At 43.9% G+C, this 143,447-nt stretch overlaps 4 protein-coding genes and 1 long non-coding RNA gene across 5 annotated transcripts; 2 read left to right on the top strand and 3 right to left on the bottom strand.

Moving 5' to 3' along the window:
* Nucleotides 1-59,538: 59,538 nt before the first annotated feature.
* On the top strand, nt 59,539-63,841 carry PSCA (prostate stem cell antigen). Its single transcript, XM_083825565.1, has 3 exons — nt 59,539-59,818; nt 61,697-61,801; nt 63,393-63,841. Exons 1-3 carry the CDS (start codon nt 59,767-59,769, stop codon nt 63,602-63,604), a joined length of 369 nt encoding a protein of 122 aa, XP_083681691.1. The 5' UTR covers nt 59,539-59,766; the 3' UTR covers nt 63,605-63,841.
* An 11,321-nt stretch (nt 63,842-75,162) lies between these two features.
* Nucleotides 75,163-83,400, bottom strand: LOC310894907. The gene is made up of 3 exons (XR_014580274.1): nt 83,264-83,400; nt 82,444-82,870; nt 75,163-76,126 (listed from the first exon to the last, which is right to left on the bottom strand). It is a non-coding gene; the product is annotated as an uncharacterized lncRNA (long non-coding RNA).
* A 52-nt stretch (nt 83,401-83,452) lies between these two features.
* LOC310894905 (secreted Ly-6/uPAR-related protein 1-like) lies at nt 83,453-89,588 on the top strand. The gene is made up of 3 exons (XM_083825564.1): nt 83,453-83,640; nt 87,129-87,248; nt 88,022-89,588. Exons 1-3 carry the CDS (start codon nt 83,589-83,591, stop codon nt 88,231-88,233), a joined length of 384 nt encoding a protein of 127 aa, XP_083681690.1. The 5' UTR covers nt 83,453-83,588; the 3' UTR covers nt 88,234-89,588.
* Nucleotides 89,589-104,526: 14,938 nt separating this feature from the next.
* On the bottom strand, nt 104,527-112,166 carry LOC310894904 (ly6/PLAUR domain-containing protein 2-like). Its single transcript, XM_083825563.1, has 3 exons — nt 111,981-112,166; nt 106,737-106,856; nt 104,527-105,792 (listed from the first exon to the last, which is right to left on the bottom strand). Exons 1-3 carry the CDS (start codon nt 112,030-112,032, stop codon nt 105,581-105,583), a joined length of 384 nt encoding a protein of 127 aa, XP_083681689.1. The 5' UTR covers nt 112,033-112,166; the 3' UTR covers nt 104,527-105,580.
* Nucleotides 112,167-126,352: 14,186 nt separating this feature from the next.
* Nucleotides 126,353-132,760, bottom strand: LOC310894527 (lymphocyte antigen 6E). The gene is made up of 3 exons (XM_083824740.1): nt 132,567-132,760; nt 128,335-128,454; nt 126,353-127,210 (listed from the first exon to the last, which is right to left on the bottom strand). Exons 1-3 carry the CDS (start codon nt 132,616-132,618, stop codon nt 127,002-127,004), a joined length of 381 nt encoding a protein of 126 aa, XP_083680866.1. The 5' UTR covers nt 132,619-132,760; the 3' UTR covers nt 126,353-127,001.
* Nucleotides 132,761-143,447: the final 10,687 nt, after the last annotated feature.

Here is a 143,447-nt window from a genome sequence, read left to right as displayed (position 1 = left end):
TTCTTCTCTCGGTTTAATGAGTGTTTATACTAAAAGCCTGTTTGAAGTTTTAACTAGAGGGCTATGACTGACATCTAGATAATGAATTTCAGTGATTTAATATTCTTGAAGTTCCCTGTTCCCAAAATGATCCCAAAGTGCTCTGTATTTTTTAGAATTCTGAACAATGACATCCAAAATATCGGGTTTTCCCCTATTCGTCTCCCTGTCATTACTCTTAAGGAACAATGAAGCCATGATTAGACTTGGCTAGGAAGACAAATACTCATATTAGAAGATCACAGCAAATTTTTTGTCTATTATAGAAGATCCATCTCATGAAGCCTTACCCTCTCCAACAGGAAAAAAATTCTTTACTGTGAGGGTGGCCAAACACTGGAACAGGCTTCCTAGAGAGGTGGTTGTTGCCCCATGCTTGCCAGTCTTCAAGAAGCATTTGGACAACACCCTAAATAATAGGTTTTCTTTTTTGGTTAGCCCTGAAGAGGTCAGGCAGTTGGACTAGATGATCTCTGCAGGTCCCTTCCGACTGAACTATTCTATGCTATGCTATGTTCTATGCTATTCAATTTCATTCCATTCTATTTCATTCTGTTCTATTCTAAGGCATTTATTTAATTTCTTTGTGAGGTTTTGGTGTTTAAGGAGAGGTATGAAGGTCATTGGGGAAGATTCATTTTAGATACCTCAGCCACCAAGTCAGTACAAAAGATAAATCACCATCCAGAAGTATCTTTTTCTTTCTATCAGCTACCGAATGAGCATATACACTTATCGAGAATGAGTCACGTAATTTATCGATGGTAAGTTAATTAAGGGGGACTCAGCTCTTGGAGTTCAGAACTGCATCTTCATTCCCACACAGCTGTACCTCTGGGTCAGGTATTTTCCTCTCACTTGCCCATCCTTGGTCCAACATTCTGAGTTTGACTGAATCTGATCTACAAAGGCACCTTATTTGATTTAAAGGCATGAAGAAAATAAAAATTTATTCCTTCTCCTGACAGTCTTTTTTTTTTTTTCTTCCCTGATAATTAGTCATCTCTACACATACTTGAAATGTTTGCTTCATTTGGGAGTTTTTCTAACCTTGCTTCCAACCATTGGCTCTTGTTACACTTCCCTCTGATGGATTAAAGAGCTCTTAGCAAACTTTATCTTTTTTTCTTTTTCTCCTTGTGAAAAGCTTTATTTGCCTAATCAAATCACTCTAACTTATTTTGTTCGGGTAAACAGATGGAGTGCACTCTGCATAAACACAGAAGTAAACAGGAATGGTAACTTCAAAACAAGGTGGATTCTTCCCGGGTTTGATGAAGTTCAGCTGCAGATGACATGAACTTTTCCACTTGCTTTTTGTGCTCCCAGTGCACAGTAAATAAATATAGGGGCTTCCCAAATGGTCCAGGTAATGTTGAGATAGGTTTCTACCAGCTATTTTTAGAGGAAGTTGCAGTCCCTAAAAATATATTGTAATCGGGAAAAAAGAAAAATATTCTAAGTGAACCTTTATCCAGTATGGTGTTAGCCTATGGGCTTTTCTGTTATTTTGTTTTGTTGTTTTCCCTTGGTAGTGGTCTTCCCTTCTTTCTTTCTGGGCTATATTGAATTGATAAATTCCAGCTAAGGAATCAAGCTACTCTTGTTAACAGAGAGGAAGCAGCTTCCTGAACCACAGATCTCTTCTGGCTGGGAAGCATGATATATGTACATTAAAGCATCCCCTGGCAAAGTTCTTGCCTTAACAGTGAAGGAAATAAAATAAAATTAAAAAATCACTAGCAAGTAATCGTTAAGTTTCCTTTATTCTTCAGTATTGCACCTTATTTCCTCTAGCTTGGACTTTGTCAAGCAAGTGTGGAAGCTGGTCATAAGATCCTAAAAAGATTTGACAGGGTTTGTTTCAGTCTTTGAAATCCATGTTCATAACCTGAGTAAAATCATTCAATTCTGATGTTCCATCAGCAGCCCTGAAGGCAAACAGTTTGTCCCAAGCTAAGGGATACCTATGGCCCTGCCCCCATGGAATCCTGCCTCTCTCCTCCTTCCTGTCCTCGTACATCATCTGCTTTCTACCAGATGAATCCCCAGACAGAAGGGCTCAGGAAGGGTTAGGCAGACACTGCTGGCACCTGAACCACAGCCCCATGCATCTTTCTTTGTTCTGCCTGGCTCCTGGTGTGCAGGTACATGAAAGAGGAGCCATAGGGGCCATAATCTGTGTTTTAAGTCTGTCTCTAGTTGTCTGGATACATTAAGAGAAGATGGAGGTCTCAGATATATATTCCGAAGATTATAAGGGAACTGACATCTAATAGGATAGTCTAAATATTTCAGCTATAATAACCCTCACCTTTCCCTTCTCTCCCTCCAGTAACTATCTTATTATTACGTTTCATTGTGTTCCTCAGGGGGCTTAGTCTGCTTGTTACAGCTGGATAATTCTTTTATCACTCCAAGGCTGTCTATTAGATCTCTCCCTCCCTAAATCTTTCTTCTTAATTATTCTCACACACTTCCTCTTTTTTTATTACTAGATTTGAGCTGGAGGTTCACTCAGCAGGCCCCAGCAATTCCCAGCAAAGCCCTCACTCGCCATCAATCATTTGCCTTCAGTTAGCTTTGAATTGGAAAACTCTTTTCTATTCCCATGTCATGGGCTCCTCCAGGGGGTTTGTGTCTGGGAAGAGTTGTGCTGGAGCGAATCAGCGCTAACTCAATGGGACATGCCAGGGAGACCAGTCTGAAATGCGGCAGGGGTCCCCAGCCACTGGCTTTGCTTTCTGAAGATTTCTGCTTCTGAAATAGAAAATAGCAGTGTAAAAAGCTTATTGTGTATGTATGGAAGGGGAAGGAGGACAGACAGATGAAAGACAACATTAAAAAGGCCAATCCGTCAATGTTTGAGATGTGAGCCCTTTGGGTAGCCATCGTGTGTTACTTATGGATGGATGGATGGATGGTCAGACAGACCAACAGACGGAACTACTGTTTTCTCCTCAAGTCTAAGATATGCATAGAAATATTGTGTATATCCCAGCCTCTGCCTTGTCTAGAAATTTCCCAAGTGGATGAGGTGACATCCAGCTGAGGTGTCTGACGCTCTGCGATGGTGCCAGGCATCATAAAAATTGTAGTGAGTCACTAGTCTACATCTTCAGTGTTAGGTAAACAGTGTTCTGCCATGTCTGTGAATTCCTGCCTCTCACAATCACCAGACTGTATGTTGGAGCTTCCCACAGGAAAAAAAAAAATATATATATATATATGTAATATATATATATATATATAAATAAATAAATAAATAAATAAATAAAATAAAGAAATAAAAATCTTTTTAAGACAAATTATTTTTCTTTTCCTTAAAACATTTTTTTCTGCCTTAATTCACTTAATTTTGCCCCTGATATCTCCAGATTTTGCACACCTCCTGCTATGGCACCTACATGCCCCTCTTTCCTTCTGTCCCTCCATGCACTTATGGTCTTAGTGACTGGGCCACCTTCATGTTCTTCATCTCCAGTGTCTTAGGGTTTGGTTCTTAGGGTTTGGATCTCAGGGTTTGGATCTTAGGGTTTGGTTCATGGAATATTGCACACCAATATGTGCCAAGTGGGGCGTCATGCCTGTGTTTGGGGTTAGCACCTCCTCACAGCCCAGAAGGAGATGGATCATTTCCAGGGGTGCAGGTTGCATGCAGGAAACAGGTGGACACCAGGTCAGGCACACCAACAACACCTGCAGCTCGTCATCACTGCCCCACACTTGAGACAAATACAGTCCCAACTGCAGGGAGGAACTATCAAGCAAAATAATCGACTGGGACTCTTCCATTGAAAACTTCAGATTGACAGGATCAATACCAGAGCTGGAAGCCTTTAAAATAATGATGGCAAAGGGCTACAAATTATCTCCATTGTTGTGGGATGCGGAACGGGGGAACAATTTTCTTACCCGCTTCTTGCCTTGGCTGCTCTTTCAAACTCCTTTGTTACTTAATCTGTGTTTGTCACTTTTGCAGGCTGTATTTTTTGTTTCTGTGTTTCAGCTACCCTGTAAGAAGCTGGGATACGCAAGAGTGGCAAAAACAGCCCTGTCAATCAGTGCAATCGTCTGGAAGGCCTGGAAAAAACACACTCTATTCACAAAGACAGGAGACTGCAAATTTCTCTTCAAGCAACGGTCATTAAGTGATCTGTGTGGGTGCTAGGACATGGGGAACCTCACGAGGGAGAGTTTTAAAACAAAATGATTTTGATGATGAAATATTTGAAGCACAACGTGTTTGTTTGTGTTTGTGCGCGTGCATGAGGGACATGTGCTTTTTGCAAATGATCATTTTCCAGTTAGCAGCAAGAAAAGCTGGAGGGCTGCTTTGATGCCAGTCCTCTGGGCTGGTGGCTTCTGACAGAGTAATGTTCATTTGGCCAAAGCTCTTTTCCCTGTAATTGCAGTTTAGCAGCCCAAATGGTTGTTCTAGAGGAGGATGCCACCCCCCCCTTACTCACTGTTTGCCCAAATCAGTTGTGCTCATTCATTCGAGATATGGATTTTGTTTCAGCCCTCCGTTCCAAGCCCTCCAGGAGGGTGGATAAATCAGCATAGTTGATGGTGTCCTGCTGCATTCCCTTAATGCTGATCCTGAAGAAGGCTCAGTTGCACTGTCCCAGCTCGGGGAGGCAGTTGTGCTTTTATTTCGAGCCTTGCTTGGAAACCAATCATCCAGTTATGTCTTACCAGGGACAGGCATGTTTGTGCGATCAATAAGGGATGCATTCTGCACCCCACTTTTTGCCAACACCCCTCCAACAATCTGAATATAAATCCAGAAACATCTACAGCTTCCACAAGACCCTGCAACTCTCACCCTGAGACAAGAAGAAGGCATTTATCTCTCCCCCACATCAAAACAGGAGATTTAAACTTTTTTTTTTTTTTTTTCCCTCAGGCTGCAAACCCTTTTCTTTGAGTGCTCTGACACTCAGATTTTAAAACAAAGGCAAAGTACAATAGCATTACAGTTGTGTTTAAAGAGAGGCTGAGTTTTTGAAAGTATGTGTTTGGGACACTTGTAGCTCAATGGGGGACTTATCCCCTGAGCTGTGCTATCATATCAGCTCATGGTTTCTGCTCATGGTAGAACCCAAAATGTCCCTAAAGGGCTACAGCTCTTTGACACACCGTGGCCTTTGAAACTTGGCATCATCTCCATAATTTATTTTCCTGAGGTTTTCATCTGAGTTTGCATGTTTTTCTGTTAAGTTATTTGATCAGCTCCATCAGGATGACTCACAGCTGCTGACAGGTATGTTATTTTTTAACAACTGCAGCTTTCCAAATGCCAATCCTTTACATCAGAGACCCCCAAAAAACTTATTCTGGCAGGTAAATAGGCAGCTGATTGTCACCATCATACAATTTAAACACAGATATATTACTTTTTAATGGTAGTCTGGATCGTGTTTTCCCAAACTCTGTTTCTCCTTGCAGGTTTCTGCTAACATCTCTACATTACCAATTCTTGACAGCAAGGTTTTCTGAGAGCTATAGGAAAAGGTTTCACATAGAAAGCTCAAATGCACTTGCTGGGTTCACTAAGCAACTGATCTACAAATTTGGAAGTTAGTGGATTTGATGGAGTATATCAACAGTGGCTTGGAGACAATGGGTAAGGGTCAGTTATGCTGTTTCCTCCATTGTGATGATGATAAGTCATCAGAAGGCAGAATCAGAAGAAACAAAAGCGGGTGATTCTTCATTTGAAGTGTAGTTAACGCTGTCTTAGGATATGACGGATGCTGAAAGCTTAGGTGAGTTCATGGAATAAATGGGTAGTTCCTGAAAGAGAAATCCATCATAGGCTACTGAGACACAGAAACCATGTCTGGGTCTGGAAATCTCACAGATAAAAACAGCTGAATGCTGAGAGACTACAGGGAATAAATAAATAAATAAATAAAAATGTGTGCTCATGCTCTGTTTATACTTTTCTCACGTTTTTGGTCATTCAGTGAAGGAGAGCTAGATGGGTCTTTACTTGATGAAGAATGGCTGATTTATGCTTTTTATGAGTGAGAGAGAAAACTAAAGCTGCACATAGATTATGTGACAAAGGAGAAGAGGGATGAAGAAGAAGAGAAAGAAAACTGAAGAATGTGAGCAGAGAAAACATCAGTCCAAACATAAAGCTCAAGGACCCATCTGTACCAGAGTCAAGTAAGTCAGAGGCTTTCCTAGATGGTTGTTATGGCCTAAACATTTCTTCTTGGCTATTGAACTGGTTCCACGTCATCAGCCATGCCAGTGTACCCCCTGTACCTGAGCAGGAGATGCTGAGATCCTGAACGACAGGGTCGTTCTCTAATTATGAGAACTCTATAACTGTATAAAAGCCCTTTTTATTCCTCTACATCTCCTGCATGCTTTATCTTCTCCATGATTTCTCCTTCTTTCTGAATTCTGAGCCCTTCATGATAAACTTCTGACTGCGTCAGTGCACCCCTGGCAATGGGAAAGACCATCTCCAGTTCAGCCTGGTTAGGCTCCATTTAGACCAGTTATGATTCATCCTGTTAAAGGACGAGAAAGATGAAGTCCATTGACTGTTAGCAACGGTTCTGCAGAATAACAATATTTGTTATGTCCTCTGCCATGGGGAGTGCTCAGGTGTTCAGCAGACAGGATGCCCCAGGACTCACATGCAGTAGACACCTTGCCTCTCTAATGCGTGAAGGTGAGCAGCTCAGCCAAGCTGCCGAGCTGCTCCTGGTACTCTGTATGCTCCCATGCTGCAGACACCTGCCATGAACCTGGAATGGAAACCCTCTGTTGGCCAACGTGTCTGTTATCTTCTTATCCCAAGAAGAGGAGACGGTAACTGAAAAACACCAAAATGATAAAAAAATGTGAATTCTCCTTTTCTTATTCACATCCATCCACAATGGACCATCTCGTCGTCAGGGAGTCTTTAACACAGGCACCTGACCTGGAGCATTTCTGTCCATGGTGGCATGATGGTTAATACGTGGGCACCACACTGCTACTGGTGCTGGGACAGACAATGGGGGCTCCAGGCAGTGAGCTCTGCTGCAAGAGGGGGAAGTATTGACTGGAAGACCAGTTAGCTGCGGATTGAGGTTTGTGTTTCAGTTCCCTCAGAAGTGGGGAGATCTCTCATACTTACCCTAAAGGGTCTCTTTCACCATTACCTCCTTTTCTTATCCCTTAGTTTTTGCTGATTTTCAAGGATGACCCTCACTGGGCTGCCCAAAATGTTGATGTTGCAGCTCCACGTGGGTCCTCAGAAGCAGAATCTGTAGATTCCTAAACTCCTTGAAAGACAGTGGGCAGATTCAAATAAATTTGACAGCACCAGAGATCTTCAGCTGACAGGTCTCTGGGCATCTCACAACAGAAAAAGGAGACCCACATTTTAATCCCAACAGAAGCAAAGGCTGTTAAGCACAGTCCCTGTTACCCATCAGAAAAGTCCACAAGGGACACCAGTAAGGCATCTCAGCTTGACCAGTACTACTGCTCACAAATAGCTTGGTGGCTTTTTGCCTTCTGATTTTTTTTTTCTAGTTGGCCCTCATTCTACCTTGCTTTTCCATATACATTTAAAATTTTTCTATTTTAATTTCTGACTTCATTTGAATACATATATTTTTAATCAGCTCACTGTATCGGTGGCCACGATGCTGGCAATGTGTTGACTGATCACTCCATAAATAGTGCATTTCTAATGCTGCTGGAGGCACTTCAGCATTTTGAATCACTTTCCATTTTACTGTATCACTTTAAAATAACAGAAGTGATGGCCTGTTTTTCCTTCTGAGCTGCCAAACATGGCAGGGTTGGGAGGTCCCTGGCAAGAAGCCTGCAGAATTATTTCCAGTTCTTTCTTCTCTCCTTCCCTGGATGAAATGTCCTCCATTTAAGCTGACATTTGAGAGCCCAAAATATTTTGAATGAGCTACTGGAAATGAACGGTGCTTGAAAATTTGGAGATGCTCTAGCTACCTTTTCACCTTGAAACTGAACACAAAGGAAAACAATTAGTGAGAAACCTTGGTTTAATTAGAGATTTAAGAAGAAACAATTGGACATTGAAATGAAAGAGGTCTGGAATGATATTAGGAAGAGTTAAAGAATAAAAGTCTAAGTGTAAAATAAATCTGATTTCTCACACGACAGAGATTCGTGTAATTTTGAGTTTTAATAAATACAGGCTTTATCAGTGGATAGACCTGTCACTTTGGCACACAGACCATGGTCTTTGGCAAGGCAGGTTTCCTTTCAGCATTCTGAACAGAAGTCACTGTGCCCAGCTGACACCCTTAAGAGTGCCTCCAACAGCCCCATGTGTCCTCTTAGTTAAACACTTATGTCCTGGTTTCTCTGGGATAGAGTTAATTTTCTTCCTAGGAGCTCGTATGGTGCTGCGTTTTGGATTTAGGGTGAGAACACACCAGTTTTAGTTGTTGCAGAGCAGTGCTTACATCAACCCAAGGACTTTTCAGTGTCCCATTCTGCCCTGCCAGTGAGGAGGCTGGGAGTGGACAGGGAGCTGGGAGGGGACAGAACCCAACTGGCCAGGGGGATATCCCACAGCATGGGATGTCAAGCTGAGTAATAAAACTGGGGGGAGAGTGGGTGGCCGCTGCTTGGGAATGGGATGGGCAGTGGTCAGCAGGTGGTGAGCAATTGGATTGTGCATCATTTTCTTTGTATATTCTTTTTTATATTGTTATTATTATTATCATTATTATTGTCATTATTATTATTGTTATTATTATTATTTTTCCTTCTTTTTCTGTCTGATTAAACCATCATAATCTCAACCCATCGCTTTTAAACATTTTTTTTCACTGATTCTCTCCCCCATCCCACTGTGGGGCAGAGGGAATGGCTGTGTGGTACGTAGCTGCCTGCCAGGTTAAATCACAACTTATCAATACAAGCCAGATGGTTAACACCCATCACCTTCTTTACATTGTAGTAGTACATCAAATTCATCAGCTACATCCCAGGTTTGGTATTTATCATTTTTGCACTAATGTGTGACACCTGCATTCCTTCTGTCTCCTTCACAAGTGAAAAAATAGATTTGAGGATGTTATTTAGTGACGGGTAAATATTAAAGACGCTTTGGAATTTTCCGTGAATCTTTAATCTTCACTACTGTTGCAGAGACAAGGCATGGTTTGGTGTCCCTGCCCATGGCAAGGTGGTTGGAATTAGATGATGTTTTAATGTCCCTTTCAACCCAAACCACTCTATGATTCTATGATTCTCTTCTGGTGTTATGCTGGGGATCAGACAAGACAGGTCATAACAGTCCATTGTGGAGTAAAAAATTTATGACACATATCAAGTTCTACATTTCAAGAAAACAGAGTATTCTCCCCGCAATAATAGCTAAAGATTTGTGTGTGTATGCATGTGTGGTGTTTTTTTTGGTGGTGGTGGTGGTGGTTTTTTTGTGGTGGTGGTGGTTCTGTGTGTGTGTATGAGTGTGTTCCAGTGCATATTTTTTCTGTCAGTCCAATCTCCAGAAGATTTCCTGAGTTCGGTGTTTATATTCTCATACAATTCTAAGATGCTTCCTGTCCCAATTTAGAAATTGCCAATGATGAATTATGCTCAATGTCTTAAAAAAAAAAAAAAAAAGTAGTTGATTATCTTTCGAATTAAAATGAAACTTACATCAGATTTCTTGTTTGAATTTGTCTAGTTTCAGTTTCTGGATAGATGCTGCCATACCTTTGTTGCATGAGCTAAATAGCCTGTTCCTGATGTAAATTCTTTGTAAGCTGTGATCGAACAATTTATTGACCTTCTTTCTGATAAGTAGGCTCTGTTCTTTCAATTTTAAACCAAACTCCATCCTTTAATGACTCTTATAGCCTTTCTCTGAACCCTTTCTAATTTATCAACTTCTTTCCACTGTAACCCAGGCCATAATCTCACTAGTGACAAATGCAGAATGAGCACAACCTTGTCAAGTTGAGCATCCATGTTTATGCCTCAAGGAATCACATTAGCCCTTTTTGGCTCTTGCATTGAAGTAGGAGCTCATATTTGCCTGATTATCTGCCATGAGTCTTTCTCAGAGTTACTGCTCTGTATAAACCCTGTAAAGAATCAATCCACTCTATATGTTAATTTTTAAGATGGAGTCAGTCCCTGATGGGTGAATCATCTGTTTTATTTGCTCTTAGGTATATGTAAAAGTTTGACTTTATTGAAATACACACTATTTGTCTGAATGCAGTTTACAAAATGATCCATGTGTCACCATACCAACAATGCCATCTTTTTTACTTAGATTTCCCCCAGCTTGGTGACATCTATAAAATTTGATAGCTATGGTTTATACCCGTCCCCTAACCGGAAGAACATGTTTGATAGTGAAGAGACAAAAACTGATCTTTGCAGAAGGCTATTGTAAATAATTGCTCAGGGCTGGACTGACAAAGCTGGCATTATCTTATAGAAGAGCAGTTGCAGAGAGGATTTCCCATTTCTTGATCTACAGTGGAAGACAATTCCAAATCTGTTTTCTGCTGAGAAGCTCCAAGGTAAAATAAGGAGAGGAGGACTGTGTTTTCCCCTCAAATCCAGAGAGATGCAACACATTTAAATGAGAACTTGAACTACACAAAAACGTCATCCTCCAACAAGAAGACTTAATGACACAGTAGTGTGGGTTGAAGACGGCAGCCTACTCAGAGAATGACAAGAGTGAGCTGTCACTACATGGCAGATGCTTTCAAGGGATGTCTATTAGCCTTACCTCTTTGTCTGGCCAGATCCTGATGTCTTTTTCTGCTCCCTTTTCTCTGTCACTATCACTCCAGTTCCCCAAGAGCTGGGACACACCGGAGTAAGAGAAATTTGGTGACATCCTTAGAGCAGTAATAGATCACATATTTATGGCTATTCCTGCTCTTTTCTGGGTTCAAAACACAGAATCCTGTACTGACCAATGTGTCATGGGAAAAGTCAATGGGAAATGCTTGTTCCTTTTGCTCTGGAGAACCTCCATATAGCCTGGCCTCCCATACAGAGCCACACCAAACGCCAAGAGTGGAGGCCATTTCAGGTGGGTGGCTCACATCAGCTGGCTGAGGCATGTCCTGATCTCCACTAGTTTTCCAAAACCACTCTTTGCTGACAAGAAAAAGGCATCTCAGGCAGAAACTCCCACCCTGTCATTAACTAAATTTATATGGGACAAATTCCATCTTAGGTGACCCTGAGCCAAATATCTAGTCTCCCTTTAAAAGCCAACTGAAGCCTACAAGGGAGGATGAACACAAAAAAGACAGGAAACAACAGAAATTACCCCAGCTCTTCCAATTTACCATTAATTGATGCATCCTTTGGATGATTTGGAAATATAACCCCATTTTTTTTTTAATAGTTTTTATTTATTGTAGTAGTTAACTATGAATCAGTGTTCCTAAGTTTCTGGGCTCTACGTAACAAGCATATATAAATGAGCTTATATGATCAGCTAATAAAAAGATAGACCCTGCCATGAAGAAATGAACGTCTAAGACCTACTTTAATTATAGGTATAATTACTACATTTTTGCATTCTCTAATGCAAAATGCATACTACAGAGAGCATCTAGGAAAACATTCAGACTGGTTTATTAGCCACTTGTTCCAATTTCCCCCCCCCCCTTTTCAGGCATTATCTGTATGGATATAAGTACTTTTCTAGATGTATAACCATATCCTCATGACAAGTAGCACTATTTCATCTCTGTGTGGAGACAATACTGCGTGCAGTGTACCAGACCTCAAGTAACCCTGTTGCTATGGGTTTTTGAAAACCCATCTCTGGCATGAAATTCATCTGTTTACACTAGCAAACAAACAGCAAAGTTCATTTACAACTCATAGAATCCACACATCAAAGTTCATTTAGATAAGAGTTAGGATGTTAATTTAAAACAGAAAGCCATTTTTAATTAACACATTTTGTGGATGCTATTGTTCTAGAGAAAACAAGTCATATGACAAATGAGTCTCTGAAATTGATTTAATTCACTTGAAACAAGGCTGTCTTGTTCCAGAAAATACATATATACAGAAGGAATTGATAAAGATGATCCAGTCTGGACCTGCTTAGCATTGAAAGAAGCCATTTCAAAGGGAGGAGTACTTAGCTTTTTGAAATTGCCCCTCAGGATGGACCCATGATAATGAGAAATGCTTCAGACCCATTGTATTTGGTTTGAAACTGTCCTCCAGATATTTTTTTCTAAATTTTTTTTTTTTGCCTTTTGGATTATTTTTTTCCTGACCAAACTGGAAATAATTGCCTGTGATATCTGAATTAGTCTATGCAATTTTTATCAAGAACGTTTGTAATTTAAATTGGATCTACAAAAGGAGGGGGCTAAAAAAAATGTTCATTTCATGCTCATTATGCCTCTCAGTGAGACTGATGACATTTTAATATTAACATTGTTATGGGTTCCATATAACAAAAAATAAGTCTACTTAATATTCCAGACTCAGCTGATTGGAACCTAGTTATTCTTGACAATGGAAAATCAATTGGTATTTTAATTAAAAAAGCAGCACAGAAATAAACAAAACAATTAAAAAAAATAAAATAAAAGACTGTTTCCCATATATTAGATGAAAGCCTGTGTTCACTCTTTTTGAAGCATCTCTTCTCCTTTTTCATTTTTTTCCCAATTGCCTGGTTTGGTCTTTGGCCTCGAGCTGGAAGAGTAAAGGTGCTCCATAAGATCAAGAAAGCACAAACACAAAACAGTGCTTTCCCCCCACTTCCCAATTTTCCCTTGGCATTCTTTTAACTAGGAATAAAAGAAAGAAAACAAAAATAAAGGAAAAAAGGAAAGGAAAGGAAAGGAAAGGAAAGGAAAGGAAAGGAAAGGAAAGGAAAGGAAAGGAAAGGAAAGGAAAGGAAAGGAAAGGAAAGGAAAGGAAAGGAAAGGAAAGGAAAGGAAAGGAAAGGAAAGGAAAGGAAAGGAAAGGAAAGGAAAGGAAAGGAAAGGAAAGGAAAGGAAAGGAAAGGAAAGGAAAGGAAAGGAAAGGAAAGGAAAGGAAAGGAAAGGAAAGGAAAGGAAAGGAAAGGAAAGGAAAGGAAAGGAAAGGAAAGGAAAGGAAAGGAAAAGAAAAGAAAAGAAAAGAAAAGAAAAGAAAAGAAAAGAAAAGAAAAGAAAAGAAAAGAAAAGAAAAGAAAAGAAAAGAAAAGAAAAGAAAAGAAAAGAAAAGAAAAGAAAAGAAAAGAAAAGAAAAGAAAAGAAAAGAAAAGAAAAGAAAAGAAAAGAAAAGAAAAGAAAACAGAGCAGAAGGTAGAAAAAATGTGTATGCTTTATTTCAGCATTTTTAAAAGGAGATTTTAATAATTCTTATTAAACTGTACTCTGCAGGAAAGTTTCTACTCTAACACATACCTTCTCTAGAACCTTCATCTCTGACCTGTGTGAAATTTCTGACCTCTCAGAAATAATCCTTTTTTAGTTGGCCTTACTTCATCTTTCCCTAAGAAGATGAGTGTGAATAAACAAGACTAAAGCCCTATTTGCCGACCACAGCACAAATTCTCCTATCAACTGCAGGCAACATTGGATCGGGCAAGCTGCAGATGGGAACTATGCTGCTTCAGATCTAAAGCAATGCAACTGAAGCACTCAAGCAACACCAGGACCTTACGATGAACATGAAGCTTTTATTCAGACCAAGAAGCTCATGAATAATGTTCAAACTATGTGCTTGGCCTGCAGTTCCATAAAAGCTCTCCCTCTATAAGGATCCGTCCCTACCATTCCAGACTAATACATAAAGTGTATTAATACATCATGAGCTTAGAAGAAAATATCATTCACTGACTATAGCTGTCTTCTTGGTAGTACAGCGCAAAGGGACAAACAGACACAGAGATGAGTGCTAACAAGGAAAATTCTGCTCTGATATTAAGGGGAATAAAATTAAGTATGGGCAAACATTGAAGAAATTGCCCAGAGTAGCCATGAGATCCCCGTTCCTGGAGATAACTAAAACTTGACAGGTCATTTGAGCAACCTGATGTGACTTTGAAGCTAAAATTAATTTCAAGATCAGCTTTGTTTTGAGCAGGTGGTTGAAGCAGACCTCCTGAGTTCTCTTCCAGCCTCCGATAATCTGTTATTCTGTGATCATTCTCACTTCATCTGTTCTCCAGACTGTGACAGGTCAAAGTGGTCCATGCCAGGACCTTGCACTGTCCCTTCTGGATTTCACTGCGACAGTGAGGAAGTGAATTAAAAAATGAATTATACATATATATGTATATATATGTAAATAAATTTTTAAAAAGGGAGGAAAGAGAACAGAGACACGGAGAGCAAAACTTGCTCTGGGATGTCACAACTGCAGTGTAAACTCTGTCTGAGTTTTTCAGTGTAACTCCCCAAGCAATTTAAAATGGTGTGAATAAGTATTGTCACTAAGAAAGGGAAATGTTCCACTTTGTTGCTCTTACCCATTTTTATCTAGAAGATCAAGACTAATACAAGTAGAGTAAGGTAGGGGGGGAAGGAAGAATGAAAGAAAAATAGAACTGTCAGGGAAGCATCAGGCTGGAAAAGAGTCATTAGTGAATTCACCCAAAGATCAGTCCTGGGATTGAATTTACTTTTTCTTTATTTTTTTTTCTTTTTTTCATTAATCACAATGATGCAAAAATCAGGATAGTCTTCAGTTCAATGCACAAATTTAGAAGGCATTTTCCCTACCAATAAGGATCAAGCCATCACAGAGAGAGAAACAAATGACCTTGAGGATAACGGTATTCAAAATTAGACAAAATTTAGCAACATTGACTGCAAGGACCAGTAGCAAGAACATGTGCTCTAGGGAGGAAAGCTAATCAGCTGGAAGTGATGAAGAAGACATTTCTGAGGATGTTAATCAAACTCAGTGGGGTGAGATTTCTCTCATTTAGCAGTTGGTATCTGCAACACAGGCGATCACACCAAAGCTAATCACGCCCAAATCCCTTTTCAGTCAACAAAAACTGACTTCATGTATTGATAAGAGTCAATAACATGAATCATCTAACCAAATGCTGGTATCTTCTTCTAGGTGTAAAGAATAAATAGCATCTTAAACAGCGTTGTCTTTATTGCAACCGCCTCCTTCCCATCCACTGCTTGGTCTTCAAAATCCTTCTCCAAACCACTCCCCAGGGCTTGCATGTGATGAATGTGAAAGACATTGCTTGTCTGCTACATTAAGCCTTGTGAGAGCAAAGGAATCAGATCAGGGTGTAGAGTCATCAAATGGTTTGGGTTGGAAGGGATCTTCAAGATCATCCAGTCCCATCCGCCTGCCATGAGCAGGGACACCTCCCACCAGACCAGGCTGCCCAAAGCCCCATCCCTGGAGGTGTTCAAGGCCAGGCTGGATGGGGCTTTGGGCCCACAGCTTCTTTGGGCAGCCTGTGCCAGTGCCTCAGCACCCTCAGAGTAAAGAATTTACTCCTTATATCTAATCTAAACTTACCTTCTTTAAGTTTAAATCCATTCCCCCTTGTCCTATCACTACACTCCCTGACAGAGTCCCCCCCCCAGCTTTCCTGTAGCCCCCTTTAGGTACTGAAAGGCAGCTATAAGACTTATCTAAGTCTTAATTACACCCTAAAGTGGACCATCATGTTCATTTCCCATCACCCACATTCACAAAGAACAAATTCCACCACGGTCTTGTACAACAAAGACTCTGGGGATTTGCAGGGAAAGCAGAACCTCCCCGATTTAATGAGGTGACTAGGTGAGCCGAGTTCATGCAGCTGAACAAAGCAATGGCTGGGCATGAATTGACCACTGCCTATAAATACACTGGGGAGTGGAGCGCCAAGGGATGAAAAGAACTATTTGAACTAAAGGACATTACTGGCAAAAGAACAAATGGATCTAAATTAGCTATGCATAAATGCAGGAGAGAAATTTTAAGGAGATTGCAGCTGATTAGAACAGCTTTCCATTTGGAGAAACAGGAGCAAACACTATTTATGTTAAAGTTTATTCGAAAAATGATGTGGAGGCATAGTGGGCCTTGCCAGCAGGACACAAGATGCAGTGCACCAAGAAGTTGAGGACCAGGTACTCAAATCTCCTTATGGGACAGCCTTTGTGCAGGAAAGACCATTCACCTCTAGTGGCAGATGAACTTGCTCCAGAGGTCAGAGTAACAATTCTTCCTGGCTTTACTGCAAAGTGCAGCAGAATTCAAATACAGGCAAAGAGTAATAGCCCCACATTGAGTTTAACAGCTGCCTCAGGACTAAAACACCTAATGTAGTGGAGGAAGTATAATGTGGTCCTGTAATACCTGGTGTTGGTCAGGGTTCCAAAATTGTATCCAGCTGGGAAAAAATAAATAAATAAATAAATAAATAAATCATTTCATTACCAAAAACAACAATACTGCAGTGTCAGACCTAGCACTGTCTTAGAAAAGATCCTCAAATAAATCCCTCTTTTCCTGGTAGCACCCTAGGTTTTATGGAAGAACAAATTGCAATTTTTATTCCACTTGCTGCCCATAAGCTTATCGGATTACACTTTGAGGAGGCAGTGTCAACATGCCACTCTTCCCAGACATTACCTAAATATTCCCAAACAATTCCCTCTTCATCTCACTGCTCTGTTTACCAGTGGTTTCTTAAGAATTCCCCAGCCCTGTTTAGTGATGGGTAATATTAACAAAACAAATATAGACAGATTTCACCAGCTTGCTCATTTGACTTTATTATTATGCTGAATTGCCTTTAAGTTCTTTGCCCAGCTTCAGCTTGGCTGCCATTCAACCAAGGTGCCAGAAGAGTTGAAAGCCATGACATCTTTTGAGCCAACAGAAGGATAAATCCCCTCTGACACAATCAGTGTCTCTTGCTAATTGTTTCTGGCTCATCCTGACCAGCAATTATTTTAACAGCCCAGCTAAGTTAGCTCTGATGATGTGATATCAGTATCAATCACATTAATGACCCATCTGCTAGGAAGCCAAGGCAAACTATTACCAAGACCAGCTTCATCCCATAAGAAATCTGTGTGGCTACCGACAAAAGACCTGTATCATTTTTAAGTTAGAAAGCAGTAGATTCTTGTCTGTCTGATGTTTTTAACCGCGCAGAAATTTACACCCATCCTGGCTAAATGTAGGCTTTTACCAATAGCATCTTCCCTAGTCCTGCTGAAATCAGTAATGAGAAACAGGGCCCTCCAGATGGCAAGTCAGGCCACCCATGAGTTGAATTGTCCCTGGAAGACGCTCATCATTCATTGATAGAAGCTGAATAAGGCCATAATGTAGGTACTTCATTTCACTGCTTAAAATCAGGTGGGTTGAATCTGGGCCTCTGTGCATTGGGAGCATGAGAAGAGCTAAATTCAGCAACATCACACTGTTATAAAAGTCTGTTTGTTTTAAATATTATTTTTTTTCTGGCCCCTATCACTGGAATGACACAGAGCTTTCTGTTTATTTGAGTATTTATCCTCATGTCCCCACTCAGAGTAAGATGAGTGTTATTATTAGGCTTGTTTGAAACATCAAAATTCTGTTTAGCTGAAAACGTCAATGTTTTAAAATCAGGTTTTGCTACAGATTAAAACAGAAATAGATATTAAAATACAATTTTACAAAATTGGATTTCTAAAGCAGTCTCTCTTTTGGCAAATTTTCTCAGAATTCTGAGACTTCCATTTTCAGTTCTGCTTATTAACAGTACGTGATATGGTTTTATTTCATGGCAGCACTAGCTAGTGTGCTGTCCATATTTTTAATGAGATTTTTTTGTATCCACTTCTCAAAACTTTTAAAAATCTTGTGCAGTTCATTGTCTTTTATGGACAGGGAAAATGAGGCACAGTTTTAAAAAACGGTAACTAAGAACATAGTGAGAATTTCTCAGCAAATTCTCCTCTCCTCTTCCAAAACATCTATTCATTTTTGATTGAAATTTGTTGCCTGTTTTTCCTCCTAGACTACCTTCTCGTGTGGTTTCTAACAAGATGCTAGGCTCTCTCTCCATTAATGGTTGTGACCAAAAAAAATTGCTGTGGAAATCAGTGCAGCAGGCTTGCTTGGCATCAGAAACTTAAAACCACATCTGGACATTAAATCAATTCACTAGTTTAGCCAGGAATACTGCAGACAGCCTTAAAGAGTATCTATACCGCCCGTAAGGAGTTTCAGGTTTGTGATATTAATGCAGATTGTAAATACAGGTATATAGAAAAAACTTCATCTCAAGACAGTTTATCCCCTAAGATGGACTCCTTCCACCTTCCTCTGAAGCACTGTGTTAGACAGAGGTTGCTGGACGAGAGAGATTGTGTGCCAGAAAGAATCACCATTAAAAATGGCTTGAAATGAAAAGGATCATAGATTTAAAGGACCCCTCAAAAATAGCTGCTGATCAAAGAGCCACAGAGCAAACAGCACACAGTTATTATGAGAAAAGCTATCAGGAGGGATGGTGGATTAGAGGTATTTCAGGTGGAAGGCAGCAGTGTTAGGAGTAGGAGTTAATGAATTCCCTGGTTAAAAAAAAAAAAAAAAAAAAAAAAAAAAAGCGAAACCTACTCTCATACAGCTTTATCGATTTTTCACCACACTAACTTCACATTAAGCAAGAGCAGGTCACATCCAAGTCAGGACAAATCAAAATATAATTGTAGTCACTGTGGGAGAGTGGACTTTTTTTGCTCTTGCGTTAAAGCTGAGTCTTTGATACAGAGGCAGAAGCAAATGTTTCAGTTTTGTTTCGCTGTTCAACAGCTTCAGTAACCCATGCCAAAAGCTTATTCTCCTCTGAACTTCTCAGTAGTGGGCCAGGATATAGTACAGGTCAAAGATCAGTCCCAGCGAGTTGTATTAATATGAACTTTTTTGGGGAAAATAGGGGAGCAAAACAATAGGAAATAATAATGCCTCTGTGTGCCAGGTAGCATGCATCCCAGTGAATGCTTCTTAAACAAGTTTAATTTCCTAACACATCCTGGGTCTCCCAGTCCCAGTGCCCTCACCCTCCTGCAGCTGGCTAAAAACTAAACCAAATTCCTCAGATTTCCCCACTGTGCACTTTTTGCTCCATGAGGTGCCTGAGTTTTCTCTTGCCTTTAGTGAAAATTCTTTCATAGATTTTAATGTAAGAATTTTCCTGCCCTAAACTCCATTGACTACAAAGGCAGCAGGAACTCCAGATGGGATGACTTGCTTGGGGACAGAAGCCTGCATTTCAGGCAACCAAAGTTATTAATCCATAATGAATGACTATTCTTGGATGCCCTCCCCACCTCCCTGAACACACAGAGGAAAAATTACATTGTACGGTTCCCTTTTACCAACACTGAAATCTGCTGAAGAGTTTTGTAGCTGGATGAACTGATGGAATGTAAATTATTTGTTAAATTGTATGTGTACATGTGCACACACATGCCATCAGGCATATCATAGATGAAAGGGCCAGCATACCTTTATGTGGGTATACCAACAAGTACCATTCATATCCTGAGCGTCTATGCAATAACCTGAGCAGCATCAGAAAGTTTTGCTGGAGCAGGATCTATTAAACTGAACAGAAATCCACTCTTCCCTCTTGAGCATTTTACAGAGAAGGTGATGAGGAGCCACATTCAAGCAACATTAGAAGGTTCTGCCCACCTATCTCATATCTTTCTAGGTTTTTTAAACCATGCTTGTCATCATGGTATCTGATCTGAGCATCTCAGGCTTGTTTAAAGACCAAGCCAAGCATTAATTTGAAGCTTTAATGCATTTTTCAGTACACCACAATAGTAAAATGAGCTTGAAACATTTTTCTGAGCTGAAGCAATTGTTGAGTGCTCTGATCAGAGAAGTATTTTCTCTCCTTTGGGATATACTTACTGACTGAGAGTGCATTTGCTTGGGCTGAAAGTCATTGTATTTTATGCTATTTTTTAAACAGAATCGCTAGAGAGGCAGGAAAATTCATATCTGATTAAAGGAAACAACTCATTTGGCTGGTTTTAGTTCTACTGTTTTATAGTTTTACTTAACGCTTGCTCCATAAAAGGTGAGAGAAAGCTCTGTCCCACACCGTATGAACAAAGAACAAGAAGGGAACATGAATTACCAAGAGTAATCCCAATCTAGACTGCAGGCAAAGGGGATTAACAGATTTTCTTCCACTAATGGTTACATTCTTTGAACTCCAGAAAACCCAAAATTCCATAAAAGCTGTAAGACTTTTAACGAAAGACTGAAAGCTCCCAAACTACACTGTACCTTGAGAGTCCCTTGCCGCTATAATGCACAGTGGGAGACCAAAACTGTTCTGGTTTGAAATTAAAATCTGCTTTAGAAGTATGTTTTTCTCATGTAGCAAAAACTCTCTTCCGGTAAGGCAATATTTAACATGCAGGTGGGGAATGTTTGTGGTTTTGAAATGGAAGTTTTCCACTTGAGTTGTCATTGCTGAGGTATGCAGTGATGAAGGGAAGAGAAATAATATTTAGATGATCCAAATGTTTGTAACAAGAAATGGAAGGGTGAAACTGGAAAACAAAAGTCTGACTGTGTTTACATTCTTTCTTTAGGCCCTTTTCACCCTGTAGAGTGCTCTAAAGCAGGAAATATTTTTTCTTCCTAGCCTAGAGCTTTCAACAACGAAGACTGAATCTCAATGCGTATCAGCAATTTCCATGTAGCATCCATGTCGAATTGCCCAGCAGGCTTTATGTACTCTCTGACATAACTTTGACACATGGCATTGGTTTGTGGTAGGATGCCTTTATTTCCGTTGTGGTGGACGTTCATTACAAGTGAAGAGATGAGGTTGAGGATGAGTGTGCATCCACTGCATGAGAACTCGGATTGTGGACCTGAAGCAATACAGTAACATCACCACATTATGCTTAACAAGGTTATGTTTTATACCAGAAGAATCGTGTCCTAGAAGGGCCTAACCTTTTCCATGATCTATCTACAGAGAAAGCCTAGAAAAATAGGTGGGATGAGAATCATTATCTGTAGACATAATCCCAACTAATCCTTAGGTTAGGTAACTTGACTTTCACATTTAGTAGTGTTTAGGATTGCCAGGACATCAGTTTCCAAAGCAAGGAAATATCCCAGCTTTTTCAGGTGCCAAGTAAGCATCCAAACTGGGTGATGTTTCCCTTACTAATGGTAATTTCACTGTAGGTGAGTAATTAGTGAAAATCCTCAGCACATACCATTGAAAAGCAGACTTGGCAAAGAGGTGGATGATGTAAAAGACAATATTGAACCCAGCTGCAAGAGATTGAGAATCTTCCTTTTACTTTTGTCATTCTTCCATGGAAAAGGCAATTAACAAGATCCAATGAGGCTTGGAGGCATTTCTGCACTTTCTGCATGATCTGAAACTCAGTCTCTGTGAATATTTACTATGATTTCATCAGATCTTTATTTTACTAAGAAAAGGGATCACTCAGAAAAGAGAAAAGATTTCCTGTATTGCCAGGATCCTGTTTCAGGAGAGAGCTTGAACACCTGATGCATGAAGAAAAGTAAAATAATTGATATTCTCTCCATCAACTGTTTTTTTTGGTGTGGGATTTTTATTTATTTGTTTGTTTGTTTGTTTGTTTGTTTGTTTTTGAATGGGAGGTCTCTGTTCAAGTCAGCCCCTGGTTTGATTTCAAGTCTGGAGAATGGCTGAAAGAACTTTCCTGGAAACCTTCTCCCTTTCTCCCACTTCAGACTCTTCCAGTAGCTCTAGTGATTTCTGGACTTGCTGAGTTAATTAGTGGGTGTGTAATTGGGCATCCTGGTAGAATGCAGCAAACCCAGTGAGAAGCAGGCTAAGCTTAAAAGTTCAAAGCTTACCTTTAATTCAGCCAGCCTCCTTACATATATCAGGCTTGTTTCACTCTATCAGTCAGCTGCTGAACGGAAGGGTAAGGCTCTTTATTCCAACCTTATAGTTACCTAGCCCCCAGGCTGCTCCAACCCCCTCCTTTTAATTATCGCTCCAAAAGCACAGAGCCCACGGTTACATGAGTCACAAATTATATCTCCTGGCAATGCATAATGCTCCTTTTCACACCTACAGAGGATGAGTCATTAAAAAAATAATATATATATATATAAAGGGAATTTAGCATTCCTCATTGATATAAGCAGAAGGAAAAACATAAAAAGAAGTTACTGATGGACATATCACCCCAAATACAGCCAGCTCCCTTTGAAATGGACAAAACACAGAGTTTGTCTTCTGGTGAGTTTTGTCTCATAAAGTGCTGTAGTAGGAATACAAATCTATTATTTTTCCCACTGCAGCTCTACCCAGCTGTTCTTTAGTTGAGAACAGCAGGAAAACTCAATCTCACCCCAAGGGGATGGGCAACACAGTGTGTGCAGAACAGCTGAACCATCCTCCCCTACATACTGGAATTGGTTCCCAGCACTTGTGAAGATGAACCAGGGGAGAGGAGACACACAGCTAAAAAAAAAGCATGGGAAGATGGGATTGGATTCAGGGCTAAAGCACACTGATTGGAGCTAGATCTCAAATCAATATAAGTGAAGGCATTTTTGGTATGGCCAATGTATGTAGGCACAGGGTGGCTAAGAGAAGGCCTCTGGTCCAGTCCCATTCTCAAAGCAGGGCTGTTTTGAAAGGTAAATCAGGTTGTTAAAGGCCTTCATGCAGCTCAGTCACTCTGTACATAATGGAGATAAACAGTCTCACAGGAGTACAGCGGGAATGGTTTTCCCTGGGGACACCATCATATATTATGGCTTTGATAGAAGTTTCTGTGTCCTCCATGGGCCAATTGAGAAATTTTAGATCAATATTTTTCCTTTCTTTTATTTTAAACTATGCAACACTGGTTCTCAAAAAGTGAGATGTTTTGAAGAACATACACGAGAAAGATTTCTTTTAGTCTAGTACGTTACTCGATGAAATCCTGCTTCTCGTGTTTCTTGGTGGTGATTAATAAATTCTGAGAAGTGGTGCAGCTAGGGAAGATAAATTTCACATAAACAGACAAACAAACATTAGAGGAAAAGACCACGGGGAGACAGAGGTGCCATGAGCATTTACCAGCTCAGAAAAACATCACTCCTGAACCAGTATGTGCCGGGGAAGCTGTATGGAAAGCCAAGCCTCTTAAAGTATAAAATGCCTCGCATTTCTACATCCTAGAATTAGAAGAGATTGCTGTAAAAGCATAATATGTGCAGTTGTTTTCCGTCAGTCGACAAGCAGGCCTCTTTTGCCTTGAGCATCTCTGGAGTGCTTTGTGTCCTTGCTCATTCTCTGCATCAGCCCTTCGCCTTGGCAAAGTTTGAGACACTGGCACCTGAGCTCTTTCTAACACCAGAAATTCAGAAAAGTTCTTTTTTTTCCTTCTCTTCCTCCCCGTGGACAAAGATGAGGACATCTTCCTTCTCTTTGCCCCCCTAGGCTCAAGGAAATAAATATCTAAAACTTCTGAGCTTCTTTCAGTAATATATAAACCCAGTATCTTGGGACTATAAAGGCCTTTGTTCTTAAAATCCTTTATTTCCATCTCTTTCCATTTTGACTTCTTAATATTTGTTAGAAATTCATGGAACTTTGATTTTAGCATCAGAATATCCATATTATCCAGTAGGCATGAATTAAGCTTTTTATAACAGCTAAGGAAGTCAGTGCTGAAGACAGTTAAGATTTTAAACAGACATTGGAAAAGCATAAGCCTGAAATATGGGAAAAGACAGAGCTTGCTACTGTAAAATAGGCCCAAACCCATTGCTGGACAGAAATTTGTTAGATGTAGTCCAGTCCAGCTATTCCTGCACTCCTGATCCTACAGCAAGAAGATCTGCAGACCTTCAGAAAAGCCATTCGGCTGATGACAACAGCGTCAATTTACAGGATCTTGTTCCTCTAAAATGTGACTCAGTCAGAGCGCTTAACAAGCCAGGAGTTGAGCTAAGCATAGCTCTTTAATGGGGTTAATACATTAGGGTGCATGCGTGCTGAAAGACTAATGAGGCAAGCTCTTGGTCTGCCTCATACCAGAACCACCTCTCCAAACAGATGCTGGCAGACTCGAGCCTGTCTCACTAAGGAGTTGGGGAAGAAAAAGAAAAGTTAGATCTTCATTGTATCATGAAAACTTTACGTGGGGAAGGAGGAATTTGTTCTGCAAAATCCAAGTGTGTGCCTATGCTAATAAATGAAAAAACTGGCACTGAATCCAACTCGCACGGGCAGGCCTTACCCATACTATTAATGCTACTAAGCAGACTGGCATCCATGCTGCTTACTGAGATGGTCCTTGTCCCATTTTAACTCCTTAACCAAGTCTAAGATTTGTTGGAGAGAGTGCTGATTCGGACCAAAATCGTGCCAAGCAACTTTCCTACAATTTAGCTGTGTCAAAAAAGGAACTTCAGTGCTCAGGAATATTGTCAGGTAAGGGTTAATTCGCTAATACAGGTATGAAAAGCTCTTGATGACTTTTCTCATTTCTATGAAGATGGTCCCTCTGGATGTGTTGGTGTTTTGCTGTTGCCTAGGCTATTTAACTTCAGGGTGAATTGGAGCCATCACAAGAGAAAGCCATGGGCTTCCCTATTATGTGAGTAGTGAATTTGCTCATGAAGACATGTTCCCTATTTTCTTCTGTCCCAGGCCGATTCAGAACATGCAGAGAGATGCAAGATCTAAGCTACGGGACACAGCTAAGAGATAAGAAGTGAGGTGTCTATGGTGTTACCACCTGTCAGATAATTTTGGATTATTATCCAAATAGGATAATTTGGATATCCAAATTTGGATTAAGTTGTCTAAATTCTAGTTAAATAACATCTCATTGGCCTGAATCCTCTACTTGGCCTGCACAGTTGTGTTACCTAATTGTATCCTCACTCATTCAACCTGGACCTAAGAGAGAGCAGTTCTCTTTTTTTTTTTTTTTTGAATAAATTCATCTTTTTCTTCCTATGTTTTTTTCATTGCAAGAGCTGAAATGAAAGGAATGGTGATTTTTTTCTTTTTTCTTTCTTTTTTATTTTTTTTTCTGAGAGATAGAAAATACCAAAGCTATTATGAATGTTTCTGTCCTGGTAAGAACTTCAAGTCAGGAAAACCAAAGAGTGTACTGTTGTGCCTTTACAAAGCACTATGAAGGGGGTCAAGTCCAGCACTAACCCATTATAGTGTAATTCTGCCTGTAATACTGACTCTTGTGTGACTGCTGGCTCCTTCTTCATCTTATCCCCACTCATGATCAGCCCTGTGAGTGATTATGAACATTTAATTTATCCTAACCTTTCAGTGAAAAAATAATTATAATTTGTTATCTAAGGGAGACCCCCAGATCAAGTCAGTTACTGAAATGTGGTAGTACTGAATGCCCTAACCAGGATAAGGGATTCACTGTGGCTAGAAGCACTCAGACACTTAGGGCAGGATTCATTCCAGCTACCCAGAGGACACATACCTGCATCTCACTGCATCATCTCAGATCTGCTCTATGGAAAAGCAGCACTTCCATGGTACATTTCATTTGACCTTGTTTTGATATTGATTTTAGGCTGAGATGAGGTGATAAAAAGAGTCTTGCGCTTCCACACAACATGAGCTTCCCTTGCAAAGTGGGGATGTAAAATGAATATGTGGATATCTTGGGGGAAAAAAAAGAAAAAAGAAAAAAAAAAGGAGTTTAAGAGAGACAGAAAGTGCCTGAAGTCTTGTCTTCCACATGCTCATTCCTATTTCACTTGCTGTGCAAAGAACCATACCCTCTCCACATTGTCACAGGTCTCTGTGGATTTCAGGTCCTTGGTGGCTTGACCTTCCCTTCCCCCAGTGATGCAGCGGATCGTGATTATCCAGTGGCAATCACTGGTGCTAAAAAGAAGAGCGCTTGAACCTGCTGCTGCCCTTCTGCAAGCATCAGGGCCAGGGACTGGAAAAAGGCAGGCACGGCACAGACTAAAAGGTCACGCTGATGAATCCAGAGCTCAGGAAACCTCATCTCCAGGCTGTCTTAGAAGGCTCGCTAACCTTTGTTAATTTTCCACCCTGCTCCATATGTCTGTTTTCCTGTCGCTTGTGTTGTCTTAATTGTTTGGTTCCTTATGGTGGTGAATTTCTAGCAACATACTTTCCTTTTTACTTTTATTTCTAGGCTTTTGAAAACAAACCATTTAACCTTTGGGGCTGATGGATTTTCAAGGAGGCCATGCAGCTGCGGAATCTGAGACGTGCAGAAAGGTGAAAAGAGGCTGGAGAAAGAGAGTCTAGAATCACCCAAAGATATGTGTTTTGCAAGGCTTTGAGAATCTGTACTTCTTCCTGTCATTGGCTGTCCATGCGGGCCTGTCCTTGTTTTACAAGTTTTTAATTCTCAACAAAATACCAGCAAGTACAATAACAATATATTAGACATTATTGTTAATTAAATAGCACAATGCAGAAATCTTCTTAAGGGATTATCTGTGATAGAACCTCAGGATTAACACTGCTTATGCTCAGGGGTTCATATGACAGACCACCAAAGAAAAGTAGTGGGTAGGTAGTTTTCAGAACAAATTATATTATTTAATAATCATGTTTTTAATACTGCAATTTAAGAAAACAGAATTATCAGCATCTGATTTTTCCACCGATGGTTATAAATTCACTCACAGAAAAAGCAAGATTAGTCACTGGTTAGAAAGGACTGAGAGCTAAAATCAATATGTTATTGCTCAGGCAAAATTATTCAAGTCCTGTACTTATTACAGCTTCCATATGTAGCCGCCTAATATTTTCTCCAGCTGGAAAGTCAGAATAATAACATCTATCAGTATTCCAGGAGAATGTATTGCTTTGGGTTATCTGCCTTCTACCTATGTGTATATAGATAATAGAACACGCTAGGTACCACGGTATTTAGTGCCCTGAATACACTCTTTTGCATTAAAAACACAATGTTTCTCACAGTGCTTTTCTCCCTTATCTTCTCCTCTGAGAAAAAGTACATAAATTGGGCTACTGATTTAGCTGGATATTCTTTAATGTATCTATTTCTGAGCACTTGTGTTAGAGAAAGGAAATCAAATGTACATGCTTCATTCTTGGAACTGAAAAAGTTGCTTGAATTATAAATCACCATTATAAAAAAAAAAGGGGGGGGGTTCATACATTGTATGTTTAAGGCAAATATAGGACTTTTAGGAAGTGAAACTGAGATTAAAGAATTGGATCTGATGCTTTTCATAGAGCTTAATCTTAAAATGCATTTTGTTGTCAAGAAGGCCCAGCTGTGCCTGGGTGCTTCTTCCTCTGACCTTCTGCTTTCCAGAGGCCAGCCATTGATGGGGCATGATGACCAGAGAGCGAGAAACAAGCAGCAAAAGAGTAGATGCTCAGGAAGAGTTATTAGAAGAAGCTATAGTATGATAAGGGAAGACAGAAAAATCATGGTGGAATTAGCAAGCAACAGTAATAACAGAAGGAAAAGTCAATAAATACAGCATTGATTTTCTGATGTTCTTTTACGCGTGCATGTGTGCATGTGCAATGCTGCTAACTTGGACTTTTTAATCAATTGAACCAGTCTGTATTGGTTATGTATTTTTCTGCCTGAATAACTTTGTAGTTTGAATATCTTAGCATCTGAGCTGTCCTTGCATATTATTTTATCCCTCATAAGGTTCAGCTGAAAGAGCAGAACTCAGCCTTTACAACTGAGAAATCAGATGGAAATAAGAAAAGAATGACTGCAACAATATTCAAAGGAGAAATAATTTCCCTTGTGCATCAAATTCATCAGTTTGGGTTGAATTTATAAAATAACTTTTCTCATGACTAACAAAAAGCTTGTGATCATTTCTTTTGCTCTTCTTTCACAGCCAATTGGGAGCTGAAGAGAAACAGAGTGAAAGAAGGTATTTTCTGAAGCTTAATGGAATCTTACAGCAGGATTAACAATGAATTGAGAAGGAGGCAGCTCCGAAGCAGGGGCTTTCTGAAGTGTGCTTCTAGTTTTCTATAGAAAATGTATGTGAATTCGACAGTCAGGCACAAAGACTTAGTAATTAACACTGACCACAGGATAAAGTTCAAAGAGAAGAGAAAAATCCAAACATGAAGCATAAATCATGCTTACTTATTCATACCTGTGCATAAAAACAGATGGGATTTCACATTTTAAAGTACTGAAAGTTCCCTTTATAGTAGCTGTGTTATTTTTTTGTTTACATTCTTTTCTACTTTTCAGCATCCCATTTTAAGGGAATAAGTGAACCAGAGTTCCAGTGAAGCAATGTGAACTGGCACACCCTACCCATACAATATCAATACTTGCATAATTTGTGTATTTACACTGGTCTAGTCCCATGGCCCTGGTAGTCACTGGAAAACAATTGTTCTCCATGACTTCAGCGGATTTTAGCCGAGCTTGCTCATATGTTTGTTTAAAATACCATGATCCAGCAGAACTGGTTCAGAGAGCAGTCTGGTCTTCATCTCAGTTGCCAGTGCTGTGATGGCAAAGCCAACTGGTCTGACTGGGAGATCCCTGCAGCACAATATGGCCATGAAAATGTGGCTTTAGCCTCCACGTGCCTCTATGCCTGGGAACCAAGCCCTGTTCCAAGTCTGCTGCATCCCACTCCAGACCCATTTTTGTGCACATTCAGCTCAGCGATGCAGCTGTCGCTCTGCTGGAAGATGAGTGTCCCATGAAGTCAGTGCAGCACTACTCTAAAAGGATTGATATTTTTATAAAGATACTCATCGGGATATCCTTAGAAACTGGAATCCCTCATGTTATATAACAGAAACGAACTGAAAGAAAGGCAACATAAAGTGAAGTTACACTATAGGTAACATGGAAATTCAGTGCCCCCACTGATCATTGTATCTATGCCTTTCTTTACACCCAATGCTATTTCCTTTTGCCTTCTTTCAGGAGATATTTACATATATATAGATACGTATATGCATATGGACTATAAATAAACATAAGCTATCCCCATCATGTAGACAGGGACACTATGATGACGCCAAGCTTTCATCAGAGACCAAGCAAGACAGAAGGAGCCTGCAAAATTCTGCTTGCTCATCTTTCTCACAGGTACCCATCCATGCCACAGTCAGCAGGAGCCCCCCACCTCTCACTGTTGTGTGTTAATTAGAAATGTCAGGCAGCAATTTCTTCTGCAGCAAAATCAGGCAGCAAGCTGAAGCTGGTGGGGTATGTTTTTTTGTTTGGTTTTGGAGACTTCCTTGATTTTAATACCTGTGCAGCTGGAAGCTGCTGTTCTTTCTCCCCCTTACAGGTATCACTTCCATCACCCCAATTGATTTGTTGTTGTCACTCCCAAAAGTGCCTTTGAAAACCAGAGGGAGAAAAAAAGAATATCCTTATGGTGGATTGAGGACAAATCGGTACCCATGCACGTTTTTTTGTTCAGCATCTCTTGGAGCCTGAAAGGACCCAGCCACTGGTGTCTAGGGGTGTAAAACCTCATGAAGAGCTCACCCCAAAAATGAAGGTACAAGCAGGGAGGGGAGAAGTGTATCTTGGCGAGCTCCCTTACGCAAACAGTGACTGTGCTGTGGGAGGATTAGTCAGAGCCACTTCCAGGTGACAGATCTCAGAAGAATTCATTCACACTTGCAGGTATGATGCACGGGAACCTTGGAACTGGAAAGATCTGTATTTTTCAGAAATAAGTACTGTGTATTACTCACTGATGTACTGTGATCCCTAGGTACTCTACGCCAGTCTTGTGCAGAAAGGAGAACAGTCATCCTGGGGTTGGAAAATTTGCATTCAAACCCCTTCTGTGCTTTCAGTGAACTTTGAAGCCTCTCTGTAACTCTCAGAAAGCCATTTTGCTTCAATAGCAAGCAAGGTTGAAGGAACTTTTCCTTTCCCCCCATCCAATAGGTCTTAGCTCAGATAAAATCAAAGTTAGGTGGTGTTGTTTTCTTTAAATAAAAATACTTATAAAGTTTGCAGTTTGGTTTGATACCAAGCAATACACTTTTCTGTAGAGTGCCTACTTAAAACAATCAATAAAATAAAATAAAATAAAATAAAATAAAATAAAACAGAATAAAGACCATGCTTACTGAGTTTCTTCGGTAAACTTTGTTCAAACTCCAGGATCAGCATTAAAGCAGAGACTGGATCTTCACTCAGGTCTTCTAAATAGTGGTAGAGTGCCTATCCCATGCTGGAGTAAAGTCCTTCCCTATCTTAACACTGACATTGTTCTTTTTTGCATGGTATGTTTATAGCAAGTATAGATGGAGAACATATTTTGTAGCTGTGTGGGCCACCCAGCAGGCTATAAAGCCTGTTCTTTGCTATCCCCACTTCAGTGAATATTTACACGTTCCCATGCAGAGCTCAACAGCATCAGCACGCAGAAGCCTTGCAGTGTCCTGTGTGAAGCATTTTTCTTCTTGAGAGACAGGTTTCCTTCATCAACAGAGGGGAATTTAACCCACAGCATGGTTCACCAAGCAGTTACAGTCCACAAGAGCAGCTGCAGAGGGTTTCTTCGAGGTACAAAACAGTGATTAAGCAAAAGTACATTGAAATATTTAGCCAACATCATTAGAGAAACACGTAACAAATTTATTGCTGTAGCAACCCAGGGATACTCAACATCATGGGGAGGCAGAAGGAAAACTCCAACCAGCTTTTGTTTCCTTCCCCAAGCTGATAGGAACCCAGCAATGTATTCACAGCATTAAGAGGTGGTATCAAGGCTATTATTCCTGGCTAACCACTTCAGCACTGAGATTAGCACAGAGAATTTGCCAGACACAGCAGGGGTGGAACAGAGGACCTTGTTTGTGTTTAGAAAGCTGCAGAATTTCTTTGCTGACTTGAATGAACTTCAGAAAGAGCCTGAGCAGATAGAAGGATAAACAGAGTGCATGTGAATAGATGTCTCCATCTGCATATTGATTATCTTTGGGTAGAATCCATCACTGTCTTCCAACACCTTCTTTTCATTGGGAAACAGTGCATCCTTCAGGCCAAAAATTTCTTTGGGAACTTAATGATTGCCTGTTTCAGCAAAGAAGAGAATTTCTTTGCTCTAAGCTGTCCTTTCCACTCCCCCAGAATCTTCTCCACACTCTCATGGGCTGTGCTTCTGCTTGACCCGGAGCTCAAATTAAGTTCTTGAATCTCAACAGCTTTTGAGGGACAAAACAAACAAACAAATGTAAGCAGAGAATCAGCAGGAGAAACTGTCTCTCAAAGAGACAATTTCATGGTGATTAATTGATAAATAGAAGCAGGAGATTTGCTTGCACAGTGGTAAGACACCAATTCATCGGTCACATCTTCCCCCTGGGAAAGCCCCAGGTCCTATTGCCACTGCCTGCCCAAATGCCACATCTCCCGGATCAAAACCAATAGGCCATCAGTCTTCATGCCCTACCAAAAGTCGTTGTTGACTGGGATGTCAGGGAAAGTGTCTTTGTTACCAGACCATTTTTGATCTTCAGCGGGTTTCTTCTTTCAACTCAGGCTCTGTGAGGTGGATGGGCTGTTCCAACACCAAACTGACTCGTGAGATGAAAAAAAAACATTAATGGCCTTGGGAACTTCAGGCACACTCATAATGAGCCTCAAGACTCTCTAGATAGATTTGCAAACACCAGATCATACTTCACAACCACCTGAACTTCAATTTCCAAACTCGGTGAAGTTTAATACAGTTCCAACCTTTTATTTCTTTAATCAAAATAAGACTGATATAAAAAATAATTCACCACTAATAACCTCAACTTTTGACAGACCTACTTCAATGAGAGCCTGAGTAAAAGCAGATAAAAGCTTTAGGGCTTGGTCCAATATTGGATGGGATCACATCATCCATCAGTATAATGTAGCCCTTTGGGATGGAGCATGATTCATTATTTGTAATTTGAGAGTATTCAATAGCTCTTAATGAGACCAAGCTCTTACAGAGATATTTCCTAGGTCTGGCCAGCACACTGGGTTGTAATCAATTAATATTTTTTGTAAGGTATCAAAAAAGTTTGGGATGAAATATCCAAGTTTGCAGGGTGTTTGGTCAACATTGATAATTGGCAGCCAGGAGAGTGCAGAAGAAATATATCCACTGCAAGACAACATCTGATAACAGTACGGGCCACATTTTGGTAGATGCAGCTCTCACAGTGAAGACTCAGTGACACATTTTCCATATTCTTAAAATGAATAAGAATGAGATGCTTTTTCATTGCTTATTTATATACAATTCTAACAGCTGAGAAATACAGGCAGAGATGCTCCTTTCAGTGATGCACTGCAAGTGCTATGATTTGAGATCTGAAACCCTGCATTAAGGCCCACTTTTATATACAAGGTGTTTGATATGCAGGTTCAAAGATTCTGAACAGCTTCACCTGTTAAACTATTATCCAAATACGAAGGATGGACAATGTGCTGGGCATGAGGGAGTACATAGAACCTTCAGCACATCTCCAATTGTCTTCTTTAATCCTGGAGATGCTGCAAAGGGTTGTGCAAAGAGATAGTAGGAAACTGATGGTGTGTGAAGGGTAAGACTGATTGTCTATAGTCCAGCGAGGTTTAAATTAGACCAATAAATACATTGCAGCCTTGCAGCATCTCCTTCGGTAGCTGCAAGTGCTTCAGGGATGGTGCTGATTTACTGTGCATTTTGGAGGCCTCACGCACACTGCTGAGACATACAAAATACCAGAAGAAGAATCTCAGAATTCTTAGAGGGATTGAAGTGTCTGAATTCACATTAACCAGGAGAAAAATGGGAAATGCAAACCCCAGTGGTAGCTTTCCAATCTCAGTAAGTGAAAATCTCTCATTGTTTTGCAAACTAGTGACATTAAATCAGTAATTTCATCTCCCTGAAGTACCACCCAACACTGCACAGGACACATGGGTAAGTTGTCTCCATGGGACACAAGGAAATGCAGAAGGACAAGGGAGGAGAGAATATTTGTTAGAGCTAGATTTTTATTGACAGGCTTTTTCAAGGGACTCATGACTTTCATTTCTTTTCTTAAAGTTCCCTGTCTGGCCTTGTCACTCTATGGCTCAAAAACATGAAAAATAGTAAACAAGGCCCTCTGCCCTTTGCCCTAGGAGCTACAGTGATCCTCAGCTGGAGATATTTCCTGTTCAAAATCTCAAAGCCCTAGGAATCTCTGTGAGAAGAGCAGAAGTAATAGGATCAGGAGATGTCGCCTACAGTCAACAGCAGTGTTGTGGGCAGCTGACACCTCCTGGTGAGGGTGCTCAACATGAAAAGATAGGAAATCATATAGCTCATGAAAAATGCCTGATTGGTGGTTAAGCAGGGGTCACTGTTGAAAAAACAGGACATTTGACATCTCAGCCATACCACTCATTCTAATCCAGGTCTTCTATTTATTATCCTGATCTCCTTCCCTCTATATCTTCACAGTCAGTGGCTACATCTGCATTTTTCTGTTAGGGGACATTTTCTGGCACTGAGATTGCCAGGCATAGAACAAGCCACGTCTATACTATTACTCTCCTACCATTTAAAACAAGGTGGCCACTTTCAAACTGTGATTGGGTTTGGTCCTTGGCCCAAGGTGAGTCCCAGCTCGTGCTTGTTAAATGAGCTAGTTGGCTGAGGAGGATTCTAGAAATCCAATGGGTTAAAAAGAAAATCAAGTTCCAGCCTCCAGCAACATTTCCTGACACTTTTTAATTCACGGTTGTAGACAAAGCCAGTGTGAAACAGGTCATGGTTTAACAGCAGTTCTGTTTATAAAGGCCAAGCAGATGATTGCTGGTATGAAATGTATTGCAAACGTTACAGTGTGCATCACGCATTACAAACACTTTGAGAAGAGGTTTCTCAGATGCTTCTAGGAGGCCTGCCAATTTGCATATTAGTTAACCATTTATTCAGCTGTCTGCAGTGACATGTCAACCCTTTAAAACTGATGAAAGAGACAATGTATTTCCTTCTTTGCACTGCTAAACAGGATGCAAAGGCTCTGATGTGCTTTAAAGTAATTTAACATCTTCAACACAGTGGCCTTGCACAAATCATCTGTGGGAAAGCTGAAGTCCTGTCCCACCAAGCCAGCACATCAGCTCAGCCCAGTTGTCTACCAGCTGTGCATCGTGTCTCTGAGAAATCTTCATAGCTTTATCTAAAGCCCAATGAGAAACTGGGGTCAGTTGAGGCAGGTTATTGGGATATTTTGTACAGACTATAGGGGCACTGCAGATAGCTATTCATTTCATGGAGGTGTATGGAGCTGGATTTCAGAGGAACCCTCATGAAAGGGAGGAAAAATTTGTCTTTACTGGTAGAAGAGATTGCACAAGGACATGAATTCAGGGAGGTAAGATTAAGAAGTAGGGGTGGAAGTTGGTTGAAGAGTGAGAATATTAGTGAGACCCCTCTACTCAGCGTTGGTGAGGCCATATCTGGAGTACTGGGTCCAGGATGACTATGGGATGCAAGTCCTAGGCTACCTCTGCCTCCACAGGCATTACAGCAGTACAGAACATCTTCAAAGACAGGGGTAGGGGCATGGGCTTTCAGAGTCAACCTTATGTTTCCCTGTCAGAAGGGATAAAATTAGAAATAGCTTTGTTTGGTTCATTAGCTGTGTCTCTAGATCTCTAGTGGTAGGGAACATTCCTCACTAATGAGCAAGAGGAGGTTCAGGGACATAAGCAGGACATTTTTTCCCATATTCTCTCTTTAACGTTCTCCTCTGGCATTCATGAAGGTGGCACCTGAGTGTCTTGCAAGTATTAATGAATCTCCTCACGTCTCTTGGTTGTATTTACTGTGCATGACTTATTAAATACAATCCAGGCCATGGGAATCTAAGAGGAATTCAAAGACCCATTTGTACTGCAGCACAGTCACTTCTGTTCTATTCAGTCCTCTTGGGCACAGTTGGAGACATGAGAATTACCCATTTAAGTGTAATAAAATCAAACCCATGTAAGCTATTACTTGCTATTAAAGCTTTATGCAATGTGCAGTAAGGAAGAAAGCAAGGTTCCTGTTCTTTTCTTTTCAACCTGCAATAAAGACATGTATGAAGTACTTTGAATAGTTCCAGTGAAAATCCTGAGGAAAGTAGGTCATGAGGAGTTCTCCGGAGGATGGCAAAAGGCCTCTTATGTAAGCTGGAATTTCCCACTTGCTTCCTGGTAAACACTGAGTTATTTCCCATCTGGTTGTCACTTGGTATGGAATGGTTCCTCTTGCAAAGCCAGACACATCTCGATCTCTCTCATTCACCCTGGTGGTGAGGATATGTGCAACAAGCACAACAGGATGATTCACAAAAGGGAAAGAAAGACCAGAGGAATTTATTCACCTCACTCATCTCTCATCATGGGGCAGTGTATTGGGTTTACACGAAAAGGTTTTGGTAGCAGGGGGCTGCAGGGGTGGCCTGGGTGAGAAGAACCCAGCAGCTGCCCCATGTTAGGTCAGGGCCTGTTTCGGCCATCTCCAAAGGGGCCAGCTGCTGGCTACAGCCGAGCCAATAAGCGATGTTGTTTGTGCCTCTGTGAGAACAGAGTTAAGGAAGGGAACAATAAAAACTGCTGGGCAGCAGCAGCTGGGACAGAGGAGTGAGGAAATGTAGAGAAGCAGCCCTGCAGCCCCCAAGGTGAGTGCAGCAGGAGGGCAGGAGGTGCTCCAGGCTCACAGCAGCAGTTCCCCTGCGGCCTGTGGAGAGGCCCCTGGTGGAGCAGGCTGTCCCCCTGCAGCCCACGGGTCCCACACGGAGCAGATCTCCACGCTGCAGCCCGTGGAGGAGCCCCCGGTGGAGCAGGTGGATGTGGCCTGGAGGAGGCTGCGGCCCATGGAGAGCCCCCGCAGGAGCAGGCCCCGGGCCGGAGCTGCAGCCCGTGGAGAGGAGCCCACGCAGGAGCAGGGGGTCTGGGGGGAGCTGCCGCCCGTGGGGGACCCGTGCTGGAGCAGTTTGCTCCTGGGGGATGGACCCCATGATACAGAGCTGTGTGGTTCTGGAAGAGCTGCTGCCTGTGGGCAGCCCACGCCGTGAGCCCCCATTCCCCGTTCTTCTGAACCGCTCGGGGGGAGGAGGTGGAAGAAGGTGGATGGAGGGAAGGTGTTTTTAGTTTTTGTTTGTTTGTTTGTTTGTTTGTTTCTCACTGCTCTAGCTTGTTAGTAATAGGTAATAAATTTTATTATCTCCCCATGCTGAGTCTGCTTGGCCTGTGATGAGAATTGTTAAGTGATCTACTTGTCCTTATCTCAACCCCTGAGCCCTTTTCATGGTATTTTCTCCCCGTTTCCCTTTGAGGAGGGGGAGTGAGAGAGCGGTTGTGGTACAGCTCAGCTGCCCAGCTGGGTAAAACCACCACAGACAGCCTGCAGTGGGAAGTGATCTGGTGTGATCCTCAGAAACCTTCTCCCATTTAACACTTTAGCCATACTCCCCAGGTGGACTTTTTGTCTCTCACCCCAACTTCTCACCTTTCTGCACCCTTCACTTTTCCTGCTTATCCTTCCCAAATGACTTGTTTATTGTCCTGTTGACTCCTTGTGACCCCTCCTTATTCTGCCTGTTCCCAGGTGTTGCTCCACATAGCTCCCACCCTGTGAGGCTGAAGGCAGCCCATCGCCACTATCAGCTCAGGTATGAGTTCACAAGTCAGCCCCCCAGCCTTACTTCCCTTCTGCACTGCATCTGTGGGCTTGGACACCAGAGCTTGGATGCTGAAAGAGCATCTGAGGAACAAATGCATCACTCTGCCTCTGCATGAGCTTCAGTACCCTTCCCAGCCCCATGTCCTGCTTCTCAGGTCACATCTCCCCTGTAGAATGACTTATACCAACGAGTGGAGGCTCAGTGAGGAAGTGACCAGCTCTATCTTCATTAGCAATGACCACAACACATTACCTTACCCGGGATACTAAACCTTGCTTTTAAACAAGTGATACAGAGGAACCATTTGAGCTCTGAAGATACATGATGCTTTTGGTTTTCTAAGGAAGTTTCAAAAATAATTTCATTTTCAAAGTCAGGGATCAAATCAAAAAGCTTAACTAGCATTAACTCTTGGCTGGGCCAGTGTGTATCATTCAATCGTTTCACTATGGAAAATTTCACATCTTCTTCTCAAGTGTATTTTTCTCAATGAGAGAAAAAGTAGCTTTATTCTGGAATCAATTCTTAGGGGAAAAAAAAAAATCAGAACTTTTTTATTTGCCCTCCATTTTTAAAAAAAGAATAGAGCTTTCCCTGACCATTTAAGGAAATGTACATTTTCCACTGAGAAGGAAGAGCTTTTCTTGGCATTTTTATACCACTGAAGAAGCCATTGTTGTTCTACTGTGTGCTTAACTTTCTTCACAATTAAGATAATTATAAATATATGTACTGTTATAAATAAGCATATAGGAATCTATATTTTTCTAAATCTGTGTATATGTTCCTTACATTATATCCTAGATAAAGCTGGAGTGGTGGCGTAATACATATAATGGGATGAGTTAAATGTCAGCACAGAGTGGGCGAATCTGGTGTTATTCCAAACATTCTAGCAGGGTAGAAGATTTCAAAAATTCACTGATGAATAAAGGCAAGTGGCTTCAAAGAGTGTTTTCTCCTTTTTAGGAAGTTCTGTTCCTGAAGACTTTGATGGTTCAGTGAAAAAAAAAAAAAAAAATCACAAGTAATCTCCATTTCCCCTATTAATTACTTCCAAGGAACTGCCAGTTTTAGAAACATTTTACCCATCGTCTCATGGAGGTCTCCGTATTGGATTCCACAAATAGTCTTGCCAAGAAGCAGCATCACTGCTTTCAGTGGAGTTTCAGTGAATACCAAAGAGATCTAACAGAACAGTGAATCAGTCCAGGAATCCCAGGTTTCTTCCCAGTCTTTAGAGGTTGTTTTTTTTTCGCTCAGATCTTAGTATCTTCATTTGCTGGACTTTTTCTCTTGCAGGTGACTTGGACTTTGCATTTTCCAGCCCTCCCTAAATCACAAAGACCTTTTCAAGAAAATGGGCTCCTTTGGGATTAATGGAGACGACTTGTGTGCCACAGCTCAAACAGCTTTTCCACCAAAAGACATTGCTTACTTCTGCTCTTGGCAGCAGAGATCAGACTGTGCTGTGGCACTCAGGAGAAAGCATGAAGAAAAGGTCAAGGAGGCTAATTTGTAATTAAAGGGATGTAATTAAAGGGATGAGTCATTCCACAAGTGAGCTGTGAACCTTAGCTCATCTCTTATCTGTGCACACACTGATGTCTGCTAGAAGCAAAGGGATGGGGACTTGCTTCATTTGAATGTTAAACATCTGTCTGTTTTCTAGAAAAACAGACCCTGTAGTCTTCACTGCCCACAAGGAGCCTTGCAGACAGTCCCTGCAAACCAGATCTACCTAGAGTCATTCTTTCCTCTCAGTGTAATCACTTCTTCATGTCACATTTCTTCTAAGAATCATTTACCAAAAAGCAAGAGTTTTCCTGAGAAACGCACATCCGGGAACCTATTGGGAGAGGTGCACTGGAAGTTCTCAGCACAGAAAATTGCAACACAGTGAAAGAGCAAAGCAACAATGAGGAGGTGGGAGGAAGGTCACGGCCCTAGGGACATAAAGATATGATTAAGTGCAAGGTGAGAAAGAAAAGATTTGCTCTCCAAGGTCTGGCTGACAGTGAGAAGGAAGAGATGAAGCTGTTTGGAACAAGAAAAAAATCTTTTGAGGACCACTGCTGCCTTCTCTCCTTTCGGAGATCCTCCTATGACTAAGTAGAACTGGGTTTGGATGAAGAAACCGAAGATCTTTTTGCTAACGAGACCATTTTCTGGCATCTGTTGCAACCTGAGATTCTCAAGGACAGCTGAGACTTACAAGAGACTGTCTGGTTCAACACTGGATCCATGGGAAACCCTGTCCCTCTACAGCAGATGCTGGAGTCCTCGTGTGACATGAGGGACAGCACATCTCAGCTGTTTCTACATGCTGGTGTGCAGATGTCTCCATCTTAGTTGGTGTCAAAGTGCCCATTTTCATCAGCAGAAACCTGCAGAACAGTGTCAGCTTTGTCAGCCTTCGAACAGGACAAAGGAATTTGCTTTAGAATGAGAACAAAACTTTCCTAAATTTCACTGGTAAGTCCACAGAGAGGCCTTCACGGGAGGCACACATTTTCTCAGATGAATTCCTCCTAACATTTCCTTCTTCTTTTTTTCGTTTCCTTTCAAGTCAATGTTTGAATGTCAAGCAAGAGGAACAAGGTGAAAAAAATACCTGTGCCATGGGAGGTAAAATCTTCCCCAGTTGTTCAGCAAATAAAGTTTGGATTAGACTTGTCCCCTCTAGCAAAGATTTCTTGGGAGCTGAAACCATCAAGAGGTGTCAGGAAAACTAGAATGAAGCACAGCTGCCACTTCAGGGTACAGTTAGACTTGATGATCTTGGAGTCTTTTTCAACCTCAATGAAAATGAAAATTAAAAAATACAGTCTGGAAAATTAAAGCAGCTGGCTCGGTGGCTGGAATGGGGAACCCAGCCCCCAGAGGACCCAGATAACATGAAGGTATAGGTTGCACAAAAAGCTCCCTGTTGTGATATATTCAGAAGACAGCAGAAATGAAGCTGACAGGTTCTGGCAAATCTCAAGAGCTTTAAGAACATGTGGGCCTCCTCACACCTTGAAAGAAAATCTACTTTCATCTCTGCTTTTAACTCATGATGCTAAACCAAAAAATGAAGAGATTTCTGGGCAGATACACATTCTATTCTGTCACCAAAAGCTGGATGGAGAGGTAGACATAGCAACCCTGTAAGCCCTTGACACAAAATCCACACGAGTGTTTCTGTCAGGACCCACTGTTTATGGACACAGCATATTTTCTTCACAGGACAACAGAAAACTTGCCCCAGGTCTGCAAAGCATGGCCACTATTGATAGATACTTGGTTATTTGAAGTTTCACGGCCTTTCTGAATTCATCAGCTGGATCCTGATGGCCTAAGAAGAAGCTCCATTCCTTGCAGGAGTAGCTACTTCAGGTGGCTGAATGGACACTGTAGAAGTCTCGGAGAAGGAGATGATATCTGCTAGCAAAGCACATTTGGAGTCAGTTTATTTAACACATCAGGAGAAGCTTGTCAGCTATTGCTGCCAGCAAGTAGAATAACTCCTGTAACACAAATGATGGCTTTCCTCCTTCAGTCTAATGACATCTCTTCAAGCCCATTCAAAAATTATAAGCTATCTGGTTATTATATCATCTTTTGCCGTAAAGCTTTGTTTCCTTTGGTTTGTCCTGGAGCTTATGAGGACAAATGAAAAGCAAAGGCAGATTGATGTGGCTGAGCGAGTTCTCCAGAGCTAGTATCGTCCAACAAAATTTTGGCTGACTCATCTAATTAGGAAGGAAGGAGATACTTCTACTAATGGCAATATACACACATGCCTATATATAAACACATATATATGCCTGTGAAAGGAAGCAGCTCTTATTTCTAATTAACTGCCTGACTCTCCTGGCTGTGCTCCAGGTTGAACAGACAGATGGTGACAAGCCACTCTGCTCTATCCTCCCTGTATTAATGTCCTAACCAGAAGCAAATGCTTCCTCCATTCAATACAGCATTGCCTGAAACCCACAGCCAGCCTTTCTGCTGTGTTTTTCATTAAGTCATGAATATCTGAATTTTGGTTCATTAATGCAGAGGTCGTTGAAGGTCTCCAGTGCAATTAATTCCTCAACTGGCAGCCGATTTCTCTGTTAAAGCTAAATTGGGACTGACTCGTGGTGGAAGGTTATGAAGAACAGTATGCAAGGAAAACTGCAAAGCAAAGTCCCCGATGAGCATAACTGCATCTCCACCGTAAGCTCTGTGAGCAGAGGACAAGAAGGAAGTTCTTTCTCTCTCACTATGAGCTCCTTGTCTTCTCATCTCAGAGTAACAGCGCTGACTCCCAGTGGGAGATGCTCCTTGCATGGAGATGCTCCTTGATTCAGCCCTGGATCACAGTCGACAAGACAGTTGAAATTGACTCCAGAATCAAATCACAAGTCTCTTCCCCTGAAAACACTGAATGCAAAAACTAGAATACAAACCCCTTCTGTGCTGAACATGCAGCAAAACTGTAAGGCTCTGATTCAAAGCAGCAGCTACGGACCATTGGATCATGACATCACAGCACAATTTATGTTTGAAAGGACCTTAGGAGGGCATTTAGTCCAACCTCCTGCTCCAAGCAGGGCCAGATATGTGTCTAGTGGTTGAAGATATACGTGAAGAGCATTGAAGATAAGGAAGGTAGAAACCTGGGCTAGCGAGGATAATCTCTTCATTGAACTGTCATTTGGATAAAAGTTTGGAAAGAATGAAAAGGCACATTTCTACCATGCAGTGAGGCACAGACACCCGAGCTAATGCTAACCGAGGTAACACTGGAACTGGAACCAGTATGTCCCTACATTTTACCTTCTACATGGACATCAGAGGCAGAAGTTATCTCAGGCAGACCAGTCAGCGTGGTTGGAGCTGCCCTCCCATTCTGTGGATCAGGTCTTGCACTACGATGTTGTCATACACCAAGTAAGGAAGGTACAGCGCAAATGTGATAGCATGAACTAAGAAATTTTTCCCACTATAGAAGCATCAGAACAAAGCAGGGAAATCCCAGGCTCCGTGGACTCAGTTTCAAGACTCTCAGTTTTATTCTCAGCTTTGTTACTACCAGTGGGATGACCTTAGGCATTTTTTTTTTACCTATTTCTCAATTTCCCAGAGTATATAATGGAGAATAATAACACTAGATTTGCTTCTTTTCTGTCTCTCTATCCTGCAGGGTAACGACCTTATCACTTACTGGCCCTACCAACACACCTGCTTGCTCCACAAGTATAAGATGCCTTTCGTTTCAAATTATCTCACCAATTAACATCAGGAAGATAACTCGGAGTAATTTTGCTCTCAGCTGTTCTTATGTTCAAGCCTGCTGCTTCTGTTTCAGACCTGATGAAGGGTTTCTGTGCCTGAGAGCTCAACAGTGTTCTCCAGCTGCATCTGTTAGTCTCAGAAACAATATTCCCTCCCCCTGTGAGCCTCCTCACCAAAATGCTTTGGGATAAACCATTGAGGAATTCTAAATAAGACTAGCTATGATTACATGGCCCTGTGCAGCTGACCTATAATCAATAACTATTGAAAAATTTTGCAGACAGGGCATTTAAGTATCTGAGATCACAAAGAATGAGAGGAGGTCCAAGACTACATTCAATAATTGCCCCTTCTCAGTCCTTCTTGTTCTGATCTCTATAACCCGTCTGTGCCACAGGTATTGCAGAATTATCAGTACATATACATCCCCACTGGCCCCTTTTTTCACCTTTCTTATTTGTTCTCCCAATCTTCAGTGGGTTAGGATGATGTGGTCCCCCACCCCTTTATATACATCATTCAGCGGCCAGGAGACCAAACAGAGCTGCACTACTACAACTCAAGCCAGTCCATCCAGGGAATTGGGAAATCCAGGAACATCTTACCCTGAGATGCTACATATCCAGTAGGTTTTGTTCACCTGTGGAGCAGGTATCGATCAGGCTGATACCTGTGTTTTCTACCTGACAATTCTTAGAGCAATGAACAAAATAAATCAAAAGCCAAAGCAAAAATAAGGAAGAATAATCCACCTGACTGATTTACAAGATTTCCTATTTTAAGATCTTGCTGTTGTCACGCCTTTGTGCTTTCTTAACACCTTTATTGAGTGTCTTCATTTTCAGGGGCTTTGGCAGGAGCAGCTCAGCTGGAAGACTTACAGAGGAACACTTTCAAACAAGTGAATTGCCTGGATTTACCCCAGAGACTCTCTGAGACAAGTTATGCTCACCCAACCTACAAAAAGAAGCATGATGGCAAAGCAAGAGGGGTGATTCTCCAGTCAGCCCTGGGATCCACTCCGTGCAACTGAGACATGCACTCTCAGCAGTGCGAGCTGGCATCTGACAGCATTACCCTCCACCAACAATTCGTGAGCTTCCTGCCCAGCCCCTAAAAACGTATCACACACATTGCACCAGACTCACAATAACTGCAATGCAAAGGGAGAGGACAGATGTTAAGTGAGTACAGAAGGAAAAGGAGCAGGTGGACATTTAGTGCAAAGCTGTTGACTGCTTTCTGCTGTTGTCACTAGGCCAAAGGCAAGTTCTACCATAGGTAAAAAAAATGTTCACATCTTTGTTAGGAAACTCTGACCTCTGCCAATGAGCTCCCTGAGCCCTTGCTCAGGGTCTGATGGGGAGCTGGTTGTGCTCCTACCCAGTTCCTGCCACAGTTTCCTTGGACCTGCTGCCTGGTGAGATCCAAGCTGTAGCTGCTGACTTCAGGATCCAGGATGGGAAAAAATCGAAGGCAGTGAAAGATGAAATGTGCTTTTCAAATACTTGTCTGCCCTGTTGAAGGGCAAGAGGTCTCTCATGTCATGGGAGCAACCACTCTTGGTCTGCAGCAATGCATGTGATGAGCTCATCAATCCCCAAGGAAGCTTCAAGGAAAAACAAAATCTGTTTTTGAGAGTGCAATCAGCCACTGTAAAGCACCTTGCCTGCAAGAGTCAGGCCTATCAATTCCTCATACATGACCCTGTGTGAAAGCAGTGCTGGAGAAAACTCTGCAAGGGGCTATGGAGACAGAATTTCCCTGCAGGACTGGCCCTTGGTGCTTTGTGCTGTCCTTCCCCTGCACGGGCAATGGTCTTGGCACTGCACACATGGGGTGGGCAGCACTCTGCTGGACTTCCTCACCCTTCCCAGCCACCCTCATCCACATGCTCAGCATCCCTTGGCTCTGTGCTCTTCAATGAACCAGGACCAAAAAAGAGCTGATTTTCCAGGCCCACCAGCTCTTCTACATGCACAAGGGATGAGAATCAGCTTTCCAAAGACCCACACATTTGTCAAAAAGGCAGTGACTGTTGCAGGGGATGTGTGTGCTGTCTTTACTGTCTTTTCATTCATTAAACCCTAAAAATGAGGATTCAATGGAAACTAAGCTCACTTTCAGATTAATATATATATATTATATATATTATGCATTCATATTTATAGATCTAACTATAGATAGATCTATCTATAGATCTATCTATAGATCTATCTATTATACATTCATATATATATACATATAACTATCAGTCCCAGCCTCTCTGGGTCTTGGATAGATAACCTAGGAGCTATCCATCTAGACTTTTCCAATGTCACAGCTCCATTTCTCCTTGTTATCCTTCTGACACAGCTCAAGGTAGAATGATTCAGAAGAAAAATCCCACCACTCTTACTTCCTTCAGCCCTAATAATACCACCACCTTTATTGCTCTCCATACCCATTCTCCATGTACAGACATGCAGACAGCCCTGCTCATTCCCTCCACTGTGAAAGCATTTTGGCAAGGAGCACACTCATCACTCCACCTTTAATTAATACCTGCTGCCTGAAAAATACAGTGCTGGTTACTGTCTTTGAAGAGCCCCCAGTCCTGCCACGAGGTTTATAGCTCGTGTCTATGATTTAGGTAGGACACATGCTCCCAGGTGCTGCCTTAAAAGCCACATGGGGGCTGAAAGAAAAGCAATGTTGCTTTCAACACAAATCACCTGGCACGTGCTCTGGGCCAAAGTCTCTACAGAAAGCCTGGACACTGCCTCTCCTCTTTATCTTTACAGCAGCAGGCAATGCTCTATCCTCAAAGAATCCTGGTGAAGCAAATAATGCCCTGACCCTGGGCTTTCACTCTTTCAGTTCCAACCAAGGAGAATCCTTGCCTGAGGTCATGCATGTTAATAGAAACAGGAATCAGATATGTCCTGCCCCAGAACCTGCCTGCCAGACAAAGCAGCAATAACAGCATTGACAAAAACACACAGAAATAAACTGAAGAATAAGCAAAAGTGTTAATCAAGGCGGGCAAAAGCCACCTCATCAGGTGAGAAGCAGGAGTAAAGGAACATGGTTTGACTCAGGGGAACATTGTGTAACGCCGTCCTTCCTGGTTAAGGTACGTAGGAACTACACAATCACACGTTTTAGGGAAAAGGAACACCTCGAGGAGGAATGCTTGCAGCTAAATTGCAACTTTGTCATCAGCAAAAGTTGGATATCAGCTACATCAGGCAGTAGAGGAGACAGAAATTTGTCTTTGGACAATCCATTACTCAAAAAGATCATCAGGTTCTCCAAGAAATTGCTCAAGGCATTTCCCAACTCAATGTGAAGCCTTTCTGGATCCTGGGGGAAATTTGGGTGGATTTCTGTGTCTGACAGGGCTTAGGTGAAAATAGCTGATTTCTTTCTTCATTGTACTATGTCTCAATTGCCTTTGAACAGCTTTAAGTAATCTCATGGTTAGGTTTAAACTGAGCAGCGATTTTGATGATTGCAGTCTTGGAGTTAAGTACTACTGTTTTATGAAATTCAACAAACTTCAGTTAGGTACTACTAATTTATGAACTTCAGCAATTCCATATTTTGTCTGCATTTTCCCATCCTACACAGGAAGCCTCAGGTCAGATTTTAAGACTTTCCACCAATGGGAGTTTGGTAGATAAGTGTTTAAAATGTTCTGAAACTCAGGGACACAAGGAACATCTGCTAGAAAATGGTGAGCAAAAGGTTTCCCTCAGGTGAAAAGCAGAAATAAGTCCCCTTTGCAGAGACATTCACAAACATTTATTCTACCATAGAAATGGTACAAACTGTTTTGTGTGTGTTTTGTTACTTTCTTCTAAATATTTTGGCAAATTTGACATGGATTTGTAGTTTCTGCCAGTGAGTTGGGTTTTGAAAGCCAGGGTGAGTTGGCAGATAGGAGAAATAACAAGGGAAAGAAGCAGCAAAAGCAGTCCTATAAAACCCTAGTTGCAATGGGGAAATATTTGACCCATGGCACAAGGAAACTTCTCTCCCATAAAGAACTCCTTACAGATGAGCAGTGGTGGAAGAGACTTGGAGCCTTACAAGACTGGTGGTTAAAATCCTCTTAGGTTTTATGCCAAGACATCTTTAGAAGCCTCCTCCTCTTCGCTGCCTTCCAGACATAGAAAGTGCCCATTTCACTGGGCCTGAATTGAGAAACCTGCTGGTCAGAAGCAAATAAATGCCACCTGCTTTGCAACAGCAGCAATTACATCCACAGATGTGTACCCATGAAGAGCCATGGCTGAAAATACCAAAAAGTTGAAACATGGGTGGCTGGTGAGGAACAGGGATAGAAGGATTTTCTAAGAAGAGATAAACCCTAAAACATCCTCTGCTTCCCATCCCTCCACAAGGCTATCTTATGAGTTCTGTTTCTTGGGTAGGACAGAAAGAGCTTGAGGGAAAATGTCTGAGGCAGCATCCAACTGAAGAATGGGTATTTTTGAATTTATGAATATTTTCAAACAGCTTTAATCAGGAGTTCATTCAAATAAAGAAGAAGCATCTCTCACTTAAATGGGACCAGGAAAAGATAAAGTAACATCTACAGAGGTGCCTACTGGCGCTGAATGTCTTCATTAGCAATTACCCTATCTGAGATACTTCACAAAGGTTATGTTCTCAGCAGATGTGAGCTCAAGGACCTTCAAGTACCACAAGTTACAAATCCTTCTTGAAAATGTGGAGACCTCAGCAGTCAGAAGAGTTGTCTTTGTGGAGCTGTGAAACAGGGCTAAGGAGAGTGTTACTATTATAAGTCAGTGGCTGCACTTCACAAATCCAGAGTTGATAATAACGTACCTATTAAAAGCTGTTTAGCTCCTGATATTAGTCAGCTCTTCAATATTTCCCATGCTGAGGTGCCTGCAGAAGGCAAATGCCTCTTTAGCACTCTGCCCACCACAGTTAGACCTGAGGGGAATGCTTTGGATGCCCATTTATATTTCAAACACTTAAAAATGATTCCCTACATTTCCATGTGCTTCTTGAGAGTGATTTTCTGCCTGGAAAGGTTATGTCAGTGTGCATGTCTCCATGGCAGGAGTGCAGTGGAAGAGGTCAGCAAACACCATTCCCATCCCAGAGTCCAGTGAAGATGTCCACAAAGATGACAAAGGGACTGGAGTTTCTTTTTGGTGAGGAGAGGCTAAGATTGCTGGGGCTGCTCATCCTTTTCCTTAATAACTGAAGGGAGAGTGAAAAAAGGGTGTAGTCAAGCTCTTGCCAGTGGTGCCCAGTGCCAGGACAAGAGACACTGGGCACAACCTGGAGCACAGGAGGGTCCCTCCGAACATCAGGCAGCACTTCCGTGCTGTGCTGATGCTGGAGCCCTGGCACAGGCTGCCCGGAGAGGTGCTGGGGGTTCCTCCTTGGGGATCTTCAAACCCACCTGGATGTGGGGCTGGGCAACCTGCTGTAGGTGGCCCTGCTGGAGCAGGAGTTGGTCCAGGTGACCTCCAGAAGCTCCTGCCAACCTCAACCAGTCTGCAGTTCTGTGAAATGCAAGTGAGGAGGAAGTAGCAGTAGGGACAGGAAAGCAGCCATTGGTACATGCTCACTAGCGCAAAGCACCGTAACATGTTCATCACCTGAATGCCAAAGGCAATGAGAAACACTTCTTTTCCTCCTTTTTAACAAGACTTTTCCTCAACTTGCTTCCTGCCTTTTGCACTGTGAGAAATCTGCTGGAGATGGAGACTGAGCTGAGACTCTCCTAAATTGAGATTGGGTGAAGGGTCGTGTCAAACAGATCTGCAGGGGTCTACATTTATACACACCGTGGTGGTCTTTAATAAAGCAGATGTGGGTAAATGGAATAGGGATCAAAGAAATTCATAAAACCTGGGTGCAATGGATACTGCCAGAACCCAATATATAAAACATTATATAAAGCTAGGAAGCAAAACACATAACCCTGCTAAAGGAAGTCTAAGCTGTCACAGTTATAAAAATAATAAATAAATAAATAAATAAATACCTATGAAGGTAAGCCCCATTCTTAATAGCTTACTTAAAATAAAACTGTGAGTTTACCTCTTTATTTCCCTTTCTTCTACACAGAACAGGCAAAGCAAAGGCTTCCCAAGCCTTTATGATAAATTGCACGCAGCTAGAGTAGGCAAGGTATTTACAAGTTGTGGTTAATAGAAATGTTTATCAAAGACAGTGTAATTACCAGGCAACTTGCTCGAAAGCAGAGTTATTAAAAAAAAAATGGGGAAAAAAAGCAAGAGTAGGTACTAAAACAGAAATTCCCATGAACATATGTAAAAGCAAGTAGCTTTCAATCCAACCTGGTGCCTCAGCTCTTTTTACAGAGCAATAAGCATATTATGATAGAACAATATGACCAAGGAAAGCAAGAAATTCCTGTGTTAGTGGGAATAAATAACAACAATAAAAGGCCTGGGGGTGTGGAGGGTGTCACTATCCTTTGTTTGAGGGCGTTTATTGAGTGAGACACTAAGTCACCTAACCAGCCAAGCCAAATGGGACTTAATGTGTATATCTAAGGTTAAGTACATGCTTTTTTGCTTGTTTTGCCAAACACAGTCCCTAGGTAATCGGGAAATCACCTTTGAGGCATCATTTCAGAGCAATGCTAGGGGCTGTTTTATCAGAGATGCCAGCTGCTGCTGAGAGGCAGAGCAAGTGGGGCTCCCCACGAGCAGAAATAGCAGAAAGGGTCACTGGTGTGCCTTGGCCAGGCTCCAGGCCACCAGAACATCTCTTTGAACCCTAAATCTCATAATGATCATTACAGATATGAATATATCTGTCTTGAATTTCCAAGCAGCATTGCTGTCCACTGTTAAGCAGCCCTCCCATTTCACAAAATCATGGAATCAAAGTGGTTGGGGTTGGAAGGCACCTCTGGGTCCATCTGATCCAACCCCTTCTCAAGCAGGGACACCCAGAGCTGCTTGCACAAGACCATGTCCAGATGTTTTTTTGAAGACCTCCAAGGAGGAGCCCCCAGCACCTCTCTGAGCAGCCTGTGCCAGGGCTCCAGCACCAGCACAGCACAGAAATAGTGCTTGATGTTCGGAGGGACCCTCCTGTGCTCCAGGTTGTGCCCAGTGCCTCTTGTCCTGGCACTGGGCACCACAGGCAAAATCCCAGCTCCACCTTCTGTTTCACCCCTGAGGCAGCTGCATTTCAGCACGGAGGCAAAGCAATCACTGTACACATTGCACCTTCTGAACCCTGGCTGCAAGGCAGAGTTGGGAGTGAGCATTGATGATTATATTCTGGGTATGCTCAATTATTCTGCCAATGGAGACCTACTAGGCAGATGAACAACTATTGCCATGCTTTTGTTTTTTATGGGTTTCTCTTAAAAACTGTGGTCCACCTGTGTGGATTCATTTCATTTGGAGACTATCTGTGTGTTTTTTCCTTCCCATTGGATGTATTTTGAAGGATATTTTTTATAAAATTAAAAAAAAAGAAAAAGAAAAAGAAAAAGAAAAAGAAAAAGAAAAAGAAAAAGAAAAAGAAAAAGAAAAAGAAAAAGAAAAAGAAAAAGAAAAAGAAAAAGAAAAAGAAAAAGAAAAAGAAAAAGAAAAAGAAAAAGAAAAAGAAAAAGAAAAAGAAAAAGAAAAAGAAAAAAAAAAAAAAAGAAAAAGAAAAAGAAACAAAAAGAAACAAAAAAAAAGTGCACTATTTGGTAGATGTTGAGCACTGACTCAAATGCAACACCTGCCTCCCAGATCATCCACAAAGCAAAGTTGGACAAACAGCCTGGCTGCAGCCAGGCTCACCAGAAAAGCAGGAGTCATCCCAAATTTGTGGACTATAATTAATGCTTTCATGGCCAAAAAGCCTCAGCTCACTGTAAAAACAACCTCCCTGTGGTGAACACTGGCTATTTCTATGCTACTAAATTGGTCTGAACACTGTCAGCTGTCCTGAATTTAGAAAGGTTTTAGCACAAGTCCAGTAATGGTTTGCTAGTTCAAGGAAAAATAAAAAAGAATTTCACAAAACTGAAAATTGATTTTGAAAGATTCTAAGATTCTTACATAAAACATTAATTGCAAAGCAGTCAAAATAAGGCAAAACAATGCTGTATGGAGGAATATTACAAATAGCCCTAAGCTGCAAGTAGCACAATTTTATAAGCAAAACAAAAAGAATAACCTATTCCTGCTAAATGTTTTGTAGGTTTTATGCTGTTAAGAAACACTAACAGGGGTCAGATATTTGGGGTTAAAGCTGTTGGTGTTGAAGTAGAAAGAGTCTGTGTGCCCCCACACTGGGAACTGGAACATCTTCAGGGCACAGCCCACTCTCTGCAGTCTCTAACACAAATCTGCTTTATTATAAATTTGATAAATTCATCTGTTAAATTTATAACCTTATTTCTAGGCAAGTTCTGTGTAACCCAGACTGATTTGGTACTGTGGCTGATTCTGGCTGTTCAGATGGAAAACAGGTTCTTTGCGCACTTCTCACCTGTGACTATTTCTTCTGATTCTTCTTCCCTTTATGTCTCTTTTTTCAGTTATCTTAGGCTAAAAACCTTAACTTAGATAGCTTTGCAAAACTTTATATACCCTGCTACATCCCTATCAGCATAACTTGCCAGTAACTTATTATTTATTCTTAATATTTAAGGTTTTTTTAGTCAACAATCACACAACACCTAGTCCAATAAATACAGTGAAATGCCTACAACTGTCCCAAACAATTCTTGTACAGTTGGAAGTGAGTATGGGCCTGGGACTATTTCCAACAGCCAGCATTCTTATAGTCCTCCTACTTGCACGGTAAAAAATTTTGTAGTGTTTGCACAGTCATTTCTTGTCAACTGGTCTCAGAGGCAAAAATAATAATACTGAACAAACAAAAATAAATAAACAAACAAATAAATAACAGGAATATTTAATTTACTTAGAGAGGTGTCGGCATTGTATTTCAAAGCACTTGTTTGTCACTTTCTCTCAGGAAGTTTTTAAAAGGTTGCCATGGATTCAGAAATGAATGGCCAGAGGAAAACATCAGACCACGGTGTCTCAGCTCCTGCAGAATTTACGCCGTTCCCACTGGCGCTGAGCTGAGAGCACTACTTCACTTTTGGCAAAAATCTCTCTTCCAAAAGGCTTCTAGCCTTGAGCTGATGACCTCAGCAAGAAGATGTACCCGTTGGAGCCGCTCCAGAGAGAAGCAAAAGCAGAGATCTGGAAAACATGGCCAGGGAGGAAAGAGAAAAAGAACAGATTTTTTTTTTTTAGTCTTGGAAAGAGCAGATGTGAGTCTGAAGATAAGTGAAAGTTTTGTAGAGAATATCTTAGTACCAAAGAATATAAATGGCTGAGAAATAGCTGGGAGAAATTCATAGAAACAAATATGTCACAAAGAAGCAGGATAGTGTGGATGGCACTTCCTGCTTGTGAAGCCACAAAGCCACAGGTAGATAAAGCCAGGGAGATATGGTGAGAGAAAGCAGGATTTTTTCTGCCTTTTTCTCTCATAATCTTTCCCTGTGCATCCACTAAGGACCAATGTCAGAGGCAGTACCTGAGCCAGATGGCTGCTTTGTTCTGAACGGGGATGTCTGCTCTCCCCTTCCAAAGCAGCAGGTGCCCCACCAGTTCCCAGGGTAGTTCCTTCTGATGCCTAATCAGTCCTGCTGCCAAAAATAGCCATTGCTTATTCATGCTAAAATCACTCCAGTAATTAATAGAAAATTAATTCAAGCCGGGCTGCAATACCCCCGAGAGCGTACAACCTTGCTTTGTTCAGTGAAGAATTAGCCAAGGTCCATCCAATGTGAACCATCAAATGGGAGAAGCAAACTGTCCCCAAACTCCTAAAGTCTTAGCTCTTTCCTTTCCTACTCTGGGTTTGTGTTCCACAACGGAGGAATAGCACCCGTTCCTTTCCCTGTTAACTGTTTATCTGTTTCTGTTCCCTGGTCAGCAATTATTTTGTAACATCCCTAACATTTCCTATTTTTTTTTTGTTTGTTTGTTTGTTAGTTTTTTGTTGTTTTTTTTAATCTTCCCTCCTCTTTTTTATTTTTTTTATTTTTTTTTATTTTTATTTATTTTTTACTTTTTCTTTCCCATCTCTGGATGCTCTACCTATAGTCCCATAAGTCTTAACCTGGTCTCCTATGGAAATATGGCTTATGTTATTTGCATTGCTTCTCCATCCTTCCATCCATCCACCCACACATCTGGCTGGCTAACAGCAACCCAGGTTCAAACAAATTGGATGAGGAGAAAGATCTCAAAGGTCTAGACATGCTCTTAGGATTGTGAAAAATGGTCAAACAGAGGAGAAACCCAAATGAGTAATCCCACCAAAGGACCTCGGCTCCTCAACCACTTTTAGAAACAGCAGCCAGCTGGTAATTCAGCACATAGGTTAGATGGGCCCAGCATCACATCCATACCCTGAATTTTGGTGCCTTTTGCCCAGATGAAGAGAAAGGAATCATGGGAGGGAGCTGAAGGGCGTGTGACAATACCTAAACAGGGAGCTTGGAGCTTAGGGAGCAGAGGGTACATGTGCATGGGGAACTGAGCTTCACTAGTTTTGCTGCTCATCAGAAAACTTGATTCATGAAAACTGCACCTTTGTGCTCAAGCTGCATTCTGTAAGTCTGTCCCCTCCATTTTGGTCTCATCAGATCCCCGTTTTAATCCCAGTCACATTTCTGTCTCCATCCTTCGGCATCTCAGTTTTTGCCGAAGAAACTGAGAACGTAGTTGTTAAGTCATGTGCTCGCTGCAGAGCTACGGTATCGATTGCAAAAATCTATGATTGGGGTCTGTGGCATGTCTGAAAAGGTTACAGTGAAGCAGGATGTGAAATTTGTAAAGGTCAAGCAGGAGAAGGGATTTCTGACTCCTGCCTGGGGATGTATGAAGGATGATTTCAGTCCAGTGACAAAACGAAAAATGTAACCACTGGGATCAGCTTTGAGTCATGCTATTTGAACCTTTTTTTTTTCTCCCTTTTTTTTCTTCCATTTATCTATGCATTTATTGGTGAACATTTCACAAAACATGACTGCCTGCAATGCAGTGCTCTGTCTTTTAGCCAGGTGTCCAAGATCCCACTGTAGTCTGTAGAGATTTAACCAACAAAGCCAATGGAGCTGGAGACACAATTTGTCTGATTAAATTCAAGTGTCATCTTTAGGCTAAGTTAAACAACAGACCAAGCTCTTCTGACCACATCTCCCGTGAGTGTAGAGAGCATTCTGGGTGGCATGGCCAGATACAGACCCTAATTGCATCCCCAATATCATCATTAGTGGCTGATGAGAGAAGAAAACCAGAGCATCACTGAATCACAGTATGATACAGGCAGATAAAATCTGGTAATCTGAAGATACACCAAAGAAAACCTTGAGGATGTAGATACCAGCAAGGAAACTCTGAAGCAACGATATATATATATATATTTTTTAATCTATATTGATCACTTTGGCTTGCTGTCATGACAGGAAAGTAATGCTTGGAATTAGAAACTATTTCATTTGCCTGATACTGCATAACAAAGGGCCTCCTAGCCAGTACTTAAGATATACAGACAGAGGAAAAAATATTAAAAATATTAAAAAAAAAAATCTCTTTTAGAGCCATTTGCATACACCATATTTAGCAAAAAAATAAAACAACCCATACCTCTCTTTTCATAATGTCTCTGAGAAACTGTGGGTTGATTTTTCAAATCAATTTTTTCAGCTAAACAGTCAAAATGGAGGAAATGACAGATATTAGTCGGAATTTCCATTCTCTCTCCTGGTTTACACAGCTTCTCTTCTGCTATCCTAAGCACTGGAGCATTTGATAAAGCAGCCAAGAAAAAAAGCTTTTTTAATGAAACAGTTTTTGTCAGAATTTGCCAATTCATCAAAATCAAATTGCTTCAAGACACAGCATCTCTCTGGTCCAATTAGTTTATAATTCGTTAACACGAAGCAGAACTGTTATAAGAAGAGGGACAAAGACAAATACAATCTGAATTCCAGTATCTGTGGGTAGAGCATCTTCTCAAGGGAAAGGAAACGTGACTTAAAAGGACTGATCCTGTATCTCCCTCACCTTAATTGCATGCCCTGACTGGTGGAGATTGGCTATGCTAGATTGATCTTGGGCTCTCTGCTTGGGTTTGATTGCAAAATCCACCCTGAACTTAAAATAGTTTTATTATTTCTGCAGAACATTTCTTTGTCAACTAACTGATATTTTCCAACACAGAAAGCATTTTGTCAACAAATTCCTGACCAAGTCACAAAACAGTCCTGACAAACATATTCCATCGAGAAAATACTTCCCTGTATTTAAGACCATGAAGTGAGCTCTGGTGCCAAAGTCTCTTCCCCAAGCTGTGTTAAAGTGGGGTAACTACCACTCTCTGAGAGACCACTACCCAAACTCTGGCTTCAGAATGAGGACAGGGGGACAAAGGAAACTTGGTGAGTCCAGCCATCAGGTCTACCATTTACTACCTGCAGCCACCAGACTAGAAACCTTGGCCTCTTCCCCATAGAAATTATGTGGGCTCAGAGCAATCAAATCTTTTTTTTTTTTTTTTTTTTTTTTTTGATGGAAGAAGAAGGTGACAGTCTAGGAAGCATCTCTGCTTGAGTGTTCTGGTTCAGGTCTGATGCTTCCTTATTGCATGGTCTCAGGAAAATCACGTTTTCTGCCTGTATTTCAAGTTACTTTTTGATATATCTGTCCAAAAGAAGCTGCAATGCCTGGCATGCAAGGGGGTATGGAAATGTTTTGTGAGGACAGAGCAAGCATAAAGCTTCTTTGTGATCCCAGCATGAGCTTCTCTCCCCACACTTTGCCCCAGCTCCAAAGCGTAGGCATGGGAAAATGCACTCCATTTTCCTGCAAACAGCTCGGGGATGCACGAGGCATCTCCAGCAGAGGCTGGCAGGGATCCCACATTCCGAGTCTTTTACAACCAAAAGAGCTTAGCAATTAGGAAAATAACAAAAAAAAAAAAAAAAAAAAAAAAAAAGTCAAATGCATTTTTGATGCTCTGAAGTTGCTGAGATTTTAAACAAACAGTCTGGGCTGCTCCCACACACCGAGGGCTCTGTGCACCAGCAACGCAGCAACAGCACCACCGTATGGGGGATCTGCAACCCCTACAGCCCTGGGAAATTTTGTCCATCTGCAGTTTGCTTTACAGACAGAATTAGCACGATGATGGGATTAGTTTGGAGCAACGCATTGATTTCATGGTTGTCAGCAAGAGCGTGCGTGATGTGAAGGTGAACTTTTCCTCCAAGGCTGGTCGGGCAAATCGCTGAAATCTGAAATCCCAAATGGGAACAGCTGGTGCCTGGTCCCTTGTAGAAACAGTCAAGGTCCAACAGGCTCCTCGCCTGTCAAAGCCTTGTAACGATCACTGTACTTGTTGGCACCCACAAGTGTACACATTGTACCTGTGACATTTACAGATCTCAAAACACTTCCCTTGTGAAACAGGTGTCATCAGCCCTATTTTGCATTAGAGAAAGAAGAGGCACAAAGAAGCAGAGGCATATGGCAAATGTCCATCAGCAGCCCAGTGACGGGGACCTCAAGACCTTTCTGTCTTTGTTCAATGCTCAGCTCTTAATGACTGCTCAAGTCTCCTTGCTGGACCCAGGCAGCCTATCTTTGCCTGCACGTGCTCTGAAGCTTACTTGAACAGAAACCTAGATGTAAAGCCTTGTAGAATTTCCTAGACCATGACCTAAAGCGGTGGTAAGCACCTACACCTGGAGCTGGAGCTACATCCCTGCAGCCTGCCAAAGGCAGTCCAGCAGCAGCAGGAATCATGTTTCCTGCTGCTGGAGCACAGCATGCCTCCCCACCCCAACTCACGTGCATGGGAGGGTGGAAAACAGCTGTGAGCTTGGTGAGAAATACCTTGGGCCAGCACAGGGGACATACTGCCTCCTATTGTCCCAAGCAGAGCCAAGCCCCAAAATGACGCTGCCTGTAATCACACTCACAGGGCACTGGGCCGTCTCCTCCTGCGCTATCTGTCCATCCCTCTCTGTGGACATCTATATATCTACTTGTTTTTAAATCTTTCTCTCCCCTTATCTATCCATCTGGTTTCTTGTCTGTCCTATCATATGTCTCATTTAGGATCCATGATTCCCTCCTTATGGACACGTCTGTAATGTGTCTTTCCTTACTGCCGTCTGGTGACTCGGTGTCGTTTGCTCTCCATCCGTTCTGACTTGGGACAGCTGCTCCTGAGGCTGCTTGATTTCCCTGAAATGTCGTTGTGCAGCTACTAGGAATTCTCACTATGATGCCTAAAATTTGCTGTTAAAATCCAATATGATATAGTCTATTTTAGCAAACACATCCCCACATCCTGAGCAGGTTTACGGTCATCACAGGAATGCTAAGGACAAGGAAACACCAGCCTCTTTTTTTTCACATCCTCAGTCTCAGCTACACAGAAAACTGCAAGGATAGACCATGATATGCAGCTATCACCAGCTGATTCACTGCACCCACACCAAACACTTTCAAGAACTGGAAAAGTCAGTAAGATTCCCCCTGCAAACTCCACAGAGGCACTTCAGAGCACTCTGAAAACTTCTAAAGGGCTTTTTTTGGCCATTTTTGGAGGTGAGGCCTGAGCTTATCTCACCTGCCCTGGATGCTGACCTCAGTAATCACCTTATGGAGAGGTGGCCTCTTTGCATTCACTACTGAAAGAAGTAGGATGACGGACAGAGACTTGATTCCTTGTCAGTGCAGAGTGAGTTGAAACAGCTCTTCTCCACGGATGCTGTTCAGACAGACTAGCACTGATGTGAAGATCAAGAGGAAGTCCCAAGGCACCCTGGATGATCAACAGGTAAAGGAGCTGTAAGCCACGGTCATGCTGAGCAGAACTGTGACCTCTCTGCAAGGCCAGGCAGCCTTGGACAGCGATTCCTCCTGTTCTGGCACTTAATTCTGGTTTGAATTAAGGCGTCTGAGAAGGCATCACACCTCCGAGCTTGAAGGTTGGACTCTGCAAGATCCCCTGATGATTTGGCTCTTTCAATGGCTGCAATTCATCCAGGCGCTCTGATGAGTACATAGAACTTGACCTGCAGTTTCCTTCTTGCTGGTTCTGTCTTTATTTTTCTTTTTTTTTCTTTTTTTTTTCTTTTTTTATTTTTTCTTCTGCACTTAAAAGACATCCCCATGAATAAGGCAGCCTGTGCTTGAAGTCTTAATACTTTTTCCATGCCGTCTGACAGGCTTTGCTGCATCTTCTTCAAACCATCTAGTCAAATGGTGCTGCAGACCAGGAAATTGGTGCTTTTTGTCTTTGGAGATGCTTGGTATCTCTATCCAGATTTCCCAAGCATCATTTCACCTACTGCCTTTCACATCCTCAAAATTCCAGCTAATGCCTACCACTGTGATCCAGCCCCTCAGTGTGATTGGTGGCACCATGCTCAGTATCACATCCTGCCACAACTTTTTCAGCATGATGCCAGACAGGTGAACAGCAAATAATCAAGCCCTCCAGCCCTGCCTCCTCAACAGAAAGATGCAGAGCTGTATCTGTCAGGAATCTGCAGTGTCAACATAAAACAACCTTAAAAAAATAAATAAATAAAATAAATAAATAAAAAGATTTGTAGACATCCTTAGATCCCCGGGGGAATTAGTCTTCTGCATGTAATTAAATTAACTTGGGATTTTAAAACATCGGGAAAATAAGAAATAAAATTAAAATAAAAGATACCTTGCACTTACAATGTTATGGACAAATGCAGGTTAATATGACTGTTGTAACGGGGCATGTTTGCCATCTTCAGGAGTTGAGCAGGAACTGCACATATACATTCAAAAAAAGTGAGACACAACAACTGATGTAAGTACATACAAAGTACTTGAAGGAAGAAATATTAATTCCAGGTCTGGGTGGATTTGACTAGGGGACCAGGTTATCCTCTCCAGTTGGATCTCTTCTTGCCTAACACAAGCAATCAGACCCTACACGGGAAAACATAAAGAGGTAAAACAAAAATTACCCTTAAATATTTTTGAAAAAAGAACACCAGAGCCTGAAAGTGTATTGCTTTTTTCTCCAGCTATCCCATAGAAGTTGTCTATAAAAGGGCTGTCCTTGGGAGAAAAAAATAAAATAAAATAAAATAAAATAAAAAAGATGAAGCAAAAGGCAATAGACACAGAAAGGAAGTTCTGTGTTTTCTTGTTTGTTTGTTTTTGTTTGTTTGTTTGTTTGTTTTTTTCCTTTCCCTTCCTTTCCGTTCTGTTCCATTCAAGAGTTCAAAGAGGACTTGAAGATAAAAATCTTCTCATAGGAAACAGGATTTGCAAAATTATCCCCTGCATCCAAAGCTGTAACTCATGGTAGCGCCATTAACATCAGCAGAGTTATTCTGGTTGATCTTCCATCACTCATCCTGCAGCCATTGATGAAGAGAAAAGATCCACCAACATGCCGACACACCTTCCTTTCAACTTGAAGTACCTAGTGTCATAAGAGGTAAATTGTGTGCAAGTCCCTGAAGGCTGTTACTGCAAAGCCTTATGCTCCTGAGATTTAAGATCTTTCCTTTAAGAAGATTTTTCCTTTCCTTTCCTTTCCTTTCCTTTCCTTTCCTTTCCTTTCCTTTCCTTTCCTTTCCTTTCCTTTCCTTTCCTTTCCTTTCCTTTCCTTTCCTTTCCTTTCCTTTCCTTTCCTTTCCTTTCCTTTCCTTTCCTTTCCTTTCCTTTCCTTTCCTTTCCTTTCCTTTCCTTTCCTTTCCTTTCCTTTCCTTTCCTTTCCTTTCCTTTCCTTTCCTTTCCTTTCCTTTCCTTTCCTTTCCTGCTGGTGTGCACTGAGAAGTGGCCAAAGGACATCATGGATGGAAGAGATCTCATCAACCGGCCAAAGAAAACATTTGTGCTTCAGTCTGGAATGTGGCTGAATTCATCCTCATCTGTGGTGGGAAATGCCATTTTCTTTAACAAGCCTGGATTATTTACAGTACACTCTGGTGAGAGTTCAAATGTCAAAACTGGACCCAACCTCTACTTGACAGAGAGGCCAACGAATAGAGGCATGCCACAGTGTATATGACGTGGAGATAAGAACAATACCAGAGAAAGATATCACAAAGTCCCTTTTGTTTCAACACACTTCAAAAAAAAAAAAAAAAATGAATTGGGCATTGTCTCTTACTAGATTATAAGCAGTATACAGAAATAAATGTATGTGAGCACGCAGTTACCTGAAAGAGTATTATGTGTTGTGATTTGCCCAAATACCTTGCCACTGCATGCCACCAGTGTCACATAGAGTCAGATAAAATAGCAGGAGGTGTCTATTTAAAAAAAAAATAATACAAAAACAAAACAAAACATTTTGTGCTTGATTAAATAACAATAGCTCTACACAGGATAGCAGTGGGGGTGGAGAGCTCTGTTCACAGGGTGCGACCACAGTCTTGCTTGCCCCAGTGAGATGCATAAGGCCAACTTGTTCTAAGGAATTCGGGTTTTTTTCTTCCGCTCATGAACACTTTGCCCAAGGGTGGGAGGGAAGGCGAGGGTGTAGAAGTGGAGAGTTTTGGCAGCTGGGCAAGTCACAGTCAGATAGGAGAGGCACCTAAAGAAAATATCACCACCACAAAGCAACCCCTCCCTTGGTCCAGCATATAACCTCGCTCAGGTGCCTTCACAGGGTGATCTTCTGGGCATGCACGATCGCTGCCTCCCACAGTATATAAAGTACCCCACGAGGAAACAGCCCATATTCAGCACAAGAAAAGACATCCCAAAATGAAGGTTTTCTTCATTGTCCTCCTGGCAGCGGTCCTGTGCGTGGACTCAGGTAAGATAGTCCTGCATCCTCTCCAGCATATCTTCAGCTAGGAGAAAAGGCTTTTTATGGGGTTTGGCAGTGAGGGAAGAAATGCTGATGCAGATGTTTTAAGATGTTTGTTTTTGTTAAGATGTCCTGGGTGCTGTAGTGGAAAAAAAATATATATATCGTGTGTCTCTGCTGATCCTTGTGCTGAGTAGAACAGCTTCCAGGCAAGATAAGTCCTATAAAACATTGAATTTAACTGACATAAAAATTACTTAATTATTTAATTATATATAGGGTTTTTCGGTTTTGTTATTTTTTCTTTTTCATAAAAGGGGGAGGGAGCATTATTATCACCCTTCCCATGCTATTAAAATGCCTGTTGCAGCATTTCTGCAAAGAGGTTTTGTTCCAGCTTGCTTTCTGACTCATTTTAAAAGTGGCCTCTGATGCTGCACAGATTGTTGGCGAGAAAGGAGGAGAGAAATGGGGAGAATACCACAGCATGCTGTTTTCTAGACTGAATGGGCGATGGGTGGGATACAGGCAGCACAGATCTGTCACTTTTTTGGCCTGACTAGGAAAAAAACTGTTTAAAAACAGCTCTTCCCTATTACCAGAGAAGAGAAAACGCATATCTGAGCAGAAACTTGTCTCAAACAACAGAGGATGCTTAAGGAATAGACTGAGAAGGGTTTTGTACAGCCTTGGCCAGACCCTTTCCTCTGCCACCTTTCAGCAGAGTGCTCTGAAAAGTGACTTTCACTGTATTAAAAGTCAGATAAACATGACAACAGAGTGCAGCACTACAGATAATCTGGGGTCTGGCTGCTTGCTGAATCAGGCATTTATTTCAGAACATCTTGGAGAGGAGACCAAGATCTTCAAATTACTTCCTGTTCCTGCTCTGAATAACACTTATTTCTAGTTAGGGCTTGTCTGTGTCCTGAAAAAGTGTTTTAGGTTTAAGGGTACTGAAGAAACCGTGAGACAAGCCTGGCAGTCAGGGGGTTAAAGTGCTTATGGACATTCACAGCACACTTAGAAGGCTGCAAAGCTCCAGAGATGCCCTGGGGCACAGGGAGGTAATAGGAACAGGTAATTGCACCATGCTCTCATTCCTTGGGGGACTATTTTTCATCAGGACTAGACACTTGTAAACTACACTGCTTATTCTGCCTTGTCTTGACCCTGTCACTACTCAGAAGGTGTTAACAGCACTGACTTTGGTCCCCCATGTCCATGATGGGGTGGGAACACGTGGTGACATGATAAAGTGACATGAAAGCCCTTTCTGCTCGCCTTTTGATTTCTAAGAGTATGGGAGAGCAGGTGGCACAAGTTGGACAAACCAAGCAAAAGGGATGGAAGAAACCTTGCAAATCCCCTGCTCCACCCCTCCCTTTTCCTCTCTCTCCCCTGGGCTTTCTCATTTCAATGGGGAAATGCCTCAGCTAAAGCTCACAAGCACCCTTGGCACAACACTCCTGTCTATAGAGGCAGGTGAAAAACATCAACCTGTCCTTTTGGGGACTTGATCCTTCCATCTCTGCTCAATTCATGAGCAGAGTATCTCAAATGTTAAGGAAGGAGTAGCCCCCTTGCCATTGACTGATGAGAGCAGATAACCTGCTGGTCTCTTTTTGCCCCCCTCCTTGTACTACCTACATCAGGAGCTGCTCCAGCACCTACCAAATATCCTCTCATCCCAAGCAAGCATAACATTCTCCACCAAAAATGGAAAAAAATAGACAAACACAGCACTGTTTTCCCAATAACAGAGGTACTGCCTTCCTTTGAGCACCCACAAAAAGGGTTCTGATTCCCAGCGCATGCACTAAATTTGGTTACCTGGAGAGCTTCAGATGGATTTTTCTTACAACCCCTCTCGGTCTCTTGCAGGTTATTCTCTGAGGTGTTTCAGCTGCAAGTCAAAACTCAGCAACGACAACTGTAAGGAAGAAGTGAACTGCAGCGGAAAGAGCACATGCAAGACAGAAGTGATCAGTAAGGCAAAGTGGGGGTGGGCAACGCATGGGGGGGTTGTGTTGTTGGAGCCAGGCATGGCCCCAGCCTTGGGTGCCCAATCATCCCTACCTGATCTAGACACACCAGCTGGTGTGGGCCAGAAAAGCCCAGTGTTCATCAGGAAAAGAAAAGTCATCTGGTGAGAAGTGGCGAGGAAAAACTTTTGGATGAGTTCCAGTTTAGATAGGAATGACAGAAAAACAATGATTAACCCTTTTGGATATCTAATGTCTTAGTAGTGGTCCTGGCCATCACCAATGGTGTGATTACGAAGTCATGTGGATGATGTATCTCATAAATTGCTCTGTGTTGGCCAGTAGGTCATATGAAGTATTGAACAGTATGGCCAGTGCCTGCAAAAATATTCGAGAGTGCAGCTGCTTTGTACTGCACATAGCTGAGCAGGGAAGTAGTGGTTAAGGACAGGGCAATATGAATAATATCTACCAATATCTCTCACCTGTGCAAAATAAAGCTTCTTTTTCTTCCTTAATATCAAAGATTTTTTGCTTACAAGGGCAATAATCTTATAGCTTTGAAAAGTTAAATACGTGGGTTGCAATGTGAGGGGCTGCACTTCAGCAAAAGCTGACTAGGGAAATTCAATGGAAAGGACAGAATTTCACTTTCCCCCTCATCACAGCCAGCTCTGAATGCAGCCAGCTTGTGTGTCTCCAGGTAAAATCTGTTAATGGATTATGACTTAATTCTTCCAATCTTGAAAAATAAAAGTAACCCTTGTTCACCGTGTGCAGATCTGTGGTGCCTGCTCAGTTGCTCTTGGGGCACAAAACCCATTGGTGGCGTGTTCAAAGTCATCTGTCAGGCAGTGAATGCAATATCTCCAGTAGGCACCCTCCTTGTCAGTACTGCACAAACCCACGGCCGTGCATTCACATAAAGGAGAGCCAACCTGCTGGCCTTACACACTAAGCTTGAATATGGCAAAGGCTTAGTGCTTTGATTAAATTATGCAAGACCAGGAGATCTCATGTAAAGTGTAATCTGACCATGGGGGGAAAACAAAACTAAACAAAACAAAAAAAAAAAAAAAAAACAGGCCCTGCATCTGACAAACAGATCATATAATTCTGTCATATATGAAAGGGGCATAGGAGCATAGCCCTGTTTCTGTAATTCCTCTGGACGGTGAAAGGCTCCGTGTAATGAAGGTGTATAGGATAGGTGCAAAGATTGTCCCCCCCACTTGTTCCTCATCTGTTTGTAGTGTAGACTCCCAGACAAAGCTGTAAATGGCTGCTTTTGTTATTAACTATATTATCAAAATTTATGCAGGTGGTGCTGCTTCAGAAGTCCCTGAGAACTGTGCTGTGGAACACACTGCCTCAAGCAAGTGATCAGGGATTGAATTCCTTCCCTCCCTACTGACAAACTGACACCCCAAAAATAAAACCTGCAATAGCAAAACATGTAGATATTGTTAAAGATATTTTCTTTTCCCATGCAGTAAACCTAGATAAGAATTAACATCTTGTTATTCAGATCAATGATCCTTGGCTTGGGTAACATTTCACTGAGTCCTTGGAGTAATGGTCCTGTTTCCTTCCAGGGATCATCGGGCTCTTCAGCATCATCAGCAAGGGCTGTGAATCAACATGTGAAGCAGACTTTCAGGACTTCAAAGTGGGCAACAGGAATGTCTCTTGCTGCAGCACCGACCTCTGCAACGTCAATGCAGCTGGCAGTGTGAGGAGCAGCTATGGGATGGCAGCAGGGATATCAGCTAGTGTGCTCTGGGCCTTCCTGAACAACAGATGGTGAGGAGGGAAGAGGAATCCCATGACCACGGGAAGTCTTGGAGCACCCCTGTTATGATGGGAATTGTAGCTGGAAGCAATTTGGTGTGTTGCATACAGCGTCTTTGGAGCTGATGGCAGATCTTTGCCTTATGATAGCTTCTTTATTGCTATTACTGTATTGCTGTATTGCTGCTAGATGAGAAAATGTGTGTGCATACAATCCATGTAACACCTAAAATATACATATTTCTAAATCAAATGTGAGTGTGTTGCATGTGTATCACTCAGGCGTGTATTCCAGCACTCAGCAGGAGCTGCAGGTGCATCTGTTTTGCATGTCTGGCCATTGCTCCGTCTTGGTCATTGCAGTGTAATGACCATATGTGCTGTGAGATGCCATGGCACAGCAGAATAAGGGTGGCAACTGTACCTCCAAAACTTGAGGGGCCATAATTTATGACAAATTCTGGAGGGCACGTGCCCCAAGAATTACACCTGAAAAGGAACTTACTTGTGACCAAGATCCTGGGATCTTACACTTTGTTAGCTACTACACAAGACAAAAGAAATGCCCACGTTCCCTGCTACGTGTGCTTATGGTCACTCATACACCTTCCCACAGCCCTAGCGTCCTTGGGTTGGTGGGCAGATCTGCACAGTCAGGTACCTGGAGCACCATGGAAGGCAGTAACTGTTGGAGAGAAGTGGAAAGTGTGTTCCCGGTGTGTCCTGGTTGATCCATGGGTGACCTGAGGTTGCCTGCAAGTTGTGGGTTTGCCCGCAAGTCTTTGTGAAGTCAGCACAGCAGCGGGTGGAGGACCGAAAGGGAGGGAGGTTGGCCAAGTGCCCCATTTTCCTCCCTCATACCCTAAGGACTCCTGGAACTGCAAAGGATCTGCAGAGCCACAGGCTGAAATAACAGAGAACCATTTATTCGGAAGAGATGAGTCATCTGCAGATGACCAGAGCGCCCAATGCTATGGGACAAAGGCCAGCATCAAATTTCGGATGAAGTCAACGGATGTCAGAGAATAATGACACTGTCTGCTATTGTGAAAGAGAAAAGTACCTAGATCCTTGGGACACAAGGCATTAACAAACTGTTAATTGTAGGAGGCAGGGAAGGGGTTTTCCCAAAGGGTAATCCAGGATGAACCACCTTCTTCATACCAGGACTGTCTGGTTATCAGCAGAGGGAGGATATTGGACACCTGTGGGGTATTTTATTTCAGTTCTTGCAAACCTCCTGAGTCTCACTCACTGCAAAGGAGGCTCATCCATCTGTATGCATCCCAGCCAGGCTGTTTTCTGCACGGCTGACCAGCTCCATGACCTCTCCAATCCAGGGGCTCATCTTCTTATGCTGTAGGAAGGTCCCCGACATGCTACTGCCCTGTGCCCACTTTCTCAAATAACTCCCAGGCAGTGAGGCATGTCCACATCCAGGGATGGTTCCCAAATGCCATAGTCACAGCAGCATGACTGTGATGGCCCTGCCTGGAGACTGGGAGTCTGGCTCTATGGGAATGGTCAAAACCTGTTAGCAAGCCCAACCAAAGGAGTCCCCAGGGATGTTCAGTGAGGTGCAGCATCTGTTATCAGCTCCCAGCTGCTGGAGAGGTCAAACACATTCAGTCTAGGGATATACCTGGAGTTTTTGCATATACTGTGGGGTGAGGAGAGGTTTGATATCTTAATGTGAGGACCAGCTGCGATGGGCACAGTAAAGAGCTGGGTAGGAAGCATCTGCAGACACGATGTGGTACAAACTGGTGGAACTCACTGCCTCTTGATGGGTCCTGGCATGGTACTTGCAATAACAAGACACTTCACTCCCCGTTCAGGTCACCGACAGACAGTCTCAAAAACAACTTAATTCTGGGAAGGGTTAGGAGGTGGCACACTTAGGTAGAAAAATGACTCAGCCATGGGTCAGAACCAGGGCTGGGTCAGGGCGGGACCAGGAAGAGGACTGTTTTCGCAGGTGCTGTGACTGCGTGTTGACAAAAAGGCTGGCCTCCCCTCCTGCCTTGCAACCCCCTAATAAACACAGACAGGGATTGTTTCCTCCTGTTCTGCACCCTTTTTCAGCAGCGTGCCCGGTTAGTGCAGCCAAGCTGGCATCACACAAATACACAAGCTCAGGCTGAAGGTCAGTTTGTTGAGAAAATGTGCTGAGAGCTGTTTGCTGGGTCAAATGCAACATTTTTTTGAAAACAAGGCTGTTTTATTCCCCCATAAAAGTTGTTTCTTGACTTTGCTGGGTGAGCAGTTCTATCAGTTCTTCTCCACACTTTCTTTCCACACTTTGTCTGCTTCTTTCCATACTTATCAGGAGGGCCTAAAATTGACAGTGCTTTTGAACAATTCAATCTACCATGTGTGCAAGAGATTTCTATACCTTCCGGATCATTCATTTAAATAATAAAGAGTTGCACAATAGAATGGATTTTTTTTTCTTTCAAAGGGCAGTAGTTACATTTTCCAAAAAATGCATTTATATTATGGACTGAAAGTAAAACCAATTCTCCAGTGAGGGTACCTCCTACAGATGGGAAAAGTGAAAAAAAAACTCTGATCTGGAATAAATGCCTAGGGATGATTTTTATGATAGGAAACATTACAAATGTACATTCAGAGTAAAAGAAAAGTGTTTATTGGATTATTTCTATGGTACTGTATTTGCTGCTGGTAGTATTCATTATCTCTGTGGATAGGGATTAGGGCAAGCATTTCCTATGGCCCATCAGCAGTTACAATCAGCGTCTGTACCTGATTTGAAAAAACATCACCAAGGTTACCTGAATTGAGCCCAATTTTCTGCAGCTGGTTAAAAAATATTTTCATGACATTGGAGAACATCTCTGGTGCTGAGAGACAAGATGATCCAGTATTTAAGGACTAGTAGTTCCTCGCTGTGCTTCACGTCTCTTTTGTGGCCTGGGGCAAGTTGCACAGCCTCTCCATACCTCTATCTTGTACAGATGTTATCAGGTGCAATCTATCAAGAGATGTTCACATAGTGACTTTAATGGGGACAGGCGAAAGACACAGGCTAAAAATAAGCCTGAAAAGAGTGAGCTAGTGTAACGTAGGCAGGGAAGGACTACCTGCTACCTACCCACCCTGCACAGCCACATTCCTGCTCACTATTATGCACACACAGTTGTGCAACAAGTTTTTCAATGATCCAAACAGACGTAGGGAGAGCCCACAGCGAGCTCTGTTCTTACAATCAATCAGTCACTAGGCTGTCACTAAAAACAATCAACAGACCTGCCCTTTGATTTCAGAACATCGCTAAAGTAACTGCACCCATCACTCACCCTGGGCAAGGCTGGCTGGGCAAGGCTGGTGAAGCCAAGCTCATGCCATGTTGACTCATCCCACTCCCATTCTGCCTCTTAAAAACTGTGTGGCAGAGAGATCCCTAAGTAGTTCAGTTCTGATCTTACCTTGAGCTCTCTTGATGTCTTTCTAAGCTAAATCAGGACTCCCTGAAAAGCAGATGCTGCACCCTTGCTTCCTCTTGATACACAACTCTGTGGATACTCTTGATACACAACTCCTATTGCAGCCTTGATCTTGTCTCTGTAGGGGTGCTATGGTTTATGTCTACTAGCCCATATTATATGGACATTGCTTTATAAAGTTACCAGCTTATTTAAACACCTTTATATACCTCAGCTGTGTTCACCACCCACTCTGCAATGGCCTCAATGCTCCTCACGGGCTCATGTTAATCTCTGCCAGTGCTTATCCATGTGAATCACTTCTAGACACTGTGGACCCAGCCCCTGGCTCTCCATGCCCAGGGTAGTTTGACTGCCCCCTGCAACAGAGATGACTGGTGTAGGTCTGCATCAGGAAAGGAAAAAGTTTCACTCCCTCCCAACTGGTTACTTTCATTAGAGATTCAATCTGGTTTTGAAGGAATTTGTGGAATGAGGACTTCACCCAGACCCAGTGAGTGAAAGTGGAGCAATGGGCAGGGAGGGGATTTGTTTTCATCAGGGGTCACTGCATGTTGAGTTATTTGCAGGCACCCACCCGTCTTCCCAGGTGGCAGTGGAGGGGTGTATCCACAATGTCACACACACGAGTGCCTTCTGTCCACACTACTTGTGCTTATGTCTTCTGCTTTTGATTTGTACACAGCTGCATCACTGCATCCTTTAAGCCTGTTTTCTGCTATGTAGTAAGGAGGTGTGTTTGTTTGCTCCCCCAGACAAATTCAAGAAGAAATGGTGCAATCTCTGGCTGTAACATCCAGTGTTTCTGTAGTGAAGAGAAAGGTGTTCATCCTGCTTAAAATACTGACGTTGAGAAAGACTAGTTTTTATGATGCCAAATCAACTGCAGTGATTAAAAGCCATGCTGAAGAGAAGAAGTCTTGGCTAAGATTCAAACAATCATTTGAGATGTGATAATTTGAATACATCTGACCTATTCCTTTACACTTTAAACGAGCTCTAGAAAAATAAAGGAAGGTTAGATTTGACATTATAAGCCGACCATTCAAAGTTTAAATGTGAAAATTTATAAGAAAACAATTAAGAAAACAACCCTCCCTGCTCTTTCTTTGGCATGCCATAGAGAAGCAGGGAATGGCAATCCTTTGACAAGAGTGTATTGCTCATGTGCAAGCACTGCTTCTGGACCGAATCCAACTGCCTGGCAGTAAAATGGCAGAGAATTTCACAACAGTTCTCACACCCATGTACAAATACACTTATTTCTCTGCCCTTCATAGAATCATGGAATCATTCAGGTTGTAAAAGACCTCTAAGATCATCTAGTCCAACCTTTAACCTAGTACTGAAGTCCACCACTAAACCATGCTACTGAGTTCTACATCTCCACATTTCTTGAAGACCTCCAGGGATGGTGACTCAACCACTACCCAGGGCAGCCTGTTCCAATGCTGCACAACAATTTCAGTAAAGAATTTTCTCCTAATATCCAACCTAAACCTTCCGTGGTGCAACTTGAGACCATTTGCCCTCATCTTATCACTTGGTACTTGGGAGAAGAGACTGATCCCTACCTCACTATAGCCTCTTTTAAGGTAATTGTAGGGCATGATAAGGTCTCCCCTGAAGCCTCCTTTTCTCTAGGTTAAACAACCCCAGCTCCCTCAGCTGCTCCTCATAAGACTTATTCTTATGACCCTTCACCAGCATTTTTGGCCTTCTTTGGACACTCTCCAGCACCTCCATGTCCTCCTTGTAGTGAGGGGCCCAAAACTGAACGCAGTACTCAAGGTGAAGCCTCACCAGAGCTGAGTACAGGAGGACACTCACCTCCCTGGTCCTGCTGGCTGCACTATTTCTGATACAAGCCAGGATGCTGTTGGCCTTCTTGGCCACCTGAGCACATTGTTGGCTTATATAAGCCAGCTATTAACCAATACCCTGAGATCCCTTTCCAACAGGCAGTTTTCCATCCACTTTTTTCCCAGCCTGTAGCTCTGCATGGGGTTGTTGTGCCCCAAGTGCAGGTCCTGGCACTTGACCTTGTTGAACTTCATACAGTTGGCCTCGGCCCATCGGTCCAGCCTATCCAAGTCCTTCTGCAGGGCTTTCCTACCTTCGAGCAGATCAACACTCAAGCCTAACTTGTCTGGAAACTTACTGGAGGTGCACTCGATCCCCTCATCCAGGTCACTGATGAAGATATTGAAGAGAACTGGCCCTAATACTGAGCCTTGGGCGACACCATTAGAGACAGGCCTCCAGCTGGATTTAGCTCCATTTACCATGACTCTTTGAGCCCAGCCACCCAGCCAGTTTTTAACCCAACAACGCGTACACCTGTCCAAGCCATGAGCAGTCATCTTCTTCAGGAGAATATTGTGGGAAATGGTGCCAAAAGCCTTATGGAAGTAGACCACATTCACAGCCTTTCTATCATCAACTGAGAGCATCACCTTGTCGTAGAAGGAGATCAGGTTCATCAATCAGGACCTGACTTTCTTAAACCCATGCTGACTGGGCCTGATCGCCTGGTTGTCCAGTAAATGCTGTGTGATGGCACTCAAGATAATCTCCATGAGCTTCCCTGGTGCCAGGGTCAGACTGACAGGCCTGTAGTTTCCCAGATCCTCCTTCTGGCCCTTCTTGTAGATGGGCATCACATTTGTTAACTGCCAGTCAACTGGGACCTCCCCTGATAGCCAGGAGGCTATCATAATCCTGTGCAATTAATTTTTCTTCCTTCCTGTTTCTGAAACAAATTCTCTGCTACCAGGTACTCTTCAAATACTGCAGCTCTCCACCATTTCTCCATGGGAACCCCCAGGAGGATGGGGAAAGGAAGCCATTTCCTTGGCCATGGGGACCTGTCATTATGATGTCTTCCAGCATCCATGAGAAACAAGGAGCCTGAAGACAGTTACAAGCATGTCCAAGTTGGAAGTGCAATACTAGCTACTACTTAAACTTCAATCTGTTAAACAAATCTTGATCTGAAGATCTGATGACAGTAACATCTGAGATAAAGGCAATGAGACAGAACAATGTTGGCCTGAAGAAATACCCATCAGCCAAGAGCCATTCATATCAGAGAGCAGGAACACCCACGGGTTGGATGGAAAATTGTGCCATATTTCCCAGGCTGGAAATTCGAGGATGACCCTTACGCATCATGCTAATGCAGGTGGAGTTACTTCCCAAAAGCCCAGGAAAACTTTTAAGTCCTGAGGTCAAGAACCCAACAGAAGCCCAAAGAAGCCAACAGAGAAACGTTATTGCTGACCTTGACACCTGTGAATATGGAGGCTGCAAGCTGCACAGCTGGAGGAAAGGGAGAGGACGTGTGGGCAGAAGAGTTGCAGACTTTGTCTTTCTTGTTGTCAACAGGCGCTGTCATTAAAGGCAGCAAAGAACAGACATATCTCTGAATCTCACCATCATTCCCTCCCTGTGCTCAAACTTGCCTCTAAGGACAGCAAAAATACTTATCTCCTCTTCCTTCCTGGTCTACCTGATGTCCAGCTTCATCACAAGCACCATAATACTGTAACCAAGCCAACAGCTTTCCTTCACTCTGTCTGTGACCTGCTCATGACTCCTTCTCATCTCACCCATGTTCCAGCAACACCATTTCAACAATTGCTTCCATGTCCTTGTTTTGTACAGATTTGTGTCTTTTGTTTCCCTTAATGTCTATGATAGCTGAGGTCACCACACAGTCTTTCACAAATAGAAGATGTCTCTCTTTTCTATCCCTACACGTTTCATAGCAATTTTAAGGACTCGACTGGTTCAAAAGTTCTTAGAGACAGTCAGATGGGCAGAAAATACATCTGTATATATGTACACAGTGTGACAATTGATGGAAAAGAGGTTAAGAAATTATCAAAATAAGTCTCATTCACGCAGTTTTATATTTACTAAGCACTGAGCCCTGTCCAGATCTTCAATAAAGCACACAGGTGATTTCCAACTAAAGCTTAACCACAGAACAGAATGACTACCCAGAGAATATTGCCCAGCTAGATTTATACTTAATCTAGGTATAGAAACTTCCGCGGTCTCATTTCTGCATAGAACTCCATAGGAAGATATAAAGTCTATGCTAAGGAAGAACTTAAGTTCTTGCAGGACTTTTATCAGATATCCATAAACGTCAAGAATTCACTGGTGCAGAAGAAATTCAAATGCAGACATTATCAGGGCCTCCACCACAATATCATTTCCCCTTGTGGTACTTTTTAACATTATTTTATGGGTTCTAAGGCCCAGTTAAGGATTAATCAAAACCATGAAGGACCCATGCAACCCATTATACCACCTGCTAGGAACCCCCCTAAGAAGCTCTAGAGGTGGGATATATGTACGTATGACTCAGAAATTCAAGATGGGTAAAGGATAAAAAAAGCATTATCTTCAAAATCACAGAAACCAAAATACAAACAATTTACTACTTTTCTAACCTTCAGGGTTTGGTCCAGCAAGTTCCAGGCTGAGAGGTTTCAACTATGCTAAAAAATTAAGCTAGGCCAGGGGACACTTCTGGGCACTGAAGATTAGCCATGCCTACTGTTACCAGCATGGGTTAGGCCCAAGGATCTGCCAAACAGTTCCTGGCTATGATAGAGGAATTAACACAAGCTAGTGACCATTTCCAGGATGCAGTTTGGGTGTCATCACTCTTTTTTTTTTTTTTTTTGGCAGGAAGAAGAGTCACACACCATTAATTGCTAGTCAAATTCAGTGCCAGAGACTGGTCTTGGGCATCTTTAATTTTTTAGGTACCTTCCAACATCAGTTTTAACCAAAATGCCATATCTGTTGAAGATGAACTATGCAGAAAATACTGAAGAAGAGGATTTTTATTCAGGCACTGAAGAATTGTGAGTAAAATGTGGTATGATGCTCTCATCTAAATGTGGGATTTCTGGAGCAGGAGACAGAAACAGTCATGCAGGAAGGATAGTTAGCCTGACCCAGCAGCTGGTATATAAATCTCAATTACTACAGCAGCAATCTGTGCAAGCTAAACTGGTTTGTCATTAATTAATATCAGCAGCTACATGCTAAATATCCTGAGAACGAAAATCCCTCTTCCAAATGGATGCAGGAGTTCTCGATCTGAGCCATTCCCTCCCAAATCCTTGGGAAAGTGCCTTCAGCCAGTCAGTACCTCAACCCCAAAAGAGACCTGCCAAAAGAGACACCTCTTCCCTGTGCCTTGCAAGACAGAGCTGCATATTTTTATTCTCGTTGCTCAGCAGGTATAGCTATCAATCAAACTGCACCAGTTCATTTACCTGTAAAAATGGACTTCCAAATTTATAAGACTCTTGTTCTGAGGGAGGTCAACATGGGTAACACTGTACCCCCTTCTGGAGAAGTGACTCTTCCCCAAAGACCACTTTGTTAGAGTGAAAAAGGTGCAAAGAACAGAAATAGACAACCTGCTCTCTGGGATGGATGTTTATTCCCCAAATGTGGAACAGAAGAGATTAATATTTTCCTGCGCACATTTCACCATGCTTCCTGTAATGCGAAGGGTGTAGCAGAACTAAATGGGAAGCCAATCTACAGCACTGTGTGGGTACTTCAAGGCAAATTCCTTGTCATCACCACCCTGATGATTCATCCTGAAATACAAAACACTGGACACCTTTACATCACAGAAATTACCCTGAAACATTCTCTTCCTCGCTCCTGGCTTTGGGATTAAGATGTTAATGTAAACAAGCCCAAAGTTTTCAGGCTGAAGTAGACTATAGGGCAGCCTCTTTCCTATTCAGTGGTGTGATAAGAAGCAGTCGTTATCCTGAAATAACCAAGGATGTAAAAGGCAGAGTGGCCATGCGAACACCTCTGAAGATGCCTGGTAAGAGGGGCTGTGCTGGACTACCTCACATAATGGGGATGATGTTTATTCAAGAGGAGACTAAGAGGAAAAGGGCCTTATCTACTGCATCTACGTCTTTAACAGGATCATGGAAGAATTCAAGAATAACACCTCTGTCTCAAAAGCCCACAACCAAGTGAATATTTCATTTCTGTCACCCTTATTATCCTACTCACACCTCCCCAGGAGTATCTAGACAGAGTTGACATGAGGCTTGTCAATGTGTTGAGCAGAAGTTAAGTGTGGGTGTCTCTCATCTTACATGGGGTGACTTTCAAAACTGCTTAGGTCCCCCCATACCCAACAGAGATGCTGCCTGGTTGCTTCTTTCTTCACCACCCACTTCTACCACTCCACATACCCCCATCCTGGATTACTAGGGCACTGGCATAGAAAAAAATAGGCCTTGGCCTGTGGAAAATCTCATTTCATCTGTGCCCAGAGCTGAGCATTATTCCTGTCCATGCACTCTAATTTCTAGCTATGGGAGATATTTGCACATTTAGAATAGCAAATGATGCATCTATGCAACATTTTGGGGGCAGGACAGTACTGTTAGGCTCACTGAACAGATGGTTGTTGAAGGCTGTGGAGACTAGGCTGCATCAAAAGAAGCGTGGCCAGCAGGTCAAGGGAGGTGATTGTCCCCCTCTGCTCTGCTCTTGTGAGAACCCATCTGGAGTGCTGTGTTCAGCTCTGGGGCCCTCAGCACAAGAAGGACACGGATCTGTTAGAGTAGGTCTAGAGGAGGGCCATGAAAATGATCAAACAGCTGCAGCACCTCTCCTGTGAAGAAAGGTCAATAGAGTTGAAGTTCTGCCTGGAGAAGAGAAGGCTCCAGGGCTGCAGCCTTTCAATATAAAAAGGGGGCTTATAAGAAAGATGAAGAAAGACTTTTTACCATAGCCTGTAGTGACAGGATAAGGGGCAACAGTTCTAAAATGAAAACAGATTTTAATGGGATATAAGGAAGAATTTTTTCATGGTTATGGTGGTGAGACAGATTGTCCAGAGAAGTTAGGGATGCACCATCATTGGAAGTGTTCAAAATCAGAATGGACAGGGCTTTGAGCAACAAGATCTAGTGAAAGATATCCCTGCCTGTGGCACGGGGGTTGGACTAAATGATCTTAAAGTATCCCTTCCAACCCAAACAATTCTATGATTTTATGATTCTATGATTTACAATCTTTCAAGGTCTTTACTGCAAATATTAAACAAGAGAACTCCAAAGTCAGTTCCTCAGGATCTGCACTACTGCCCTCCTCCAGACTGATATCTTCCTCCCAACACTTAAAAAACTTTCAACCCTTCAACTTCCAATGCTTTAAAAAGTTCTCACCGTGTTCGTGTTTCACTTCATTTGTGTTTTCTGTCTTTCCATGATTTTCCCCTCTTTAAAACACCACTCTTAATCCTGGTATGCTATTGATGCCAGAAAAATAACTCAGCAGGAATTTTCCCCCTCCTTTCTTTATTTTAGGCAATTTGTAATCATGCAATACCATCTCAAAACTGATCAATTTATGAACAGCGTTTGGACCTGTTGGTCAACATGCTGTGTCTGTAAGAGTTAGAGAATGGGAAATGTCCTTTATTTCCTTGCTTCAACTTGAACACATTAAACTCTTTCATTCTACACCAGGTGTGGTTATTTCTATTTCTGGACACCTGTCCTCATGCTGCCATTACTCCCAAAGTCAAAAGCTTTCCATATTGAATACATGGTTTGATTTAATACTCAAGTTTACATCTTATTCCATCTTCACTACTTTATTTTGTCTCCCAATGTAAGGGATTTTAATGCTGTAATGTCCTTCCTGTTACCTAAGTCATTTTGACTATTGTAAATTTTCACTTTACATATTTCTTAACCTCTGACATGTCATTTAGCCTGCTTCTCAGTTTATCCTTCCACTCTTTCTAGGCTTATCTCTTATTCCCACTATAAACTTAAACAAGTTTTTTTCACTCATTTCAGCCCACAGTTCTTTTTCTGTAGATGTTTATTCCTAACTTTTCCTCATTAGGAAAACATTCTAGACATCTCTCTGAATTTTTGATTATAGGGAACCACTGGATTCATGTCTCACAATCCCATATTTGAGCTCAAATTTCACTCACTCTTTCCGTACCCACTGTATAGCAACACATCTTTAGCATCTGTTTAACGTAAACTCAATTAATCCAATACTAGACAGGATCAGGGGAGAATATTGTTCCAAGTGTGTTAGATTCCTGAGTCCAGCCATCACATTATGCCATTTCGATAAACAGATCTACAAGGAGGGGATACATGGGGGAGGAATGGAAAAGATGATTGATCTGTGTTGTAGGCGGCTAAATGGAGCTGAAGACAGATAAGATTTAAATAAATTTGAGCAACTAAGCTCTTGACAAGCAGCTGAGCTCTGGAAACATAGGATGTCCAAGATCAACACACCTAGAGGAGGAAAAAGGAGAGGCCATTGTTCTTTTCAGTTGGAAACCAGTGATGAATGAGGAAGGAACCCAATTGCATTGGGAAGGATTGGCACTGCTCTGTATGAGGATGGTATTTCTTTCATGATGGTTATTTTATTCAAGACACTGACCCTAAACCAAGGATGGCTAAGAAGAGAATAATGACAAAAAAAAACATCCAGGAAACATTATCCTATGCAGTTGTCATTTGAAGATATATATCAAAAACATGCATTCTTCATTAACCATGGGGGGAGAGTGGAGAATATTAAGTACTGAAAATACTGGACACCACACATTAGAGCCATTCTCATCCTACACTTCCAAGAGCATCCTTATCTTTATCATTATCCTTATCTTTATTCATGACCAAAGTGACAGATTTTCAAGTATTGATCTTTTATTCATAAAATCACAACAGATTTATTGTGTTGCAAGTTTACTGAATCCCAGGGTATGAATTACAGTAGTTTGTAATTACTCTCTGTTCTCCTTTGCAAATAAGTCTTGCTGATGTTTCATCCAACTTATTCCATAACAATATTCAGTCGCTGTTATTCATGCAGCAGTGGCTTCAAAATGCACCTGTCTTTTTGGCTTTCTCAATTATTTTTCCTTCCAAATTAAGCATGTAAGTAGCTCCTTCAGAAAAATTTCCAACAGACATCCAGTAGCATCGTAGACAATTATGCATTCCATTCAACTTAACAAAGGCCTGATGTTAGGAGAAAGGAAGACATATACTTAGAACATTGTCAAGAAGTCCCTAACAAATAATGTTACACAAAAATAAATAAATAAATAAATAAATTGTTTGCTAAGGGGAAAATATTTCTAGTGATTTGGAAAGGAAAACACCTTTTCCACACCAGTAGCCTGAGCCTACACAGAAGATCCAGAGCCCAGAACAAGCTTCTTCCATCAATCATCTACCTAGTGCAGCTCCACCCCAACAGCAATGCTGGGAATGTAAATAGAAAGAGGCCAGTGGATTTTTTCCATCAGGACGACGAGAGCTGTTATTACTGCTTTACCTCCAAAATAATCTTGAAGTCCCACAAAATAAGTCCATGAGCTAACAATATTCATAATCAGACATATCTTCAGGTGTTGCTCTGTCCTCAGAGTCTGAAGATGCTTTGAGGGTAGCAGCCTCCAGAAAACTGCAGTCCACCAAAAGTATCTGAGCCAATTTAGAGCCCTCTCAACACCCTGAGTATAGGCTCATAGACATCTGGAATGAGCTGCTCTTGTGTGACATTCCTGTCCATGTCCTTTTCAAACCCATTCCCAGGGAACCACATTCAGATTTTTTTTTTAACACTGCCACTGGCCACTCAGCTCCTTCTCAAAGATAACAATGTTTTGTGGGGACACCAGACTTTGTGCCTTCCAAACCAACAAGCACTGGAGTAGGATGCACCTGACAAAATGTACATTTTTTGCTATGGAGAGGTCTCCAGATGAGCTAGTCCTCATCTTTGAAAGGTGTCTTTCAAAGGTAGTGAAGGGAAATGTAATCCACAGTGCCATTAATTTTTTGTTGAGGCAATTGTCTAGGGCATATCTGACTAATTGTGCATGTGTCTACTAGACTGCAAAAATAAAGATCTGTGGTGATTCACCCAGGATGCATCTATGTTATAGAAGGATATAGTTAATTCAGATGAGTCCCACTCAGGATGTGTGGCCTGCTTCGATATGTTTGTGACCATGTACTTTTCCAAAGGTTATCGTCTTCTGTATTTTTTCTGTTCATTGGTGCTCCTACAGCCTTGGGCCTTGCGGAGATGGCCCTGACCACATAGATCCCAGTGATGGTGACTGGATTATGTGCAATGCTATTCCTACTATTGCACTGGGTACCCGTGGTGACCCACACGGTAAGTTCTTCTCATTAGTTACCAAGGCTTACTGTTCAGACAAGTAAGTCTAGTAAACATCATGGCAAGGCAGCTAGACCTGTATCTGGTGATAGACTTTGCTGCTAACAAGGGAAATGAAGCAGTAGCCTGAGAAACAGGCTTCCTGATAATAGAACTGTCAATCCCACCAGTGAAAAGCACTGCTGCTGACAGTGAAGTGGTGACAAAGTGGTGTGGGCTCAATGCTCACTTGCAGACTCAGTGACAGTCCCTGGTTTCGATAAGCTAACAGGGAGAAACCAGTTTTCTTTCTCCTGTCCTCTGTATAACCAGAGCCCAGAGAGAAAATCCCCCTGCTAAACGGAAGGAGGTACCAGGCCCTGCATTCTGGCCAGACTTTGCGTGTTGTCCTCTCCTGAACTACTGCAGTGGTTGCTCAAAGATTGACAGTGCCATCAGCTGATCAAAGGGTGGACCTAGACATCAGAGACTCCCAGTTATCAGCACCCTTCAGGCTTGGCTTTAAATCATCCAGCTTTTAGATGGAAAATCACATGTTCACAAGATCCTGTCAGAACAAGTACTTCTGGGTCATATCACAAAGGCTTTCATACTTTGTTTGCACCAGCTGTCATCAAGACAGACAGGGGAATCACAGTGCAAGAAGGAATACAAGAGGTTTTCATTTGAAGTGGCACGTGTTATATCTACTCTGGTCTTTAAAAGGGGCCAGGATTCATTCTCTGATCCTGAGGACAACTGCCACAGCTCATGCCCACATAGCTAAACCCTTTTATGCCCCCCAACCAGAATGGCTTCATCTATACTGGGAAACATATTTGGCCCATGCTGCGTTTCAGAGTGTGCCTGGGCCCACCTGGGACAGATCCAGTGGGTTCAGGCCGTGACAGGGCCAGGGAACATGCCAAGAGCTACAGATCCTACACAGAGCTCAAGTCCATTGTAGAAATGATAGAGGTTAAAGGAAACCCATGATACCTGACTTTCCAGAAGGATGGATATCTACAGTCTGCAATCCAGAACCACATGTTGGGCACTATACATGCCCTCTGTAAGTGCCCGGGAAACTTCTCTTCCCAGGGCTGATGAAACTCTGCTGGCAAGGCAATGCCTGAAGGAATTGTCCTGGTCCTTGCAACTAGGAGTAGAGGCACCTGTAAGCATAGAGTTCACACCCCTGGACTACTGTTTTTTCTCAGAGCACGGAATAGAGCTCATTTCCTTTTCTAAAAACACAGTGGGGTGGAGGATTTTCTCCCTTCTGTACAAGTGCACCTGAATTTTAGCCTAGAGGTTAGTGTGCTTAAAACAGAATTTGGGAAATGTGAGTATAATTTCCTTCTTTGTCTTTTGGAAGGTTCAATTTCCTGTCTGACATCTCCAGACAAACTGTCCGAACCAGCAAAACAAAGCACACACAGGGGAAAGAGGGGTAAAGTCTTTGGAGATTAACTGAGTCAGCCATGGGTCTTGGGATTTTTCTTTGATACTTCCCTATGTGGAGACACCTATGTTTTGTATCAAAAAACTCCTGGAAGCAAGACCTAAAGAGCTCCGAGGAGAAGGGTGCTAACTGTGTTGTGCTCATGCTTTCACCCTTCTCCAGCCCAAGGAATCCTGCATTGCTTTCTGCTCAGTAGCACAGTTTCATCAGGAGGGTGGAGAGCAACCCCACCCGAACAAGCCTATAGTCTTGTTATTAGTACACACCCTTGGCAGGTGGGAGCTTTGATTAGCTGAACAGATCATCAGGCATCACTGCAGCCATGATCAGGGACAGCATGGCTTCCTACTGTTGAGTCACAGACAGTGGTGCTGGAGCCCACAGATACAAGTGGCCCCCAGCAAAAATCTGTGCTCCCTGAATCCCAGGAGCCAAATTCAAGCTGGCTCAATATACTGCTCAGTGACCTATTTTCCTATATTCCAACCTTCACCTTGGTATCTGGAAACCTGATATCTCTGGCAGATTCCATCCTGACAAGCGGCCCCCAAGAAAGACACTGACATCAGGTAGACCAATGCCATGGCTATAACACCATGGACACAGGTTCAAACATAATTGTTTGAAGTTCAGTAAGGATCCATTCTGCTTCTTATATGTGGGACTGAAGTGGCTGTTGATGTAAGACAACATCTAGTTAGTTCTGTGTTGGTCAGGGCAGGTGAGAAGGTGATAAATCAGATGTGGTTCAGAGAAGGACCCCTGGAAAGATTAAAGCCATGGAGAACAGACCTTCCTGGGAAGAAGTCAAAGAGCCCACAAAAGGCCATCCAAGGGTTATCTTCACTAAAATGCATCTCCCTGAGGGAGAGGGAAACTGCAACAGTGAGTTATTAAATCTAGCAGAAGTGCGACAATAACTACTGGCTGTGGAAACTGTGTAAATCAGAGTAGAAATGCAGGGGTTACTTTACATATGGGTGATAACTGATGACTAAATCAGCTAATCGAAGTTTGGCACAGACTTTCTGTCTCGGGACATCTCTACAAAATTTGTTTATTTATCTATTTGTTTGTTTGTTTATTTGTTCAAACAAGAATTAACTGGAAGTAATGGAAGTAGAACAGATAGCTATAAAGCACATCATCTTCTTGTTTGTGAAAGTTGACCTTATGTCATCTGACTTTCTTTGCATATGTGATAAGCAGAGAAAGATCACATCTACCCAGATAACCTTATGAGTGATTTCAGACTGTCAGGTACAGGCTTGCAGTGTTTTCGGATTGATAACACCGAAAAATCAGAGAGACTTTTGGGAACGCAAATATTTCTCACTACACACTATGCCCCATTTATATCCTCAGATCTTCAGACCTGACATGACATCTCAGTTGGAGTCCCTTTTGGCTCCTGTCAGGTAGAGTTCAAAACCTTGCCCAGGGTTTATTCCCACTGAAAAAGATAGATGGGAATTTAGGTCCTCCTGAGTCCTACAAGCTGTCTAAGGCTGTCCTAACTGCTATATCAAACCACTTCTTTCACATATTTATCAAGCTCTAACTTAAAGACAGGGGGATTTTTACACAGTCTTTGCTTTTAGAAGGGACCCACCTTTTCATAGCATTTGAGAACCTATTTCGGATCACCAGCCCCCTTTCACAGAACCACAGAATCACAGAGTGGTTGAGATTGGAAGGGACCTCTGGAGGTCAACTGCTCAGAAAGCAGGGTGTTCGGGTCCATGTCCGAGTGCCTCTTGAAGATCTCCAAGGAGGAGACTCCACAACATTTCTGGGCAACCTGTGCCCAGTCACCCACATGGCGTGGAAGTTCTTCCTGATATTCAGACAGAACCTCCAGTGTTCCAGTTTGTGCCTCTGGTCCTGGCACTGAAGAGACCCTGGCTCTGTCCTCCTGCAGGTATTTATGGACATTGATGAGATCCCCTTGAACATCCTCTTCTCCAGGCTGTTCAGCATCTTGATGACCCTCTGATGAACTCTGTCCACTATGTACAGGTCTCTTTTATACTGGAGAGCCCCGAACTGGAACCAGTACCCCAGGTTTGGCCTCACCAGTGCTGAATAGGATCCCTTCCCTCAAGCTGCTGGCAGTGCTTCACCTAATTCAGGCCAGGATAGCACTAACCTCCTTAGCAGCAAGGGCACGTTCCTGCCTCAACTTCAACTTGGTGTCCACCAGGACCCCCATCCCTTTTATGCAGAGCTGCTTTCCAGCTGGGGGGCTCCCAGCATATAGCTTTAGACCAGCGTGATCTTTTAGCATAAAGATTTTTTCCTTCTGAAATTCTGCTTTCTCTTCTTGCAATATATTTCTGGGTAACAACTGTGTTTCTTTCCAAACTCTGCTCTGCCAGGCTAAAGAGGGCCAGTGTTTTCCAACGTCATCTCTTGGGATAGATCCTGGTGTTGCAGTTTTGTCATTTTTTCCCATTTCCATTTTTTTTCCATCAGGAAACAGAACAATAATATTCCATGTGAGAAGCAACCAGGACTTCATATGGAGAGGTTAGCATTTCCTGAATCAGTCTTCCTCACAGCCTAATGCATGACTTGCGATCACCTGTGATTTGGGTTTTTGTTTTGGTTTGGTTTTGGTATTTTTTTTTCCCAGGGGAAAAGTTTCACCGGAGGCTCCTAGTTATCTTTAGATCAACTATTATTTGCAGGTCTTCCCTTTCCTCAGTATTTTACTGGCATTCTCCCAACTTTTCTGTCCCTGAAGTTTGGCTCTCCTACACAGTCTGCAGGAGCTTTAATAGCTCTGCCAGTGATATTTTTCCAATGCTCTGCCTTATGGCCAGATCTCAAATCCTGTCAAGCCATTAGACAAAGTTAATTGGTTTTGCACTGGCCAGAGGCAAACAATGCTTCCATGTTGATGCATACTATGTCCAGACACCACAGTGATAGACAACCTCCACCAAGCTGGACAAACTCATTTAGTCTCCAATTTATGCACTATTCCTTCAACCAGGCTGATTTATTCCCAGGCTTTCTCAATATCTTTCAAGCACAAGCAGACCATTACCATGTCCCGATGGGGACCTCTCCATCCCACCAAGGCGTACACAGTGTGTCAAGAAGCTTTTCAGTGGTGTCAACGCCAGACTGTCCACCCTACTGTGCTTACCTATTGAGGAATAACCACTCTGAATACCTAAAGTACTGGATCTTTTCCAGTTTGCTGAGTGTTTTAAAATGCTGCTCAAATGTGCTTTGAACTGCCCAGTTACAAGAAAGGATCTGGATTTAACCAGGTCTGGGGGTTTTCACAGCACGGTCTTTTCTATATACTCATGGAGGTATGTTTGCACTGTTTTCCTTTATGTACCTGTTCTCTGATGGCACAGCAAGATAAAAATGAAGATAAACAATTGTTTTCACTCTCACAGCTGCTGAGCGAGCATTAAGGTGCCTGTCTTCCCCTCCCTTTCCCACGGCACAGTACCAATCCTGCTGCCCCGGCTCGATCTGCTTTGTGCTATCCGTGACTGTGGAAATTCTCATTAGCAATGCTTCTTGAGTTACTCTGAACTCTTGGAGGAGCTGTATTTTCCCAAAAATACCCCACTCTCAAACTGGGAAAAGAGATAGGGAAGGGTGGTAACACCCATGTGCATCACCACAGCGGTCCTGTGACCAACAACCCCATGGTCACAAATCATCCTGTGCACTCACCTTGTCCCAGTCCCTGAAGTCTCTGAGATCTTCACAGTGCTTCACAAACTTTTATGCTATGGCTTATTCGGCTGTTTTATGGGAAATTGTGTCCTGGATCACATCAAAACCCCCAGAAGTCAGATTTTCCAACAAAATGCAAAAATGTCATTGGCTCGGTCAAAAGAGAACAGCAAAACTTTTCTCCTTAACTAGAAATTTTTTTAAGTTCTTTCTACAGATATTGCATAAGACCTGAAAAAAATGCATGTTTGAAGGGGATGCCTTGATACACGTTAAAGGAAAACTTTCCATCAGGAAGGCACTGCAGCAGGAAAATAGATCCATTGCTCCATGCTGGGTTTATTTCTCATCTTCAGAATAAAATCCAGTAAATAGTTGATGCTTTTGCAAAAAAAGGTTCAGCTCCCTGTTCTGCCAGCAGGACCTGAAATAAAATGACATATCCGAATCCCATCCTTAGAGGTACCATCACCCATGTTCCCCTCCACTGGTCTTTCAGTGCCTCCCATGCCCACCAGCTCAGCATTGTGGCTCAGTTCACAACCAAGCCCCTGGGAGCCAGAAAATGTGCTTGTTTTTGCACTGAATTTGGGAAAATAGGCATGTTTTGGGAAAATCCAGCCATGCCAGATTCCTGCCTGCCATGCCAGGCAGCAGTTGGCATGAAAACACGGCACAGGTTTTGGTGATGCTGAGCTAACACGTGTGGAAGACCAGCCTGCTGCCACTTGCACCTTGCCTGATGTTGCCCAACGCAACATTCATGACACAACTCGGCTCTTGGCTCGCAGAGCCAGATTTGAAGTAACAAACATACCTTGTCACATTCCCCATCCAAACACCGGCGTGGGGCCACCCCCTGCAGCACAAGCTGTGTTTTTCCTTTTCCATGGGACCAGCCCCGGGTCATAAACCCGAAAAGGAGATGAGGTACGGCAGGAGTCTGCTCATCGCGGTGATGTCACCTCTCTTGGAACTCGTTCCTCTACAAATCCCAATCCAGGCTGGAGACGAGCTCTCCCCTGCTAACCCCAGGGGAATCCGCCCACCGGATCAAGAGGAGGTGGAGGGTGGAAAGACATATAAAGCTCCCCGGGAGCCGCTTGCCTTTACTGTCCAGGTTGCACGGATCTGCTCTCAGCATGAAGTCGCTTCTGGTGGGGCTGCTGCTTGGCCTCGCGTGCGTGGAGCTGGGTAAGGACCCTGCACTCCTGACATCGTGGGGACCCCCTGGGAAATGTTTGAGAAGGGAGGGGAAAGGCAGCAATGCAGAAAGAACTGGTAATCCCTAGACGGGGGAAATAATGCCCTTATGTATTTAAGAAGGTCAACGGAGAGGGTGAGTGGGGAAAGAAGATGCACTTTCCTGGTGGGGAGAACAGTGATGGCTGTTGGAGAGCAGTGCAGACCATTTGGACCCATGGGCGATCACAGGTCACCCAGCCCCACTCACACCACACCCTGGGGTGGAGGGGACTGACATGAAGCTTCATAAGGCTAAGGGGTGACTGAGAGCCATACGGCACAGGGAGAACAAGTGTGGGCAAGGACCTGAGCTGGCGGCCTCCAGCCAAGCTGCCAACCTGTCCCCTCGGGGATGGGATGGGGTATGTTCATCCTGATCTCCTGACATCCCTACAACCTCACAGCTGGCTGCTGGAAGCGCTGAGAAACAGAGAGCAAGACTTCAAGATATGGGCAGGAGTATGAGAAATAACTCTAGGGATTTGGGGAAGCTTAATGAAACCACCAGCTCCAGGGCTTACACTGATTTCTAGAGATTAGGAGATGGGTGGAGATAATAAATTCCCTTGGGTCTGTCTGGTCTTGGTTTCTTGTGAATCAGAGTCTTGGGCAAGTTAGCAGTGAGGTCCAGTCATTGCTGTGCACATTTTTTATGACTTTTTTGGCCTGGAACAGTCATTCTTGGGGTGACACAAACCCTGTGTGTGTGTGTCCCCTTCCCCTCTCCAATGGCAGGGGGTTGAACTTAAATGATCTTTAAGGTCCCTTCCAACCCAAACCATTCAGTGATTCTGTGATTCAGCCTCTGTCCCACGGGTGCCAGAAATCCTCAGGCAGATTTAATTGGACTAAAAGATCTGAAAAGAAAGGCAGCCTGGGCAGGGCTTGAACACCCTCATCTGGAGGCATTTTGACATTCGGAAAGCTGCAAATGAAGAAAGGCTGAAAGGCATACACCTTGCAATTCATTTTGCACAGAAGTGCGTTGGGTCTCTTCATCAAGCTGCATCGTCTTTTTTTTCTTTTTTTTTTTTTTTTTTTTTATTCCTGTACCCTCATTTCTTCTTCCACATGTCTTTGAAGGAAACCCGACTCCAGCTGAACATTTCATTTCCTTACTTGCTCTGGGTTGAACACACCATAAGGCTCAACCAGGACAGGTGCACTTACTTCCATACTACTACAGCAATTTATTACATTTCAGTACGTGTTTTTTTATTGTTTTGTTTTGTTTTTCTTTCAAGACACTTCAGAAGTGGCATGTTATGCATTTCTTTGCCCCTCTCTAGTCTTGCCCTGGATTTAATGGGGTTGCTGAGGAGCTGACAGAGCAAGTTTCCACCCATGAGTCTTGAGGCACTTTATGGGAGCAGAGCGGTATCACCATCTTTTGCTTTATAGCTGAGACTGAGACAGATATGTTTTTTGGGGGGGATAATGCTATGGGAGGCAGCTGGCCTAGACAGCACTTGCAGCTCAGGAATATATCCATGGCTCAAGGTATGTTGCTTACCCTCCAGAAGTTTGGAATCAAGGTGTGGAAGGTGCTGTCAGAGAGTGACGGATAGGAATTATTGGCCTCAGCTCTGGACACAGCACTGTCCTCTATGATCAGTTCTTCTGCTCTGGTCCTTACAGTCTGGGGCTTTCCTTTTCCATTGCAATCTTCCCCCAAAAAAATAGCGTCCTCTGAGTGCCCCGCACAGAGTCAGTGGTATAATAAGGGGTGAGGTGGTGATGGTTTTCTCACCTAAACTTACTCTTGACTGGAAGCAATTTCTCCAGACCCCTTGCTACTGTCCTGCTCACCCACAAAAATGGTCAGGTTTGGAAATCAGCTTAGCCTAAAGGTTGCAGACCAGTTCCTCAGATGATTTAAATTAGCGCTGCTCCACCCATACACAAGCAGGTCCTACACACCCAAAAGCATCCCCATGCTTGCCAGCTTGATAATTGTGATTTCTCCCAGTGTGCACTATAAGTGCACAAAATAATAATAATAATAATAATTAAAAAAAAAAAAAAAGAAAAAAAAGAAAAAAAAAAAACTCTTCTGGGTCATTCTGAAGTGATCTACCAAAATCCTCGACTTGGGTAAACAGGGATGGCTCCACCACACCTGCTGACAGAGGAGAGGGCCACCAGCACACCACCACTTCTCAAACTAAAAAGTCCAAAAGTCCTTCCTACCTTTGCAAGGAGGATGGAGAAAACTTTTGCAGCATGAGAACTCTGCTGCACAGCTGAATTTTTCAGAAGCGATGCTAAAAGAAATAGATGCCCTGAAAATCCATTCTGAAGTCAAGTGTTCACATATACCTTCGGAAATATTTATCCTTATTGCAGTCCCAGGAGTTTCTCTCCGACAGCAGGTGCTGCAGAATTAGCGGCAAGAAAACACCGTCTTTCCGCAATTTTACCAATAGATGGCAGTGGATACATTTGGGTGGCTCTTCAGCTGCTGCTGCCTTGCTGGAAAATGCACAGGATAGAAACCATCAGACTGGGCTGGTTTCTGTCATCGAGCCAAACCAGCACGACTCCGAAAAAAAACATGCACGCTCCGTATCTGCTGGCTGTGGATGGGCAGGTTTCGTACGGAGACTTTTGAACAACTGCTGAGATCAAGGCTTGCATATGTAAAGGTGTCCCTGTGTCAGCAGCAGCCAGCGAGAGCTTTGTAGCATCATCGCTTTTAAAAACCAGCAGCAGCCCCTGATGAAAGTGTTTTTAGGACACATTCATCCCTTAGGAGCTCTGGTACAGCTCTGAAATTTAAATTCTGCTCTCAGTTACTAAGTTTTGCAGAAAACCCTCTAAATAAGCATGAAGGAGCCCTGGAAATTCAACTTCAGTGACTGTCTCTGCAGGCGGAGGGGCTGCAGGTGAATGCTGCTCTAACCAGAAGGAGCTATGTCGCCCTATGTTGCACCAGCTCTTACAGAGGATGCACAAAACAGCAAAATGTCATAATTCTGGTCAGATTGATTCCCTCCATATAAAATTGGATTCATTTTAAGAAGCTGATACAGTCCTGTTCACTGAGTCTGCAGAACAACAACAAACAACCACGCTGCAATGCACCTGAACAGACTGCTCACCAAACTGCTGAAGGCCCAGGACCCTCCAACTATGCTATTCAAGCTGCTCAAGCAGGATTTCCCTCTAGATCTGCTCTTTTTAGGCTGCTGAGTCCCCAAAGTAGTGATGATGCCCCTCTGCAACACCCACCTCATCCTTTGATGCTGGGGTTTGGTCTTTACCCTTGACAAAGTTTTGTTACTGTCTCCAGCTGTGCTTAGTTTCCAAGGTCTCTATCTTGGTTGTGGGGGTGAGGCACTGTCACATAATCCCGACCACAGAGCAGAGAAGCTGCAGCCTTGCTGTCTGCCTTTGCTGCTGTGACTGACTCAAATCCCTTCTTTTCCCCTTTGCAGCCCAGTCCCTGCGGTGTTACACGTGCAAGGAGCCAACAGACATTTCTGAGTGCAGAACACCCACCCTGTGTCCCCCGAAAGCCAAGGTGTGCACAACAACGCTGCACTCTGTAGACACAGGTAAGTCTCTTTGTTTTCTTTGAGTGGTAATCGAGCAAGATGATTTTTGGCTTTGTGGGCCAAACCATCTCCTGAACTTCTCCCCTGCTTCCCTCTCCTTTTCCCAGACCCTGCCTTGGGTTATCCTTGGGCTATCCTTTAACTGTAATAATCCAGGTGGAGTTATCCAGGGTGGGAAGCAGAAAAGTCCATCAGACTCAGGGCTTCATAGTGAAGTACACAGCGTTCGCTCCACTCACTCGGTCTGTTTTGCCTTTCCTACCCCTATGCATTACAGATCCTGACATTGCAGATGTGTGCAAACACACTGCAGAAACCCAGGGCCTCTGTCATTTGTAGACACCCTCACCTAATACCAAGTCTCTCCCCAGAGAGAAAAAACAACCTGAGTATGTTAGTGTTGCACCAGTGTTTCTTGGCATTGCCATCTCCTATGCAAAGCTATCTCGGGAGCAACCCCCCTGAAAAAAACATGCAGGGACTTGTGTTCATTGTCTGCACTAGAAGAAATTTGGAAGGAGCAGGAGGGACAGAGGGAGACAGCAGGGAAAACCAGAGGACCTGTTCCTACAAAGAGCAGCCTGAGTTACAGGCACCTGTGGGTTAAAGACAGTCAACCCCTAATTTGACTTTATTTACCTAAAAACACAGTGCTTTCCACTCCCATCCATTGCACAAAGCCAGTGGTGCTCAATTCCAGTGTTCTGTGCTTTTCTTCACCATTTCTTTCTCTCTCTTCTCCTTCTCCCCATCCTCCAATGCATCCATTTCAGGTTACCCCTTTTTCGGCAACATCACCGTGACCAGAAAGTGTGATGAGACCTGTGTCGACTACGACGGGATAGGTTCGAGCAGGCCCACGTCGTGCTGCTACACCGACCTCTGCTCTGATGACACCAAGAGCAGCAGGGGGGAGAGAAGCAGCTCCTCAGCACTGGGTCTGATGTCCTTGGCTGTTGGCATACTCCTCCAGCGCGCTCTGTGAAGCCATGGGCACCCCTTCTCCGACCAAAGCATCTCCTCCCCTCTCTGTGCCAAGACGCCTTGTAAACTTTTAGATGCCTTGGAAGAAAACCTTCTTTGCTCAAGTGTGTCTTCACCCATCTTCAGTGTTGTGGATTCGAGTGGATTTCAGCCAAACATTTGGGCGCCTGGACCTAAACCCTTCAAATTTCCAGTTTCCAGCTGTTAAGCAGATGTTCTCCATCTTTGGTTGCTTCTGAGGTCCCCAGGACCCACATCTCACCTTGCAGCTTTCCTCACCATGAAGCACGGTGAAGCTTGGGGATGAGCCTCAGCCACAGCAGGGGCTGCAGGCACGCTGGACACAACGGTGCTGTTTCTCCAGATCTTCCTCAGCTCCCACAAAACATGCACCCGTGTGACTCTATCATATTTCAATGCACGACCCCCCGAAAAGCTGGAACCCTCCATCAGCATCTTGGTTCTTTTCTTTGCACATTGAGTGCCATCTCCAGAGGCAGATGGATGTTGGACCCTTCCCAGTACCTGCTCAACAGAGTGTGGTTTGCAGATGTAGAGAGCTGGCACTTAATTTTATCTAGAATTAGCCATGGAATGAGTTCAGAAGGGCTCAGCCATCATGCACTGAGATGGAAAGTATTTCTGGAAATCTCATAAGACACCCAGGACGAACAAGCCAAGGCAGTTTAAACTCGTAAAAGCAAATCGAGAAGTTTGGCCAGCCCAACCCCCACCAGCCCTTTGCCTGAGCTCAGGTTGCAATCAGAGCCCCAGGCTTTCTCTTTCCAGATGTTTCACAAGCTGTTTCAAGCAACTTTTTTCTGTTAGCCTGCCCTCCCCCATCCCTTCACAGCAGGGGCCACAGGGAGGGAAAATAAATGATTATCCCAGACCCTCAGCTCTGGGAAAAGTCAACCTTTCCACTCGATGCTGGTTAATGGTGCTACCAGGCCCTGCTGGGGACTTGCTCCATTCTCCCTCGGAGTAGCTGTAGGATTTGAGTTTGATGCCCTGTCTGCTGTAAAAACAGAAGGAGTGGAAGCTGACCCAAATGAGCTAGACGTGGCCAGTTCATGGCCCCTTTTGGGAGGGGACAGCAGGGGAGCTTGCATTTCTCTTTGGTCTTATTCCTTGGTTCATCCAGGGGAGCAAAAGGGAACCTGCAAGAACAGGGGCAGACGGGAGCAAGGGCACATCCCGTGCACCATCCTCATGCATTCATGAAGCCCCTGTGACCTCCTCTATGCCAAACTCCATTTTCGCTCTGTTTCTATACAAGACATCAGCCAAGAAAATCAAGGAAAAAGAAGGGGGAGTTCTGGATGAGAATCCAGTGAATAAAGTTGGATCCTCCCATTTTCAGCCTTCAGAGTCTTTCTTGTGTGTTCAGCACATCTTTGGAAGGTTTTCTGGCTGAGGAGGGAAGTGTCAGAGAGGGGAAAAGATACAGAAGGGGACAAGCAGGGGACTGCAAAGCTCTCCTTGCAAGAGCTGGTGGGAGAAGATGGGAAGGAGTGTGGCAGAAGGGTGAAGGACTATGCAGTAGCTACAGGATGCTTATATGGGGTACGGGAATTCTTTCCCAGTGCAGCTTCTCTTGCAGCAGGCAAAGGGAAATCAGCTGAGCTCAGCACTGCAAGGGAGCAGGCAGCCTTGAGCAAAGGTGCTGCAGATGGGGACTGCTGCCTTCCTTGTGTCACCTGGTGCTGGCTGTGAGCATCCTGCATCTCACTGAGCTGAGAGTCTCCTGTTATCTGGGACTTCCCTGTTAGTATGGCTACGTTGCAAAAGCAGTGAGAAAACAGTGTAGAAAAAAAAAAAAAAACTAGTGTAGAAAACAGACTAAAAGGCTCAAAGCTTGTAATATATTCCTATACTAGGCAAGATGAAAAGCCTTTAGCACAATGTGTCAGGGGTGCAAAAATTTGCAGTAATATTCATCTGTTCATGCTGGGTTTGTCCTAAGCCACAAGACAAACAGTCATCAAACAGTCATCCATGGGAGCCCTTGCAAAGTTTGATTTGCACCAAATTGCTGCTTCTGCTATTGCTTTTATTTATTCTGGCTGCTTGGTCCCTAGGAGTTAAGCCCAGCAAGCACTGCTGCCCCAGTAAATGCAGGACACTGCCAGCAGATTCAAAGGCATTTGCAGAATTTTGCATCACCGGGTCAAGTGGACATACAGAGGGAGAAGTTTAAATATAGGCTGAATAAAATAGAACAGAGAGAGAAGTGTCTCCAATGGGCTGTAAAAAGATGTGCAGCCTCTCAGCCCTGCAAGACAAGGCTGTGCAGCTGGTGGCATCCAGCACTGCTGTAGCTGTCATGGAGGATTTTACCTGCCCATCTTGGGGCTTGTTCATCCCAGTAATCACTCTGTGCAGGGCCAGAGACACTATTTCTAGGCTTGAGGGCATTTCTTGATGCCTAATGTTTTATCCAGACAAGCAGTTGTTTTTTTCCTCCACCTCCCAGCCTTTCTGCAAATGTGGAGCAGCCCTACAGGTGCATGATCCTCACCACTCACTTTCACTTGCAAATCTGGAGGCAAAGCTTTCGTTTGCCTAGAAAGTAAAGATCAAAGCAAAGCAGAGACTAAAATTTCAGGGAGGTGTTTGCATACCCAGTTGGTGAGGGTATTCTTACTGGTATGCCCAGATGACTCCTGCCTCCAGGTGACTGTCAGGGTGGTGTGTCTGCCTTGGTGGCATTTCACTGTGGGCTCCATGACTCTTAAAGGTGGAGTGAGTATCTCAAAGGATTGTTCATGCTATGCAAACGCAACGTGCACCCGGACCTGGCTCAGGCTGGATCAGAAAAGCAGGTCCATAGCATCCTTTAGGTCTTAGACCCAGAATCATGAGCAGAGGAGAATGGTTCAGACCCAGACTGTGTGATATTGGCTGGAAAAAGATGTTACCTCCTTGCGTTGCTGGAAAAACTGCTGGAGAGAACCATTCTGGTGTCTTCTGCCAGCTGAAGTTTGGACCTGGGTTCAGTCCTGTCGCTTTGACTCCCACAAATGCATCAGTGGTGCAGTGGGAGAGCAAAGCTACACAACCAGAGTGGTTAATACTTCAAGGAATGGAGTTTCCAGCAGGGATCATTTGCAATTACTTTCCACGAGTCGCAGCAAGACATTGCTCACATCACACGTAGATGTGAGCAGTGGTAGTTATCCTGGTGTGTCCTGATTGCAGGCTGGCTCAAGCTGCAAGGTGGGAAACACCAGGGGATGTTTTGCTGCTTGATTTCTTTTAATTTTAGATATTTTGTCTGCACAGGGAGGGAGTGGAAAATAAACCCATATAGCCCTCATGAAAGGTGCATTAATACAGTTAGGCATGAAAACAAAAGAGAGGAGATGAGGGCAGAAATTATTGCGAAACTCCAAGAGAAGAAAAAAAGGAAGGGGATATTTGCACAGTCCAGACGCTTAATGTAAAATAGAGCTCTGATGTAATCAAATAGAGAAAGAACTTGTAGTTCTTGCTAAAAATACCTATCTAGAACATAAATATACATTAGCACGTAGCTGCAAGGCTTATGGAGATATCTGCCATAGTCTTATATTTACAGATAGGGATTTAAATGTTTAATACTGCACATTCAAAAGAAAGTCACTTCATCTGAAGTAGCTATTAATTATAGAACGTGCTTGGCAGGACTGAAGAGCAGCAGGAGCAATATCATTTTCAATATCACTCCCAAATTATTTCTCATCTAAAATCTATCATGTGAAATTTTTTTCTTCTTAAAATAGGTCTGTTTTTCCACATTAGGCCATGGCTGACTTGGAATGGCTGCCTCTGACACACTGGCACGTCCTCTCTCGGATATCTTCATGTCTCTCCTGCACAGTTCCCACATCCCTGACTGCAGGGGAAAAAAAATAAAATAAAAATTTCCTAAGCCTCTTTATTCAGTACAACCCCGCGTCTGAGAACAGGGCAAATCCCCCAAAAATGTGGTGAAAGAAAACCTCTGAGTGACTGAGGCAGATATGTTCATGAAGCAGGGAAGAAAGCATCGTGGTTGGTATCTCAATTCAGCAAAGTCATTTAGGGTCACTTGAAGAACAAGAACTCAAGAGGGTTGCTCAGGGTATTGCAAAAGGATGGGGCAGACAGACCTTGTCTGCAGTGATAGACTTCCCTGCAGGTCTTCATCCTTGTTCTCTGGGGTTCTAGCCTTAGGTTTGCCATGGGGTTTTAAAAAATACAAGGTTTTTAATCATTCTGTGCCCTATCCAAGGCTGGTCTGGACCCGTGAGAATTTGGTCCCAATCCCCTTCCCAGTCTGCCCCTATTACACATACATGAATGATATGGAGTGTGACCCATGTCATACATGGGTAGCTCCAGACATTGTCCTGTAACACATCTCCAGTGAAGATTTAGCTTTAAGTTACTTCCTCCTGGGCATATTGTGGAAATCCTTGCAGATCCATGATACTAAAGGGAACTGAAAGCCCTGGTATATGAAATTGGTGGGCCACAGTCCCAAAATCGAACCCAGCTATCCTAACAAAAACACTCCAGGCTGCCTTTGGCCAGCAGGTCTCTGAATTCAGAGGTTGACTATGTTCTTCATGTTGAATTCCTCCCCACTGTGAAAGCAACTTGATGTGCCCTTGATCACACCAATGATAGCATAGAAGCATTGCCCAACTCTTGTTTTAACACACAGCCTTGACCTGGAGTGAACATCCCTTCACCTCCTTGCAAAATAAATTGGTTTTACACAAAAATCTGGAAATGGGAAAAAAAAGATGGCTTGGAAAAGGAGGGAGAGTCAAGTCAACGTGCTTCACTTGGTGCATTTACTTCTGCAGTACCTTTGGGCTTGCAAGGAGCTGGGTAAGGAGCAGCCTTGAATGTCTGGGAGAGGATTTGCACCTTTATTTGAACCCTGCCACTCTGTACCTCGTCTGGTGTCCTCGTAAAGCTGGGATAGAAACAAGACAGAATTTGGTTTTCGTCTTTTTTGTCTGCTTCCCGTCTCCTGGCCCTGGGGAGAGAAGACACAGGGGAAGGAGTGTTTTCAGCGTAAAGGCAGCTGTCGCTGTGTTTGGGATGCCATCCAAATCTGAAAGGGAAACAAACACCCAGGGGATGGTGACAGACTCTGACGCACTTACAGCAGAGGAGGAAAGCCATCCTGGTGAAGAGGGAGAGTTAATAGTAAGAGATTTGTCTTCTATTCAGAGAAAACAAGGGATTTTAAGTAAACTGCTGTACCCAGCTGCCATATCCATCTGGAGAAAGGTGTCTGGTTTATCTTTGCCTTTGGGGCACACGACCAGGACATTTTTTTACCTGCTGATGTCTTCAGATCACAACAGGGTTTTCTTCAAGTTCCTGTTTGCCTTGCCAGCTCTATGCAAAGATCTCATGGCCCGGTTGGGGTTCCTCATGTATAGGAAGCCAGTCTAGGTGCTTTTGGGGGCTTTTACTGCTAGCCTCAAGCAGCACGTGCAAAGGGTTTCCTAAGCTAAAAAGACTCAGCATCTATACTTATTTCTTATTATCAATTCTTTCATAGGAAAAAAAATAATCTGAAATATATTCATGTTTGTGGCTCTGCTGGCAGAAGTCTTTCCAGACCCTCACTGCTGTGAAGGTTGGAAAACACGTGTAATAAAATATTTCTCTTGCTTCTCCCTATTCAGAGATAATATTTCTATGGGTTGTTGGTCCTGTCTGAGATGCTCTGTTAGGCTAAACAAGCCAGCCTGCGCTGATCTGATCTTGGAAGACTGACTCTCCAAACACAATAATTTTCATTAATTGTGACTGTGCCATCTTCAAGCCGTGGTTGTCTTGGATGATCCAAGCTATGTGCAAGAACTCACGAGCTACAAAGGCTTCACAAAAAGGACCCTTAGGGGATTTGTTTTTTTGTTAATCAGTATCTCAGCGCAGAGTTGGTTTGGATAAAGGAAATGGGAGATGTTTGATTTAGGCAGTCTCTGAGCTAGAATTTTACCCCTTTCTGGAGGCAGTTCACAAATCATTAGCTGATGGAAAACTCAAACAACTGTCTCACTGGAGTCCTCTTGATTTGCTGGTTCTCCTAAATGGGACAGGGAAGGAAAGTTGTGTGCATCAAAAGGGAAATGAGGATGCATGCACAAGGCTGAAATTTAGTTTTTAGGATACCTCACAAAATCCTCTCAGACTCCTTGGAATAAAAGTCGGCAGACATGGGATATTTTTCACAAGTAAAAAAATGCAATTTCTGCAAGGCTGCTGTTCTGACAAGCCACGAGGCCTGTGGGAAAGAAATATCAAGTGTGTGTAGTCAAGCACTAACTTTCTGATAAAGGGATTATCATTTGGTCACACAAGTGCATCTACCCCCTATATAGAAAATGCTGTGTCACAAGGTCACAAGATAAATAGTTACAATGTGTAAATGGATCTTCATGCCTTTCCCTTCCTTTCCTTTCCTTTCCTTTCCTTTCCTTTCCTTTCCTTTCCTTTCCTTTCCTTTCCTTTCCTTTCCTTTCCTTTCCTTTCCTTTCCTTTCCTTTCCTTTCCTTTCCTTTCCTTTCCTTTCCTTTCCTTTCCTTTCCTTTCCTTTCCTTTCCTTTCCTTTCCTTTCCTTTCCTTTCCTTTCCTTTCCTTTCCTTTCCTTTCCTTTCCTTTCCTTTCCTTTCCTTTCCTTTCCTTTCCTTTCCTTTCCTTTCCTTTCCTTTCCTTTCCTTTCCTTTCCTTTCCCTTCCTCCCCACAAATTGCACAGCCATCCCCCAACCCCTAAACCATGATGTCAGCCCTGTTTGGGCTGGGAGAAGTTTGGGGGTGGCTGCGGGTTTTGGGGAGGCCAGGGCATCGGGCACGTGTGCTTGCTGGTCTCTGTGCCTGGTTGGGTGGCTGTGCCTCTGTGATTGTGGCTCCGTAGGTGCTCAGTTATCTCTCTCGTTTACTTTGGCATGATCTGAACAGCCCTGGAGGCCAAGGGAGACTTAATGGGTTTTATGGTATTCTGTAATCATGCAAAGATTGAACTAACTTGTGGCAACATGATTGTTTTACTAAGGAGGAGTAAGAGCATCTGAAATTACTCCGGGAGATGCTCTATTTGTACTTGGGCGCCGGCTAGCTGTCAAGCTTCACCTCTACACCCCCAAACGCCTCAAATTGCTTATCTCCAGGATCTCCAAGCTTAATCTGCGGGGAGATGGAGTGGCATTGTCTCCTCTTCTTGTCTCTGGCTCTCAGAGACCTGAGAAAAGTCTCTGCTGTGTCCTGGGTGCCCCTATCATGAGGGACAGACTCTCCCACAAGGACCGGTCTGGTTTACACCCAGGCAAATCCAGCAGCAAATGGGACCATCTATTTCCTGCTCCCATCCCTCATTTCTAAGCTTTGTTTCTCTCAGTGAAGTCCAATATCTTCCTAAAGGCCTCGGCCAAACTCTGTCCTGACCATGGAAAGGTCCAACAGGGTAAGCCAGCACCAGGGTAAACTACGTTTAAAGAGAAACAGGTCCACAGGATACCTTCAGCTCTTGAAATGCAGCACTGTTATTTCTAACGTGTTTCTTTTTATTATTATTATTCCTCAGGAGGTTTCATTCCTCTCTATTTTTGGTACTGAGATGTAGGTTTCCATTATAAATAGCCACGTATTATAATTCAGTCTGATAACTAGGACAAGGATGCTCTGGGCTTCTAGACTTTGGTTTCAGGAAGTGAAGAATGCAACATTTTCAGCCAGCCTTCAGACTTCCTCTGAGATCTTTATCTCAGGAAAAAAAAGTGTTCCTTTGAATCTGGAAAGTTTCCCAAGCTCCCTGGATGCAAATCGCAATGGGAGAATTGGTAAGGGCTCATTGCCAAGCTAACAAATCATAGAAACAACGCTTTGAAGCTCTATAGCAACTTTCCCTCAGAGGCTGAATTTAGACACGAGGGTTCCCACTTCAAAGCTGGGTGATAAATATTCTTCCCATTTTACAGCCAGAGAAGCTGTGACATAAGCCTGTGCATCCTTGCATGCGATAATGAACCAAAGCCCTCTGCAAACATAAAAAAAACAAAGTCTATGTGGTTTCTGAACACTGTTAAATGATTAATTACTCCAAAGAAAATCAAAAGCAGGTTGCAAACATGTCCCAAAGAACAGAAACACTTCTGTTAAATAAAATAAATACAATAAATAAATAAATAAATAACATTGTTCATCCATAAATAAAGGAGGGTTGACAGTTCAGGACAACTATATGAGAAATGGCTCATTTCCCAAACCACCCTCAAGCAACTGTAGCCTGGGGAAAGTCTCTCAACTTACGTAATTTGCTGTGGGCTTTGGATCAGGACTTCCATCTACATGTTTTCCAACTGTTTTTTTGTGCAAAACAATACTTGTGGTTATGCTGCTGCACTGGGACTGTGGAAAGGGAGGACAGATCTGCTCTCACATGGGGTCTGCTCATATATTAAATAACAGCAGCCAGCGGAGAGTATAGTTAGATCAGCTCAGGCCAGGACAGGAGGCCATGGTCACGGTTTGGAGCACAGGAGGGTCCCTCTGAACATCAGGCAGAACTTCTCTGCTCTGCAGGTGTTGGAGCCCTGGTCCAGGCTGCCCAGAGAGGTTGTGGAGTCTCCTCTTTAGAGGTCTTCAAACCCACCTGGACATGGTCCTGGGCAAGCACCTCTGGGTGCTTGAGCAGTGTGGTGGAACTTTGTGGACCCAGAGGTCCCTTCCAACGTCAACCCACCTGGCATCTGGATCCACACTGTGGACAATTCCTTTCTTTCTCCTTTACCCTTGAAATACGTTTCCCTACACACCAGTATAAGCCTTTGCTTATAGCTAAATATCTTTTCAAATGTCAGCAACAGTCTGCACTACTCCTCACCCATAGGTGAGAAACACAGTAAAGGAGAACTGGCATGAACAGGAAAGCAGCAGTAGATGTGATGAGGTCCTTGCTGTGCTGCTCTGTGGATGGCAGGGAATTAGAGTGATGCCCTTTTAGAGATGACAGCACCAGCGTGGCTTGAACTTCATACTGCAGATGTCACTGTCAGAAGCAGCAAAGTGCATACTTATAGGGGGACATAAAGGGAAACAAACAAACAAACAAACAAACAAACAAAAAACATCATGCCCCTCACCCCATCACAGATATTACTGAATACCACTGAAATCTCAGCAGGAGGATACAAATACCTTGGCCTCCCAACACACCTTCTCTTGGAATAAATTAGCAAACCCAACAGATTCGAACTACCCTTTGAGGACTGGGAGCACAAGACAGGCCCATGCTTCTCATGGCTTTCATGGGCATCTATGACAGGACTCAAATCTGGACTAGTTGGGTCAGGGTGCCCACTGCCTCCCAGGTTCCTTGCCTGTGCTATATCCTGCAGTCACAGAATCACAAAATCACAAACTGGTTGAGGTTGGAAGTCATCTGGTCCAACCCCTCTGCTCAAGCAGGACTACCTACAGCAGGTTGTCAACAAAGCTGGATTTTACCTGGAGGGCTTCCAAACAGAGTATTCCCCTACCCAATCAACATATCGTCTTTGCTGTGCCACTGGGGGGAGGGACAACCCACGCTATATTCTGAGAAATAGGTTGTTATTTGGTAGATAGCTTAGCCCTGCATGTTGTGTTTATCGAGAGTCCTGGTTCCTCCCCTGGGAAATTTGTCTCAGATGTCTCCAATGCCCAGGAGAAGGACTCGTGGGCTGTTAGCTGAAGCACTGAGCTACAGCCAGATCAGTTTGACAAAAATCCTAGCAGCACTGAGCTAGGAAGAGAATGCAGATCACTTTGGGAGATGTTCACATCTCCAAAAACTTTGACAGCCACCCATCGCAGCCTAGGGTATCATTAAAGGATAGGATGGGTTCTCTCTCCACTGACCGAGGAAAATCCCACCTGGTTTCCTCAGGCAGGTTTCAGACACTTCAAGTTATCTGTCTCACTCTGAAGTTCTCCATGCCTTGCATCTGTGATATGAACCATTGCTCCTCCTGCCATTTCAAAACATTCATTGGGATAATTTACATAACTTTTTTCATTTTAAAATTAACAGCCCCACTTTCGACTTCCGCCAGTATTGAAAAGGGTTCGCAAAGAACCTCCCTAAAGTGTTTAAATATAGTTCAAACATGAAATATGGTAAGATGTGCTTTGCTGTTTTCAGAATCCAAAGTTCCCATTTTTTTTAATTCTCAAAACTTTTCTAAACAAAAACAAATCATTTTCATTTTTCTCTGGGTTGAGCAAGGTTGGAAAACTTCCATTCTTCTATTCAATCACATCAATCAAGACCAAATAATTACCAACAAAAATGTTACCCAAAACGTTGGGAAGTTCAGAATATCTTTGGTGAAATGAAAAAAAAAAAAAAAAGACTAATAGGAAATTCCATGAAACAAAACTCTTCTTCCTGCGTATCTAAGCCTACAAGTCTTTGTGCAGGAAGATCTGTACAGGATTGCAACACAGACCAGCTGTTGTTGCTGCCATCTCATTTCAGGTGACCCTACCTCGTCATTGCAAAGTGCGTGTTACTACATCCCTGCTCTGACAATGTTTCTGTCCCAGATCAAGCACTCATTGCTCTGGGAGATCAAAAGAGATGTTGGCTGAAGTACCAGCCCACACGGTCCATGTTGTTGCCACCAGGTTTCAAGTAGAAATGCTGCTAATCCCATGGTCACGTGCAATGCAAAGTGAGCATCGTGGGATGGCAGCAATGGGTGCTGTGACAGGGAGAAGACAATATGGTCGTGTCCGTGTGCATTCCTAAATTAAAGAAGAGAAAAAGTATATGAAATGAAGGATAAACGGCATTTAGCTTTCTGTCTGAGGAGCTGAGATATTAAGAAACTCAGAACAAATGCTTCTACTTTGGGACACTGGTGCTGGAAAGACATTGAGAAACTGGAGCAAGTCTGTCGTAGGTGTTCAGGGGGCTGGAGCCCAAGAGGTACAAAGAAAGGCAGAGAGTCTGGGTTTCTTTACTCAGGAGAAGGGAATGTAAAGGGAAAACCTTACAGCTACCTGTGACAACCCAACAGGAGGGTATAGAGAAGAATAGGCCAGACTCTTCTAGAAAACACATGGTAATAGGAAAAAAAGCAACAGGCTCGAGATACCGGGATAGCTTGGGAACAGAAGTGAACAAAAGACTCGTTGCTAAACAAAGGCAGACAAGACTTCAGGGGGAGCATAAGACTTGAACAGCCCTCAGGAGTGAGAAGGACAAAAATAATTAAAAAAAAAAAACAACAAACAGATGGATCTGGAGGAGATGTGGGTGAGGAAGGAACTATGCTTCTATGCTTTAGCAAATGCCAGCAAAACTGAAGACAAAAACCTTGCTGTGACTTTTTTTTGGTGAAATAAATACAGTGAGGCAGCAAGCCCAGAAGTATCCTAGGTGCAGACAGCTTTTACACCAGGTTAGTGGGAGCAGAGCTGTATGCTAGGTTTGCATGCTGTGTTACCTGCCCCTTGAAAGAGAGGCTCCAGAAACCATTGCTACGCAGGTTTCAGAACTGCTACGCAGTTTCAGAACCCTGTTTCGGTCTTGGGTGCAACTGCGAGACACGGGGCCTCACCCACACAGATTTTATGCTTTTCAGAGCAGATCTCAACCAGGAGCCGTGATCCATGCCATAATAGCTGAAATGCAGGAAGCATGCTGACAATCTGGCCAGAGATCAAAGACGTGAAGCGTCCACGGCCAGCAAAGGGAGGGGAAGATTAGCCTCCTCCGCATGCAGCTTGTCAAAGCGATGACAACTACGTGGACACGGAATTTAAAGCCATGGAGCAAGAGCACTGAGAAGGGGCTGCAGTCAGCTGTGTCTAATGCTTTTTAACTGATGAGGATCTCAGAAAAATCTCCTTGCTTCAAGCACATCATGAAAGGGAGGGCCAAAGCACACAGCTGTGTGATAAATTCACGCCACTTGCTTCTAATTAAATCACAGGACCGTCGAGGTGTTGGGACCTTTTGATTTTCTCTGAAGTGCTGCTTTTTGTGCTCCATCCAATTTGCTATTCTCCTGCCTCTGTGGCTCTGGGGTAGCCAGAGAAATCCCCACCAAGGACTGCTGCACAGTCACAATTTAGTTTCTTTCCCAGTGCTCTTAATTCTAGCACATTTATTCTATTTATTTATTTATGTATTCTATCTATGCTCTTTATTCTAGAGCATTGTGATGCCAGGCTTAGAACTAACAGTAAAATAAACTAAATGGAGGGCCCACCCCACCAAATCTCAGATGTTCCTAACATGTGATTCTCCACCAGAATTAGTCAAGCTCCCTTGAGCAATCCTCACTAAGTAATGGCTGTTTCCAGCCTACTCTGTCCTAAACTAGATGTTAGTAAGACAGATTAATTGTAACCTGGCCAAATTAATTGTGCTTCTGTCTTTCCACTGATTCTCAAGGGAGCCTTGAGGAATGGCTCAGGTATAGATGTCTACACTGTAATTCTGCCCTATTCTCAGTTACATCACTCCTTACAAAAAAAAAAAATTCCACTTAGAGAGAATCCACCTAAATTCTTGGTAAAATGTTACCTTGAAGGACTTCTGTGGTTAAAAATATGAACCTTATTTCTGGTCTGAATTTGTCCACCTTCAGCATGTAGCACCTTGCTATGCCACTGGTTGCTGATGTGAAGAGTTCTGTTACATAAAAATATAACCAGATTTCCTTTCCTCATTGAAGTTCTTGCACTGCTCATCGTTGAACTTGCAGTCCAAGCATTTGCAAGCAATGGCATTCCACTAAAGATAGGATAAAAGTGCTGCTCATTCTATCTTTTCCCTCTGTCCCAGATCAGAGGTGACATAACCTCATCCTTTCAGTGTTAGATCCCATTGAAAACATGTACAGCAATAATCCAAGGGGTTTTGGTATCAATCTAGGAGCCCTTCTTCAAATGTTTACCCACAGTGCTACAGTCACTTTCTAAATCTCTGCTCCCCAGAATCATGTGTATCCTGACTGTGAGTTCTTCAGATACCACAAAGACGTCTTCAGTGTCAGGAGGTGGGCTGACCATCTCCCATGAGGACATTGATGTGCACCCCAGCAAAATAAACAACGTTGGAAATAAGGCCTACTTAGACATATGTACACCTAGCCATCTCTCCATGCCCTGTTGGAGATCTTATTTTTGTTATGCCCAAAATCTTGTTACAGGTAAAAAGGAAATGTACCTTACACATAAAGTCAAGAATTTATTATAAGAATACATGAAAACTGAACAGTCCAATCAAAGCATTATGATTAGTGAAGGTTAAATTTTTACAGACAAAAAAAAAAAAAGAAAAGAAAGAAGTGAGAGAGAGACAATAAACATTCCATTATTACAGAAAAATAAAGTTTCAATAACAATACAGCTAAAAGTGGTATACAAGTGCTTCCTAGTTTCTACCCTTTTGCCTGATATTATGTTCACTTTTCCACTAATGTTGCTTTCCACTTTATAGGGCAGTACAGTGAATCATTTGCATCCCAAACACTTTGCAGGGAGGAGTATGATGGTGGAAAGGGATTCTTTGTCATCAACCAGTGGGGGTCATTTTGATGATGTTTGCTAAAACACATTTACACCTTGCTTTTCCTTCCTTAGTCCACCTTACAACCAATTTAACTGTGTAAAGTGCACTTTATGTAGGTTCGATTTTTTGTTCTTTTGTTATCCCTAAAATTTTGTCAACCTCCAGGTCTGAATTTCTTTAACTAACATTTAATGAGTTCTTTACAGCTGCAGGGTCTCCAGAGCCAGCCTGGCCCCTTCTCTCATCACCCCATGCCTGCCCATGTCCAGCACTTCCACTTCTCAAGGCATCTGCTGCTGTACCAGGTCTCTGTTTCTTCGCACCTCAACATTATGCTGGAGTCATAAATTCCACATGCAATAACTCCTTGTCACAGCTATCTGTGTAACCCTACAGCTACACCATACAAAAACAAACAAAAGTAAAGCAAATTAGCTATAACTGCCAGGTCAATTAGGAAAACTGCAATTATAGCTAAGCAAAGTCAAAACAAAGCTCTGATCAGGTCAAGAGGGGTTCAGACAGAGCAAGCCTAACAAGCCTCAGCCTGGAGGACTTGCAAACTCAATAAAAAGCCTGTGGCCTATTACTAGCAATGCCAGTACTGTGCTTCCTGAGCTTCAGGGCTATTTTGTCAGCTCTTGCAATTCAGAGACTATGGTTTTTCTTCTGTGCACCTTCCTGGAGAGATGACTTTAGCCCCCCCAGACAGATAGGCTCAGCTCACTTCTTCAAGCCCAGCAGTGGATTGGTTTCAAGCATTTTCAGTATCTTTGCCCATGATTTATACTCTCAGTGTCCATGACTGCAGTGGTATTTTTAGTGGTGTTCACTAAAATACCAATATAACACAATAATCTGGCTCCTGATGTATTTGTTTTTAAATGCTCTTTGACATGATAATTTTGTGATGTTCTGGGCCATGACTTTGTGGCATATCAACCAACACAGGGTAAGGACAGGGTAGTCTGAGCCCAGTAACTCATGTCTGAGAAACAGCAGTGCTATGCAGGGAAAATCTAGTGATGCTTAATTTCTTTCTGAGTTTTGCTAACATATGCATAACACTGGTTTCATGTGCAGAAGTGCTGACATACACTTCTGGCTTACAGTTTTTTTCTATCCCTGACAAGTGAGTGAGTAGCTAGATATTCTGGCCACATCCTAATAAACCCTCCATTCACACAAACACACACAAAACAAAGCAAACAAACAAAAAATCAAAGAAAGAACAAACAAACAAAAAAACACTTGCAATAAATGGGGGTCCTTTAAGCTTCATTTGGAGAGAGAATGTAAAATAGTGTTTTCACACGTGTTTATGGACTGAGGTGAGGAAGTCCTTACCCACAAATCTGGGCTCTGGCTTTGCTTTCTGGGAAACCTCAGTTCCACCAGACTGCAGAAGAAAGTTGCCAGGTCTCACTCCCTTGGTAAAGGAGGCTGGGGTGAAAGTTCAATGATGGGACGAGGAGCAGAGAGGTGGCCGTGAGGGACTCAATGACCATGAGGTGGCATGTCACCATCGCATAGATCCAGTACATGGCAAATCACTTGCATAGGTCTTAGGTTTTAGCAATAGCAAGATCAGCAAGGGCCCAGTTTAATTCCTGGCACTGGGACTGGTGGGAAAATTTGGCACCCATCTTTCCCCATGGGGTTCATCCAGGATTTTTAGCACTCATCTCTCTATTGCAGCAGAGTACCTAGAATAGAGAGTTACTACAGCGAGTAAAGGGTGGAGAATGGTTTCGTGAATGATACCTGGATTTAGGCAAGGGACCTTTGGTTAGGGAAAGAGTTGCTAGGGTGGACATAGGGCTGTATAATATAAATGGTGTAGGAAAAGTAGACATGAAGCAGTCTCACTACTGCTCATCTGTGAGAACAAAAGCTCTGAGTGAAACTGTGAGGCAGAGCATTTAAAAGAGAAACAAATTACCCTGAATGAAATGGTGGCATCGAGCCCAAAAGGGTGCTGTGAAGGCTAGAAGTGTGGATAAACTCAACATGAAATAAGGTGTATTGATGGTGTTTCCTTGGCAGTTACCAAACAAAATGGTCCTGACGCAGCCTCTGGGCCAGCAAAACTGGAGGCTGCTGATTGCCAGAGCTGGCAGATAAAAAGGGAGAACCCCCATGTACTACATTTGTTCAGCAGAAAGCCACAAACCTCTCACACACCTCTGGGGACCGAGCTTTGGATGTGGCTCACAAGCAGAAGACACTGCAAAGCACAGGTTGGCAGCTAGGGCAAGCCTGCAACTGGTTTTTAAAGTCCTTCCATAGCCAGTGATGTTGTTCCTCTGGCCACCTCCATGCCAGTGCAGTACCCTGGCCATTAACACAAAGTTGTTCCAGCAAAGGAACCACTTTTGAGCCACTTGGAAGCTGTGTATGAATCCAGAACCGTAGTTCATCCAGGCTGCATCTCACTCTGGCAATGGGAAGCAATGTGGGAGAGGTGAAAATCACTGCAGAAATGTCTGCCAGACTTTGTGCTTGAAAATAAGAGTGTTTGTGCACTGGTGATCTCAATGGGTGGATCATAGGATCACAGGGAAATCAGGTCGGAAGGGGGACCTCAAGTAGTCTCTAAACCAAGTTCCCGATCAAAGCTCTCAATCTGATATCAGCCCAAGTCCCTCAGGGCTTCATCCAGCTGAATCATGAAAACTTCCAAGGATGGAAACTGCACCACCTCCCTTGGAAACGTCATCTAAAGCAGATGCTACACAGAAGACTTTAAATAGCACCTTTATTGATGATTTCAAATATCATGCTACATGGGAGATTTTAAATAACATCTTTATTGATTATTTCAAATATCATAAGCAGAGTGATAATTACAGGAGGACATTTTTCCTGGTAGATCTTGAAAAGGGTTTTATAGGAAAATGAAGAATCAGAATTCCAAATTCAGGCCAGAATTTAGTAAATCCATACACAAGTCACCCAATCTTCCCAGAAAAGGTAGTTTCTCACCAGTGGATTTTGTGAAAGAAATGTTGATGAAAGGCCTCTGCCAGTAGGGAATAATAGGAAATGTCTTACATATCTGCTCCAAGACTGACCACAAAACCAAACTCATCCCACTGTATAAATAATAATGAAAGGTGAAACTGGAGTTTGAAATTAAGTAAAATAAAAATTATCAGAGGACAGGTGCACTATATATAAACTTACCGAGAACTACAATTTTAGCACAACATTTTTATTCTGCTCAAAAGGGTACAGAAAACAAAAGAGATTTCAGCCTCCTTGGATCAGATCACTGGCATGGCATAGTCTCCTCTCTCATATTTTGGAAGTCCAACTTCTTACACACTAAGAAGGAAATCTGGACAGAACAAAAGACCAACACAAAACTGTGGGGTGGAGAGGACCTGCCACATAAAAGTGAATTTCATCTGAGAAGTCTGTTTGATTCAGCTACTCTGCTGGTGAATACCTGGGGAAAAGAATGCTCTAAGGAGGTGTGGAAAGCCCTTAGCTCCATGTCTTTTGCTTTAAATATATCATATACACCAGAAATTTTTAGTTCAAAATCAACCAGATCAGCACAGCAAAGAAACTCCAGAGTTATATTTGTGGGAGCTGTTGAAGAATCAACCCAAAAATTAGTGTTGGGACTTCCTGAGCTTTGCTTCTCTCATGGCAGGTGTGTGGGTACTGAAAACACAATTTGTGGGAGCTCTTGAAGTTAGTCCATGAGGCATCCAAATGCAAAGCTGGGCTGGGGTTCATTCTCTTCTTCATTGGGTTCTTTGGCTGAAAGGAACCTTCTCCTGCTCCTCACAGTCTAGTCCAGAAGAGAGCACAAAGGGAACTTGCTAACATGCCAACTGACACAACGCTGATCCCCAAACTAGCTGCACCATCAGTGTTGCACAAGTCAGTGTAACAGCAGGAGACGGGGCGCGTCATGCCAATCCCATCCACGTCAGATGGGATGCAGACGGAGGAGCACATCTTGGTGACAGTTGAGACTCCTACAAAGGGATAAACTACAACAAAGCAAGGAAGAAGGAACAGTTAGGAATGGGAGGAATGAAGGAGAAATCTCTTTGTTCCTGGATGAAACATTAACTACCTTTACCTCCAAAGTCTTAGTTATAGTTCAAACACAACGGGACCATTTCCTACCAGGAACATAAGAAACAGTTCTTGTCTAGTGGTTCCAAGCTGAACAGCACATTGCATCTTCTGTGCCTTGTCTGGGTCAGCTTTTTCCCACAAAAGAAAGTATTTTTCCCACATTTTTCCCATTAAACATTTGGTCTCTGCTTTAACTCTATCCTTTACCTCCTTCCTCCACTACATGCTACCAGAGCCTTCCCAGATGAATCAAGCAAAAGGAAAACATCCATCCTAGCAGTTCATTTCTTTATTTGAACAGGTTATAACCTGAAGGGTCACTGTTCAGGCTGATGATGCCTTCCTGAAAGCTCCAGAGGACTCAAGGGCCTCTAGTTGACCAGAACTCAAGGTTGCCTCTAGTCGACCAGAAGTTTGCTTTCCCACTTCACTGAGCCTGACTCACCTCTAGCAGCCTCTCTACCCCACCCAGCTTTCATAACAGTTCTGTGGTCAGGACAGCACTGTTTAACCCACACCCATTGTGCAAATCATACAGACACTCTGGAGAGCCAGAACTCTGTAGCTCTGTACCTCAGATTCAAGCCAACACATTTCCTCTAACCATTCTCAATGTTGAACATTAGCTATGAGCTAAGTGCTCACTCCTCTGAAAATAGGAGACTGCTGTTCACCCCATGAAATATCACTTATAAGTTTGGCATTATATAAATACCTTATAATAGAGGTATTATATACCTTTGGTATTATATAAATACCTTATAATAAAGGTATTGCTCCCCACACCAGACGTCTGTGCTGGAGAAACACAGATTCATGTTAAAATACATGGATAAAGAAGCCTTGCCCCTACCGTCCTCCAGGGAATACATGGTTGTCTTGCACATGGTTTCATTCTTACTGCAGTTCTGGATCTTCATGCACTTCTCAATGGCTGTAGGTTCATGGCAGGAGTAGCACTGCAAGGTTTGGGCTATAAGGAGGACAAACATGAGACTGGACTTACTGTAGACCATTAGGTTCTGTCCATGCCTAGAAAACTCTGTGGAAGATAGCTCTCCAAAATTATCACAGGTTGCACAGGAATAGATTGGTTAAATATATTTGTTCCAAGGGGAATGAAAAATACATTAGTCTGGGCATCCAAACACAGCCTCAGATGTAGGTTCAGACCCCTCTATGACAAGTCAGGAAAGACAGAGCTACATGCAGTAGGACCCACAATACGGGAAAATCCTGTCTACACTTGGCTGCTGAATGTTTGGGTCCTTCTGCTCTTGTTTTGTTATCGAGGGGTGGTGGCAAATTGTTTTTTTCCTTTTTCTGAAGTAGTCCACAGAAGAGTTTAAGGGTAATTTTACTTATTTTTTGGTTCTGCACCCCAGAACTTGCAGTATATATGTGATGGGACATCCCAACATTAAATGAAAATAAATGAAGATGATAAAACAAACAGATCAATATTATATTCACAAATATAGGGAGGAAGAGCAGTTTGACCCACATGCTTCTTCCTTATTGTTGTGGGGTAATTGCATTGCCTAAGACGAGGCTGCCTGTTCTGCACAGTGGCTGGATGCCAGCAAGACAGGCTTAGTGAAACACAACATCTTGGCGTTTGAATTCTTTGAAGATCTTGCCCCAGGTGCCAGCAGCCAGCTAAGACATGCAAAGAGCCAGGAGAAGCCCAACCCTTCAATTGTGCAATTTGCAAGATGTTTTTCTTTTAACCATTATCACAATTAGCTAATAGGCCCTGCTTCACATGTTTATGACAAGCCACTAACCATCCTGCTTGTCAGCCAACCACATCCCCAAGTTGGTTTTATCTTTTATTCCCACCGGACAGCAAACATATTTGTAGCTGATTTACCCCAACTGTTCTTACTCTACATCTACTTTTCTCCTTGTCATTACATTAACAGAGCACCAGAAAGAGATCTGGACACACCAAGAAGTCAGACTTGAGCATGAATTGCAGCAGGGAGAATTTCATCTGGTGCTGACCACTGTTACCTCTCTCCAAAGACTGGGAGCTCTTGGGTAGGAGATTGTCCCAGGGAGAAGAAACTGTCTCCATCATATTAACTGAGCCATGGGAGTAAGTTAAGCATGACCCTTCCCCTCTCCTGAGATTCTAGTTCTTTAAGAATGTGTTAAAAGTTGTTTTAAGAAGATAACTCTGGGAGCAATAATGAACTCCATGGGGAGATGTTCTGGGCTGCTGTGATCTAGAAAGAGGCCATAAAAAGGCACTTTGGTACCCAAGACCCCAAATCCAGTCCAAGATAGCTCACCCTGCCTCATCTCTCACAGTCTCCTAGCTTCCCTTTATCACTTCCCCGTTGGGCTGAAATTGCCTCCTAGACATGCAGAATAACCACAGCTTGAGCCCGTCAGTGCTTAAAGTCTTTGGAGCTGGAGAGGTTTCACAGGGAGGTACCAAGGAGCCCAGAGCACAATGACATAGTGTTCCCAGAGCACTCCTGACCCTCCCAGAGCATTCCAAGCTAAAGACATCAAGCCAAAATAGTTGATTGATATTTCCTATGACCCAGCTCTAAGGTTCCAAGGCAACACAAGCCATTTTTGGACAAGCTGTCGAGAGCACTTTGCTCTCTGCAGGTCTTGACGAGGAACCCAACACTTGATCTTGGTCCTCTCTTCCACTTGCCAGCCAGACACCTGCAGGCATAGCAATGCCTTGAAGGCATAGCAATGCATTTTGGTACCAACACAGGCCAGCAGCTCCTCCTCAATAACATGCAGTCCTGTCTGGAAAGCCCTTCTTACGCCATCTGTGTGGCAGTCCTGGTGAAAATACTTTAAACCCCATTAAAAAAGAAAACTAGTTGGCTCATCTCAGCACGCCTGAAATAGGCTGTTATAAGAGCAGGCTGAGGCAAGCAAGTCACTTTATGAAAACAGACACTACCTGCAGCTTCACCCTAATTAACAACCCAGAAAGAGCCCTTTTATAAGTAGCCCCAGCAATTGTCTTGCTTTCATTCAAAGCTCACTTTGTTATCCTACTTTGTTCACTGTGGACTGATGCTTTGTTTGTGTTAATTCTCTGTCTGACAGCTGTCAAATGCATCTTTAGGGAGGAAGCTTTGTCATTATTCTCAGATTTCATGATACTCATCCCCTGACAAGTCAAAGCCACAGAATTTGTGTTTATCTTTGAAAAAAAAAATAAATAAATAAAATACAAAGGATTAACTCAAAGGGATGTCAAATTAAAAGATCATTGTCCCCAACATGTGCAAACCTAGTATTTTCATTAACCTTATTCAGACTAGCAGGTTCAAACATAGGTGAATATTTTAAATAGTAGCTATGAGTATATCTTTTTTTTCGAGGTTAAAAAAAAAAAAGTAGTACTTCAGTAGTCATGGTGAGCTGGCATCTCACAAAGCAGAGAGGAAACACCATAACTTAAAGACTTTAAGACTTGGGGAATAAAAGCCCTGTTTAATCAAGCTCTGGGATATCTGTCTGGCCTAGCTCTGAAGAGTATATATTAGAGAAGGTAGCAGAACTGCAGTGATCCCTTTTTTTGATTTAAGCGCTTATGAACTTACACATAGACAAGAAGATACAGTAGCTTAAAAATGAAACCACAGGATGAGAATGAATGGGGACAAATTGCAAATTGCAAGCCTTCTTTAAAAGAGGAAAATATAAATTCTTAAACTATTTCAATGTAGATATAACATCCTTCTTGGTGAGCTGAAAGCAAAAGAGAACATAAATAAGCAAAAAAATGTTGGAATTTCTTAGAGATTTTGCTAGCTTCACTTAGATATTGGTAGATCTTCCATCATTCACCTCTAACTGCCTTTCTAGGAAGTGCCATAATTACTCAGATCCCATTCATGTCCAGAAGAAAGCTCAGAGTTTCTGCAGATGCATCCTGGCTTTCCTCCAGCTTTGCAGAGGATGAAAGAGGAATTTTCTTTGTGAAAGAAAATTCTCCTTGTCAAATCCACTATGAAGTTTTCAAGATTTGCCCATGTTTGCCTGCTAAATCAAAGCATACATCCTGACGATGTCTACCTAAATGGGATGGGGAAGTGGGCAAGGAGCAATGTGGTGGCCCTGGACCACACAGCAGCCTCTTTTCCCCAGCTCTTGACAGAGTCTCATTGAGCAGGATGGCAAAAAAAAAAAAAAAAAAAAAAGTTGATGAGTTAATCCTAGACCAAATTTGTATCCAACCCCGCTGCTTTTCTGTTTCATGAAGTGCTTTCAGATGACCACTTCCCCTAAGGAGACCTGACAACAAAGTTCCTTTCTTTCCAATCTGTCCTCTGTTAATTAAGGACTTTCCTCTCTGAACTGCTGCCTATTGACAAGCAGACAAGAAACTTTTGAATGAATAGGGTATAATGACGAAACATATATATATATATGTATATATATATGCCCTTTCCTAGAGACCAGTGATGACTGATCTCTGCAGCAGCAGCTGTGTTGAGCGCATAAGGCACCCATTGATCTTGGTACAGCACAAGCAGCCCAAAGCTTTGGACTACCAGTGACTATGTCTTAGAGATAATAGGACAGTCAGTGCATTACACCAAAAAAAAAAAAAAAGAAAAAGAAAAAAAGACACAAAAAGTCCTGTTAGAGATAACAGGACAGTCAGTGCATTAAACAGAAAAAGACACACAGCTGCTGTGCCAGCCTTTGCTCCCCAGACAGCATCCGTCTTCTCCCCCCCAAAAAACCTCCAAAGCTCCCTTCTTTCTCCATCCACTTGCCTTCCCTGGCAGAACCCACTCCGTAGACCCAAAGATGGCAGAAGGAAAACATCCTTACATAAAGAGGAAATAAATATGTAAGAAAAAATCCTGGCTCATTGTCCCAGCCAGGCATTGATAAAACCATACCCTGCACTGGCTGGATCCAGAGACGTCCAGGGTATGTGTGTATCCCAAGAACAACCACAACTCCTTACCCTGCAAAAGACTTGCCTTGAACATCAGGGCAAACCCAAGCTCTGAACTTGGCATCAGCAATATAAAATCAGTTTTTGAGCAAGAAGCTATTCTGGTGGCAGTATGAAAGAATGGGGAGTCTATGCCAGGGTGTTCTGTACACCTTCCACCATTAGAGGCTATGGCATCACTGCTCGTGTGGGGCTGGTGCGATAAGGGGATTTCCTACTGCTTCGGGAATGTAAACAGCTAATTGCCATACACCCCTCCGTGCCTGGCTCCATGGAGCTGGTGACGGAGGGGAAGCAATCGAATTTCCCCACTGGAAATATAAGGGTAAGGTTTGCATAGCGTCCCTGAAGAAAGGGGATTCATGGGGCTTGTTCTCTACTTCCACATCCCAGACGGATCCCAATATCAGGTTGATGTTGTCCACCCAGCAAGGTGGCAAGTTGCCAGTGGGGACAGCAAGGAGACAGGGAGGATGGTAGGGGGTCACACTCCCTATGGTGACAAACCCCCAGATCCTCCCTCAAAGGAGCAAATTTCCCAAAATACATCACTTTTTCCAAGGTGGTCTAGCAAAACTGTTCCTGGCTTCATGCAGACTGCACTGTGTTACTAAATGGAGCTGGAAAAATCAGCCCTGCAGTACGTGGGTCACCAGCTTTGTGTCCCAGCCTGTCTTTCCCACTTCTGATGGCTGAAGTCTAATGAATTATGTGCGCAACATATAATTAGAGAAACCCGCTACACACACTGCATTAAACAGGCTGGCTGGCTTCAGGGTTAAATATCAAAAGAGGAGCATAAATTAAGAAGGAAAAGAAAAAAAAAGAAAAAAAAAAGAAAAAAAAAGATGAGAGTCGGCTTGAGCAAGAACACATAAAAAGGGGGGACTGAAATTTGCATTGAAGAAATGATACGGCATAATCACCTTTCATTTTTAACACTTCTTACAGAGCCTGAACTAACAGTCCCAATGAGACCGTGATGGTCCTGAAAGCCTGACAGGATGGAAATACTCCCAAGACAGGTTTTTGCTGAAAATTCCTCAAAGTTGGAGGCACGGGCCTCAGTGGGAACAGAGCACACCGCATCCCTTCAGCCTTCACCTCCCACAGCAGTTTGGATAAATTGGAGTGGGAACTTACCAAACTCCATGCAAGTGATAGCAACGAAGAGAAGAGGCAGAAGCAGCTTCATCTTGCGCGGGCTCTCGTCGCCTGGTCACTAGGCTGCCACCAGTCTTCACCACTGGCTTTAATGGCACACCTCCTGGTGGTGCCTTGCCATGTACCAATTCCAACCCAAGATCCAATTCTACTGGAAAAACGAGTCTGACTGAGCCATAAATGTATTGAATGATCCACAAAGCAAGCCCCACCTCCCGCTATACCGTCATTTCTTTTCATGTTCCTTGGAGAAGAAAATTAGGGTTTACATGGTGGACAATAGCTGAGGTGCTTAAGCTAGATCCTTTGTGTCTAGGCATCATGTGCAAGCCTGGGGGTATTAAATCATTCCAACACCTCCACCTTGCCCTGCAGCTTGTTGATATTTCTTCTTTTTTTGGTAATGTTTAGAGGAACCTGGGTTGTTTCCATACATCTTGAGAAAATTCATCTGTAGCTGTGAACAGCAAGGTGTTAAATCCCATGTGCTTTTTTCCTCCATGCTTTTGCCATCAGCAGAAGCCAGACTGGGATAAGAAGGGGAAAGCTGACTTCCAATCCCTTACTCGCTGGAAAGAGCACGGTTGAGTTTGGGGTAGTGCAATACCTCTCCCCAAGCTGTGAGCAGGGATTTAGAGTCCTGTGGGCAGGAGCAAGCTGCCTTCCTCCTCTCCCTGCCCTTCAGGGATGTAAGTGGTGTGAGAATACCTGGGAAGGCAGCAGGACCAGGACATGAAAGTCTGGGCCAAGGAATTCCCTCAGGCTCACTATCCCAAGCCATTCAGGGAGCATAGTGCCTGGAGAAGCCACTCTGCTATAAGCCAACCCTCTCCAAGCGTGGTGACAAGCCCATGACTTCTTTCTTTGCCAGACACAATGTATTTCTCATCCCCAAATCCTACTGCTCCAGGTATCAACCTGCCTTTCCTGTGTCTCTGGCCAGCCCCATGCTAGTGAATCCTATCTATTACTGCATGTGGTGGGAAAGTTGGACTGTGAGACTGCAAAATAGCAGTAAAGAAGAGACTTTCTGTGGTTATCCCAGATGTCCCCCACACAACCAACACACACTTTTAATAAGGAAAGAAAGAAGGGAAAGCTGAAACAAAGGTATTCTTGAAGATGCTCCCACCATCTTTGTTAACTATCACACCATCAGAAGGACTTCACTCAGGGCTAATATCACTAGAGTTCTTGAAATATTAAAAATAAATGGTCCTGTGGGTCTTCTCTTCCCAAATAAACAACTCGGCCCTCTTCTGTCCAAACCTAAAGCTCCAGTGACAGTCTCGTAATTTTAGCAAGCCCAACCTCAGTTACAAGCAACACTTCTGGATGATCTATGCTTTTATGAGTTCAGACCCATTGTTTTCACAGCAGCTCCATAATAAAGTCATTATGGTGATTATAAAAGTCTAGTAGTTATTTCCTGCTCTAAATTATCCAGGGAAAGGTATTTCAGTATATTCTTGGTTTGACATTCATCATGTTCAGCAGAGAATTTTATAATCCTATTAAGGAAGGGGAAATACTCTGATCATATTTGCTTTGTTCTTAAGAAAAAAACTAAACATGGAAAGGGGTGTGGTGTCTAGTTTCTGGTATTAAGTGGCCTCAGAAAATGTGCACGAGATGATTGTTTTCACATGCGCATATGAAATCTGATCTTCATTACATTCTACGTTTTTGGATGGAAGAATCTTTATAATGCTGAAACCTTGCTTAAATCCTGTGCATTCCTTCTGTTTGGAGGGTTGTTTTGGGGGGTGACAACATACGTCACTTGTTTACGGTTTCAGTTGATCTTATCTGCATCTTTAGGCAGCACCTGAAATGTTTCTTCTTTTACACGCACCTTATGCAATTGCTTTGCAGTGTTGGCAAGCAACCAAAGAAATAACAAGAAGTAATAGGAACATCCAAACAACATTTCGTTGAACTCCATCTTCTTTTGTGGGTATTCACAGTGTGTTGTGTTGGGGGTTTTCCATTAATTACAGAGAAGGAAAAGAGCAAAAAGGACACAAGCTATATAAATCTGCCTCAACAACTTACAAGATGAATTGGAAAAAAAAAAAAAAAGATATTTTCTACTGTGTGTGTTCAAATGCAGACAAGCACAAGAACTCTCTGCATTTTGGAGGCATTTGTTGTCATAAATGAAAGGAAAAGGTCAATGGAATTTTTACTTCCAACCTGATAAACCTGTGCCAAGCCACTTTCCTGTCCTACCTGGTCAGCTGAAACAGTCTCCTAAAGAAGGCATCTTCATCTGGTGGAAGCAGTCTTGCATCCTTACAGGTAATATCCCATAACCTCACAACTGTCTCCAAATGCAATATCCTCCAAATCCCCTAAACTTCCAGAAGACTTTCTCACATTCCCCAATTACCAGGCTGAGGAGAACTTGCCAACAAGTCCTAAGAGATGCCCATCCACCTCTGTGGTAGAGCTTCAGGGAGCCCAGGCTGAATGTGTGCTTAGAGAGTGCAGGTACTGGTTTCAATTTAGAGCCTTCTTGACTTGATCGTTTTAAACCCTCCATTTTCTTGACTCTGTTCATCTCTATCCATATCTGCTAGGAATCCCACAGCTTTCCGTAGAGGAAATACATATGAGCAAAAGCTATGATTGGATTCAAAGGTAGACGTGGAGGGGTGCTGATATAACAGTGTTACATGCTAGCACTAAGCTTGTGCCGCACACCTACAGGTATGTTAAACCTGATAATACTCCTGCAAGATGAGTAAACATTATATCAAGATCAGATATAAGGAAGCTGAGATGCAGAGAGGTTAATTAGGCTTATGGATCAAGGTAGTAGCAACTCCAGAAATAGAGACGACATTGTATTCCACATGCTTTAACCACTAGTTAATGCTTCTTTTCTATGAGTACTCTTCTGCTATTTTTGTGCAGCCCTGATAAGAAGTGCATGAGTTACTGGAAGCAACAGGAGCGAGTGTTGTCCTTAAAACCAGGTGCTTAGAAGTTTATTCTTAGATCTAACAATGATTTACCAGATGACCTTGGAAAATTAATCAGTTTCTTCATCTTTTACATTAAGTTGGGGCATGTTGTAGGGTGAATCATAACCATTATGTAAGCTATGTATTAGAAATCTAAAAACAGTTCATGATTTTCTCCTAGTAACTTCAGAATAACCTCAGTGATGAAGGTTAGATGGGGCCTTGGCCAACCTGATCTAGTGGGTAGCATCCCTACCTATGGCTGGGGGTTGGATCTAGATCATCTTCAAGATCTCTTCCAACCCAAGCCATTCTATGATTCTATGAAAGCCATTTAAAGAAGCCAGCAGAGAGTATTTGACTAATCAGTAAACCTGCTGGTGTGCAGAGGGATTAAGTTATATGAGTTATATGATTAAGTTATGTGTCGCGAGAGCCACATCACACCTAGAAAGAGAGGAATTAAACATCCATCTTTGCCCTCCTCCATTTCCTTCTGTGATGAGGAATATCTTTAAAATTTAAAGGGAAACCTGGAAAAGCAAATAAAAAAAATAAATAAACAGTGCCAAGACAGAATTTGGCCTATCCCTATGAATAATGTATCAGGCTCTGCAGTTCTCTTGGAGCCATTTCCACTCAGGCATCACTCATTAGCTCATTAGTCACAGCAGCCTTATTCCTACTAATTGATTTTACTACAAATCCCTACAATGTATGGCAAAAATCCAACACGTCTTGGGCTGGCTTTAAAACCATTATATTGGCACAGCTTTGTGAGACATTTCAGCCCTCCCTCAAGCCCATAAAGGTCAGGCAGTTCCTGGAACTGAGTCGTTGGAAGGTGCCCTTGGGGAAAGGGCACTTGTCTCCTTGATCTGACCAGCTGGAGGCTCAAAGCACTGTGCTGGGCTGAGAGCTGTGGTTTTCATTCCTGGTAGCAGGTCATTCCTCCATAGTTCGGAGCCGCAGTTGAGTCCAGAAATCTTTGCAGCTCTCTCCACATTGCTTTTCACCTTGATATTGGATTAGGGCACAGGGGCTGTTGGCTAGTGCATGATGTGGGACTGGCAGATCAGACGAGACCCTGGGTTCGAGGGGTTTCCTTAATTCTGCTGCTCTTCCCAAATTCCTACCAGATCTCACTAAATCAATCTCCTCTGCCTCAGCATCAGTGATGCTTTATGTAATCACCAGGATATGGGAAGGTAGGGAACAAGATGATTTATTTTTATAAGGAGTCACGTTCCTTGTAATGATTCACCTGCTCTTTTTTTTTAAGCCTTTTTTTTTTTTTTCTTTGAACTCGATGCAGGGGCTTCTTACCCTTAGGTAATTATCTATATTAATCTATGTCTAGCATTTAATTCTTTCTGGGTGGGACCTTCATGTTTGTCATTTGCCTGGCCAGTGACCTTCAGATGGAGATAGGGGTCCTATAGAGGATTTTCCAGGAGTTAGTAACTACCAAGGTGTGTTCTCCATCTCTATTCATAATATGCATTGAAAAGATTAGTCATATCTTTATAGCTAGTGTGAATTTGTATTCCTTCTGTAACAAATTTTTCTAGTTCCTGCCTTTGTTTGTGATTTGTTTTTTATTTTTTTTGTTTGTTTCATTTTTCACTTTTCATTTTTGTTTTGTTTTGTTTGTTTTGCTTTTTTTTTTCCCCTTCTTAACAACCTTACTCCCTGACTTAGGGAGTAATCAAGATTATTTTCTCCAACAAGCTTTCCAAGGCACTGTTAATGATGCAGCAATGTAAATCACTTGCTCAGCTTTTCTGTCACCCAGTTTAATTATCCCCTATGTTTCTTCAAGTCTTAATTCAATGAACAAGAGATACTTTCCTATCTGAGTCACTTCTCATTGACCCAGAAGGGAATAAAAAGGACAATACATGTAAAACAGAAAACAGCCTGACTGAAAGGAAGCAGTTTTGTCTCCAGGCTTTTTTTTTTGGCTTCCTATAATGCTACAGTGCTTGGCTTTGAAGCTGGAACTTCTGCTCATCTTTGGCTGAAGCCTGGTAGGAATGTCTCCCCGAGTTCAGTCTGCTCAAACCAGCAGAAAGCCCAAGCATCTTGGAGATACCTACACTGCCCAGGTGATAGACTTGGACCTTCTCCCACTAGATGCCATCTCTAGATGCCTAAAGGTTTCAGGAAAATGCTTCTGAACCAGAAGCTGCTGGCTCCTGGAGCTTATCTCTCTGTAATGTGAGAGAAGGAGCTCTGTAGCTATGGAGATGTAATGTTTCCCAGCCAGGTGAGCAGTTCAGCCTCTCTGATGCTCCTTGCAAATGAGCAAAGAAAGGTCTGAGAGCAGTTCATGGGCACCGGTCATCTGCTGCTCTCCTATCTTCCACCAAGCCAGTCATCTCATCGTAGAAAGATATCGAGTAGGTGAGGCATGGTTTATCATTTGTGAATTCATGTGGATTACTCCTGACCACATTCTTGCTCTTCTTGTGCCCAAAAACAATTTCCAGGACTGGTTCCTCCATCACCTTCCCAGAGACAGAGGTGAGGATGACTAGCCTGCAGTTCCCCAGATGCTCCTTCATCTTCTTGATGAGAGGACTGACATTTGCTTCCTTCCAGCCATCTAGAAACTCTCCCATTTGCCATGATTTTTTAAAGATAATCATGAGTGGCCTTGCAATGTCACCAGCCAGCTCCCTCAGCACCCGTGGGTGCAACACATCAGGTCCCATGGACTTGTCTATGTCCCGCTCGTTTAAATGTTCCCTAACCTGATCCTCCTCCACTGAAGGTAATTCTCTCTCGGTCTGGTTCAGGGACTGCTATTTCTTGAAGGCCAACCTTCAGTAAGGACTTCATTAAGGACTGAAGCAAAGAAGGCATTGGGTAGCTCAGCCTTTTCTGTGCCCTTGTCACAAGGGTTCCCACCCCATTTAGCAGTGTTTACCCCAGCTTTCTTTTTGATGCTGATGCACCTGTAGAAGCTTCTCTTGTTGCCCTTCATAACCCTCACCAGACTCAATTGCAGGTGGATGTACCCATCTGCATGCTCAGATGTCTCTGTATTCCTCCCAGGACATTATCCCTGCTTGCACCTCCTGTATGCTTCCTTTTCATCTCTGAATTTTGTCAGGAGCTCTAAAGGCTGTTTCTCAGCCTTGTTCATCCATGAAGACTTCGTGCCAACTTTGATTGACTTCCTGCCCACAGGAATGGACCTTTCCTGAGCTTGGAGGAGGTGATCCTTGAAAATCAAACAAGTTTTTTGGATCCCTCTTCTCTCCAGGATGGTCTCCACAGGATTTTTCCAAGCTGATCCCCGAACAGGCCAGTCTTTTGTTCTGAAATCCAGAGTTGTGAGGCTGCTTTCTGTTTTGTTCCATTTTCTCAGGATATTAAATTCCACCAGCTCATTGTCACTGCCCCAAGTCCTTACATCCCCATGTGTTCTTTTTTTGCCCAGATAGGTTGTGGAGTCTCCTCCTTGGAGATCTTCAAAAGCCACCTGGACATGGTCCTGGGCACGCTGCTCTGGGTGGCCCTGCTTGAGCAGGGGTTGGATGAGATGAACCCACAGGCGCCTTCCAACCTCAACCATTCTGTGAGTTTGTAATTCTTCAATTCCTTGTTTGCAAGTATGATGTCCACAAGAGTACCTCTACTTGTTGGTTCCTCGGTCACCCCCAATCATTGCTGTGTTTTTCCTCCAGCAGATATTGGTGTGGTAAAGACCCCACACAAGGACAAGAGCTTGCAAATGTGGGCCTTGTTCCAGTTGTCTGAAGAAGGCCAAATCTACTTCTTCTTCCTGGTCTGTATCAGACATCCACTACAATATCACTGCTGTTGATCTGCCTGCTAATCCCATAAGCTCCCAGCTGATTCATCACCCATCCCTAGGCAGAGCTCCACGCACTTCAGCTTTTCTCACATGCAGGGCTGCTCCTCTTCCTCACCTTCAGAGCTTGTCTTTCCTAAAGAGCCTGTGTCCATCCTTGGTAGCAAGCTGTTATGTGAGCTATCCTGCCACATTGCTGTGATCCCATGTTTTCATGTGTTTTGGCCAAGGGCTTGACCACAGGTGATATAAGAATTTATGAAAACTGGAATTGTTCAGCCTAGAGAAGAGAGAGCTCATGGAATCTAACAACATTCAAAAAAGAGGGTCAAAGAGAAGGCTGTGCTGGGCTGTCATTGAGGATGCCCAGGGACAAGACAAGCAGCACTAGCCTCAAATGGCAGGAAGGGAAATATTTCTCTATGTTGAGTGTTCAAAACTTGGAACAAGTGCCCAGAAAAAGGCTGTGGTGTCTCCACACTTGGGATGCAGCCAAGAGCATGCTGGGCTAACGCACTTCTTCCTCCTCTCCAGGCTCCAGATAAGCTTCTTGCTGCGTGATGTTCCTTAGCAGAAGGGGTTCGTGGTCCTAATACATCAACAAACCCACTCCAGGACAACCTACCAAGCTCTTAAGGACAGATCTAGGGCCTGCTACTGCCACCTTCTGACAAAAGAATGAAATGCCAATGCCTGATTCTTGCTCATTTCCCCCTCAAAACGAAGGTATTATTAGGAAAATTTTTGTAGTTTTTTTTATTTTCACAGTTTCCAAAACAGTGTTTCCTATTCAATTGGTTCCAACCAGCTTTAGGATGAGTTACATACACATGAAAATTTAAAAAGGAGAAAAAAATTAATCTACCTAAGCTGCCCTGAACAAACCATGAGTTGAACTCCAATCTCAATTAAGGAACAGCAATGCCTTGCCCTGATAAACGTCCTGAGCATTGCAAAGTGGTCACTTACAAAGTACCACCACCCCACACTTATTGACTGGTTGTACTTGTTTTCTTGTCATCTTTCTTCTAATAGTTTTAGCCATGATACTAAGTGGGTGCCTCCCCTAGGACCAGGAGGTTTGGCTGGTCTGCGCTCAGGAAGGGGCCCTCATGCAAAGCTCAGACTCTCCTGCAGCAATGGGTGACTGCATCCCCACAATTTTGGCAATGAGAAGAAAACCAAGGAGCCAGAAGCACCTGGTGCTCAGGGACAACAATGTGACATTGCTCTTGGTGATGTGGGCATGACAAGAACCTGTGTGAATCACACACAACACAAACAGTTGTTATTTGTGTTAATTGGCATGGAGAGCACGGCACGCTGCTCACACCTCTCCCCCCTTGGGTTTGATGATGTATGTGTTATATTTTAGATGTGCTAGACTGATTCTTGCTATATAAAGGACAAGTGTTATTAACTTAATGGCAGCTTGGATGGCCAAATGTTCCTGTGTCACAGGCGAAGCCAGGCCACCAAGCCATATGGCCATTGTGCATTTCTTTAAATCGCTTTTTCACTTGGGATATGATAAACAGGAAGATCAGAGCATGTTCCCACAGCAATGCACCTCCTATCTTTCCAGCCTCTTTCCATCACAGCTGCTCTTCAGGCTGTGGGCTCAGCATTGCATCCTTGGGATGCTGGCTTCCCCATTGCTCCCCATAGTCTTGCATGTGGACCTCAATAACCACAAACTGGGGAAAAAAAAAGAAACAAGGGAAAGGAAATGGAGACGCTCAGCACTGGAAGGGATATAGGGCTCTTGATTCAGTTGGGTTCTTTCTTCCTTTAGCATTCAAACCTCAAATTTTGGCTTACAAGCTATCTACCTACATGTTTATATCAACTTCATTACATTAAACTAGCAAAAGAACCTGATTTCTGGAGACTCCCCTCCAGCTCCAGAACTCTTCCTTCCTCCAAAACCTGCGTGTGCCATGGCTATAGCAGAGGCATGAGTTACTGATCCAGAGGGACAGAAAAGGGCAGGGATGGGAGGGCAGGAATGCTGCTGCTGCAAGCCTGTCACCTAGCGCAGGGTGTCTCATACCCTGAGATGATCAACACGTCCTTGGAATGCCAGTGAGAAACATCTGCAGAGCCAACCGAAACAGCGACCCGTGTTGTTTTGTTTCCAGAAATACTTTCGGGCATTGGTATCACTGCATCTCTTAACGAAGCTCACTGGGAAATACGGACCTTAATGAAGGAAACACCTCTGGTACCTCTGGGTCAAAACACTGATGGCGTCCGCTCTCAGATCTGACGAAACAGCACCATTTTACATGAATTTTCTGAACACCAAAACGTGGGACAGCACATCCTGGGCCTGCCTGGAGACAGATAGGTCCATATGTGAGGAGCAGGAGCAGGGACATGGGAGGCAACATGAGCAGAAAGGACAGGAATACCCGGCATGAAGCAGGTGTAGCCTCCTGGGAACAGGTTCCTTCTGTCCCCACTTGCTGTGCAGTGCTGTCCCCTCCCAAAAGCACTCACAGGCTGCAAAATATAAATTGAAAAGAGAGGGAGCAGTGGAGAAGACCCTTTCCCAGGAAGGACAAAGCCCAGGTTGGGGTTATCCAGAGAAAAAGAAAGATATTTTTATTTGTTTCAACCAGATTATGGCTGTTCCTAAGAAACTCCTGACAGCCCATTGCTGTTATTCTGCATTTACCATACGTTCCGCAGGGAACATAATCTCCTTCTCCCATGAGACTGAGCTATTCGGGGCCCCCAAAATAACAAAGCTTTAAACAAAAATTGTAACTACACATCTTGGCAAAGCAGCAGGAATGCTCCCCGGTTCAGGAGAACAGGGGGGAGTCTCCAGAGCAGCTCCCGCAGCACTGCAGCCCCGAGGAGCTCAGGAAGAGGAGCAGCTGCCCAGAGACACCCACACAGGGGCCATTATGTGCCCAAAATAGCCATCCTCTCCCACGAGAGTGCAGGCTCAAAGGACAATCCTATCTCCATTCCTATGAGGGTCATGGCCATTCAATGATATTTATGAGCACAGCTATTGAAGGCATAGACAATCCCTGTTCTTTATCCATCAACAGGAAAAGACTCCAATGGCCTTGAGATGACAAGTACCGATTTATCCCTCCCTATAGCCTATAGGCTCAGCTTCATGTCTGTGGTCTTCCTGATCAGCCTGTAATGCCCAGTGCTAGGCTTTGAATCCAACCCGAGCTGTTTCTTTCAAGAAAGCAAAAGAAAAAGTGAAGCAAGAGGTAATATCTGTAAAAAATATCTGTAACACAGAACCATCCAGAAAAAAATATTGTTCCAAGTGTACCTTTTTTATTAATTCCATATAGTTTTATTAGAGTATAACAAACATTAAGTAACATACACTGCACATGTACTTATGTTAATATACTGAAAGAAATCAATATTTCTTTATTCTGCTTATTCTGTTGCAATAAAGGTAATACACAATTACAAAGCTCACACATATGTATTAGTAAAATCAACATTTCAATGTAACCATTCCAGTGAAATGAGATCATTCAACAAAGCTGAAATAAAATGTGACAATATTTTTTTTTTCTATAACACTTTATTGGCCTTATAATTTCATGAAGTGTTTCGGTTTTGATGAAGTGGTAGGTTTGGGGCTGGAAAAGTGTTCCCTTGGAAAATGTTGGACCTGGGAAGCCTTTTATGCCTTTCATTTCTCAATTTACACTAAGAGCACAGAGCTGGACAAATTAATACATTCAATCAACTTCTGATGCCTCCGATACTCTGCTTTGCATGCAATTATCTGGTTAAAGGTAGCTCACCCTTGGGTCCTGACTCTCTGTTTTATTTGTGTTAAGGGTTTCTCCTTGACCTGTGAGATCTTGGCTTCAAAGCATCACTCCCAGGTCTACCACAAGCCAGTAGATGGCAGGACTGACTCAGGGCTTCGCTTCCCTGTACACCACAAAGACTCCTAGCAAAACGCAGACTTGGGTGTGTCTATCCCCGTTTCAGTTCAACACCAACAGACAGCAGCTTTCCAGGGGGGAAGTAACTCCTCCAGGAGTTACAAAGGAGGATTCAGAGACATATCCATCCAAATAGCTAAGACCCACAGCACCTCAGGAAAAGAGCCCAGTTTCTGTGTGCAGTTTCTGTGTGCAAATCATTGGGCTCACAGGAACCTTCTGATGGGGACCTAAAGCTCCAAGCATCCTTATGTGCACCACATCTGCCTTTCCCAGAGAAGGGAGAGCATTGAGCACCTCTATCTCACAGCATCCAAGGACCAGAACTACCAGGCTTCCTTCAGGAGTTGTGGGCCAACAGCCACCTTCATTACAAAAGTCTCCAGGACTACAGTCACCTGTAGCAGCACATAACTTGAGTAAATCAACACCAAGCAAGGACATTCTTTGAGTACCGCAAACAAGTAACTGGCCCTATTTGTTCTGGCTGTTTTTTCAAGGAAGTCCCCTCAAGTCTGTGTTTTCCAAACAGAGAAGGTCTGCTGTTTTGCTACTAAAATAAAATAAAATAAAATAATCTCAAAAACCATTGGAGGAACATTTTTTGTTTTTTAAGTCCTTTTGGCAAATAGCAAGCCCAGTTGAACCTGAGCAGAGAGGACCGGTGCTGCAGTGAGCTTTGAGCACTTGCAGACAGTACATAAAAAATGGGAGCCCTTGTGACGTTAACATAGTGGTAGATGGCAGCAGCTGCCGTTGAAATACAGCCATTTCCAGGATGGAAGCACAGAAACCATTTTCTCATTAGCGTGCTCCAAAGTGGGCAGGTTTTGACCTAAGCTGTTCTCATTTTTCAGCAAAAACTGTTCCGGGATATTTTATGCTTGTACAGAGTGAAGCTGCCTCCCCTCAAAACCTCCCCTCTTGTCAGGAAAAGTGAAGATCTGAGTTCTCTGCTGAGATTTCGATCTCTAATTCCCCAGCCCAAGTAAACACATTCAGAGCACTTAAGGGCAGTCCCATCATGGCCCTCCAGCTCCAAATCAGGCATTTGGTTTAACAGCCTCCAGTTTTAATGCTGTGTAAATGCTGGGCTCTTACTATTTATTTCATTTGTATTATTAATGTTTTTAATTACTACGGCTGCACATTTTCAGGCCTTTCACTCCTGGGCTTTACGACAGCTGAGGTTCTCACATGATTTCAGGTGCTGGGGATTTGGGGGCAAAAAATATCTACAGTGGGACCAGGAAATGTGAGAACTGTTCATAAAATGCCTGGGATTAAAATATTGAATTACATCTCCTGCATTTGACAGGCTGCCATACCCTCTCTGTCTCTCAAATACACATATATCTTTCAGAGAGATCTTTGCCAGCTGTGTTTGAAAGGAAAAACTGCAAATATATCTTCTTCCATATATGAAGTGTACAAGAATATACTGCACAAGGAGGGAAAGAGAAAACAAGAGTGAAAAGGGGGGAAAAAAAGGAAGAAAACTAACTTCTCCATATGCAATCTGCTCATCACCTATAGACTCAAGAACACGTGTGAAACAAACTTCATTGTGAACCTGGCAATGCCACAAATACAACTTTGTATAGGGCAAGGAACCTGCTGACCACACTTTCGCTAGCCCTTGCTCACTTGCATAACCAAGTCCCTGGCACAAGGAAACTCTGAAATACCAAGATAGGAAGGAATGGGCCATTGGAAGGAATAACGAGGTCTCCCAAACTTTTTTGTAGCTTTATCCCAAGGGATTGTCCAGTGTGGCTTCCTCAGAATAGCCTTGTAAAGGCGTGAACACGCACCAGGACACAGCTATGCTGATGGCTTTTAAAACAAGCTCTTTGCTTGCAGTAGAGCTGTTGCAAGGATAATTAAGTCCAGAACCAAGTTTATCAGGTAGCTAGAAAAAAGAGCTAAAACCCTGTTGCTGGAAAGGTAGAACATTGTGGGTGCTGTCTTGGTCTCACCTGATGGCATCCCCATCCCTCTGATCCACAGTAATCCCACAGGAACTACAACATCTACTCACACCAAGCAGCAAGGAACAAATTTACCCTGAACATAAGGTTTCTAACCCTCTCAGGAAGAAGGCTTAGGCACAGAGAAGCTAGGGAATAGTAACTACATGACTTTTGCTGGCTTCTTCCCCGGCTTGCCCTGTGCTACCTAATGTGCATAGCAGAGGGCCGGACTCCAGGTCACAGTGAACATTGAGCCCTGTGGTCCCAGCAGGATTAAGCCCTGCTGACCCTGACAGATGACAAAGGATGAGATAACCAGAGGAAGGCACATCTCAAGCCCAATGAGATAATGGAGCATGGTGCATTCTTACCAGACTCATCACGTAATTGCGGGTCATGTCACGATGACCAGTAACTCCCGTTCTAAATGCCGTCATTAGCATCTACGTCACTTTAATTAAAAGATGGGGAGAAGAAGGAAGAGGAAAGAAAATGATAAAGCATTCGTTGCAAGATGTCTGTACAACTGCACACATATTTCATTGAAAAGAAGCTGCTCATTAGTGATTTAAATGGGGACAGAGGTATGATTCTTAAGGTCAGGCTGGATGGAGCCTTGGCCAACCTGATCTAGTGGGTGGCATCCCGGCCTATGGCAAGGGGTTGGAGTTAGGTGACCTTCAAGGTCCCCTCCAACCCGAGCGACTCCATGATTCTATGATTCCATGATAATTGAACAGCACATGCTGCTTGGGAGTTTGTTTTTTGACACAAAACAGGAGAAACATACAAAGGAGGAGACGAGGGCAAGGTTGAAAAGTGCCAATGCTACACCCAACTTTTGCTGCTAGAGAAGAAAAAAAAGCTCAGTGCATCTCTGATTGACCTGTGGAAGTGAAAACTAGCTTTTGCCGAAGTTTATGCTCAATTTTGGCTTTTTTGGAGTCTAGCAGGTAGGAAAAGAAGATAATAAACTAGCACAATGCAGAGGCAGCAGGACACATCTCCCACAGGAGAGCTGAGAGCTTCCAGAAGCAACACTGTTGAGAGACCTGGGAAGATCCTCGGATCTGGAGGACAGCAGGAATGGCAGGTTTGGCAGTGAAGTCACCTTCCGTAGTCCTTACACACACCATCAGCCCGTCCACGGATTGCAGGTTGAAATTAGGTATCTGACCTCTTTGCCTCAGACTTCACCAGATTTTGCAAACAGACCTGTTGCCCTGGATCATTTAGGTGTTGCAGTTTTATCCATTATCACCATCCCAAGTCTGTAAGCCGGGAAATCGAGGCACCAAGTCTCTGTAACAGGCAGACTAATTCGTACAGGTCCTGTTCCCAGTGTTAGGAGCGACGGGGTTGACTCAGACCCACAGCTGGCACTTGTCACTAAAATGCACCTGGAAAAGGCGATGCTCAAGAGATGTGGAAAGAGCTGCCCATGGGGTATTTTATCAGGGCCCACGGAAAGGTGAGGGACAGGGAGGAGGTGAGCTTGCTGCTCAGAGATGAACTGCTGAGATGGAGCACCCAGAAGCCACTCGAGAGGGTAAGAGGCCCTCATGCCATGCAAAACATTTTTCTGTAACAGTGTTCCTAATCTCTCTGGTGGCACCAAGGAAAAACACACAGCACACGTCCCAGCTCAGGTAACAACAGGAGCATGTTTATTCAGGTCTGGCACTTACAGAGCTCAGAGGGACAAGGTACACGTCATTTGTTTTCCAGAAAAAGGCAGCCCAGGGTTGGAAGAAATTTATAAAAAGAGACTCCAGCTGCAGGGCCCAGGAATGTGTCTCCCTTGGGGTCATGCATTCCCCGTGCCCGGGCCAACCTCATGTTGGGGCACGCTGGTGCCAGGCATCTCCATGGAGGCAGGACCATCTGAACGCTTGGCAGAGCGGTGTCTGGGGGCAATCGTTTCTTGGTGAGTCCCAACCTTGATTTAAGCAACCTTAGAAACTGGGGGAAACAGGTAAAAAAGCAGAAACCCTTCTGAAACAATCCACCGGGAGGTGCAAGAGTGCAGCGGGGTATGTCTGAAGGAAGAGGAGAAGAACGGTTGGGCCCAACCGCCCAGGTCTCTGGTGCTGGAAGAGCATAAAGTCTGGGAAACGACCACCGCGGAGGCCTGCTGAGAAGTAGAGGATCTCCTTGTGGGCAGCGATAGAGAAGATATTGGCTAATGAGACCCGCGGCAGCCCATGGAAGACGGGGCGCCACGTTGCAGAGGTGGGCTCGCCGGGGGAGCCCGCATCGTCCCCAGGGCACCGGCTCTTCCTCAGCCAGCCCCATCACTCGCGAGCCCTGAGGATGTAGAAGAAGCTGACCAGGATGCCCAAGGCCAGGACGGTGTAGCTGGCTTTCACGCTGCTGGAGCCGCTGATGTTGCAGAGGAAGGAGTCGCAGCAGTAAACGGAGGCAGCCGCTATGCCAACGTTAATCCCAGCGCTGGGGCAAATGGGAGAGCATCCTTTGGAGATGGACTGGCCAGAACTGCTGCCTGAATTTCAGTTGTGAAGGGGAGAGGAAGAAAAACAGAAAGCAGACGGGTTTAAAACCTTTCAGCTTTTTGATCTGTGCTGCAAAGGAAACAACAGCACCGAAAAAGCTGGAGTGTCACAGGCAGCACAGTGAGGATGTAGCACTTCTCGACAACCTCAGCTAGCCCACACACTTCGAGAAACATCCCCGCCTACTTTCCACACCGCCCCTAGAGACTGTACAACACCCCAGGGACAGCCCTTCCAGGCTGCTGGCCAAAATTTGACTGCCACAGCTCTGGTGGAGAATGTCAAAAATCCCACTCAAGCTTGACCCTGAGGCTCCTCAAGCGAAATGGGGAAAGCCAGAGAGGGACTCGTGAGCAAACATCATGTTACAAGCTCAGCTGAGAGAGAGGCGCAGCTCGCATTTTGCAGCAAGCTCAAGAAATAGGAAGCCATTAGCACTGTGTGCTAAGATGACAGGTTTATAAAAGCTCCTGGCCTCCATTTGTGCATGCACAAGCCGCCCACATTATGGGCTCTGCAATTCGGGCATGCAACACTCTTCTCTCCTGCATGTTGGAAGGAGAGGCTGAAGGAGAGCAGGGCAAGCCAGGATGGGATGCGGGTTCTGCAATGCCACCAGGAGACCTGCCAGAGCAGGCTGCCTCTCTGGGAGATCCCCTGGAGCTTTCTTGTTGCTTTTTTCCTTCTGTGAAAAGCAGGCATTTAGGGAGGGAATCTGCAAGTTCCTGGCAATCCCACCATGCCTACAGAGGGCAAAAAATCACAGGCAGGACCCAGGGACAAACAACACGAGCTAGCACAGAGCAAAATCAGGAAGAGTAACCCTGGAGCTTTCCTGCAGAGGAAGCCTGCAACACCCTTGACCCTTTCACCAGCAACCTCCTCTCTCCACCCCTATATTCCCCTCGGACTCCTGGCACCACTGCAGACACGTGGGCTTTAATGTGACTTGGTTTGGCAGCACGTCTCTTGCAAAATGCCTTTAGGATGGTCCGACACAGCTGCCGCACAGAACTTTCTCCTTTCTCCAGCCAGAGGAAGGAAAACCTTCGCACACTTCCCCACGTGATCCCGGAGAGCTGCTAGGAAGAGCAGAAGAACCGTCCCCACTCACCGAGTCCCACTCCGACATACGTCGTCACACAGTACTTTTCATTCTCCCCGCACTTGACAGGCGCCAGGCAGGCCCAGTTGGAGGATGCATCCGAGCAGGAAAAGCAGATGAGCGTGTGGGCTGCAAGGGAAAGGCACAGCTCAGTTAGGGGCTGGTGGGGAGACGTCACTGCTCGGAGGTCTCCACCTCCAGCACGCAGCACTCACCGCATCCAGCCACAGCCCGCGCTTGCTGTTCAGGCTGCGTCGATCTGTGATAGCCTTTTTGCCCCCCAGATTTGTCCGAGGGTTCAAGCATAAGGGATACATTTTAAGATTTCACTTGGGTTAACTTCCAGCTAAAGCCTCAATGCAACTGGAGGTCAGCCTGGTGCTTTATGGCATGCTCTTGTCTTGTTTGCACCAAGAGCTGGCCCAAGCAGCGGCTGCCAACCCGAAGGCAGGTTCAGGCTTGCAGGCTGGAACCTGAGATTTGGGCTTATTCACTTCTGCTACCCTGGACACCAATGGGAACTACTCCAGGTGTGACAACAGGTTTGAGCTTTTCGTGGCCTGCCTCTGGCAGCAGGGCACAATGCTTAGGCTATGCTTGAGTACATGGTGGAAACGATTTCCCAGCCAAAGCAAGCCCAGCGTTGCAGCAAGACCTGCAAGGACTTGCAATGCCCCATTACCCTGAGAGTCACAGCACTATGAAGGCAGCATATGCAACCAACCTTTCTAATCTGGGGCAGAGGAAGAGCAGAGAAGCATGACTTCCTACAGGGCAGGTTCCCAAACGTGGTCAACCCTGCACCAGCAGGATGGATTGCACCAACTAGTTCCCATCCCACATCCAAGAAAAGGGAAAGATTGGGAAATAGCATTCAGTGGAGGGAAATGGTCACAGAAACTGCCTGGACTAGTGACTCAGCATGGACTTGTGTATTTTGCAGTGGATGGATGATCTTCTCTGTATTTTACATATAAGAACTTCACATTCACACTGCAACTGTTGACCTACATACGCAGACAGATCGGGGCCATTCCCAACGCTTGACGGGCTCTGATTTTGGAGCCCTCAGACTGCAAACCCTTCCATGAGGCCCTGCCTTTCTCTTCCGTGTTTATAGGATCCAAAATGGAGGGGAGGCAAATTCAGGACGGGAAGCGCAAGGCTGCCTCATTCCTGCTCCTACCCCTTCCAACCCCAGGACAAACAAATTTCCCTAAGGAGGCGATGCTGGAGAAGCCCTGATAGAGCTTGCTAAGGCTTGGCAGTCCCTGCTGTGGTGTATTTTGAAGAGCAAGTTGGATAAATATTAATAACAGCTGTCCTGCTCCGCCACTGGCCTGCCTGACCTCTTGAGGTCCTTCTCAATCCTGTTTCTCTCAGAAAAATATAAAAAAGCCCTTCACAGGAAAATTGGAAAAAAATAACAATTGTGCTCAGAAGAATGACTTTTGAGCAGCCACGGCCAAGGCAGGGGATGAAAACAAAAACATAATAGCATATCTCACGAAAACAGATTAAAGCTGGTTAGTGGGAGGTCCTGAGTGTCACACCAGAGCAGCTGGATGACTCTGGAGACAAAATCGACACCACAACCCCCTAGCAAGAATTTCCTGGGCTGTCTCATACAGCTTTCCATGATCATCAGTCTGCCAACGATCCTTGCAACAAAGCAGAGTTACCTGAGCGTGCCAGCACGGCAGCCACAACCTACACAGCGCAGCCAGGATTACAGGGCCACCAGTTGAGTCAAAGGCCTCAGGTGAGATTCGTCACTGGACGTTGCCCCAAGGACAGGGGAGGAGGACAGGGCCAACCAAGCTGTTGTTGTCCCTTGCTGAAACCTCAAAGCATTTCCATGCGTGGTATTTTTTGATCTCGTTGGCCAAAACTCAGCTGCAAACTCAGGCTGGGACTTGAAGAGAAGCCTGGCTCTCTCCCTTTCCCCTCTTCCCCATGTCTTTGCTCTCAAGTCTCAGGTGACCTGTCCCAAACCCTTCCCCTTGCAACCACCCTGATGGCAAACTGAGGCCCGAGGAGGCAAAGTGACTCATCCCATCTCAGGGGAATCATCTGCAAGCAGGAATGAAGTGGATTATAGGCTTCCCATGGACATTATGGCAGCACATGTGTCCCCGTATGTATTTGCTCACCATGCTGAATGCACAAGTTGAGCAGTGCAGTGCTATACATTAAGCCTTAAAGATTTCAGATGCGAACACATCTGAAGTATTTGTATATGCAAACAAAAACGCCTCCAGGCATGAAACTTTCTACCGCTAAATCTATATCTTTAATACTCTGTCCTGTCCACACCTTGTCCTTTTTCACACCTATTACTCCTTGTCTTAATGTAGACTAAATCTTTCCAGGATGGGCGAGTCTTTCAGTATAGTTTAGGAGCGGAAACATTCAGTTTTAACTCCTGCTGCTTTTTGCTTAAGCAAAACAGATAACTAAAGGACCCACTGCAGAGTGAAGAGAGCAAGCAGGCTGCGTGCTTTAGACAAAAGGCACAAGAGGGGAACAGAATTATTTTACACGGCTGGAGACAGAGCTAAGAGTTGGAGCTCAAGGCTGTAAAAAAAAAAAAAAAAGCCTAAGTCTGAACAATGCATAAGAAAAGCCTCGTTTTCACCATCTAGAAAAGGCAGTTTTCTTCAATGTGAAGAATTTATGTGTTTATTTGTTTGCTGTTCAGCTCTTTGGAGGAACAAAGGGCTTCCAAAAGCAGATCATTTGGGGTAATTCCTCAGATAAGAGGTTGAATCCATTCTTGCAAAGAGCAATGCAGGAAAAAGGGGAAAGAAAAAAAAAAAAAAAAGCCTTTAAGAGCTCACTCCAAAGCTCAGCAGCCCCAGTGAAAAATGCTGTTGCTTCAGCAGCAATTCCGTTCAGTCTCTATGTCAAATGTTCTTTCCTTTACATTGCTCTTAGACAAGATCCTTATAGATCCTTATATACCATATGCCAGATCTTCAGGGCACTTTGAACAGTGGGCAAAGCTTTTCTGCAAAAAAACTCCCTTGATATGCTGGAAGTGTTCGGGGAAAAAGCAGCCTGGTTAAGAAACCCTTTTGCCTGGCTGGGAACTTACTCTTATGCTGAAAGGTGTTTTTTGGGGGGAGGGGGAGAGCATTAACCCCCTTCCTGCCTGGGCCTGGACTGCCCATCTGCCCGGCTGGAACTGAGCACACACCAGCTGGGCTTGGGCTCTGATGGAGACCCAGATCTTGAATTGCCAGTTGCTTCATGGACCCCATGGAGAGGGGGGCACAAGAAAGGCAGAAAACTAACTAGTTTCTTCTTATTGGTGTCCTGGGGAGGCAGGAAGGGTCTGTGTTTCCTGAGCCAGAGTCTCAGACGACCAAGAACTCTCCTGTTTGCTCTTTGTTTGGCTTCTCCAAGCAGTGACATATGGAAACAATACAGGGTTTTGCATAGCCCCATGGAGTTTGGAAAGGCAGAAATGGAGTCATGGGGATTACGGACCTGTGACTTGGCCAACTTGCAGTTTAACACCCAGCAACAGGAAGCACATTCTCCCCAGCTTCAGTGGCAGCCCCAGGAGTGCTCCACTGGGCCCTCTCTCTTGGGGGTCACCTCCCCACATGCTGGTAACCCCAGGCTGTCCCTAAGGATGCTAGGGAACGGCAGGAGCCAGGATCACAAGTGGTTCTACCCAGACTTTGCTCCATCTGCCATTGTCGGGGCTGGGCTCCGTCTCCCCTCCACCCTCCTTCCCCTCGGCAGCATCTCAGCCCATTTCAGCGCCGTTATCCCGGCTCGCTGCACCGAAAGGGGGAGCGGAGCCATCCCTGGTCTTTGTTCGAGCTGCAACTGGGAAAAGCTCCAAAATATAGACGTACACAGCTAGAGACACACACCCATATATACATGCACGGAAGCCCCGAAGTTCCTGCTGCAAGGGAGACATTGCCGAGAGGCAGGTCTTGGGAAGACCCCCATCACCTCAAACCTCCGCCAACCCCCAGCACGGCTCAGTCCCGTCCCCCCAGCCCTTCCGCAACCCTCACCCCCCCCCCCCCCGCATTCTTCCAACTTCCAAAGCACCCCCTGCAAGACGCAGCATCTCCTCCCAAGCCCCCCCTTCAATAATTTCCCCCCAAACCGGGGGCTGGGCAAACAAAAAAAAAAAAAAAAACACAAAACACTGGAGGACCTTGGGAAGAGGTGGTAGCGTCCGGAGTGGGAGGAAGGAAGCAGCCCCCACCTCTTACCTCTCTCCACGCACAGCACCGCAGCCAACACGGCGAGCAGAAGCGCCTTCATGGTGCGGCGGTGGGGCCGGCGAGCTGCGCAGGGCGACGGGCTGCGCGCAAGGCTGGCGGCAGGTCTGGGCGCCGGGGGCGGGGAAAGGACACCCGCTCCGCCCAGCGGGCCGCCCCTGCGCCCCGCGCCGCCTGACCCCGCCTCATGCCCGGGCGCGCCAGGTTTCGTTTCCCCGCTCCGGAGTACCGGAGCCGGGGAAATGTAGCCCCCCCCCCTCCGCGCGGGTGCGGCTTTTTATGCCTACGTACGGCCCGCTGGGTGACCGAAAGCAGTGCGGGAGGAGAGGCAGTTCTGCCTTGGTCCTGCAGTTCCCTGCTTTCCCTTCAAGGCTTTTTCCTCAGCACTTTCCGGTCCCCTCTGTTTCCGTGGGGGAAGAGCCGTCAGCAGGAGGACCCCCCTGCATGCAGGGCCTCACTCGTGTACAACGTGCTTCTTGAGCAACCCTCTGCATCCACAACTCACTGCAGGCAGGAGGACCCACTGCATGTGCCTCCAGTTGCGCCAGGGAAGGTTTACGTTGGAAATTAAGAGACATTTCTTCTCAGAAAGAGTAGTCAGGCATTGGAACGGGCTGCCCAGGGAGGTGGTGGAGTCACTGTCCCTGGGGGTGTTTAAGGAAAGGGACGTGGTGTTTCGGGATGTGGTTTAGTGGGTGACATTGTTAGTAGGTGATGGTTGGACCAGATGATCTTGGAGAGCTTTTCCAACCTTAATGATTCCGTGATCTATGCCCCCGTACAGGCACAGATCTCCTGTGTGCACACACACCTGACACATCCACAACTGCCTCGTGTGCATACTTAACATGTGCATGGAAATCCCTGTGTGCAGGACTCCCTTCATACATGCAACCCTGCATACACAAACCTGTACATATGCAAGACCCCTGCATGCATGATGCCTCCTCTTCATTTATAGACCTGCTGCATGCACAGCCCTCTGCTTGCAAGACCCAGGCAAGTAGGTAACCAACTTCCTGACCTGTTTACTGGAGCCCAAAAGTGATTGGACATAGAGGGTTGGAAAGTCTGAAGGTGCAGAGCCCAGTAGCAGGAGTGGCGTGGGACGACCTGGGATGCTTGGCAGGATGGGTCTTCAAAGCATAGGGTGGTCTACCAGAAAGGTTGGCAGAAGCAACCCAAGTTCAGCTGGGCAAATTCAGAATTTTTCAGAAATTATTCAGAAATAGCAAAGCCCTTCAGAAAATGAGCTGGACAGAGAGCACTGGGGGAGGGAGCTTGTGAAATTGGCTGCTGAGGGAGCCTGGGAATGCAAGTTTGACAAACTCTGTATACCACGGATGGGTTTAATTCTGCAGAATCAGCATTCCCTGGCAAATGCATCTGTCGGAAGAAATTCCACCTCCCATGTTTTCAGAGTGCATTCAGAAACCTCTACTTGGAAACCAAATCCATGCCTGCAAGCTCCCACTTCTCCCATTTCTCCTAAGACTCATTTTTAATTCTCATTGCCAGTTATTCTAGCAGGAACTGACTGAGAGTGGTGCGTTTCTGTGGTCTAATACCTTCCACTGAAATAGGCAGCTGGGACTGTTTCATTCTCTGGTTTGCAACTCAAATGCTAAAAATCTGGGAAGTTTCAGCTTTGCGGTAGCCTGAGCAACCGTAATTCAGCCTGTCTGTGCACCATCATTCAGATAAACTCACAAGATATCTGTGTCACAGAGTGCCCAACAACCGAGTTCAACTTTTGTCTGTAAGTCGATCTGGCTTTTTGTAGCCAACATGTGAGTAACTTCATGGCATGTCAGCTTTGGGGTGCAGCATCAAAGGTTTAATTTCTGGGTATCGGGAAGGCATAGCATGCTTTTTTCAGCTCTCCTGTTCCTTTTGATGTCTTGTAGGCTCCCCCCATCCCCAGCAGACATGGACAAAGGTCTACAGCTTTCTAGTTTTCTTCCTTTCCACACCCCAAATCTAACATTAGCAGTTCCACTGCTTCATGGATAGGACCCTGTCTACTTCTGGGAAGGAAGAGAGAGGACCTCAGAGTGACAGGACACAACTCATCACGGGATATGTAGTCATCCCAGCAATACTGAAATGGCTGGGCAGAAGCAGCAATAATTACAGGATACTTACAAGTGGAGCAGGTGGGCAGAGTGCCTAGGGACCAGTTTGCCGTGGTAGATGGTATGGGAGATGTAACCAGGTAAGGAAGCCCTTTCGAAAGCTCACTGGTCTAAGCTCACAACTCCCACCTCCTTACCAGGGCTACCCTCTGGGAGAGCAGTCTGCAAACTCAACACAGCACCTGTCTGATGGCAGGCCTTTCTGTCCTAGAGCAAAATACAGCAATGAAAGATCCAGCATTGCAGGCCTGGGGCTTGTTGGATGGCTTTGCTGAACGGCTGTGTTCAGACTGTGAAAGCAAGGTAGAAAAATAATCCTTCAGAAGAAGAGGGAGGCAATAAGAAAGGCAGCAGGAATGTGGCCTGTGTGAGGGAAAGGAGGGTGCAGGTAAAAAGATATGCTCAAGGTAAAAGGAAACAGGGAGGCGGCTGGAACTGAAAACAAAGTGGTGCTATAGTAAATATTATATGGCTTGCTTGTGTGCTGGGGACAAATGGCTAGTTCTAAAATAAGGAAATTAAGATAATGGCAGCTCACTTCACGGGTCAAGAGAGCAAGTTAGCAGGGATCACTGCAACAATTAAAACAGGAATTACTAGATCTGCAAGGCTTCACTGCTGAACTGATGTTTCGGGAGTTTGAGTTTGAAATGTGGATCTGCTAAGAGCTTGCTAAGCATCCGCAGAGACAGGTGGCATGCAGAGAACTTCCTTCACCACCACTTTTCTGTTTCAGGGCTTGGGGGAACTACCTGAGCCTGGTCAGGGTCGTGCACGAGGGGCTCTGTGAGGCACCTACACCCCAACGGAGTTTGCAAATGAGATGTTTCCCCTGCTTAGTGGAGCAGAAATGGCTTCACAGAGCAAATCTGCTAAAGCCACTTTGCATAGATGCCACAGGAAGGACACAACGTCCTGTCTTTTCACTAGTTATGTCATTCTCTGCAGATTAGGAGAAGTGCTCAGACTTCTGGGCTGCCAGAGAGGATAGGGGCTGCTCTGTGGAAGAGTCCTATCCCACCTGCCAAAGGTGTTAAACATTGATATCAATTTAGTAGAGCAGAAGGCTGGGAGGACACAATCTGTTCTCTAGCCTTGTGTTTAGGCCCCTTGCCTGGGAGAGCAGGAGACCAGGATCTTCATCCCTGCTGCAAGGTGTGTTTCCCCCAGACAGACAAGCCTCTTTGCCCGGAGCAGTCTGCTGCGAGGCAGTCACGGCATAAAGGCCCTCTCTGCTCTAGGTGCTGCCACAGCAGATTGTGTTGGAGCCGTGATGCACTGTCCCCAGGGCTCCCGCTCACACCATCCAGCTCTGCCTGATTGGGCTGATTTCATATCCCAACCCCGTCATCCCACCCCTCGATGTTTCTCCTCCTGAAACCCCTGTTGGCTGCTCCAGAACAGAGCTGCCCAGCAGATCTTCAGGCACATTTATCCAAGGGAACTCCAGACACACAAGTTTTTTTTGTTTTGTTTTGTTCTGTTTTTTGTTTTTTCCATTGGGGTTTCTCTGGGTCTTCTTGCTGTTGTAGTGCCAAAAGAGCTCACTGTCCTCTATCACCTTGACACCTCAACACCTTTGTTGTCCTTGTCACCTTGCCACTCTTTCCTGCAGCCCATGGGGACACACCTCAGGCAGCTGTCAGCTTCTGAGGTTCCTGAAAAAGTGTGTGTATAATCAGGTAGATCTTTGGGCTGCAGTATCTGCTAGAATAGGACCTTCATTTGCTCACTCCAAGCACGACCTGCAGTCACAGTCAGGCTGTCAGATTTATGAACTTTTGTTTCTGGTTGATATCAATATTTTGTATTTTCCTTCTTTCCCAGAGCTGTTAAGGTGAAGGTGAGCCACTGGCTGCTGCATGCTGAATCGGTATCCGAGAAGTCACTCTTACTAATTTGAGTCTTCATGACTCACCCCCTGTCTTGCTTGTTTATTTTAGGCTTTTGACAGGAAAAGAACTGTGAAGCTTAACAAAAGGGTCAGGACTCAGGCAAAAAGTTAAGCTCGGGTTGCTGCTGTGATTTCTCCAGTTTGCTGGGAGTCTGCTGGAGGATACGTCCCTGTCTGGAGTGACCGGACTGCTTCCAAAGAAAGGTTGCTTGAGAGTTATGCCCTCCAGCATTATAAACTGACTCCCCTGCCCAAGCCTGAGCCTTTTGTCCTTGCCTGGACTATGTGGTAGGGGTGTATTTCTCCAGCCATGTCCTGAACGGACCTTGGAGCTTTGCCATCAGTATTTTAACTCCTCATCTTCCAGATGACCACTGGGCTTGAGTTATGGCCTTGTCTCCAGTCCTATCTGCTGGGTGGCCCTTGGACCTATGTAGCAGATATACCCATCTCCAGTCCTATCTCCATCTCCTAGGTGAAATTTGGACCCATGTTGTGTAGCCTTGTTTCCATTCCTGGCTTCTTTTGACCCATCAATGTGGTTCTGCAGCCCCCTGCAAAGGTTCCTGTGCAGGGGGGCCTCCTCTCTCCAAGCCAAGACCTAAAATGCCTGGTTGTTTTGGGGAGGGAAGAGGCATTCCAGACCCTTCCCATCCCATCCACCAAAAATATGCCTTTTTAAGCAAGTAATCTGCCAGGCTCCAGGGAGGCCACGTGAACCACACTGAAGCTGTAGACAAGGTGCTGGACTCGCGGAGTTTTGCAGTAGAAATCCTAAGTTTGGTACGGATGAAATACAAATGGATATGATGTGTCCATGTGTGTGAAAGCGCCTAGAAGAAATGGCAGTGCAAGGGTTAAGCGGAAAGGCATGTGTTTTCTGCTGTAGGTGTTCAGAGTCTGATTTCATTCAAATGAAGAAGACCAAGGAACTGACCTTACATAAAAGAATGGAGAACAGGGTGTGAGCAATAAAACATTCAGATAAAGAAAATAAATGAACTGGGAAATTCAAGATTTTTGCCTAAAAGAGGCAAAATAAAAGGGAAAGTGAGCCCAAATAGCATCCTCCCCTCTAAAGGCCAACAAAGTCAAATCCAAAATCAGTTTGTTGTGCTCTGCCAAGAACCTCAGAGGCATGATGAGCACTTCATAGCTGTCGTCTCTTGTCTAAGTGTGGCATAGAGGTAACACTGGCCAGATCACCCAGGCGCACACGTGCTGGTGCTTGTGAGAAAGTGATCAACTTAAATCTCTAAGAATAAGTGCGAGAGGGAAAAATCAACTTTCTTAGAGATTTTGTATGATAATTATTTCTTTTTCTCTCACGGAAGATGTTGCACTGAGTTTTATTACACTAATTTCCTGTAGACGACAGCAAGGAGTTTCTTGTTCCCGGGAGCAGAGTCTGCAGGTTTATCTAACTGCTGATTACATCTGGTGCTGGAGTAGGCCCTGGAGCCAGGGGCAGGTCCCAGATGAGCTGTTGTGAGCATCAGGCACAGAGCCAGTGCCTGCTTCCTGGCCCTGCTGCTCCAGGACTGATCCCCCAGCCACGCATGATGAACCCCATCATGCATGATGAGGGTGCTTTGCATGGCGTTTAGGGGTTTGCTTGGATGAAATAAGGAGAAAACCCTACGTCATTCACATTGTGCAGAGCTCTCTCCACTCGTTGGCTCAGCACGTCTAGAGCTTGTACTGCTGCCTGAGATCCTGGGAAGCCTGGAGGTGTTCTGGGGGTTGAACACCTTTTGGAGTGAGGTTCCTACATGATATCAGTGGAAGAGCATCTTTGTGTCATGTTTGGTGTTAGGCGTTGGTGTATGAAAGTCAAGCCTGAACAGCACAATTATGCTCTAATGAAGAAAAGGTGGCCAGCACACTCAATGTCTCCATGGGAATGATAGAAGGGAGATGGAGGGGGCCAGGAAAGGCAAATGAGTTCATTCTCTATCCCCAGTTCATTCTCTATCCCCATCTCCCCACTAATGAGATGCTGAGGACAATATTTTCCATCATGCTTTGAGGCACCTGGGTAATGATACTCAAGCTGCTGATGCTGGAGGCAGTTCTCCCAACAATTAACTCCAGTTCTTCACCACCCCTTGGATGGGAAGAACTTTTGTGATCCTATCTAAAAGGTCCTTTTGTGGCCATGTGAACCAATCCTAAAGCGAAAGTGGGGAGAAGGCAGCAGTCCAAGTGGAAGGATCTAGTCTCATCACACTCCAGTTTATGCTTCCCAGTTTGAAGTACACAACTTTTCAATAGACTGCAGAGTTCCAACAGGGCCTTTTTCTTTTTCTGTCCCAGTTCCTCCCCCCCAGTTTGACATTTGTTAAACCTTTGATCTCTTATAGCACCCATTGTTACTTCTTTTTTTTTTGCCAAATTGCTGCAAGGGATACTTCCTTGTCCTATATTTGTGCAGATAACGGGTCCACACTAACTGCAGAGCTTTGTGCTTGTCCTAAGCAAACTGCATCCTCTTTCTCAGACCGTCGCTTACATTTACCAGAGTGACCCAGAATTCTCCAGCTTGCAGATTTTACCAGTTTGTCGCCTGCAAGCTCGGTCAACTTATTCTCTAATCCATCATTCAATCAGGTAATTAAAACCATCATACTAGAGCCATGGCAAACTGCAGAGAACCCTGTTTAATAGCTCCTTCTGCTTTGACAGCAAAGCCATTGACAGTTATTTGCTTGTGATTTTAGCTAGACTGCATTTTCTTAGTTTGCTGCCATGTGATATAGTGCCAAAAGCTTTATTAATGCTGAGGTATGTGACAGGTACCACTTTTGCCCTAACTACAGACTTTTTTTTTTTTTCCCTAACTACAGATTTTGCCACCTTGCCACAGGTGGGAATAACACCCATCTATCACAAGGCTCTTGCTGTTCATTCCCATCTCCCTGATAGCCCCTGCAGCATTACAAATGGTTTGATGATTTATTTCAGATTTTTTTTTTCCCAAGACTGGGGCCTGGGCTGACTGCTCTGTATTTGCCCAGAGTCTCCCCCATCCCCTTCATGACAATGGGTGCTGCGTTTGGCAGTATCCAATCTTCTGAAATCCCCGGAGTTCCCCATTGTGAAGACACAGGAACAGGTGAAACAGGCTGGGTTCGGTTGCTGTGATGCCAAAGATTAATTTTCCCACTGCCTCTGCGCCTGGTCACCACTTAGCCTGGCTAATATCCCTTACTGCTGTGCATATTCATACTGGAAAAGCCACCTTTCCTTTGCTTAGACCTGTGGCCTGCTTCCTTTTAATGTTCTAGGTTTTGATGTGTTCGCTAGCTCAGCTGTGTTGATCTTAGGAACACGAGCAGCAGCAAAACGTCTCCGTGTTAGATGTGGTTGGTGTCTCCACCTGCCCTCCCTGCGCTGCGCACGTACTGCAGGCTGCAAGAGAAAACATCTCCCGACTCTGGGTGTGGAACTCAAAGTTGCTGGGGTTGCAGAGCAGATCCTGTGCTAAAGGAGCACCTCGAAGCATTGTCTAGATGTCTGCTCCCAGCAAGCGCAGCTAGTCCTGGAGATTGCCACCAGTGCGATCCTGGAGATTACCTCGAGCTGCAGCTCCATCTGAAAAGGTAAATGTGACCTTGGAAGAAGAGGGGATTTGTCAGTTTGTGCGTGAACTCCTGGCTCGTGGGAGCCCATGTCTTCTACCTGCACCTTCCTCCAGCCCAGGAGAAACAGGTAGCAGCGTGTAGAGGAGCTGTGTCCTTAGCCAGACAACATCCCCCATTGCTCACCCCCAACCAAGAACCAAGAAGGACAGCTTCTAAGTGCCCCCCTTCCCTCTTTGTTTCTCTGAAAGAGTTTCAGTGATTTCCCGCTCAGAGCATCAGCTTTAACAAAGTCCCTTCATAAATCCTACCCATGTGCTCACTGGTTTTGACTTTGGCTCCTCATTCACAGCCGTGGGCTTTCAGTCTCGGAGCTGGATGGGTGCTGGTGTGTCTGGTAGAGCAATTGGTAAATCCTTTAAACACAGGGAAAACCTGAAGGTGTTTCACCTGCGGAGGTTCAATCAGCATAATCCTGGTATGATCAGGTGCTCTGGCATCCGGAAATTTCAGGAAAGAAAAGGGTTCCCTCTAAATTTATAGACACAGAGACCTTGTAACTCCTCTGACCCTTTTATTCTGTTGGAGGTAACATCCATTTGGGTGCTGTCAGCAGGAAGCACTGAAGCAGGTGTGGCGAAGAGGAGGGGAAGGCAACCGGCGCCCGAAAGGGGACACGTAGTGATAAATGCAGAAATCTGCTGGCAGGAGAAAGTCCCTGTAAGCAAAACCAAGCAGTTCCTCTAAAGAGTGTCCGATTGTCAGGGATCCCAGCACAGAAGTGGAAGACCACAAAGGAGAGTCCTCAGTAGCAGCTGCTGGGCTTTGAGAAGACCACCTTGCCCTCCAGACCCTGCAGCACTGCTGCTGTGGCAGATACCTGGCTGAGGTTTGCTCTCCCTCCTGCCCACCCTGGTGCCCTGCACGCCACCAGCCCCAGGGGACTGCTCAGCCCTTGACACTTCCCTCTCTGCCAGCTGACCTCACCCACGAGCTCTTTGATTTTTCACGTGCAGTGAAACTGGTTGAGGTATAAATTGCTCCGTCTGCTTCCCTTTTCCTGTGCCAACTCGCCTGGTGGTAAAGGCAGTAATGGCTCTGGCCCCAAGCCCAACTTTCCTGGAGTTTTTTGCAAGCACCCAATGTACTGCAGGGCCTATGGGAAGAAGTGACTTCCCTCTGCTTGGGGTTTTATCGATGCATGTGTTTGTGGCATTGGGATGCATTGTGGCTACCACAGCCCATACCACTGTTGCCAGCCCCTTCCCTTAGCAGCTGGGCATCTCCTCCTTCCTCTCCATTTAAAAGTCTTTCCGTTCCCATTTCTCCCTGTCCTGGTTCCAGTTAGGACAGAGTTAATTTTTCCTCATAGTAGCTGGTAGGGTGCTATGTTTTGGATTAGGATGAGAAGAGCGCTGATAACATGCTGATGTTTTAATTGTTGCAGAGCAGTGCTTACACCAGGCCAAGGACTTTTCAGCTTCTCGCTCTGTCCTGCCAGCGAGCAGGCTGGGGGTGCAGCAGGAGCTGGGAGGGGACAGACCCAGGACAGCTGACCCAAACTGGCCAAAGGGGTATTCCATACTATCTGATGTCGTGCTAAACAATATATAGGGGTGGCTGGCCGGGGTGGGGGGCCGGCTGCTCGGGAATAGGCTGGGCATCGGTCAGCGGGTGGTGAGCAATTGCATTGTGCATCACTTGTTTCTTACACATTATTATTATTATTAATACTATTATCATTATCACTATTATTATTGTTGTTATTATTATATTCCTGTCTTAATAAACTGTCTTTATCTCAACTCACAGGCTTCACTTTCCCGTTTCTCTCCCCCATCCCAGAGAGGGAGGGGGGAGGGTGAGCGAACGGCTGTGTGGTGTTTAGCTGCCAGCCGGGTTAAACCACAACACTCCCTCTTAGCTTTCCTTCCGTTTTGTGGTTGACTTCTCCAAAAGAAACTTAACAGCAAATTTTGTTTGGCCCGCTCGACATCTGTTTTTCATCCCTGGGCTGGGCTCACCAGTATGCTCAGATCAATGGGTGCTGGTGGTTTCTTGTCCCTGCCCAGGACTTGGTGTCAACTCCTTCATTTGCTTCATTTTTCTAAATATCTACAGCATGAGCCAGGCACCAGGCTCCAGAGTTCACAGTACAAACACCAGAGGTTGATGGGGCACCTTTGGCTGATCATCATGGGAAACCAGTTGCTTCATAAACCTGACAGCATAAAACATCTCAGAAACGTGCATCCTTCCAAAAATGTGCAACCAAAACACAGCAGACTTTCAAGACGATGCTTTAGACAAACCAAAGGTCTCCTTTAGCTACCAGATACATCTCATCCAAAAAGAAAAAAAAAAAAAAAGAAAAAAAGAAAAAGAAAAAAGAAAAGAAACAAAAAACAACAACAAAACCCACTAACCACAAAACAAAGGCCTTGAATTGTTTGGATGAGTTCTAGTTTCCCCTAGAACACAGCTGAGCTAGTGACACTGCCAACTCTTCTCCTTTTTATTTTATTTTTTTTTTCCAGAGAAGCAGCAGGGGCTATGACCAGGAAGCTCTGGGCTGTTTATGATAGTCTTTGGCTGCCTGCCCTTCTTCTTCTCTGTAGACACCCCCAGGCCTCCTCTACAGAGCTTTTCTGTCTCCCCTCAGCTGCAGCTCTTGCTGGGAGAGGAGGGAGCAGAGAGCCTGGAGTGCAAAACCGAACAAAGCCCAGCACAATCAATCGTTTCTGTGCCAGGACCATGGTTTTGTAGAAACCATCGCATGATCTCTACATGACTGGGGTTTGGCAACAGCTCTCAAGTTGGTTTGGCCCTGCAAAAAAAGAGGGAAATAGATATGGGGACATCTCCTTTTCCAGACGGACCCCGTCCATGCCACCCTCCTTCCCTCCTCCCTCCGTCTCCCCGCTACCAGACGTTGTTTCCTCTCTCAGTCACATTTGTTCCTTTCTGCCTTTTCCCCAAACTCTGCTGATGAGTCAGAGTTGGGAGACGAAGAATGCTCATTTCAAAAAGTGATATGCTTACAAGAGCAAAGAGCCAGGGGAGCCAGAAATCGTTGCCCACTGAGGCTGGAGGAATGTCCAAAACACTGCCGGAAATACATTTTACCCCTCTGTATTTGTTTATGAGCTGCTTGACCAACATGAGATAACCAACCTACTGTGACCAGAAGAAGATGCTGAACACCCCCTCAGTGCTGGCCTAACTATCAAGCAATTACCCGTGTTTAAGGCAGGGTGGATTG

The sequence above is a fragment of the Anser anser genome (assembly GCF_964211835.1).
Source record: "Anser anser genome assembly, chromosome: 2".
Lineage (NCBI taxonomy): Eukaryota > Metazoa > Chordata > Aves > Anseriformes > Anatidae > Anser > Anser anser.
This window is presented reverse-complemented; position numbering and strand designations above follow the sequence as displayed.

Bases quoted from the DNA above. Each gene is read 5' to 3' on its own strand.
- LOC310894904 (XM_083825563.1), bottom strand. From the start codon at position 112,032: ATGAAGCTGCTTCTGCCTCTTCTCTTCGTTGCTATCACTTGCATGGAG. The intron at 106,857-111,980 runs GTAAGTTCCCAC...TCCTCCTTATAG, and splicing joins TATCACTTGCATGGAGTTTG to CCCAAACCTTGCAGTGCTAC. The intron at 105,793-106,736 runs GTAGGGGCAAGG...GCTTTGTTGTAG, and splicing joins CATGTATTCCCTGGAGGACG to TTTATCCCTTTGTAGGAGTC.
- LOC310894527 (XM_083824740.1), bottom strand. From the start codon at position 132,618: ATGAAGGCGCTTCTGCTCGCCGTGTTGGCTGCGGTGCTGTGCGTGGAG. The intron at 128,455-132,566 runs GTAAGAGGTGGG...TTTCCCTTGCAG, and splicing joins GGTGCTGTGCGTGGAGAGAG to CCCACACGCTCATCTGCTTT. The intron at 127,211-128,334 runs GTGAGTGGGGAC...ACTGAAATTCAG, and splicing joins GTATGTCGGAGTGGGACTCG to GCAGCAGTTCTGGCCAGTCC.
- LOC310894905 (XM_083825564.1), top strand. From the start codon at position 83,589: ATGAAGTCGCTTCTGGTGGGGCTGCTGCTTGGCCTCGCGTGCGTGGAG. The intron at 83,641-87,128 runs GTAAGGACCCTG...TCCCCTTTGCAG, and splicing joins CCTCGCGTGCGTGGAGCTGG to CCCAGTCCCTGCGGTGTTAC. The intron at 87,249-88,021 runs GTAAGTCTCTTT...CATCCATTTCAG, and splicing joins GCTGCACTCTGTAGACACAG to GTTACCCCTTTTTCGGCAAC.
- PSCA (XM_083825565.1), top strand. From the start codon at position 59,767: ATGAAGGTTTTCTTCATTGTCCTCCTGGCAGCGGTCCTGTGCGTGGAC. The intron at 59,819-61,696 runs GTAAGATAGTCC...GGTCTCTTGCAG, and splicing joins GGTCCTGTGCGTGGACTCAG to GTTATTCTCTGAGGTGTTTC. The intron at 61,802-63,392 runs GTAAGGCAAAGT...GTTTCCTTCCAG, and splicing joins ATGCAAGACAGAAGTGATCA to GGATCATCGGGCTCTTCAGC.